This window comes from Macaca mulatta, chromosome 4, assembly GCF_049350105.2.
Source record: "Macaca mulatta isolate MMU2019108-1 chromosome 4, T2T-MMU8v2.0, whole genome shotgun sequence".
Lineage (NCBI taxonomy): Eukaryota > Metazoa > Chordata > Mammalia > Primates > Cercopithecidae > Macaca > Macaca mulatta.
This window is the reverse complement of record NC_133409.1, coordinates 152,666,962-152,810,414: the sequence shown is the minus strand read 5'-3', so window position 1 is coordinate 152,810,414 and position 143,453 is coordinate 152,666,962. Positions and strand designations below refer to the sequence as shown.

The window sequence follows — 143,453 nt, the reverse complement described above, 5'->3', positions numbered from 1 at the left end:
TGTTTTTTTAAGCAGATGCAAAACAAACAAGCAGAAAATAACCATCCAGAGCTACACATCTTTGTCATCTACATTTTGTGCAAAGCTTTAACTGCTTATCCTCCTACAGCTTCTCATGGTGATGTCCCTCCACCTTTTCTCCATAAAGCAGCAGCTTCCATCTTTCCTTATCCCCTTGTATCTTTAGTTCCCCCTTATTTTATTCTTTCATTTTTTTAATTTTTTTTTTTTTTGAGATGGAGGCTCGCTCTGTCGCCCAGGTTGGAGTGCAGTGTGGTGCAGTCTCGGCTCACTGCAACCTCCACCTCCTGGGTTCAAGCCATCCTCCTGCCTCAGCCTCCTGGGTAGCTAGGACTACAGGCATGTGCCACCATGCCTGGCTAATTTTTTGTATTTTTAGTAGAGACGGGGTTTTACCATGTTAGCCAGGATGGTCTTGATCTCCTGACCTTGTGAGCCACCCACCTCAGCCTCCCAGTGTGCTGGGACTACAGGCACGTGCCACCATGCCCAGCTAATTTTTGTATTTTTAGTAGAGATGCGGGTTTCACCATCTTGGCCAGTATGGTCTCTATCTCTGGACCTCATGATCTGTCCACCTCGGCCTCCTAAAGTGCTGGGATTACAGGCGTGAGCCACCACCCAGCCTAGTTCCCCCTTTAAAAAGTCTTTCATCTATTTAGAGTTTAACAAGTCTTTTTTTTTTTCTTTTTAAAAACTATGCTAGTATTTTTATTCGGATTGTTACTGTTTTGTTAGTGTTAGGGGTATGAAGATGAATAGATTTTGAGTAGCCTATCAAAACCCTGTTTTTCCTACAAACACTGTTTTTTTTTTTGTGAACATTTCCATATGAATCCAAGGACCTGCTTTTCCATATCTGTTTAAAAGGTTGTTGAAATTTTTTCAGAGATTAGTTGAGTCTGTAGATCACTTTGGATATTATTGACAACTTAACAGTTTTAAGTTTTTCTACCCATCAACACAAGAAGTCTTTCCATTTATTTAGATCTTCAATTTCAGCAATGTTTTTTAGTTTTCAGTGTACATTCTCACTTCAGTGTAGATCCTCACTTCTCCCTCTCCTCCTCAGTCTCTGGTAACCACTATTCTCCTCTTTCCTTCTATGAGATCGGCTTTTACAGTTCCACATATGAGTGAAATAATGTGCCATTTGTCCTTCAGTGCTTGGCTTATTTAATGTAATGTCCTCTAGGTTCATCCATGTTGTTACAAATGACAGGATTTCATTCTTTTTATGGCTGAAAAGTATTCCATTGTGTATATAAGCCACATTTTAAAAAATCTATTCATCCTTTGATGGTCACTTAGGTTAATTTCATACCTTGGCTATTGTGAATAGCGCTGCAGTGAACATGGGAGTGCATGTATCTCTTTGATGTACCAATTTCATTTCCTTTGGATATATAACCATTAGTGAGATTGATGGATCATATAGTAGTTCTACTTTTAATTTTTCGAGAAACCTCATTACTGTTGTCTATAATGGCTTGGATAATGGGGTGGCTGTTGGTACCTGTTCCTGAGGAATAGGAAGAATGAGAGGGACGGTGGATTTGGATGTGTGAGTTTAAGATGCAAGTAGTACATTCAAGTGATGGTTCATTAGGCCTTGGTAGCTCCCCAGTTTGCATCTGTAGGTAGAGGTCAGTGTTAGTGATAAAGTCGTGGTTTGATTTGTTTTTCAAAGTGTAGGTGATACTATCATGAAACCAATTTTGCAGGTTATAACCTGCATTTTTAAAAGACTGCAATTTAAAAATCAGAATATATTACAAATAATAAAGAAAAAATGGTACCCAACAAAATTTGTATGTGTGTGTGCGTGCGTGTGTGTGTCTGTGTGTGCATATGCATGTATATTAGACTGGGGCATGAGTGCCTTTTTTACTGTGACGTTTCAAAACATGTTTGAAAAAATTAGTTTAAACCATGATGATGATATTTCTCAGGCAGAGTATGAATAACAGACCTGTGGATGAACCTAGTGGTTTCTAATATGTAGGTTTCATGTTTTCAGATGAGTTTTAAGATATAGACCCAAATTTTGTTAATTTTTATTCTTTACTTTTGAATTATTTACAGCAAATATATTTTACTGAGTTGATCTACTGAGAGGTGGGCACAAATCCTTTAGACTTTATTGAGAAATTACTTGTCCAAAATCTTCTAGGATACTCTGACTTAATTACATGTATGAGGCCAGGCGCTGCGGCTCACGCCTGTAATCCCAGCACTTGGGGAGGCCAAGGAGGGTGGATCACGAGGTCAGGAGATCGAAACCATCCTGGCTAACACGATGAAACCCCGTCTCTATTAAAAACACACAAAAAGTTAGCCGGACATGGTGGCGGGTGCCTGTAGTCCCAGCTACTCGGTAGGCTGAGGCAGAAGAATGGCATGAACCCAGGAGGCAGAGCTTGCAGTGAGCTGAGATCGCACCACTGCACTCCAGCCTGGGCGACAGAACGAGACAGAGTATGTCTTTTATTACATTTATGTAATAAAAAATTACATATATGATCACCCTTTGAAATGCTTACGGCAGAGCTAGCTGCCTAAAATTAACATTCATCTAACACTGCAAGCCAGAACCTGTTCTGAGTAGTACTCTGGAAGAGACTTCGGATTTTGAGAAAAAAGGTTGGGAGCAGTTTGAACATAGAAACTATTTTCTCATGGGTTCCATTTTGATGTTTATTAAACTCACAACTTCTTTGTTTTCTTCATGTCTTCTTAGAAAGTGATTTCTCACTTTAAGAGTGAACTCTTTGCAGGACTTGAGCATAGTGATCACGACTGCTGCCTCCCCTCTGAGAAATCTGGAGGATGAGATAATGGGCTCCATCTGTCTTGACAACTTGAGAGACCCAGTGACCATTGACTGTGGTCATGTCTTTTGCTACCACTGCATCATTAAGGTCTGTGAATCTACTAGGCAGCCATTATATTGTTCTCTGTGCAAGACAGCTTTTAAGAAAAAATATGTGCCATGTGTGGCAGATGGCCAGCCTGGTGGAGAACATTTGGAGGATGAAAGTGGATGAGGAGAGACAACCCAGAGAGGAAAGACCACCTGAGCAAAAAGCAGAGAAGCTGTGTAGGCGACATCTGGAGAAGCTCCATTACTACTTCAAAGGATGACCAAGAGAGATGTTGTGTGTGATGTGTTGGGAGTCCTGAGAACACAAGCACCATTCTGCTGTTCTCCTAGAAAAGGCTGCACAGCCTTGTAAGGTAAGAATCGTGTTGGACCCCAGCTCTGTTCTTTTAGCCAGAAAGTTCCATGGTACCTTCAGGATAAGGTGTAGTTTTTTTGCATTACTTTATTGAGGTATAATTGACATGTAAAAGCTATACATATTTAATGTATACCAATTAATGAGTTTGTAGATAAGTATACACCTCTGAAACCATTATCACAGCAGAAACACATATCTATCACTTTCCAAACTTTCCACACACCCTCTTTATTGTTATTATTTATTTGTGTGTGTGATAAGAACACTTAGCCAAAGATCTACTCTTTTAGTAAATTTGAAGTATATAATACAGTGTTTTTAGCTATAGGCATTATGCTATATAGTAGGTCTCCAGAACTTCTTTATCTTGTATAACTGAAACTTTGTAACTTTGACCATCAACCCTCCATTCCCTGCCCCCACCAGCCCCTGGCAACCACCATTCTACTTTCTGTTTATATAAGTTTGACTGTTTTAGATTACACATATAAGTGAGGTCGCACAGTATGTGTCTGGCATATTCACTTAGCGTAATGTTCTCAAGGTCCATCTATGTGGTCACAAATGGAAGAATTTCCTTCTTTTTAAGGCTGAATAATATTCCATTGTATGTATATACCACATTTTCTTTATTCATCCATCAATGAACATTTCGGTTGTTTTTATATCTTGGTTACTGTGAATAGTGCTGCAAAGAACATGGGGAATATATAGACTATAAATACCCAGACGTGAGATTGCTGGATCACATGGTAGTTCTGTTTTTTAATTCTTTGAGGAACTTCTTACTGTTTTTATAATGGCTGTACCAGTTTACATTTACACCAACAGTGTATCAGGGTTCCCCTTTCTCCACATCCCTACCAACACTTCTTATCTTTTAAAAAATATAATAGCATTTCTAAGAGGTGTAAGTGACAGTTCAAGTTATTTAGCATGGAAGATTCTTGGTAAAGTACTACCCTTTGCATTTGGATAACAAAGCCGGTTTGGTTTTATATCTTTTATGGAAGAAGGTCTATCACATTGCCTTGATGGTTTCATCTCTGAGGTTCAGATCAAGTCTTATCAGCAATACAGGACACCAGCACTCCTGATAGCTCTTGTAGTATATAGATTCAAGTGGTATGTACATAGTTGTTATAAAAATATTTTTGAAAATATTTCACCCTGTATAAAATCTATATAATTTCTCTTTCAGAATTCAGTAACAAGGAAAATATTATTTCCTCTGGGGTCCTATTGTGTTTCTTCTTATCTGCTAAAGAAACATCAGGCTGGGCGTGGTGGTTCACACCTGTAATCCTAGCACTTTGGGAGGCTAAGGCAGGTGAATCACTTGAGGTCAGGGACTCAAGACCAGCCTGGTCAACATTAAACCTCATCTCTACTAAAAATTCAAAAATTAGTCAGGCATGGTGGCATGCACCTGTAATCCTAGCTACTTGGGAGGCTGAGGCGGGAGAATCTCTTGAACCCAGGAGGCGGGTGTGGCAGTGAGCCAAGACTGTGCCATTGCACTCCAGCCTGGGCAACAGTGTGAGACTCTGTCTCAAAAAAAAAAAAAGAAAAAGAAAAGAACAGAAAAGAAAAAAGAAACATCAGGCAATTCATTGTTTCCCTTTTCTCTTTGCCTGCCAACATCCTCTTAATAATTTGGAGTTGCTGCCAGGTGTGGTGGCTCATGCCTGTAATCCCAACACTGGGAAGCCAAGTGGGGAGGATAGCTTGAGAACAGGAGAACAGCCTGGGCTATAGTAAGACCCCATCTCTACAATAATAATAATAATAATAGTTATTATTATTATTATTTGGAGTTGGCGTATATGCTTTCCTTGACTTTTTGTGTTAATTTTTTGTTTCTTTTTTTTTTCTTTTTACGAGACAGGGTCTCACTATGTTGCCAAGGTATGCCCTTGAAGTCTTGGGCTCAAGAGATACTTCACCCTCAGTTTCCCAAATAGCTGGGACTATAGGCACATACCACTGCACCCATCTTCTATTTCTGTTTTATTAATTAATTTTAATTTTAATTGTCTGATTTTTGGAAGAAAAGGACAGTGTAAATATAAATTAGAAACTATACCATAAGTCTTGTTAGTTGTAATCATAGTACAATATTATTTTATCTTACTTCTGAGAAATTGCTTTAGGCCAATGTATCATTCAAAGTATCTTCCTTATTTACTAGAATGGAAATTGTTCCACACGACCATTATTAAACTACATAGGGTCAAATGCAGTCTGATTTCACTCTGGAATCACTTTGCCTCTCCCTTTTTTCATTGAGGCCATTTTCATCTTGATCTTGAGACTATCCATGTTTCTTTTCTTTTTCTTTTTTTTTTCTTGAGACAGAGTTTTGCTCTTGTCGCCCAGGCTGGAGTGCAGTGGCGTGATCTCGACTCACTGCAACCTCTGCCTCCTGGGTTCAAGTGATTCTCCTGCCTCAGCCTCCCAAATAGCTGGAATTACAGGCGCTCACCACCACGCCCGGCTAATTTTTGTATTTTTTAGTAGAGACAGGGTTTCACCACGTTGGCCAGGCTGGTCTTTAACTCCTGACCTCAGGTGATCCACCTGTCTCGACCTCCCAAAGTACTGGGATTACAGGCATGAACGACCACGCCCAGCCTGAGACTATGTTTATTTTCATAGGGCAAAATTCTAAACCATCTGAAGATTCTGAAGAGAAACAAGGATAGGATTCAGAATTCTCAGTCTAAGGGAAAAGATGAGATTCAGGCCTTGCTGGTAAGAGAGGTCTCTAGTAAATGTTCTGTATGAATGTGTGTGTATAGGGGCAGGGGTGTGTGTGTAGGCAGTAGTGGGGCATAGGTTAGGGAGAGGAAGGGGTATGTGTGTAGGGGGAGTGTTGAGGAATGGGGAGGGGGAGAGTGATCAAAGAGATTTCTGTTCTGAACTCATCCTCAGAAGATCTCACACGTGTTCTGGTGTTTCCTAGCCTCTCAAAGAAGTCACTTTTCTCTTTCTGCATTTACTGTAGACATTTCAGAACCACAGGCAAGATATTGTATCAGTGTTTCAACAGGGCCATCAGTTTTTGAGAGAAAGGGAACAGTAGCTGTTGGAGCAGCTGGTAGTGCTAGAGCAGGAACTCACCAAAAGGAGGAATAGCCATGTCATCAAGGGTTCTGAGGAGGTGGTCCAGCTTGGGACCCTGATCTCTGAGTTGGAGAAGAAGTCTTGGCAGCCAGCACTTGAACTTTTGAAGGTAAGGGACCAACCAAACTGTACCTGAGTCCTCTTGTTCCAGACTATGGTGTGGCCTATTTGCAAGAGATTTGGACCAGGAGTCAAGAGAGACAAGGTGTTATTCTCATTTACTGAGTTCTTTAATAAGTGAATTAGCAAACCAATAGGTTTTAAGACCCAAAGTGCAGTGGGCAGGGGTCTATAATATGCACAGACCATATAATGGAATATTAAGATCTGTATATTTATAATTACAATAAATAATCTGATGTTAAATCTTTTGGTCAGATTGGAGGCCACAAGAATTCTGGAAACAGCTAGTGTTTAGTCAGAGAAGGCTTCAAAGAGGCTTTTGATGTTGGCCTTGAAGGAAATGGAAAGATTTATTTTATTTTATATTTATTTATTTATTTATTTGAGATGGAGCCTCCCTCTGTCACCCAAGCTGGAGTGCAGTGGTGCAATCTCAGCTCACTGCAACCTTCACCTCCTGGGTTCAAGTGATTCTCCTGCCTCAGTCTCCTGAGTAGCTGGGACTACAGGCACCCACCACCACACCCGGCTAATTAAGATTTAGATTGTCAGAAAGCAGCTAAACATTCCACTTGGTAGGGGATGGGGACACTCTAGTTAAAATTAGATAAGTAAATGTGATAATAAACTTGGTATATGTGTGGGCAGGTGGGTGTAAGCGCTGGGGAAGATAGCAATAGGAAGATAGATGATAGGAAGGGGACATAGAATGAAGGTAGCTACCTTTCTGAAGAGTCAGATTAAGTGAGGGAGAAATGAAAAGTACGATGGGGCCAACTGAGTTGAGGCCTTCCAAAGCCTCATGGAAGAGCTGGTTGTTCAAAAGAGCATGGCATTCCTCTTGCTCTTGCTCTCACTGTGTTAACAGGCCGGCTCCCCCTTTGCCTTCTGCCATAAGTTTAAGCTTCCTGAGATCTCACCAGAAACTGAGCAGACGCTGGTGTTATTCTTCTTGTACAGCGTGCAGAAATATGAGTCAGATAAACCTCTTTTCTTTACAAATGACCCAGCCTCGGGTATTCCTTTATAGTAATGGAAACAGACTAATATACTAGCTTATCCCAGGTCACAAGCCCCACACTCAGCAAGTCTTGCAGGGTCCCCTGGCACTCTGGATTTGGCAACCAGCCCCATGTTGAAGAGATAAAATCTGACCACCAGCTGCCACCATGGCCTCTTAGACTCTGGAAGGGGAGTCCTGGCCAGGTCACAGGATGCCGAGATGGTAAAAAGTCTTCCTCATCCCAGTTTTAGCTCCAGAATTTGATGATGCTCCCCATTTCTCCCTGGCTCAGCTTGTGGAGTCCCTGGGGCTTCTCCTAGCCCACAACCCCCAAACTCTGTAGCCAGGTGGCAGGGCCCAAAATTAGAATTGAGTTCAGGATCACAGGACCATTAATCTCAGGGATTTGAGGTGGCAGAAGGGCAAGGTCTGAGGAATCTGAACAACAGGCCTTTATCTGCTTAGGTCCCCAGAAGGGAAGAAAAGAGCAAGACACCAGGGTCCTGGAATCTCAGAGTAGGAGGGGTGCCTTCCAGGCTCTCTGAGGGTGGGTGATCTGATGCCCTGGAGAAGGGTTCATCCTTGGTGTCCAGGGTGATGGTGGTTGGACACCTGGGTCCTTGAGGTCTGGGGAGGTGGAGATAAACCTCCTTTGGGATATTGAGAAGATGCTTGAGCTTGAACTCATCATTGATCTCACTGTAAACTGATATGGTCTTCAGCTCCTATGGCACACCCACCCTTGACCCTACAGGAACTGTGTCCCCATCACTGCCAGCAGCCCTGTGGTCACTGCAGCAGTTCCTACTGTCTCAAAAGATGTGCGTAGTCAACAGTTGTGACTGCAGGTTGCTGGGGCTGGACTTGGAAAGGATCATTAGGTTGTGGCATGGAGAAGTGCCTGGAAACACTGGAATCAGGAACCAAGGCTGGCCACTTTGTGGTGGCACAGGCCTCACTCTCCTCTCCTCTCCTGATTCTCCGTGACACCCAGCATTTGGGGGTTCTGGCTCTGGAAAAGAGGGAATGCCTTTCATCACCTCCTCTCTCTCATCTTCTCTTTTCCCATTTCTTCCATGTGTGTTTCTGACTTACATTCCTGTCAGTACAGAAAACTTCCTAAAACTTAAGGGTAGCCTACCAATGAGTTATAGAGCTAACACCCGTGCAATTGCCATCCAGCTGAAAAATCAGAGACCTCTGCCAAATCCCCCAGCCGGAAGCCCATGTGCCTCCCTGGAAACAGAACCCATCCCTCTTGCACAGGTGTCCACTAAACTGACCCCTTCCCATCTGACTCCTCTCCCTCCACTCCACTGGCCTCTGTTCCCTTCATGTCATGATTTCCTCACTATTTTGGCTTCTCCAGGAGCCTCCCTCATCTTCCTCGGCCAAAGCTCCAGGGCCTTTCCTCCCCTCCCCTCCCCCATCCTAGGATTAGAGAATCCGGAGTTAATTCCTGGGATAAGGCCATTTCATCCTGAGAGCAGTAGGATCCCATCTAGGATACCACATTACATTTAATCCCATTATGTCTCTTAAGGTTCCTCTGGCTGTGAGGATTTCTCAGATTTTCCTTGTTTTTGATGACCTTGACATTTTTGGAGGAGTATTGGTCAGGCATATTGTGGAATGTCCTTTGACTTGAATGTGGTTGGGGTTATGGGTGTTGAGGAGGAACAGCACAGAGGTGAAATGCCACTCTCAGCACATCGGGGTACACGCCACCCACTTATCACTGATGATGTCAGCCTTCATCACCTGCCTAAGGTAGTGTTTCCCAGTTTCTCCCGTCAAGTTCCTTTCTTAGCTTTCCCTTTTCCATAATGGAGTCTTTGGAAGGAAGTCGCTATGTGCAGCCCACGGATAAGGGGTGTTCTTCTACAAACATTCACATGCAGGTTTTTATGGAAAGTAAGTTTTCAAATTCATTGTCAGGAGTGTGATCACGGTGTTGTATGGCAAGTCTTATGTTTAGCGTTATAAGAAACTGCTCATATTGGCCAGGTGTGGTGGCTCACGCCTGTAATCCCAGCACTTTGGGAGGCCGAGGTGGGTGGATCATGAGGTCAGGAGATTGAGATCATCCTGGCTAACACGGTGAAACCCCGTCTCTACTAAAAATACAAAAAAATTAGCTGAGAATGGTGGCGGCACCTATAGTCCCAGCTACTCGGGAGGCTGAGGCAGGAGAATGGCGTGAAACCGAGAGGCAGAACTTGCAGTAAGCCGAGATCCTGCCACTGCACTCCAGTCTGGGTGACAGAGCCAGACTCTGTCTCAAAAAAAAAAAAAAAAAAGAAAATGCTCATACTTTCTAGAGTGGCTGTGCCATTTCCATTTCTGCCAGCAGTGGATGAGGGTTCCTGTCATTTGGCATCCTCGTAGCACTTGGTACTACTAGATTTTTGGGTTTTAGTTATTCTAGTAGATGTCAAATGGTATATCATTGTTGTTTTCATTTGCATTTCCCTAATGACAAATGACATTGAGCATCTCCTCACTTGCCATCTGTAGATCTTTGGAGAGGCATCTTTTGGACGTTTGCCCATTTTTAAATTGGGTAAATGTTTTCTTATTGTTCAGTTTTGAGGGTTCTTTCTATATTCCAAATATAAGTCTTTTATCAGATATGTAGTTTGAAAATATTTTCTCCTAGTCTGTGTCCTTTACTGACATAGTAACACACATTAATGCATAGGTATATTTTTCTAGGAGAAGAAATGAGAAGTTTCTAACTGTGAAGGTTTCTGGGTAGATGACCTGAGGGACAAGCAAAGGTGGTGGGGGTGCAATGGGAATAACTTATCTTTGTATATTTTTGGATATCTTTTGAATTTTCTTGTGTGTGCATTAATGTTTTAAAAAATAAATTACGTAAAAATCCCTTACACTTGTCCCACCTTTGACAGATCATGTCCCGAGCATGTGTTAAGACTCAGATATTGATCCTCTATTCTAGAACCAAAATGGTTCTCACTGAACTATTTTGCCTTAAAATTTCCATTTCTTGAAAAGGTGGTTAAATGAATAAATCCTTTCACCAAAAAAGCTAAAAATGCCATGTATAACAAAATTCAAAAAGCATCTTCTTAAAAGCATCAAATTGCTGACAAGATGGTAATAAATGACCACACCCCACAAGGAAAGGAAAGATACTGCTTGGCCTCATAGACAGCAGTGGCCTGAGGAAGGGAGAAAAGGCTCAAGTTCATTGCCCAGAGCTGAGACATAGGGGCCCCGCACTTCCAGCTCTTTTCTCTGAACACCTCACTTTGTACCCATGTGCCTTCCCTTTAAAAACTTTATAGTTTTTCTGATATAGTGTAATGTAAGTGTATAATATATGACATAATGTATATTCACTGTAGAAGCATTATAAAATTCTGGAAAGAATAAATGACAAATTAAAAATAACCCCTAACCCTTACACTTATATTTGGGTTGCATTTCCTCCAAGTCTGTTTATATTCTCCAACTGCTGCATGAGTGCTAGATCTCTCTCCCCACCACTCTCTGTTCCCCTGTCCCTCTGCCCCTCCCCCCCAGTTGATGAGCACAGACCTCAGTGTCCACCCCCCAAAGCCCTGCACTCTCCACATGCCATTTCCTGGATCACTTTACTCTGACATCTCCTGAGAAGGGTATTTCCTACTTTCTTCTCCACTCTTTCTGCACTCCCACCTTGAGGTGATGAATTTCTCTTTGACTTAGGAAAAAAGAACTCAGGTGAGAACTGCATTATCATCCCACTACTATCCTCACATTGCACCTGTCTCCTCAGCCTTCCCACCAGCACCAGTGATGATGGATGGCCAGGCCCTCCCTCTTCTGTATCAATTTCTACTTTATTGATTCATTCATTCCTGCATACAAACATGCTGTAACATTTCCCATTAAAACAACTAAAATAAAATCTTACCATAAAAATCCACTGCCTGATCCCCTATCTCCCTCTACTACCCCATCTTCCTGACACTCTTTATAGAAAAATTAGTGAGTCAATCCTCTCCTGTCTTTGTAAACATCAGATGGATATATAGACAGTATTTGAAATTTTTTTAAATATCTACAAGGCTTGTTATGAAGAAACACATCTCCGGTGTTCATGCATGCCATTTCCTGAACCCCAGAGGCAACCTGCTTGACTTTTTTGCCTAATTCTTTTATTGTGACTTCTGTTCCTCTAAATAGCGTGCTTATAGTGCGCCTTTTTTTTTTTTTTTTTTTTTGAGACGGAGTCTGGCTCTGTCGCCCAGGCTGGAGTGCAGTGGCCGGATCTCAGCTCACTGAAAGCTCCGCCTCCCGGGTTTACGCCATTCTCCTGCCTCAGCCTCGCGAGTAGCTGGGACTACAGGCGCCAGCCACCTCCCCCCGCTAGTTTTTTTTGTTTTGTTTTGTTTTGTTTTTTTAGTAGAGACGGGGTTTCACCATGTTAGCCAGGATAGTCTCGATCTCCTGACGTCGTGATCCGCCCGTCTCAGCCTCCCAAAGTGCTGGGATTACAGGCTTGAGCCACCGCGCCCGGCGGCGCCTGTTTTTTGTTTTCAATTTTTTTTTGAGACAGAGTCTCGCTTATTGCTAGGCTGGAGTGCAGTGACCTGATGTTGGCTCACTACAACCTCCACCTCCCGGTATCAAGAAATTCTCCTGCCTAAGGCTCTCTAGTAGCTGGGACTATGGGCGTGCACCACCACGCCCAGCAAATTTTTGTATTTTCTTTAGTACAGATGGGGTTTCACCATGTTGGCCAGGATGGTCTCGATCTCTTGACCTCATGATCCACTCACCTCGGCCTCCCAAAGTGCTGGGATTACAGGTGTAAGCCACAATGCCCAGCCTGTTGTTTATTTCTGCGATGGAGTCTTGCTCTGTTGCCCAGGCTGGAGTGCAGTGGTGCAACCTCGGCTTACTGCAAGCTCCGCCTCCCAGGTTCACGCCTTCTTGCCTCAGCCTCCTGAGTAGCTGGGACTACAGGCACCCACCACCATGCCCAGCTAATTATTTTTGTATTTTTAGTAGAGACGCGTTTTCACCTTGTTAGCCTGGCTGGTCTCAATCTCCTGACCTCGTGATCTGCTGGCCTTTGCCTCCCAAAGTGCTGGGATTACAGACATGAGCCACCACACCCGGCCCATTGTTTATTTTTTATCAATCATCCATAGGGGATAGCTCCGTTCCACATTCCCTTGTCCTCCCAATGTAGTTATTTTCTTATTTTGGTTAGCTCAGTGTTCAGTGTTTACATTATTATGACCACGTAAATGGTATTCACAACTAGGCTAGCAGCTGTGATTACTTTCCCTCTGTCAAATTTACTTAATTTGCCTGAGGTTAATAAATGTCTTGTTCCTTCATGTGCTTAGTTTCTGCCTTACTCATTACAAGATCTCTCCCAAACTTTCCCCAGCAGCCTCTGCTATGGTTTGAATGTGTCCTGCAAAGCTCATGTGTTGTAAATTGGATCCCTGTATCAGTCCATTCTCGTATTGCTGTAAGGAAGTAACAGACTAGGTAATTTATAAAGAACAGTGGTTTACTTGGTTCATGGTTTTGCAGGCTGTACAAGCATGGTACTGGTAGCTGCTTGGCTTCTGGGGAGGCCTCAGGAAGCTTTCACTTATTATGGAAGAAGCAGAAGCAGGCATGTCACTTGGTGAAAGCAGGAGGAAGTGGGGAGGGAGGTGCCACAGATTTTTAAACAACCAGATCTCAGGAGAATGCACTATGACAAAGACAGCACCAATCTATGAGGGATCCTGCTCCATGACCCAAACACCACCTACCATGACCCACCTTCAACATTGGGGATTAAAATTCAACATGAGATTTAGAGGGGGGCAACACCCAAACTATATCAGCCTCCAATGCAGTGGTGTTGGGAGGTGGGATCTAATGGAAGGTGTTTGTGTCACCAAGGTTTTGCCCTCGTGAATTAATACCATTATTGCGGGAGCAGGTTCACCCCTTTTGGCTTCTCTTGTCCTCTCTCTTGCCCTTCCATCTTCTGCCATGTGAAGACACAGCAAGAGTGCTTCAACAGACGCTGGTGCCTTGATCCTGGACTTCCCAGTCTCCAGAACTGTGAGAAAATAAATTTCTGTTCTTAACTGACTCAGTCTGTGACATTTTGTTATAGCAGCATAAACAGACCATATAGTTCGTTCTTGCATTGCTACAAAGAAATACCTGAATCCGGGTAATTTATAAAGAAAAGTTTATTTGGCTTACGGTTGTTCAGAGTCTATGGAAAGCATGATTCTGGCACTTGCTAGGCTTACTGGAGAGGCCTCAAGGCCTCAGGAAACTTAGTCATGAGAAGGCAAGGCAAAGCAAAGAGCAAGGGGGCAGGGGAGGTGCTACACACTCTAAAACAACCAAATTTTGTGAGAAAAACAGAGAACAGCACCAATGGAATGGTGCTAAACCATGAGAAACGTCCCCCAAATCACCTCCCATCAGGCCCCACCTCCAACAATGATACAAGTTGACATGAGGTTTGGGCAGGGACACAGATCCAAACCATTACACAGACTAAAACAGTCTCCCTGACTATATTCAAGCACATCTGGGATTCCATCAACCTCACTGTTGTGAAGACATCTGGCCCACAGGCCTCAGTCCTGCTACCTGTGGACTGGTGCCCACACACCTGGGGCAGTTCTGGCTTCCTGGATCTTTCACCTTATCTTTGGTTATTCCTTTGCTAATGTTATTTAAAAAAAAAAAAATCCTACTACAAGTTTGGGTAAGGCTGGATTTTTTTCACAAACTTCCATCAAAGTAACAGATTACATGCAGAAACAGCTATGAAAATCCACTAGTCTAACGAGAGACCGGAAAAAAACTTGTAAGCATGTGAAATGCAAAAAAAAAAAATACTCTTCTCGCTGTATTATTTTGGTAGTTATTTCTCATGAAAATATTTCTAACATGTAATGGGTTACTAACACTCTATATCAATTAACTAAAGTTTTAAATTCTAATATGGTAAATATTAACAGATGAAAACAGAACTACCTTTGACATCTTCACTCATTCCTAAGAGCATATAGGGATCATAAAACCAAAGCTTTTGAGAACCAATGACATAGCTCCTGGGCCACGACTACAGGGAGACGGTGTGACAAGGACCGCTCGACGCAGAAGGGTCAGGGCGAAATCCCAGGTCCTCTGGCAGGACCACCGCTCTCAGGGTCTCACGTCCTGCCTGAGAGCCGTGTCTAGATCAGGGAAACCCGGCCTTACAGATTCCCCATGCCCGGAAGTTTCTTCCGCCTGTCGCAACGTATGGGGCTGAGACTCTGCAGATCCCGACGACGGGCTCGTGAAGCCCCGAACCCTCCTCCTGCTGCTGCTTCCCCCAGGAACTCTGGCCCTGACTGAGACGGAGACCTACGTGGGCGAGTGCAGGATCAGGAAGGAAACCGCTTTTGTAACTAGGAGCGAGAGACCCGCCCAGCCCGCGGAGCCGCGCCAGGAGGGTCGGGCGGGCCTCAGTCCCTCATTGCCAGGCTCCCACTTTTTGAGAGATTGTTTGGAATTGGTGTGCTGTGGTTTCACTGATGTCACGAATGAATCCGTACACCCTCGCGGTGTTAGCAATCCCTAAAAATTGGTGTAGCTGCAGTTTGTTTCTTCAGACGTTCAGACTGATCTGAAGCTTTTTCTATTCTGATTGGTTTGTGGCCTATGCTGTCCAGAGTGAAGCCGCACATCCTGGCTAACACAGTGAAAACCCCCCTTCTCTGCCAAATATACAAAAAATCAGCCGGTCAGGGTGGTGGGCGCCTATAGCCCCACTTACTCAAAAATGAGGCAGAGGTTGCATTGAGCCAGCATCTATGCCACTGCACTCCAGCGTGAAACAAAATAAGACTCCACCTCGAAAGAAGTGAAGCTATAAACCTTCATAGTGAATGCTACAGCTTTCAAAAGCAGCGCGTCTGGACTTGTTCATTCGTCTCGGCAGGTTCGTGGTCTCATTCCTTTCAGTAGTAAGACTGCAAACCTTCGCCTTGGTACAGCTCATGAAGCGGACACAATAACACAGCAAAACACCAAGCATTAACCCCCCCCCATCATGGAAACGGACCCAAAAAACCTACAGCTAGTCTGCCCAGGCAGCCTGCTTTTATTCCCTTATCTGACCCCACCCACATCCTGCTGATTGGTCTATTTTACAGAGAGCTGATTGGTCCTTTTTACAGAGAGCTGATTGGTCCATTTTGACAGAGTGCTGATTGGTGCGTTTACAATCCTTGAGCTAGAAAGAGTCACGCAGTGCTAGTTAGCTAGCTACAGAGTTAGCCAGATACAGAGTACCAATTGGTGTATTTACAAACCCTGAGCTAGACACAGAGTGCTGATTGGTGCATTTACAATCCTTGCGATAGACACAGTCACAAAGTGCTAGTCCTCCAAGTCTCCACTAGGTTAGCTAGATACAGAGTACCAATTGGTGTATTCACAAACCCTGAGCTAGACACAGAATGCTGATTGGTGTATTTACAAACTCTGAGCTAGAAACAGAGTGCTGATTGGTGCACATACAATCCTCTGGCTAGATATAAAAGTTCTCCAAGTCCCCATTCGGCTCAAGAGCCCAAGTGGGTTCACCAAGTGAATCCTGCACTGGGGCTGCAGGCGTAGCTGCCAGCCAGTCCGGAGCCGAGCCTGCACTTCTCAGCTCTCGGGCTGTCGATGGGACTGGGCGCCACTGAGCAGGGGGCAGCTCCCGTCGGGTAGGCTCAGGCCGCGCGGGAGCCCACCGCTGTGAGGAGCTCACACACGGCGGGTTGCAGGTCCCGAGCTCTGCCCCGCGGGGAGGCAGCTAAACCTGGCGAGAATTTGAGTGCAGCGCCGGCGGGCCAGCACTGCTGGGAGACCCGGCGGAACCTCCACAGGTGCTGGCCCGGGTGCTAAGCCCCTCACTACCCTGGGCGGGCGGCGCCCGCCGCTCAGTGTGCGGGGCCCGCCGAGCCCGCGCCTGCGGCTGCCGGAACTTACGCTGGCCCGCGAGCGCTGCTCGCAGCCCCGGCTTCCGCCCGCGCCTCTCCCTGCACACCTCCCCGCAAGCAGAGGGAGGCGGCTCTGGCCTCAGCCAGACGAGAGGGGCTCCCACGGTGCCGTGGCGGGCTAAAGGGCTCCTCAAGCGCCACCAGAGTGGACGCCGAGGCCGAGGAGGCGCTGGGAGTGAGGATTGCTAGCACGTTGTCACCTCTCTATTTTAGCACCACCGTGTCCCGGCCCGGCCGCGGGGAGCCCTGCTTCATCGCCGTGGGCTACGTAGAGGCCACGCAGTTCATGCGGTTCGACAGTGACGCCGCGAATCCGAGGATGGAGCCGCGAGCGCCGTGGGTGGAGCAGGAGGGGCCAGAGTATTGGGACCGGGAGATACGAAGCGCCAAGACCCACGCAGAGACTTTCCAAGGGAACTTGCAGACCCTGCTTCGCTACTATGAGAGCGAAGCCGGTGAGTGACCCCAGTCCGGGACGCAGGTCACGACTCCTCCCCGTCCCCTACGGACGGCCCGGGTCGCCGTGAGTCTCCAGGTCCGAGATCCACCCCGAGGCTGCGGGACCTGTCTGGAGCGTCGACTTGGGAGAGCCCCAGGCGCGTTTACCGGGTTTCATTTTCAGTTTAAGCGAAAATCCCCGCAGGTGCGTCGGGTGGGGGCGGGGCTTGGTGAGCGGGGCTGAGCGTGGGGGAGCGGCCAGGGTCTCACACCTTCCAGGAGATGTTTGGCTGAGTAGTAGGTTCCAAGGACCGCTTCCTCCGCGGGTATGAGCAGCATGCCTAAGACTACAAGGATTACCCCGCCCTGAACGAGCACCTGTGCTCCTGGACTAGGACGGCTCAGATCACCGAGCCCAAGTAGGAGTAGGTTGAAGAGGCAGAGCAATCCAGGGCCTACCTGGAGGGCGTCTGTGTGTAGTCCCTACACAGATACCTGGAGTACGGGAAGGAGACCCTGTAGCGTGCGGGTGCCAGGGGCGATGAGGCGTCTCCCTGATTTGTAGATCTGGCTGGCCTCCCACGAGGAGGGGAGGAAAATGGGATCAATGGTAGAATATCGCTCTCCCTCTGGGTTTCATATCCTGAGATGTGACTCTGAGGGACAATTAAGTGATGAAGTCTCTTGAGGGAATGGAGGGGAAGACAATCCCTAGAATACTAATCAGTGACTCCCTTTGTCCCCTGCAGCAGTTTTGGGTACCACAGGGCGATTTTCTCTCAGACCTTCTTCTCTGCCTCACAGTCAGTGTCTTTGGAGGTCTGATTGCAGCCTTTCTGCGTCTCTTGGCTTCTACCTGGGTCAGAAGCTTAAGTCCTCAGAGACCTGGAGCCTCTCAACGTAGGCTGCATTATCCAGATTCTAGACCTTTCCAAGGAATAGGAACATTATCCCAGATTCCTGTAATAATTATTCCTGTGATAAATCCCAGGCTGGTGTCTGGGTTTTGCGCTCTCTCCCCGACCCCAGGTGTCCTGTACATTCTCAGGATGATCACATGGGCGCGGAGTGCAAAGTGTCTGAATTTTCTGACTTTTCCTCTCAGACCCCTCAAAGGCACACGTGATCAGCCGCCCCATCTGACCATGAGGCCACCCTGAGGTGCTGGGCCCTGGGCTTCTACCCTGTGGGGATCACACTGACCTGGGTGTGGGACGGGGAGGATCAAACTGATAGTGAATGAGTCTCATGAGATCTGATGGGGTTTTTCTGTTTGTTTTGTTTTGTTTTTTCTGAGAGGGACTCTCGCTCTGTCGCCAGGCTGGAATGCCGTGGCGCAGTCTTGGCTTACTGCAACCTCCGCCTCCTGGGTTCAAGCGATTCTCCTGCCTCAGCCTCCCGAGTAGCTGGGACTACAGGCACATACCACCACGCCCAGCTAATTTTTGTATTTTTAGTACAGATGGGGTTTCACCGTGTTGGCCAAGATGGTCTCGATCTCTTGACCTCGTGATCCCCCTGCCTCAGCCTCCAAAAGTGCTGGAATTACAGACGTGAGCCACCGCGCCCAACTGAGACCTGATGGTTTTTTAAAAATGGAGTTTTCCTGCACGAGCTCGCTCTCCTTGCCTGCTGCCATCCACGCAAGATGTGACTTGCTCCTCCTTGCCTTCCACCATGATCGTGAGGCCTCCCCAGCCATGTGGAACTGTTAACTCCGTTAAACCTCTTTTGTAAATTGCCGGGTCTCCAGTATGTCTTTACCAGCAGTGTGAAAACAGACTAACACACAAGTGAAACATATTATACATTTTAATCGATTAAAGACTAGTAGGCAGCTTTCACCATGAGCTGATACAAGAGCCTGTGAGCCTTGAGGGAATATTTGTTGATAGTCAACTACAAACGGTTAGTCTGACATCCCTTCTTCCTATTTAGATGCCCTTTATTTCTTTCTCTTGCCTTATTCCTCTGGCCAGGACTTCCAGTACTCTGTTCAATAAGAGTGATGAGAGAAGGCAGCTTTGTCTTGTGCTAGGTTTCAAGGGGAATGCTTCCCTCATTTAGTATGATGTTGGCTGTTGGTTTGTCATAGATGGCTCTTATTATTTTGAGGTATGCTCCTTTAATACCTAGTTTATTTTATTTTATTTTTTTAAACATTGGGAGGAAGCATTTTAATCAGATGGTAGGGGATGGTAACACTGTACAGGGAGTACTCACAGCTCCAAGAGCTTCCTTCCAAAGTATGACAAAGTTCCTTTAAATAACTAGATTGCTTGCAGCCTGGTCCTCTGCCCATGGGAAGGAGGGGAAATGGATGTGAAAAGCATTGTGGCCTGCCCTCCTGTCATTCATAGATCCAGTTCTGAACACAGCTCGTGTAGTCTACCAGTTCCTCAGGGTGAAACCACAAGCTGATCTCGTTCTCTGCACTCTCCACGGAATCACTGCCATGTATAATGTTCCTGCCAACTTGTATGCAGAAGTCTCCATGGATGGTCCCAGGCTTGGAGTCTGCAGAGTTGGTCTCCCCGAGCATGACTCGGCCTGTCTTCACCACATTCAGCCCCTCCCAGACCATGGCAACCACGGGCCCTGAGTGCATGTATTTCACCAGGCCAACAAAGAATGGACGGTCCTTCAGGTCAATGTAGTGTTCCTTGAGAAGGTCTTCAGAAGCTTGCATGAATTTCAGACCAACAAGGCGGAATCCTTTCTGCTCAAAATGCTTGATAATCTCTCCGACAAGACCCCGCTGGACCCTATCTGGTTTGATCGCAATGAAGGTACGCTCACAGTTGGCCATGGTCCCTTCCAGCTGCTTAGGTTTGAACTCCCGCTGCAGCTGCCAGGACCCAAAACGCTCCAGGGACCCACGTGGTTCACAGCACTTGCTATTGAGTGTTTTTAACATGAAGGAATGTTGAATTTTATCAAAAGGCTTTTCTGGATCTATTAAGATAATCATGTGATTTTTGTCTTTAGTTCTATGTATGTGATGAATCACACTTAATTGATTTGCATGTGTTGAGTCAATCTTGCATCCTGGATATGAAGCCTACTTGATCATGGTGGATTAGCTTTTTGATGGGCTGCTGGATTTGGTTTGCAAGTACTTTGTTGAGGATTATTGCATCAATGTTAATCAAACATAGTGACCTGAAGTTTTGTTTTTTTGTTTTGTCTCTGCCAGGTTTTGGTATCAGGATGATGCTGGCCTCATAGAATGAGTTGGGGAGCTCCTCCTCTTGTATTTTTTGGAATAGTTTCAGTAGGAATGGTACCAGCTCTTCTTTGTCCATCTGGTAGAATTCAGCTGTGAATCCATCAGGTTCAGGACTGTTTTTGGTTGGTAGGCTATGTATTACAGATTCAGTTTTGGAGCTCATTATTGGTCCTTGCAAGGAATCAATTTCTTCCTGGTTCAGTCTTGGGAGGGTGTATGTTTCCAGGAATTTATCTCCTAGGTTTTCTAGCTTGTGTACATACAGGTGTTCATAGTAGCTTCTGATGGTTATTTTTATTTTTGCAGAGTCAGTGGTAACATCTCTTTTGTCATTTCTAATTGTGCTTATTGGGATCACCTCCCTTCCTTATTAGTCTAGCTAGCAGCCTATCCATTCTATTAATTTTTTCAAAAAACCATCTCCTGAATTTGTTGATCTATTATTTTTTTGTGTCTTGATTTCCTTCAGAACTTAACTCATTCTTAACATTTCACAGCCCACTTTCAGTTGATAATGTACTAGTTCACATAAATATAGAAATCTTGCAACCATTTATCTTCTATATGATGTCCATCTTTTATGCTAAAAATATATGTAATACATTTACATAAATTATAAGCCCCATAAGAAAGGCTTCTTACTTTACCTTTAAACAGTTCTATATATATAAAGTAAGATTAAATCAGGGGAGGGGGGAGCAAGATAACCTTTTGCATTTAATATCTACTATTTCTGACATCTTAATCTTTTCTGATAATTTCATTTTCCACTTGGTATCATTTGTTTTTAGCCTGAAAAATTGTCTTTACCAATTTTTATTGTACAGATCTGCTGGTGACAGATTCTCTTAATTTTCTTCTACCTGAAATATCTCCTTATTTTGCCTTTATCTTGAAGGACATCTGTACTGGATATAGAATTCTTAGTTGACCTTTTTTTTCTTCCAGCACTTTAAAGATGTTATTCTACTTTGTTTCTCTGGTTTCTGATGAGAAATCATTGGTCAGGACGAGAGAAACAGAGAAATGAGAACTGAGAAAATAACATGGTAGACCTAAAACCTATCATATCAATAATGACAAAAACCTGTATAAATCAACACTCCAATTAAGGGCAGAGATTCTGTGACTGAATTAAAGAAAAAACCCAATCATATGCTCTTTTCAAGACATGAACTTACTTTCTTTTTTAATTTAATGTTTATTTTTAGTTCAGGGTACATGTGCAGGTTTTTTGGGAGTTTGTCATGTAGTTTCTGTACCCATTAGTACCCACCCAGGTATTAAGCCTAGCACCCATTCATTATTTTTCTTGATCCTCTCCCTCCTTCCACCCTCTACCTTCAAGTAGGCCTCAGTGTGTGTTGTTCTCCTCTATGTGTCCATATGTTCTCATCATTTAGCTCCCACTCATAACTGAGAACATGTGGCAATCGGTTTTCTATTCCTGTATTAGTTAGCAAAGGATAATGCCCTCTAGCTCCATCCATGTTCCTGCAAAGTACATGATCTCATTTTTTTTGTGGCAGCATAGTGTTCCACAGTACGTATGTGCCAGATTTTCTTTAGCCAGTCTACCATTGATGGGCATTTAGGTTGATTCTATGTCTTTGGTATTGTGACTACTGCTGCAATGAACACACATCTGCATGTTAAACATGCAATTTCAATATGAAGACACAGATAAATAAAAATTGATGGAAAAAGCAGTGCCATACAAACAGTAAGCATGGGGGATTGAAATGGTTATTTTACTACCAGTAAAAGACTTTCAAATAATATATATTACCAGAGAGAAAAAAAGGCACTTCATAAACGAAAGGATAAATTCAACAGAAAGACATGCAACCAGAAATGGCTCCAATAGCAAGTCTTCAGAGTTCATGAAGAAAAATTAACAAAATTAGAGAAGTGGAGAATTCTACAAACATGATTATAGATTTTAAAGCTTTCTTTGAGCTATAAATATAACTAAGAGAAATTTAGCAAAGACATAGAAAATTGAAAAGCATTAACAAGAATCCAGACTTAATTTCTTTATATACGTATGCACTTCAATGAAAAATACATATTATCTCAAGTATGAATGATATATTTACCAGGAGAAACAGTATTTCAGGCCATAAAACAATAAATTTGAAAACATTCAAATCATACAGAATATATTTTTTGGCCGTAATGGAAATACATTAGAAATCTCTAACAATAAGATGATCCTGTGGGACTGAATGCTTTTGTCATCCTTAAACTCAGAATTGTAAACCTAATCTCTAATGTGATGGTGTTTGGAGGTAGAGCCATTAGGAAGTGATCATGCAATGAAGGCAAAAACCCTCAATGAGATGAATGCCCTTGTAAAAGGGACCCCAGAGAGCTCCTTGCCCCTTCCACTATGTGAGGACACCAAGAGAAGAAAACATCCATGAATCAGGAAGCAGCCCTTACCATACACTGACTCTTCCTAGGCCTTGATCTTTGACTTCCCAGCCTCCAGAACTGTGAGAAATAGATTTCTGTTGTTTGCAAGCCACATAGACCATGGTATTCTGTTATAACTGCCCAGATTGACTAAGACAGATGATCATGAATATACCAAGTGTTGGAAATAAACAAAAAAATTCTGAATGACAGTTTATTCAAAGAGGAAATCACTAGAGAAATTAGAAAGTCTTCTGTATTCTGAAGGATAATGAAACACAACATATCAAATGTATGAGATGCAGCTGAAGTAGTACTAGAGAAAAAAATCGATATCCTTAAATGACTATATTAAGAAAGAAGGTAGGTCTCAAATTAGCAAATTAGTTTCTGCTATAAGAAACGAAGAACAAATTAAACCAAAGCATGCAGAAGGAAGAAAATAATAATAGAAAAAATGAAGCAGAAAGATAGAATTTTAGTGAACTCAAATATTGGTTCTATGGGGAAAAATCAGTACACTGTATAAATTTCTAGCTAGACTGGTCAAGACAAAAAGATGCACATTAACAGTGTCAAGAAAAAATGAACATCAGTGCACATTCTGTAGATCTCAAAAATACTGATAATCTCATGTCAGTAAGTTTGACAAGCAAATGAAATGAACGATTTCCTTGAGAGAGAAAACTTATGAAAACTGACCTGAGAAGAGAGAAAAAATGTGGCCAGTCATATATTGATTGTAGAAATTGAATTTGTAATCAAAATCCTCATATGGGAACTCCAGGTCCAGAAGGCTTCACTGATGAATTGTATCAAATAATTTAGAAATAACATCAATTTTACACATACCTTTTAGAAATTAAAGGAGGCAACAATTTTGAATTTATAGTGAGCTGTATTAGTCCGTTTTCATGCTGCTGATAAAGACACTGGAGACTGGGAAGAAAAAAGTTTAATTGGACTTACAATTCTACATGGCTGGGGAGGCCTCAGAATCGTGGCAGGAGGTGAAAGGCATTTTTTACAGAGTGGCAAGAGAAAATGAGGAAGATACAAAAGCAGAAACCTTGATAAAACCATCAGATCAGCCGGGCAAGGCGGCTCACGCCTGTAGTGCCAGCACTTTGGGAGGCCGAGGTGGGTGGATCACCTGAGGTCAGGAGTTTGAGACCAGCCTGACCAAGATGGTGAAACTGTGTCTCTACTAAAAATACAAAAGAATTAGCTGGACTTGGTGGAGGGCACCTGTAATCCCAGCTACTCATGAGGCTGAGGAACAAGAATCACGTGAATCCGGGAGGTGGATGTCGCAGTGAGCTGAGACCACGCCATTGTACTCCAGCCTGGGGGAAAGAGCAAGACTCCATCTAAAACAAAACAAACCATCAGATCTTGTGAACCTTATTCAATACCACAAGAACAGTATAGGGGAAACAGCCCCCATGATTCAAATTATCTCCCACTGGGTCCCTCCTACAACAAGTAAGAATTATGGGAGTACAATTCAAGATGAGATTTGGGTGGGGACACAGAGCCCAATCATATCATTCTGCCCCTGATCCCTCCAAATCTCATGTCCTTACATTTCAAAACCAATCATGTCTTCCCAACAATCCCCCAAAGTCTTTCCTCATTTCAGCATTAACCCAAAAGTCCACCATCCAAAGTCTCATCTGAGACAAGGCAAGTCTCTTCTGCTTATGAGCCTGTAAAATCAAAAGCAAGCTAGTTACTTCCTAGATAAAGGGGGGGTACAGGTATTGGGTAAATACAGGTATGCCAAATGAAGGAAGTGGCCAAAACAAAGGAGTTACAGGGCCGATGCAAGTCCTAAATCCAGTGGGGCAGTCAAATTCTAAAGCTCCAAGATGATCTCCTTTGACTCCATGTCTCATCCAGGTCATGCTGATGCAAGAGGTAGGTCCCCATATCTTGAGCAGCTCTGCCCCTGTGGCTTTGCAGGGTATATACTCCCTCCCAGGTGCTTTTACAGTCTGGCGTTGAGTGTGACTTTTCCAGGTGCACAGTGCAAGCTGTTGGTGGATCTACCATTCTGGGGTTTGGAGCATCATGGCCCTCTTCTCACAGCTCCACTAGGCAGTAAAACTCTGTGTGGGAGATCCAGCCCCACACTGCCCTAGCAGAGGTTCTCCATGAAGGCCCTGCCCTGCAGCAAAGTTTTGCCTAGGCATCCTAGCATTTCCATACATCTTCTGAAATCGAGATGGAAGTTCCCAAACCTCCATTCTTGACTGCTGTGCATCTGCAGGCTCAAAACCAAGTGGAAGCTGTCAAGGCTTAAAGCTTGCACCCTCTGAAGCCGTAGGCCAAGCTGTACCTTGGCCGCTTTTAGCAACAGTGGGAGCATCTGGGACGCAGGGCACTGAGTCCCTAAGCAACACACAGCATGGGGACTCTGGGCCTGGACTATGAAACCATTTTTTCCTCCTGTGCTTCTGGATCTGTGATGGGAGGGGCTACCATGAAGACCTATGGCATGCCCTGGAGACATTTTCCCCATTGTCTTGGGGAATCAACGTTTGGCTCATTGTTACTTAACGCAAATTTCTGCAGCCAGCTTGAGTTTCTTCTCAAAAAATGGGTTTTTTTTTCTACTGCATCGTCAGGCTGCAAATTTTCTGAACTTTTATGCTGTTTCCCTTTTAAAATGGAATGCTTTTAACAGCACCCAAGTCACCTTTTAAATGCTTTGCTGCTTAGAAATTTTATCCACCAGATACCCTAAATCATCTTTCTCAAGTTCAAAGTTCCACAAATCTCTAGGGCAAGGGCAAAATGCCACCAGTCTCTTTGCTAAAATGTAACAAGAGTCACCTTTGCTCCAGCTCCCAACAAGTTCCTGATCTCCATCTGAGACCACCTCAGCCTGGACCTTATTGTTCATATCACTATCAGCATTTTTGTCAAAGCCATTCAACAAGTCTCTAGGAGGTTTCAAACTTTCCCACATTTTCCTGTCTTGTTCTGAGCCCTCCAAACTGTTCCAACCTCTGCCTAATACCCAGTTCCAAAGTCGATTCCACATTTTCGGGTATCTTTTCAGTAGCGCCCCACTCTACTGGTACTAATTTACTGTATTAGTCCGTTTTCACGCTGCTGATAAATACCCAAGACTGAGAAGAAAAAGAGGTTTAATTGTACTTAGAATTCCACATGGTTGGGGAGGCCTCAGAATCATGGCGGGAGGTGAAAGGCACTTCTTACGTGGCGGTAACAAGAGAAAATGAGGAAGATGCAAAAGCAGAAACCCCTGATAAAACCATCAGATCTCATGAGACTTATTCACCACGAGAACAGTATGGGGGAAACCGACCCCATGATTCAGATTATCTCCCACTGGGTCCCTCCCACAACACGTGGGAATTATGGGAGTACAATTCAAGATAAGATTTGTCTGGGGACATAGAGCCAAACCATATCACCAGCGTTATCCATATAAAAATCCCAGACAAGAACATCACGAGAAAAAGAATCAAGAACAAATATTCCTCTTGAATACAGACTCACAATTCTATACAAAATGTTATCCAATTAAGATATACATAAATTGAATAATATGCCATGCCACATTGGTTTTCTTCATGGGAAAGTAAGGTTGGTTTAACATCTGAAAATTAAACAATACAATTCACCTAACAACAAATGTTGCATAATTATAGTTGATGCAGAAAAAGCACTTACAAAATCAAGACTTTCATGACAAAATATCTCAGCAAACTAAAAATCGAAAGCAATATCTTCAGTGTGGTTAAGAACATCCACGAAAAGTTTACAGCTACCCTCATATTCAATTATGAAAGGCCAGATGCTTACTTCCTAAGATCAGCAACAAAGCAAAGATGTGGCTCTCCTCATTTTTGTTTAAAGCACCTTACAAGCATCCTAGCCAGTGCAATATGGCAAGAAAATGAAATAAAAGACCAATAAAAGGACCAGGTGTGGTGCCTCATGCCTGTAATCCCAGCACTTTGGGAGGCCAAGGTGGGAGGATCACTTCAGGAGTTAAGAGACTAGCTTGAGCAACATAGTGGACCCCTGTCTTTACTAACTACAAAGAAGTTTTAAAAGAAAAAAAATAGGAAAGGAAGGAATCTTTCTCAGCTTAATTACATATGTAGAAAACAAGGAATTCTGAAAAACTCTCTGGAATTAATAATTAAATTTACAAAATTGTTCACAAAAGCTACGTAATAAATCTCTTAGACAAACATGACAAGTTAGCAACGATACTAATCATCAAAGAAGTGCAAGTTAAAACCACTGTGAGAAACCATCACACATCACCTAGAATAAGTAAAGTTAAAAAGACATAATTCTAAATACTGGTAAGAATATGGAAAAAATAAAAATCTCTTATATTGTTGGTAGGAACGCAAAAATAAAGTTGCAGTCAATTTGTAAAATAATATGGCAATTTCTTAAAACAGCTACCCATCCATTTATTGTATCACCCAACAATTCCACAAATATTTATTTATCCAAAGGAAATGAAAGTGTAAGGCCATGCAAAGACTTGTAGTCAGTTATTGATAGTGGCTTCATTAATAACAGACCCTAACTGGAAATAACCCACATGTTTATCAGCTGGAGAATAGACAAACCAATGAATAAACTGGAATTCCAACAATACTCAGCAGCTACTCAGCAACAAAAATGAATGAAATATTATTACTCTTAACTACATGGAAAGATCTCAAATACTGTTATGCCAAGGGAGAGACTAAACAAAGGACTACATAACATATGATTGCACGTCCATGAAATTCTAGAAATTTCATTATTACAGTAACAGAAAGCAGAGCAGTGGTTGACCGAAGGGAAGCAGGTGAGGGTAGGAGGCAAGGATTAACTAGAAAGGGGCATGAGCAAAGTTTTTAGGGAAAAGAAACTGTTCTCTATCTGGGCAACGTGGTAGTTACATGACTATAAATAATTACCAATATTCATAAAACATTGCAGCTAAAACTGGTGAGTTTTATTATACATAAATGCCCCAATAAGGAAAAAAAAAAAGTGGGGAAGAAGGCAAAAATGAAGACACTTTTACATCATCAAAAATCAAAAAATTCATTTCCTAGGGGTCTTGTACTACATATAATTTTGAAGGAAGTTCTTCAGGCTGAAGGGAAATGATACTAGATGGTGACCTAGGTATATAGAAAGGAACAATTAACAACAGAAATTATGCACATACACAGATCACATACACACTCATTTTCTTAATGACTTAATGTGAATGCTTAAAGTATTACTGTATTATTGAGTTTATAAAGTATATTGATGTAATATATACAACAATAGTAACAATGGTAGGTTAAATGAAACTACACTATTACAAGTGTCCTTTATTTTGCTGGATGCAGCTGCTTAATATTATGTGAACTTCACTGTGAAAAGTCAAGGAATTGGGTTTCAATTCTTAAACAATAAAAAATTAGTGTAAAGAAATATAGCTAAAAGCCACTAGGAGAATTAAAACCATAAACTAACAAACGTTTACTTAACACATAAGAAAGTAGGAAAGGAGGAATAGAAACCAAAAAAATGAGACAAATTGAAAACATATAGCAAAGTGGTAGACCAAAACCCAGCCATTTTAAGTGAAGAAATGACATGACCTGAGTCACATTAGCAGGACCGCTGAGCACTGTGGGGAGAACAGACATGGGCAGGAAGTGAGGGACAGTGTTAGTGCCACAATTCAGGAGTGACAGGGTGGCAGGGACTAAGAGGAGAGGAGGGTGTGAGGAATGAGAGGGGCAGAGAGAATGGCTGGAGAAGCAGGAGGTGAAGAAAAGGAGCAAAGGGAAAGAATTCTAAAGCAGTGGAAGATCCTAGCAGGGGGTTCTTTGCATTCGGTATTTAATACATTTTGTGGGACTGCCAAAAACTAATGACCTCCTCATGATTAAAAACATAAGAGTAAAAATATACCAAGTATGCAAATAAAATATGCACACTGCTTAGATGTGCATAATTCATAAAAACAAGCAGTGCTTAAGCATTGATGACAGGCATTTTGACTTCAGTGCAATTTTGAGGCTCCTTGTTGCAATATGCAGTAACAAATCCTGCTGCTTTGTATTGAGATGTTCTGGACTCACACAGGGAAACTCGGGCTATGGAATGAAGATAATTTTAAATGCAACAACCCAGAGTCATGGATCCACAGTCTGGGAAAGTAAACTTAGAAGCTTTGTGACTCGAATTGCAGTGCTGTTTGGATACACTTATATATGAAGCAAGCAAAATTAGGTCTTTTACAGATTAGAATCCTGATCATTCAGGGGTTAGATTGTGCTAACCACTGTATTAATAAACAAACAAACCTGGTCACTATGAGAATCTCTATCTTGTGCCTTCAGCCACAACTTCACCAGGTTTAAAGAGAAAACCCTTTTCTCTACACCGCCATTCCCAGGGCGAGCGCACTCTCTGGCATCAAAGTTCCCTGGGGTGAGTTTTCTTCTAGGGTAACCCAACGGGAGAGGTAAGGAGTGGGAAGTCCAGTTCAGGGATGAGGATTTCAGGATGAGTGAATGGGAACGGGCTGGGCCCAGCCTGGGGGTTCTCTCCCCGGTTTCCACAGACAGATCCTTGACCAGGACTCAGGCAGACAGTATGACAAAGAGGCTGGTGTAGGAAAAGAGGGATCAGGACAAAGTCCCAGGTCTCAGGCGTGGCTCTCTGGGTCTCAGACCCCGAGGGCGATGACTGCACTGGGGAGGCACAGGGTTGGGGATTGTCCACTCCCCTGAGTTTCTGTTCTCCCAACCTTTTTCCTGGATACTTGTGATGTGATCCCACTTCTCCCATTGGGTTCCGGGTTTTTAGAGAAGCCAATCAGTGTCGCCGCGATCCCGGCACTAGTGTACCCGCGCACCCACCGGGACTCAGATACTCCCCAGGCGCGGAGGATGCAGGTCATGGCGCCCGAACCACCTTCCTGCTGCTCTCGGGGGCCCTGGCCCTGACCGAGACCTGGGCCGGTGAGTGCGGGGACTGGAGGGAAAGGGCCTCTGCAGGGAGGAGCGTGGGGCCCTCCCGGCGGGGGCTCAGGACCGGGAAGCCGCGCCGGGAGAAGGGTTGGGTGGGTCTCAGCCCCTCCTCGCGCCCGGGCTCCCACTTCATGAGGTATTTGAGCACCGCCGTGTCCCGGCCTGGCCGTGGGGAGCCCCGCTTCATCTCCGTGGGCTACGTGGAAGACACGCAGTTCGTGCGGTTCGACAGCGACGCGGTGAGTCCGAGGATGGAGCCGTGGGTGGAGCAGGAGGGGCTGGAGTATTGGGACCGGGAGACACGGAACGCCAAGGGCCACGCACAGATTTCCCGAGAGAACCTGCGGACCCTGCTCGGCTACTACTACCAGAGCGAGGCCGGTGAGTGGCCCCAGCCAGGGGCGCAGGTCACGATCCCTCCCCATCCCCCACGGACGGCCCAGATCCCCCAGAGTCTCTGGGTCCGAGATCCACCCAGAGATGGGTGGATCTGGACCTGGCCAGACCCTCGACCAGGGAAGAAACTCGAGCGCCTTTACCCGGTTTAATTTCCAGTTTAGGCCAAAATCCTTGCGGGTTGGTCGGGGCGGGAGCGGGGCTCGGTGTTCAGGGCTGACCGCGGGGACGGGGCCATGTTTCTCACACCATTCAGAGGATGCATGTCTGCTACGTGGGGCCCGACGGGCGCCTCCTCCGCGGGTATGAACAGTTCGCTTGCGATGGCAAGGATTACATCGCCCTGAACGAGGACCTGCGCTCCTGGACCGCCGCGAACACAGCGGCTCACATCTCCCCATGCAAGTGGGAGGCGGACAAATACTCAGAGCAGGCTGGGGCCTACCCGAGGGCGAGGGCGAGTGCATGGAGTGGCTCCGCAGACACCTGGAGAGCAGGAAGGAGACGCTGCAGCACGCGGGTACCAGGGGCCACAGGGCGCCTCCCTCATCTCCTGTATATCTCCCAGGCTGGCGTGCCACCAGGAGGATCGGAAAATGGGACCAACGCTAGAAAATCGCCCTCCCTCTGGTCCTGAATGGGAAGAATCATGGGTTTCCAGATCCTGCACCAGAGAGTGACTCTGAGAGCCCACCCTGCTCTCCGGGACAATTAAGGGATGAAGTTCCTGAGGAAATGGAGGGGAAGACAGTCCCTGGAATACTGATCCGTGGTCGCCTTTGACTCCTACAGCAGCCTTGGGCACCAGGACTTTTCCTCTCAGGCCTTGTTCTCTCTCACACACTTAGTGTGTCTGTGGCTCCGATTCCAGCTCTTCTGAGTCCCTCGGCCTCTACTCAGGTCAGGACCAGAAGTCCCTGCGTCCCCATCAGAGACTCGAACTTTCCAAGGAATAGGAGATTATCCCAGATTCCTGTGTTCAGGCTGGTATCTGGGTTCTGTGCTCCCTTCCCCACCCCAGGTGTCCTGTCCATTCTCAGGATGGTCACATGTGTGCTGCTGGAGTGTCCCATGAGGAATGCAAAGTGCCTGAATTTTCTGACTCTTCCCCTCAGATCCCCCAAAGGCACACGTAACCCAGCACCCCGTCTCTGACCACAAGGCCACCCTGAGGTGTTGATCCCTAGGCTTCTACCTTGCGGAGATCACACTGACCTGGCAGCGGGATGGGGAGGACCAGACCCAGGACATGGAGTTTGTGGAGACCAGGCCTGCAGGGTATGGAACCTTCCAGAAGTGGGTGGCTGTAGTGGTGCCTTCTGGAAAGGAGCAGAGATACACGTGCTATGTGCAACATGAGGGGCTGCCAGAGCCCCTCACTCTGAGGTAGGGTAAGGAGGGGTATAAGTTATCTCTTCTCAGGGAAAGCAGGAGACCTTCAGCAGGGTCAGGGCTGAGGCCTGGGGGTCAGAACCCCTCACCTTCCTCTCCTTTCCCAGAGCTGTCTTCCCAGCCCACCATCCCCATCGTGGGCATCATTGCTGGCCTGGTTCTCCTTGGAGCTGTGGTCACCGGAGCTGTGGTCGCTGCTGTAATGTGGAGGAAGAAAAGCTCAGGTAGGGAAGGAGTGAGGGGTGGGGTCTGAGTTTTCTTGTTCCACTGTGGGTTTCAAGCCACAGGTAGAATTATGACTTGCTTCATCACTTGGAAACACCATCCACACACAGGCCAACCCAGCCTGGAGCCCTGCCTGCCAACACTTGCTCTTTTGTGAAGCACATGTGAAAACAAAGGACAAATTTATCACCTTGATGATTGTGGTGATGGGGACCTCCCAGCAGTCACAGGTCACAGGGGACAATCCCTACTGAGGACAGACCTCAGGAGGACAGTTGGTCTAGTCCCCACACCTGCTTTCCTCATGTTTTCTGATCCTGCCCTGGGTCTGCAGTCACAGTTCTGGAAATTTTCCTGGGGTCCAAGATTTGCTGTTTCCTTAAGGACCTTATGCCCTGTGTCCTCCCTGACCTCTCACAGGTTGTGTTTTTCTCACAGATGCAACAAGAGGGAGCTATGCTCAGGCTGCCTGTTAGTATAGGAGATTAGAGGGCTGCTCCCTGAGATCACTGGGACAGTGTAGACAAGATTCCTCCTTTAGCCACATCTCCTGTGGGCTCTGACCAGTTCCTATTTTTGTTCTACCCCAGGCAGCAACTGTGCCCAGGACTCTGATGCGTCTCATGAGACTTATAAAGATGAGACGCTGGGGGGCCTGAAGTGGGTCGGGGTGAGGCAGAGGGGACATGACTCTGTTGAGGGGTTCTCTAGATTTGGACATCTCAAGCATGTGGTAGGCTGTTCAGAGTGTCACCAGGTACAGTGACTGCCCTGGATTTGTTTATGATTATTTTCTTCTGTAGCTTGAGACAACTGCCTTCAGTGGGACTGAGATACAAAATTTCTTCAAGTCCTTCCTCTGACACACACCATTGTAATGTCAAGAGCTCCTGACTTCTCTATCTGCACCTGACATGTGAATATATCTACGTTTCTGTGTTCCAGTTATCATCATGTGAGGCAATGGGCGACTGGTCCACCACTGCCACCAGAACCACCACCCCACACTGACCTGTGCTCTCTTCCTCAGTCAAGTTTCTTGTTTCAGCAGAGGTGAGGCTGGGACATTTCTATTCAAGTCTTAACTTTAAGTTTCATTGAGCTGCAACTTATTTCTCTATTCAAAATAAGAACCTAGATATGAATTTTTCAAATTCTTGCCATGAGGTTGGGTTGATGGTTTAATGAAAGGAGAACAAGGCTCTTAAAACCTGACAGCCTTCCAGAATCCATTTTTGCTATGATGGGCCTGTTGTAGATGGAGACAGGAGAGAGGGTTGTGAGGAGCTGAGTGTGGACAGCCTATGCTCAGTTGGTGCTCAGTACATCATGGAATTTGATGTGGTCATTCGTTGGGTTGGTCATCTTTACTGCTCCTTTGTTTGTGTGACTCCAGTAGAACCTTATTTCACCAGAACCTGTGATCACAAGGACACAGATGTTGCCTGGGCCTTGTCCTGTCTCCAGGACTGTGGGCAGCGAGGGCTTTGTGTGGCTGGGTCAGGCTATGGTATGGCCCTAATATTTTGTATCATTATTTTTGGTTTCTTTGTTTCCGTGGAGGACTATGCCTATTCCTGTTCTGGTGTCTGAGTTCTGATCTCTTTCTCCCCTGGGTGTCCCTCATCTCTGACAGCAGCAGGAGTCATTTTTCCTGTCATTGTCCCCACAAGGTGGAAGGCAGCCACTGCATACAGAAGTCTGTGGTATTAAGAGATGAATTTTCAAGCCCATGCAGCTTTTACCCTATTTCCAGGGCTCTTTCTTGGATTGTATTTTCTATCTTTTCCCCCAACCTTTTTAAAAGAACTAGATTCTGAAATTAGCAGACGGGAGTAATGCCACAAGTGCTCATCTTAGGTAACTTTCTAGAGGAACTCCTCTTCTGCTCAGCTCTCCTACCCACTCTCCCTTTCCTGAGTGTAGTAATCCTAGCACTGGCTCTAATGCAAACTCGTGGATTTATAGAGCAGTCTAACTTAGATTTATATTTCTTTGGAAATTGGGATTCATAGTCTTAAGATTGTTCTTTCCTAAGAGGGAAATATAATTGCATGCTGCAGTGTGCAGAGGGATTGGTGTGGGAGGAGGGATGCAGGGAGGGAGGGAGGACACACAAGCAGCACTGCTGAGAAAAGCATAGGCGACCTCGATGTCAGCGTGAGAGGGCCTTGTGCTGTAGCTGCCGTGAAACAGCATTTGGCCTGAGGCTATTTAATAAAGATATTGCCTTTAGAATAGCGAGGTGCTCTACAGCAGTCATTCATTCAGCCAGCCTTTGTTGTCTGCCAGACATGTGACAGAATGTTTTTGCATCTGGCGAAAGTCACTGAAGTAAAATCGGAAAAATCTCTAGCCTTGTGGGGCATGTGTTGCAGTGGGAAGAGGCAGACAGTACATACACTCTAATACATGCAGAGTAAATGAGGAAAGTAGAAGGTGGTAAGTGATGTGGAACAGGTGATCAGAGTGTGGGTTGTGGGACAGAGAAGGTAGCTATTGTGCCAGGGTGGTCAGCGTGGGCCTCGTTGGGAAGGTGACCTTTGATGAAATATTTGAAGGACATAAAGGTATTCGTCATGAGGGTATCTGGAGGAAGTTTTTTCTAGGGAGTAGGAACCTTCGGTGCCAGTGTACCAGGACAGGATCATGTCTGTGTGTTCTGGGAAGAACAAGTGACTGGGTATGGCTGAGATAAGGTCACTGAGATAAGGTCAGGGGTTTGGTCAGATCATGTGGGTTTAGGGCTGGAGTATGTGGGAAGGATTTTGACTTTGAATGAGATAGTTTTAAGCAGAATAAAGACATGCCACAACTTCTTTTTTAAAAGGATCCCTCTAGCTGCTGTGCTGAGAACAGAATCCAAAGGCCAGAGATGAGCAAGGCAGGTGGGGAGACTGGAGGAAATGAGTGCAGTATTTCAGGCTGGAGATTTTGGTTACTTAACTGAGTGTGAGCAGTGGAAATATTGGGAAGTGATTGGATTCTCACTATTTCCAATCACTTTATACAGCATTTTCTAATGGACTAAATCTGGGGTATGAGAAAGAAGAGCAAAGGATACCAAAAATGTCAGCCTGTGTGACTAAAAAGAGTTGCCATCAGCCGAGAATGAGAAGACTAGCAGGAGCATATGAGAGGAGGGGACATCGCAGGCGGTCACTGTGGGAGATGTGGGATCTGAGATGCCGCTGAGAAATACCAGTGAGGTAGTCGAGTTGGCAGTTGGACAGATGAATCTAGAGACATTTAGGAGAAACAGACTTGGGAGATGATGTCATACAAAAGTTATTTAAAGCCTTGAGTCTGGATGACATCTCCAAAGGAGTGATTGGCTATAGAAGAGAACAGGAACAAGGACTGAACACTAAGCCTCCGTTGCTAAAGGATCTGATCAGACAACACACCTAGATCAGACCGCACAGTCCTGACCCCACGTCTAGAAGGTACATAGACCAGGGAGTTCCAGACTTTCCTGTACAGAGGAATCACCTGGACATCACCTTAAGTCTCAGCTGATCTGGAATCGAGTATGAGATTTCCTACTTATAAAATGTTGCTGTTGGCGCTGATGCTGCTGGTCTTCAGATCCCACTTTTGGTGGCAAGAACACAGACCAGGATTCCTAGGCTGTGCATCAGCCTTGCCTGTGGGGCTTGTTAAAAAGCAATTCCTGGACTCCGTGCCCAACATTCTGACACAGGGGATTTGTGGAGAGGCCTGAGTGTTCTGTAACAAGCCCACAGCAAACCTGGTGCTCAGCCACATTTGATATCACTGAGATCAATAGTTGGAGAATGCCCAGGATGGGGAGGGGTCTCAGATCCACATTTAAGTATTGCTTTCTTCTGTTTTTTGTTTTTTATTTTTTATTTTTAAGGAGGATGTGTTTCTTTAATTATAAGACAGGATGCTGAGAAATAAATGTCATTTTCCCTACCATGGAGTATGGCCAGATAGAAGATTTAGGAAGTGGCTCACAGCTCAGCATGATAAAAAAATAGCTGAATGCTGCTCTCTGAAACTACTCCCCAGAATGATTTCACATTCATTCCTTAGAGCAAACAATTGCTTGCAAATTTCTCTAATTTAAACATAAAGGAGTGTACACATTGGTATTAGTATTCATTTTATTTGGGGGAAGGGCACTGAATTAGTCCGTTTTCACACTGCTGATAAAGACATACCCGAGATTGGGAAAAAAAAAGAGGTTTAATTGGACTTATAGTTACATATGGCTGAGGAGGCCTCAAAATCATGGCAGTAGGTGAAAGGCACTTCCTTTTTTTCTTTTTTCTTTTTTTTTTTTTTTTACATGGAGTCTCACTCTGTTGGCCCAGGCTGGAGTGCAGTGGCATGATCTCGGCTCACTGCGAGCTCCACCTCTCAGGTTCACGCCATTCTCCTGCCTCAGCCTCCTAGTAGCTGGGACTACAGGCACCTGCCACCACGCCCGGCTAATTTTTTGTATTTTTAGTAGAGACGGGGTTTCACCGTGTTAGCCAGGATGGTCTCGATCTCCTGACCTCGTGATCCGCCCACCTCGGCCTCCCAAAGCGCTGGGATTATAGGCATGAGCCACTGTGCCCAGCCAAAAGGCACTTCTTACATGGTAGTGGCAAGAGAAAATGAGGAAGAAGCAAAAGTGGAAGCCCCTGATGAACCCATTGGATCTCATGAGACTTACTCACTATCATGAGAATAGCATGGGAAAGACCGCCCCCAATGATTCAATTACCTCCCACAACACATGGGAATTCTGGGAGATACCATTCAAATTGAGATTTGGGTGGGGACACAGCCAAACCACATTAGGCACAAAACCAGGTTTGAGGCTACACAGCCAGGAACATAATCCACAGCCACCCTAATTCAGATCTCTCGTAGAAACCACTGCCCCTGCTCCTGGGCACAGATGCTACTACTTATACCTCTGATACCCTGATGGTGGACACCGGGCCCTGTGGCGAGGACTGCTCTCACCGCTGCTCCTGAGAACTGCTTTACCATCTTTACCAAAATTAGTCTTCACTGTCCCAGCCTCCCTGTGCCATCTCGTCCCGGTTAGAAGCCCACGTGTGGTCATCTAAATTATGCAGCCATAGCCTCTTGCAGTGTTTAGGTGCAATAATGTTGGAGAAAGTGAATTTTTCTCTTTTGTAGAAGGAGGTAGTCCCTGCTTTCTAATAAGACTCTTCAACTTAGAGAGTTCGGGTGCTAGAGGTAGAGGGGTGAGGGATGGAAAAACAATGACAAATTTCAATTCCTAGAATCATGATCTGAGCCTAGAACTTTATCTAGTACATTGCAGGAACCTGGGTTTGGTTAAGTGTGTAATAAATGACATAGTTCAACTTATTCCCTTGATAGTATTTTGTTCTATTGTTCTATCTGCACATGCTCCTAGGAAGAGTATCTATACATTCACCAGTTTTAATGTGCCTGTCCCACAAAACCCTAAAAGACCATCCTAATTTAGATGCCGTGCTACTGAAACTTGTATGAACAGCTGATAACCATACTGTTTGTAGCAGACCCAGTGACATGGTATAAATGCTCATCTTTTGCTTGACTGTTACTAGTCTGGGATGAGATAAAATAGAGGTTTACTTGCATAGTTCACTCACAATTTTTATATGTATATTACTGTGGGTTGCTAACTAACAGTCCACAGACCAGTGCTAGCCCACAGACTATACTTTGAGAGTAGCATTAGTATAGATGTACTTGTATTCCAGCATCTTCCTTTGTGTCAAATTAATAGCAGGAATTAATCAGTAGTGAATGGGGATTCCATTTCCAGTAATAGGGTGAACTAGGTGTTAAGGCTGCCTCTTCCACCAAAAACAACTAAAAAAGAGATGAAATGTGAAAATCACCCAAGAGTATAGAAATATAAAAAAGGGAATAATCTTTTTGGTCAAAATATAAATGTGGGCAGGATTTAGAAAAAGAGAAGTTGCTTTTATCTTGAGGGCATTTACCAAATCTTGAAAAATCTTAGCTTTGGTTTTCTCAGCTTCATATGGTATAATGCAAAGGAAATAATTCTCAGAACTTGTTTGTGTAGGGAGTATACGAGGAGACACTTTCATGTACCCCATAAAATCTGGGAAACAAAAGATGTGTTTCCTCCGAGTAAGAAACGAAAATCTGTTTCATCCCCCAACACAAGAGTATTCTAAAGAAATTTGTCTTTGAGCCGGCAAAAACTGTTTTTGAGAATTTATAACCACCAGCCAGCACTCCTGCAGATTTTTTGCACAAACTAGCTTTACCATTTTGGGCCCAAATAACCTCAAAGCATGATTTTGATTAATAATTGTCCTGGATTAGCAGTGATTCATCAACTGGAAGAAGGAAACAAAAATCTCTATAGGAATGCATATTTAACCCATATGTCAAAGAATTTGCCCAAATAATTCTGCAAGGAAAAAGCCGCTCAGAGCATGAACTGTATAAAGTACAATTGGAGAAAAGTCAGTCTGATTGAGAACTAGTGGAAACAATAGATAAGAGGTTCATAAAGCTTCGATATTTGAATTATGAAACAAAGTAACCAGTATTACATTTAAAATAATTATGAGCTGGGCATGGTGGCTCACATCTGTAATCCCAGCACTTTGGGAGGCCGAGGCAGGTGGATCACCTGAGGTCGGGAGTTTGAGACCACCCTGACCAACATGGGGAAACCCCATCTCTACTAAAAATACAAAATTAGCCGGGTGTGGTGGCTCACGTCCGTAATCCCAGCTACTTGGGAGGCTGAGGCAGGAGAATCACTTGGGAAGCAGAGGTTGCGGTGAGCTGAGATTGTACCGCTGCACTCCAGCCTGGGCAACAAGAGCTAAACTCTGTCTCAAAATAATAATAATAATTATTATTATTATGACAAGTTTGAAAATGCCTACAGACTGTATTAACCTAAAAATGACCTGTTTTTCAAAAGAACTGAATTTAGTTTTTAGGAAGTAAAATTAACCTTGATTTTAAATTTTTAATTTAGTTGAATTAAAAATTTTAAAAATCATAGTCTATTGACTTTTGCTTTGGACCATGATGGAATAACAAGGACCAGATTTACTCTCATGCCTTAAGCACAACAAACTCAAAATAATATATGAGTGGCTATTTAGCTATGTACTCAGATACAAGACAGCAGGTATCTCAGAGACTGTGATCTCTGGGAGAAGGGGAATGGAAGAGGTAAGGTTTACAGTCGTCCACCTACCTTCCTGGACAGAGTTTCCGAGGCACAGTGCAGAGAGGCAGAGCCCTAACCAGGAGGTTCACTGAGGTGAGGAGACAGAGTTGTGAATCTGGAGACTCTAGGACATCCGGAATATGCAAGATGAAGGCACATGGAAAAGATAGCTGATGATAAAAAGCACTATAAGTCTGCAGGAGGTACCCCTCAAGTCTTCAGTTAATCAGCATATTATATAAGGGAACTACTCAAGGACAGGGAAAGAATTATCCAAAATGACTTAAGAGAATAGTACCCAGTGATATACAGGGTTGGAAATAATGCCCGTTCCCACTAACCAGACTGGAAAACCTCATAATTTGTTGAGCATTGGATAGAGTATTCTGAAGGGTCTAATGTCAGCAGTGGTAAATAATTAGCCCTGGACTAAACACTTCTTGTTTTTTTGCTAACAAATATTAAAAGTAAGACCTAAAATGATCAAACAGCTCCTGAATAACTTAATTTGTCCCAGTAAAAATAAAAAGCTTGGCTGGGTGCGGTGGTTCATGCCTGTAATCCCAGCACTTTGGGAGGCCAAGGTGGGCAGATCACCTGAGGTCGGGAGTTCAAGACCAGCCTGACCAACATGGAGAAACCCCATCTGTACTAAAAATACAAAATTAACTGGGTATGGTGGCGCATGCCTATAATCCCAGCTACTCGGGAGGCTGAGGCAGGATAATTGCTTGAACCCGGGAGGTAGAGGTTGCAGTGAGCTGAGATCATGCCATTGTGCTCCAGTGTTGGCAACAAGAGCAAAACTCCATCTCAAAAAAATAGATAAATAAAAGTAAAAATAAAAATAAAATAAAAAGTTCAAGAATACTTATAGAATGCAAAAATATCTGGCACCTAACCTGGTAAAGTCATAATGTCTGGCATTAAATAAAAACAATCACCAGGCATATAATAAAAACAAGAAAATACAACTCATAAGGCAGAGAAAACAATCAATCTAAAGTTACCTAGAACTGACATAGATGTTAGAATTAGCAGGCAATAACATAAAACAGTTATTGTAAATGTATTCTGTATGTTCAAAACATTACACAGAGACATGAAAGATATATAAAAGGTCAAAATCAAACTTCCAAAGATGAAAATGTCAGACATAAAATACACTGGATGTGAGATGAGATTAATGGTAAACTTTATGTTGTAGATTAAACAATGACTTTGAAGACATATAAATAGAAACTTCCTAGGCTGGGCGCGGTGGCTAAAGCCTGAAGTCCTAGCACTTTGGGAGGCTGAGGTGGGTGGATCACTTGAGGTTAGGAGTTCAAGACCAGCCTGGCCAACATGGTGAAACCCCATCTCTACTAAAAAAAAAATACAAAAATCAGCCGGGCGTGGTGGTGGGTGCTTATAATCCCAGCTACTTGGGAGGCTGAGGCAGGAGAATTACTTGAACCCGGGGGGCGGACGTTGCAGTGAGCTGAGATCGTACCACTTCATTCCAGCCTGGACAAAAGAGTGAAACTCCATCAAAAAAAAAAAAAAAAAAAAAAAAAAGAAAGAAAAAGAAAAGAAAAGAAATAGAAACTTTCCAAAATTACAAAAAAAGCAAGACAGTGGAGGAAATAGAAGTATAAAGTAAAACATTTCTGTATCTTTCTGAAATTAAATTAGTAGAAATCTTAGTTTCTGATAAGACAAAATGTATATGGTAAGTCCTACAGCAACTACTAAAAAACTGATAATGAAAAATCAATAAAGAAATTAATGTATTACAGTAGGAAGTATCCACTTAACACATGCATAATCAGTAAAGATGTAAAAGAGGAACAAATAAGCATGAGATGCATAGAAAAGAAAAAGTAAAATTGCAGACAAAATCAGCCATATCAATGTTAAACCATATCAATCAACATTAAATGGAAATGGAATGTACAATCCAATCAAAAGGCAAAGATTGTTACACCAGTTAAAAAGAATGAGGTTAAACTATATGCTGTCTACAGCAGACGTACTTGAGATTCAAGTTACAAATAGGTTAAAATTTTAAAGGTGAAAAAAAGATATGTCAACAGAAACCATGAAAAAGCTAAAGAGCCACAGTAATATCAGAAAAGATAGTCTTTATAAAATGCAAGTAGAGATACACAGGGACTTGTAATGATAAATGTGTCAATCCATCAGAAAAAAATAACAATTATAAATGCACCTAATAACAGAGCACCAAAATAGATGAGCCCCCAACTGACAAATGAAGAGAAAAATACACAATACAACAATAGTTGGGGACTTCAATACTACATTTTTTTGTTTGTTTGTTTGTTTAATGAGAGAGGGTCTCACTCTGTCACCCAGGCTGGAGTGCAGTGGTATGGTCATAGTTCATTGCAGCCTCGATCTCCTGGGCTCAAGTAATCCTACCTCAGTCTCCTGAGTAGCTGGGGCTACAGGCATGTGGCACCATGCCTGGAAAATTTTTTAAATGTTTAGTAGGGACAAGGTCTGGCTGTGTTGTCCAGGTTGGATTACTACACTTTAAATAAGGGATACAACAACTAAATTGTAAGAGGGCTCAAGTTTCAAATTAAGAACCTGCTGCAACAAAGTAGAACAACAACAACAACAAAAAGAATAACCAAACCACATTGGTGGGGATAACTGGGGGGGTCAACATACCTGGGACATCCGGATATGGCTAGGAACAAAGAAGAAGGGTGGGTACTACCAGTATCAGCCATTTGGTGCATGCCACCATGGTCATCAGTGGAGCAGCTTTCGATATTGATGCACCCAATAGCCATCACTGCTTTGGACCTTCCGGAGATGAAGACGCTGTTGTGCTACCTTGGGATTAGGGACACTACCTATCCCAACTATGTGAACATCCCACACCTGGGAGCCACAGCTGCTCCATGCATGCTTACACCTCAGACACTCTAAACACAGCAAGCTAAGCTGCATCTAGAACCTCAGTGTCACTGTCCCTCTACACATGCCTGTCCTCCAGACCACAGCTCCTGGGCCACTGCAGGCACCCAATCATTAAACACCAGAACTACTGTTGCTGTGGGCTAGCATATGTCCTGAGATTGGCTGCTCTGTGAGAGCCTACACTGTGGACACCAGAGCCACCACTGAAGCAGGCAGGTCTATGCCCTCTTCCTTGAATAGTGGCAGCTTTGCAGAGCCTGAGCTCTGTACCCTGCCTGTGTGTACTCCACAAGCACCCAGACCAATGACACTTGGAGCCACTGCCTCAATGGGAGTATTTGCACCCTGGACCCTGGCTCCCTGGCTGCTCTACAAATACATGTGCCTTGCACACAGTTACTAATACAGCAGTGGAGGCACCAGAACTCCAGACACCAGTGCTGTCACCACCCCCAAAACTGGAGACATAGTCATTGTATGCATGATAGCACTCTAGACTGTGGCTCCATGGCTGCTCCACAGGTGCTGTACATCAGACACTGATGGCACCCCCACTGCAAGTATGCTCATGAGCCAGACCCAGTCAGTGCCAAGAGGGATTCCCTTGGTCATGACTTGCATTAAGAAGAAAAAGAGTTCAGGAGAATCATAGTAGCCTTAGCCACAGAAGACCCCAACAGCCCTCACTACAGATGTGGGCACCCGTAGCTTGGCCACTGAAAAACCCTGCAATTCTTGTCAACACAGACCTCAGCTGACAAAGCTGCATGGATGCTATGTTGCTTTGCCCTCACTGGAGCCATGGCTGCTGCACCCTGCCCAACCCATGCCCTCACAACTCACCTGTAGGTAAAGGTCTTTCCCCACTGAAACTAGCCCATAAATTCTGGAAGGGGTGGCTACCCCCCTAAATGTGCGTACATCAATGCAAGGTAACAAGGAACATGAAAAATCAAGGAAACATGACATTTCCAAAGGAACACAATAATGTTCCAGTAACTGACTGCCTAGAAATGGAGATCTAAAAATTACCTGAAAAATAATTCAAAATATTTACATTAAGAAACTTAGTAAGTTATCAGGGAACACAAATAGACAGCTTGATGATGTATCCATGAACAAAACAAGAAGATCAAAAGTTAGCTATGAATCACTTAAAAACAAACTGAAATTCTAGGGCTTGAGAATACAATGAATGAAATGAAAGACTGCAATAGATACCTTCAGTAGCAGACTGGATGAAGAAGAAGAAAGAATCTGTAAACTCAAAGACAGGTCATTTGAAAATACTTAGAGGACACAAAAGAAAAAATAATTAAAATAAGTGAAGAAAGCTTATGATACTTAGTTCTGTCACCATTGAGAGAGCTAACTTTTGCATTACAAGATTTTCAGGAGGAAAGGGGAGACAGAAAGGGACAGAGAACTTATTTTAAAAGGCTGAAAACTCTCCAAGTTGGGAGAAAGATATGAACATCTAGGTAAATGTAACTGAAGTCTTCAATCAGGCTTAACCCAAAGACTTCCTCAAGACATAATATGATCAATGTATAACAATTAAAGTTCAAAAGAGGAGTTTAAAAGTAGCAAGAGGAAAGAGATTTCTCAACAGCCCATAAGGCCATCACTAGACTTTTCAGGAGAAGCCATCTTCCAGGAGAGATTGAGGTAATACATTTGAAGTACTGAAAGAGAGAGAGAGAGAGAAAGCCACCTGTTAACCAAAAATACTTTAACTAGCAAAGCTGCTTTTCAGAAATGTGAGAGAGATAAACAGTTTCTCAGAAAAAAGCTGAGAGAGTTTATCATCACTAGACCAGCCTTACAAGAAATGCTACGTGGAGTTTTTTAAGCTGTAATGGAAGGATACCGATAAGCAACATGAAAACATATAAAAGTATAAAACTCACTGGTAAAAGTATGTATACAGTCAAATTCAGAAAACTGTAATAGTGTGTAAGTCACTTACATCTTTAGTATAAAGGTTAAAAGACAATATTGTTAAAAATAAGTATAGCTAAAATAATTTTTAATGGATACAGAATATTAAAAGATATAAATTGTGGCATAAAAACCATAAATTGTGGTGAGGGAGAATAAAAGTGTAGGTTTTTATGCAGTCAAAGTGAAGTTGTTACCAGCTAAAAATAGACTGTTAAAACTATAAGATGCTAGTTTAAGTTTTATTGTAACCACAAAGGAAAAACTCTATATTAGATGCACAAAAAAGAAAGGAATGAAAGCACATCACTGGAAACAATTACTTAATCAAAAAGAAAAAATAATAGTAGAAGAAAAGAAAATGTTCTACAAAACAGCTAAAAAACAAATCCACAAAATGACAATAGGAAGATCTTACTATAAATAATTACTTTGAATGTAAATGGTTAAATTTCACAATTAAAAGACATGAACTGACTGAATAAATTTTTTTAGAAAGAAACCCCAAACACTCTACCAAAATACTATTAAAACTGAAAAAACAATCAGTGAAGTTGCAGGATACAAAATCAGCATACAAAAATTAATGGTACTTTTATATGCTTACCAAAAACTGTCTGAAAAAGAAATCAAGAAAACAATCTCAGTTATAACAATGTCAAAAAGAATAAATTACTTAGGAATAAATTTGATCAAGGAGCTGAAAAATCTGTACACTGAAAACCATAACATAATTGGAAAAAAAGAACCATAATTGGGGGGAAAAAAAGTCGTCAAATTGCCTCTGTTTGCAAATCACAATATCTTACATGTAGAAACCCAAACACTGCACCAAAATACTGTCGGAACTGTTTAAAAAAAAAAAAAATCAGTGAAGTTGCAGGATACAAATTTGGCTTACAAAAATTAGTAGTACTTTTATATGCTTATAAAAAACTATCTGAAAAAGAAATCAAGAAGACAATCTCAGTTATAACAGTAACAAAAAGAATAAATTATTTAGGAATAAATTTAATCAAGGAGTGAAAAATCTGCACACTGAAAGCCATAACGGTGATGAAAAAAAATTGAAGATGCCACAAATAAATGGAAAGATATCCTTGTTCTTAGATCAGAAGAATCAATATTTCAAAAATGTCCATACTACCCAAAGCAATCAACAGATTTAATGTAACCCCTATCAAAATTCCAATGGGATTTTTAACTGAATTAGACAATCTCAAAATTTGTATGGAACCACAAAAGAACTGCAATAGTTAAAGCAATCTTCAACAAGAACAAAGCTGGAAGCATCACACTTCCTGATCTAACATGATATTACACAGCTATAGTAATGAAAAGAGTATGGTACTGGCATAAAAACAGTGCGTAGAATAATGGAATAGAACAGAAATCTCAGAAAGAAATCCATGTATATACAATTAACTAGTCTTTGAAAAGTTGTCAAGAATATATAATAGGGAAAGGATACTCTCTTACATATGTAGTGATGGAAAAACTGGATATCCACTTGGAAAAAAATAAAACTGCATTCTGATCTTAATTAGACAAATCAACTGATCTTAATCAGCAAAATCAACTCCAAATAGATTAAAGATTTAAATGTAAGACCTAAAACGACAAAACTTGTGGAAGAAAGCAGGTGAAAAGCTCCGAGACATTGGCCTTGGCAATGATTTTTGGGGGGGTATAACCCCAAAGACATATGCCAAAAAAGCAAAATTAAACAAGTGAGACTACATTAAACTATAAAGTTTTTGCACAGCAACACAACAATCAACAAAATGAAAAGGCAAACCACAGAATGAGAGAAAATATTTGCAAACCTTATATTCAATAATGGGTTAATGCGTAAAGTCTATAGAACTCATAGAATTTAATAGCAAAAAACAGATAACCCAGTTCAAAAATGGGCAAAAGACCTGAATAGACATTTTTTCAAAAAAGACATACAAATGGCCAAGAAGTATATGAAAAGGTGCTCAACATCATTAATCATCAGAGAACTGCACATCAAAACTGCATTGACATATCACCTCACATCAGTAAGAATAACCATTATCAAAAAGACAAGAGATAATCAGTGTTGGTAAACTGTGGAGAAAGGGAACCCTTATACATGGTTGGTGGGAATGTGATTTGGTAAAGACATAATGGAATACAATATAGATGTTCTTCAAAAAAATTAAAACATAACTACCATATGATCCAGTAATCCTACTTCTGGGCATATATTAAAAAAATGAAATCAGTTAAGAAATTTCTGTACCCCCATAATAATTGCAGCACTATTCACAATGGCCAAGATACAGAAACAAAGTAAGTGTTTATTGATTGATGGATGGATAAAGACATTGTGATACACACACACACACACACACACGCGCACGAATATTATTCAGACATAAAAAGGAAGGAAATACTGCCATTTGTAATAACATAGATAAACCTGAAGGACATTATGCTAAGTGAAATAAGTCAAACACAGAAAGAAACATACTGTACGATCTCATTTGTATGTGTAATCTATAAAGTGGAGTTCAGAGAAACAGAGGTAGAAACAGTCAATTGAATTAACTTTGACCTGAGGCTGCCTGTGTACCTAAGTTAGTAGATAAACAAATCAAAACCTAAGTTAGGAGTATAACTGTTAGCTGGGGTTCACCCAATCACAAGCAGCCAACTCATCACACCATGCCCAAAAAGGCAAATGCCTAGCTGTAGCCAATCAGATGATTTTTCTTCTTCTGTGTCTGGCATATAAAAGCTTACTGCGCACACTCCTGGGTGGAGCTTTCTGACCCTTTCCTGGTTCTGAGTGCTGCCAAATTTGTAAATCATTTTTTGCTCAAATAAAGTCTTCTAAATTTAGTTTGTTTAAAGTTAGTTTTTGTTTTTTGTTTGTTTGTTTTTTAGTGATTACTAGGAGTCATGGGTAGGGGAAATGGGGAGATGTTGGTAAAAGGTTACTAACTTGCAGTTATAAGGTGAATAAGTTCTGGAAACCTAATGTACAGTGTGAAAGAAAAATAAATCTCAGGTCCCCAAAATCACTAAGCCACAGTGATTTGGGCTTACAACAGGATGGCGACTGTTGGTATACTTGAAATTTACTAAGAGAATAGATCTTAAGTATTCTCACCACATACAAAAACATTAACTATGTGTCATAGATATGTTAATTAGTTTGATTGTGGTAATCATTTCACTATATGTATTTTTAAAATCATGTTGTACAACTTGAATATATATAATTCCTGTTTGTCAATTATACTTCAATAAAGCTAGGGAAAAATAAAATACTTAAAAATAAATGTAATAGAAGTACAAAATTTATACTACAAGAAAACCGTCAATATATTTACAGAAATCAAAGAACTAAATAAATGAAAAGATGTTCTATTTTTATGGATCAGAAGACAATATTATTAAGATGGCAATATATCAAAATTGGTCTACAGATTCAATGCAGTTCTATCAAAATCCCAGCTGACTGCTTTGCAGGAACTGACAAGATGATATTAAAATTATATGGAAATTCAGGGAACTACAAAAGTTACAACACTTTTGACAAAGAACAGAGTTTGAGGAACTACATTTCCTCATGGCAAAACGTACTACAAAGCTGCAATAATCAATACAGAGTGATACTGACATAAAGATAGACATACAGATCAGTAGAATAGAGAGGCTAGAAATAAAAGTTTATAATTATGGTCAATTAAATTTCAAAAATACTGCCAAGGCAATTCAATGAGGGAAAGAAAAATCTTTTCAAGAAATTGTACACAACTCAACAGCAATAAAACAAACAACCTAATTCAAAACTGGACAAAGGACCTGAATAGACATCTTTCCAAAGAAGACATACAAATGACCAACATGTATATGAGATGGTGCTAAATGTAATCAGAAAAATGCAAATCAAAATCGCAATGACATGTTGCGTAGCACCTGTCAGAATGGTTATTATCAAAAAGGTAAGAGGTAGTAAGTGTTAATGAGGGTGTGAGGAAAGGGAATCCTTATACATGGTTGGTGGGAGTGTAAATTGGTACCAGCGTTATAGAAAACAGTATGGTCTTTCCTCAAAAAATTAAAATGGCCTTTCCTTAAAAAATTAAAAACAGAACTGCCAGTATATGATCCAGCAGTTTTACTTCTGGGCATGTATCCAAAGAAAATGAAATCAATATCTCAAAGAAATATTTGCACCCCTATGTTTATCACAGTATTATTTCCTGAAAGTAATTAAAGGGTCTGTCAATTGATGAATGGGTAAAAAAAATGTGTTTTACTCTGTTTTATGGTGCTGTAACACAATATCACAGACTGGGTAATTTATAATGAACAGAAATGTATTTTCTCTGAGTTCAGGAGGCTATGGATCCAAGATCAAGGCATTGGCTACTGGTGAGAACCTTCTTGCTGCATCATCACATGACTGAAGGTAGAAGGGCAAGTACAGAGAACACACTCCTGGAAGCCCTTTTATAAAGGCATTAAACCCACCCCCAAGGGTGGAACCCTCATGATCTAATACCTCTTAAAGGTCTCACCTCCTAATAATATTACAATGGCAATTAAATTTCAACATGCAGCTGGGTGTGGTGCCTTACTCCTATAATCCCAGCATTTTGGGAGGCTGAGGTGGGAGGATTGCTTGAGTCTAGGAGTTCAAGACCAGCCTGGGCGACATAGTGAGACCCCATCTCTGAAGTATATATATATATATACTTCAACCCATGTTGAAATATAAATGGTTTGAAACAACATGGGTTTTGCAGGGGACAAAATTCAAACCATAGCAATGTGGTATGTATGTATACACACACAAACACACACACAAAATGGAATAATAGTCACAGAAAAAGGAAATACTGACATTTGCAACAACATGGGTGAAGCTGGGGGATATTATACTAAGTGAAATAAGCCAGACAGAGAAAGACAAATATTATATAATCTCATATTTGCAATCTAAAACAAGTGAAACTCATAGAAGCAGAGGCAGAATGGCAGTTAGCAGGGGTTTGAGTAGGAAAAATGGGGAGATGTTGGTCAAAGGGTGCAAACTCTCAGTTATATGATAAGCAAGTTCTAGAAATCTAATGTTCACTATGGGCAGTAATGGATTTGTTAAATTGATTGCAATCATAATCACACAATGTATATGTGTATTAAATGATCACAATGTATGCCAAGAATAACTTTGTTAATTAAATGTTTTTAAAAATGAAATGGCCAATGCTTTTTTAAAAAAGAAATTGTGTTGATGTAACTGTATATCCACAGGCAAAAGAATGAAGTTTGACCCTACCTCATATCATATACATAAATTATTTAACATAGACCAAAGACCTAAATATAAATGCTAAAACTATACAACTTACAAACAAAAATGTATGCAAAAACCTTCATGACCTCGGATTAAGCAATGTGTTTTTAAATATGACACCAAAACACAAGTAACAATAAATCAAACAGACAAATTGGATATCAACAAAGTTTAAAACTCTGTGTTCCAAAGAACACAATCAAAAAAGTAAAAATACTACCCTTAGGCTAGGAGAAAGTATATATAAATCTTATATGTGAGAAAGAATTAGTATATAGTACACATAAAAAACTCTTTCAAGTCAAAAATTAAAAGACAAATAATACAAGTAAAACATGAACAAAGGGCTGAATAGATACTTCTCCACAAGAGATATAAAGATGGCTAACAAGAATATGAAAAGATGATTGGCACTATTAATACAGAGAAATGCAAATTAAACCACAATGATATACCACTGCACAGTCACTGGAATAGCTAGAATAAATAAGACAGATATCAATAAGCAGTGGTGAGGATGTGGAGAAATTGGAACTCTTGGACACTGCTGGTAAGAATTTAAAATGCTGCAGCCTCTTAAAGTTCTGGAAGTTCCTCAAAGTTTGAATATAGAGTTACTATTTGACCTAGCAATTCCATTCCTAGATGTATACCCAAAAGAAATGAAAACAGATGTCCATGCAAAAATTTGTACATAATGTTCAAGCAGCATTATTCTCAGTGGCTGAAAAGTGGAAACAATACAAATGCCCGTGAACAAATGAATGAATAAAATGTGGTCAATCTATGGAATGGAATATTTGACCATAAAAAGACATGCAGTACTAATCAATGCGGCAACATTATGCCATGTGAAAGATGCCAATCACAAAAGACTATCCGTTATATTATTCCATTTATATGAAATGTGTATAAGAAATAAATTTGTAGCCGGGCACGGTGGCTCACGTCTGTAATCCCAGCACTTTGGGAGGCCGAGGTGAGCAGATCACGAGGTCAGGAGATCGAGACCATCCTGGCTAACACGGTGAAACCCTGTCTCTACTAAAAACACACAGAAAAATTAGCCGGGCGCGGTGGTGGGCACCTGTAGTCCCAGCTACTCGGGAGACTGAGGCAGGATAATGGTGTGAACCCGGGAGGCAGAGCTTGCAGTGAGGCGAGATCACACCACTGCACTCTAGCCTGGGTGACAGAGCGAGACTCTGTTGCAAAAAAAAATTAAAAATAAATAAAAATAGACAAATAAATGAATAAATTTGTAAGGACAGAAAGTAGATTAGTGGTTGCCTAGGACTGAGGAAATGTTGGAGGGAAATGGGGATGACTGGGAATAAATGTACATGGGTGATGAAAATGTTCTAAAAATAATTTTGGAGTGATGAACATGTTCTACAATTGATCGTGGTAATAGCTGCACTATGAATATGCTAAAAACCATTGAGTGTAACTGGTTGAATAATATATGAATTCTATCTTAATGAAACTGTTCTAATGAAAAGTGATGGCTCACTTGAAATAAAGTCAACATGCCAGAGCTGCCATGGCAGATTGTGGAGAAAGAGACCAAAAGGCTCAGAGCAGTGAGCATGCTGGCATAGATAGACACACTCTATAAAACTGGATCATGCACTGTGTGACTGTTTATTTGGAAGGGCCCAAAGGAAACGCTGTTTATCAGGCAACAGGTAATGAGCAGGTGAATGGGGTATTAACCTAATTTTGTCCTTTATGGGCTGGAGCTGACTCTATGAGATGATATTGGAGAACTTGGTGCCCTAGCAACAATGGACAGTAGGATCCCAGAAAGCCAGAGGCCAGCTGGCAGCAAGGCAGAATCAAAATGGACAAAATTTCCTAAATAGTGAGTAATGTTAGAATGAAAGCCAGGAAATGCTGACTGCAAGGGATTTAGGGAAATTACTAAGACTATGGTGTTTCTAGTTGGGCAGCTTATAAGACTGTTGTTTAATATTAGAATCAATAGATGAAAAATAGATAAGCTGAAGTCTGAGATTAATTGCTTCAATAGAAGTTTCAAATCCCTTGCCCAGTTTCCAGACATGAACCAGTTCTTAGATCCAGAATCCATTCATTGAAGGAGAGTCACGTCCCTGATGAAGTATCTGCAACACCATGACAAGTGTGTACAGTAGACATTCCCTACACCCTTCCCTAAAGGGATCAATGGCCACTTACTCAGGTATCAATACACTGATAAAGGGAAATGCCCAGATATTTTTAGGTCTATTGGATACAGGGTCCAATTTGACACTGATACTTGGGGAACCAAAGCACCTTCATGAACTTCCATTAGAGGAGAGGCACATGGGGAATGGAAAATAATTTCCCGTCTCAGGTCCACCCCTATCTCAGTAGATTCTCTGTGTCCACACATCCGCTTGGTGGTTATTTTTCTGGTTTCCAAATATGTAATTGATGGATTTATTTTGTACATTAGTTATTTCACTCACACATTCGTCATTTCACCTGTGGGGTAAAGGATTTGTTGTAAGAAAGGCCAAGTGGATGCACCTGAGAGAACTTCTAATATCAACCAAAATAGAAATTTTAAAATAATGTAGTATTAGAGGGGCAATGAAATAAACTAACGTCACTCAAAGACATAAAAGATGCAGGGGTTGTGGTTTCATCATCAACTATTGAATTCACCACTCCAGTTCTAGCAAAACTTGGATGGATGATAACAGATGACAGTGGATTAATGAAAATGTAACCTATAATTAGCCCCAACTTCAGTAGCTGTGCTGAATGTGGTATGTTTAAAAAAAAAAAAAAAGCAGATTTGTAGTTTTGGTATATTATATAAGGCTATTGATCTGCCTAAATGCATTCTTTTAAATACCTATAAAAAGGAGGGCCAGAAGTGAGTTATATTCACAGAGGACAAATAATAATACATTTAAAAATATATTTCATTTTTTATTTTCAATTTTTGTGGGTACATAATAGCTGCATATATTTATGGAGTACATGAGATGTTTTGATACAGGCATGCAATGTGAAATCAGCACATCATGGAGAATGGGGTATCAAGCATTTATCCTTTGAGTTACAGACAATTCAATTGCACTATTTTAAAACGTGCAATTATATTGACTATATTCCCCCTGTTGTGCTATCAAATAGTAGGTCTTATTCTTCTAATTTTTTTTTCCATCCATTAACCATCCCCTCCTTCCCTTCAGCCCCCCACTACCATTCCCAGCCCCTCTGGTAACTATTCTTCTACTCTTTATGTCCATTAGTTCAATTTTTTTTTGTTTGTTTGAGACAGAGTTTCGCTCTTGTTGCCAAGGCTGGAGTGCAGTGGCGCAATCTCACAATAACTCACCACTGTAATGAGAACAGCACCCAGGGGGATGGTGTTAAATCAAGAGAAGCCATCCCCATGATCCAATCATCTTCCACCAGGCCCCACCTCCAACATTTAGGATTACAATTGAACATGGGATTTTGGTGGAGATGCAGATCCAAACCATATTATTCCACCTCTGGCGTCTCCCAAATCTCATGTCTTTCTCATACTGCAAAATACAGTCATGCCTTCCCAACAGTCCCTCAAAGTCTTAACTCATTTCAGCATTAATTCAAAAGTCCAAAGTCTCACCTGAGACAAGGCAAGTCTCTCCCACCTGTGAGCTTATAAAATAAAAATGTAGTTAGTTACTTCCAACATACATTGGGGGTACAGGAGTTGGGTAAATACTCCCCTTCCAAAAGTGAGAAATTGGCCAAAAGAAAGGGGCTACAGGACCCATGCAAGTCTGAAACCCAGAAGGGTAGTCATTAGATCTTAAAGCTTCAGAATAGTCTCCTTTGACTCCATATCTCACATCCAGGGCCATTGGTGCAAGGGGTGGACTCCCAAGGCCTTGGGCAGCTCGGCCTCTGGGACTTTGCAGGGTAGAGCCACTGTTGCTGTTTTCACGGACTGGCATTGAGTGCCAGTGGCTTTTCCAGGTGTATAGCGCAAGCTGTCATTGGCAGATCTACCATCCTGGGATCCGGAGGACAATGGTCCTCTTCTCACAGCTCCACTAGGCAGTACACTAGAGGGGATTTCTATGTGAGAACTTCAACCCCAAATTTCCCCTCCACACTGCCCTAGTAGAAGTTCTCCAAGAGGGCTCTGCCCCTGCAGCTGGCTTCTGCCTGGACATCCAGGCTTTCCCACACATACTCTGAAATCTAGGTGGAAGCTCCCAAGCCTCAATTCTTTGCATCCTGCGCACCTACAGGCTTAATTTAACACCACATAGAGCCACCAAGGCTTACAGCTTGCACCCTTTGGAGCAGCAGCCTGAGCTGTATGTGGGGCCCTTTGAGCTGAAGCTGGAGCTGAGCAGCTGGGATTTGGAGAGCAGTTTCCTGAGGCTGTGCAGGGCAGCAGGACCCTAAGCCTGGCCCAGGAAACCATTCTTCCCTCCTAGGCCTTTGGGTCTGTGATGGGAGAGGCTGCCCCCGAGGTATTTGAAATTCCTTCAGGTTGTTTTTCCCTTTTTCTTGGCTATCAATATTTTGCTCCTTGTTACTTGCAGTTTTCTGCAGCTAGCTTGAATTCCTCTCTAGAAAATGGGTTTTTCTTTCTATAACATGGCCAGGCTGCAAATTCTCCAAACTTACATTCTGCTTCCCTTTTAAATATAACTTCCAGTTTCTGGTCATATCTTTACTCACAAATATTAGCATAGGCTACCAGAAGCAGCCAGGCCACTTCTTGAATGCTTTGCTGCTTAGAAATTCCTTCTGCCAGATACCCTAAATCGTCACTCTCAAGTTCAGAGTTCCACAGATTCCTAGGGCAGGGGCACAATGTATCCAACCTCTTTGCTAACACGTAACGAAAGTGACCTTCACTCCAGGTCCCAATAAGTCCCTCATCTCCATCTGAGACCTCCTTAGCCTGGACTTCATTGTCCATATCACTATCAGTATTTTGGTTACAACAATTTAACAAATCTCTTAAGAAATTCCAAACTTTCCCTCATCTTCCTGTCTTCTGACCCCTCTGCACTCTTCCAACCTCTGTCTGTTACCCAGTTCCACTGCTGCTTCCATATTTTCAGGTATCTTTCTAGCAATGCCTCACTTCTTTGTACCAATTTTCTGTATTATTCTGTTCTTCCACTGCTATAAAGAAATACCCAAGACTGGTTAATTTATGAAGAAAAGAGGTTGAATTGGCTCATAGTCCCACAGGCTGTACAGGAAGCATAGCGGCATCTGATTCTGGGAAGGCCTGAGGGAACTTTTACTCATGGAAGAATGCAAAGTAGAAGCAAGCATCTACATAGCAGGAGTAGTACCAAGGCAAGTGGGTGGTGTGGGGAGGTGCTACACACTTTTAAGCAACCAGATTTCAGAAGAACTCGCTATCATGAGAACAGAACTAAGAGGATGGTGCTGAATTATTCATGAAGGATCCATCCTCATGATCCAGTCATCTCCCAGCAGGCCCCACCTCCAACACTGAGGATTACAGTGGAACATGAACTTTGGGTGGGAACACAGAAATGGAAACCATATTAACCCCTTTATCATTGTATAGTGACTTTGTCTCTTCTTATGTTTTTGTATCAAAATCATTACTCCTTTTTTTTTCTGGTTTCCATTGGCATGGAATATCTTTTTCCAACCCTTTACTTTCAGTCTATATGTGTCTTTATAGGTGAAGTGTGTTTCTTGTAGGCAACAGATTGATGGGTCTTGTTTTTTTGATTCATTCAGTCAGTCTACGTCTTTTGATTGGAGAGTTTAGTCCATTTCCATTCAATGTGTTATTGATAAGTAAAGACTTACTCCTGCCTTGTTATTTATTTATTTTCTGGTTATTGTGTGGTCTTCTTCTTTTCTTCCTGTCTTTCTTTAGGGAAGGTAATTTTCTCTGGTGATATGATTTGGGTTTTGCTTTTTATTTTTTAAGTATCCAGTGTATGTTTTTTCGGTTTGAGGTTACCATGAAGATTACAAACGCTACTCTATAACCCATTATTTTAACATGATAACATTGTTTGCATTAACAAACAAAAAGAAAACTAATAAAAACTCTACATCTTAACTTCATCCCCCCACTTTTTAACTTTTTGTTGTTTCTAATTTTATCTGATTTTACTATGTCTTGAAAAGTTGTTGTAGTTATTATTTTTGATTGGTTTATTATTTATTCTTTCTACTTACCACAGTTACAATGTTATCATACTTTGGGTTTTTCTGTGTACTTTTACTCTTAACAGTGAGTTTTGTACCTTTAGATGATTTCTTGTTGCTCATTAATATCCTTTTCTTTCTGACCAAAGTACTATCTTAAGCATTTCTTATGGGACCAGTCCAGTGTTGATGAAATTCCTCAGCTTTAGTTTGTCCGGGAAAGTCTTTATTTATTCTTCATGTTTGAAGGATATTTTTCCTGGATATACTACTCTAGGGTAAAAGGTTTTTTCCCTTCAGCACTTTAACACATGTCATGTCACTCTCTCCTAGTTTGTAAGGTTTCGACTGAAAAATATGCTGCCAGATGTACTGGAGCTCCATTGTATGTTATCTGTTTCTTTTCGCTTGCTGCTTTTAGGATCCTTTCTTTACCCTTGACCTTTGGGAGTTTGATTATTAAATGTCTTGAGGTAATCTTTGGGTTAAATTGACCTGGTGTTCTATAACTTTCTTGTACTTGGATATAGATATCTTTCTCTAGATTTAGGAAGTTCTGTGTTATTATCCCTTTCAATAAACTTTCTATTCCTATCTCTTTCTCTATCTCCTCTTTAAGGCCAATAACTCCTAGATTTGCCCTTAAGAAGCTGTTTTCTAGATCCTATAGGTATGCATCATTGTTTTTTTATTTTTTGTCTCTGCTGAATGTGTATTTTTCCCTTTTCTTTATTTGACTGTGTATTTTCTTTTCTTTTCTTTTTTTTTTTTTTTTTTTTTTTGAGATGGAGTCTCACTCCTTTGCCAGGCTGGAGTGCAATGGCATGATCTTGGCTCACCACAACCTCCACCTCCCAGGTTCAAGCACTTCTCCTGCCTCGGTCTCCCAGGTAGCTGGGATTACAGGCATGCACCACCATGCCTGGCTAATTTTGTATTTTTAGTAGAGAAAGGGTTTCTTCATGTTGGTCAGGCTGGTCTCAAACTGCTGACCTCAGGTGATCCGCTTGCCTCAGCCTCTGAAAATGTTGGAGTTACAGGTGTGAGGTGAGCCACTGCGCCTGGCTTTGTTATTGTTAATAGTGCTGCAATGAACATACACTTGCATGTGTCTTTATGGTAGAGTGATTTATATTCCTTTAGGTAAATACCCAGTAATGGAATTGGTAGGTCAAATGGTAGTTCTATTTTTAGTTCTTTGAGGAGTCGCCACACTGCTTTCCACAGTGCTTGAACTAATTTACACTCCTAACAACAGTGTATGTGTTCCTTTTCTCCATAACCTCACCAGCATCTATTATTTTTTTACTTTTTCATAGCCATCCTTACTGGCATGAGATGATGTCTCATTATGGTTTTGATTTTGCATTTCTCTTATGATCAGTGATAATTGAGTTTTTTATATGCTAATTGGCTGCATGTATGTCTTCTTTGAAAAGCGTCTGTTCATGTCCTTTGCCCATTTTTTAATGGAGTGGGGTTTTTTTTCCTGTAACTGTGTTTAAATTCTTTATAGATGCTAGATATTAGTCCCTTGTCAGATGCAGTTTGCAAAACTATTCTCTCATTCTGTAGATTGTCTGCCCTGTTGATTGTTTCTTTTGCTGTGGAGAAGCTCTTAAATCTGATTTGTCAATATTTGCTTTTGTTACGATTGCTTTTGTTGTCTTCATCATGAAATCTTTGCCAGATCCTATGTCCAGAATGGCATTGCCTAAGTTATCTACAGAATTTTTATAATTTTGGGTTTCAACTCTTTAAACCATCTTAAGTTAATTTTTGTACATGGTAAAAGAAAGGGGTGGGGTCCAGTTACGATCTTCTGCATATGGCCAACCAGTTATCCCAGCACCATTTATTGAATAGGGAGCCCTTTCCCCATTGCTTGTTTTTGTCAACTTTGTTGAAGATCAGATGGCTGTAGGTTTGCTGCCTTATTTCTGGGCTTTCTATTCTGTCCCATTGGTCTGTGTGTCTGCTTTTGTATCAGTACCATGCTGTTTTGGTCACAGTAGCCTTGTAGTTTGAAGTTAGGTAATGTGATGCCTCCACCTTTGTTCTTTTTGCCTAGGATTGCCTTGACTATTCAGGCTCTTTGGTTCTATATGAATTTTAAAAGTTTTCTCTAGTTCTGTGAAAAATGTAATTGATAGTTTGATAGGAATAGCATTGAATCTATAAACTGCTTTCGGTAGTATGACCACTTTAATGATGTTGATTCTTCCTAGCCATGAGCATGGGAAGTTTTTACATTTGTTTGCATCATCTCTGATTTCTTTGAGCAGTGTTTGTGATTCTCATTGTAGAGATCCTTTACTTCCTTAGTTAGCTGTAGTCCTAGGTATTTTATTCTTTTTGTGGCAATTATGAATGGGATTGTGCTCCTGATTTGGCTCTTGGCTTGGCTATTGTATATAGGAATGTTAGTGATTTTTGTACATTGATTTTGTCTCCTGAAACTTTGCTGAAATTGTTTATCAGCTGAAGGACCTTTTGGGCTGAGGCTATGGGGTTTTCTAGATACAGAATCATGTTGTCTGCAAACAAGGATAGTTTGACTTCCTTTCTTCCTATTTGGATGCCTTTTATTATTTTTGTTGCCTGACTGCTGTGATCAGGACTTTCAACACTATATTGAATAGGAGTGGTGAGAAAGGGCTTCCTTATCTTGTGCTTTTCAAGGGGAATGCTTGTAGCTTTTGCCCATTCAGTTTTGCCCATTCAGTATGATGTTGGCTGTGAGTTTGTTATAGTTGGCACTTATTATTCTGAGTTATGTTCCTTCAACACCTAGTTTATGGGGAATTTTTAACATGAAGTGATGTTGAATTTTATTGAAAGGCTTTTTTGCATCTATTGACGTAATCATATAGTTTTTGCTTTTAGTTCTGTTTATGAATCACATTTATTGATTTGGGTCTACTGAACCAATCTCGCATTGTGATAATGCCTACTTAATTGTGGTGGATTCGCTTTTTGATATGTTGCTGGATTCAGTTTCCAAGTATTTTGTTGAAGATTTTTCCATCAATGTTCATCAAGGATATTGATCTGAAGTTGTCTTTTTTTGTTGTTGTTGTTATGTCTCTGCTAGATTTTGGTATCAGGATAATGCTGGCTCATGGAATTAATTAGGGAGGAGTCCCTCCTCCTCAATTTTTGGGAATAGTTCCAGTAGGAATGGTACCAGCTCTTCTTTGTACATCTGGTAGAATTGGGCTGTGAATCTATCTGGTGCTGGGAATTTTTTTTTTTTCTTTTTTTTTGGTTGGTAAGCTATTTGTTACTGATTCTATTTTGGAGCTCATTATTGGTCTGTTCAGGAAATCAGTTTCTTCCTAGTTCAGTCTTGGGAAGGTGTATATGTCCAGGAATGTATCCATCTCTTCTAAATTTTCTAGTTTGTGTACAGATACGTGTTCATAGTAGTCTTTAATGGTTATTTGTATTTCTGTAGGGTCAGTGGTAATATCTTCTTAGTCATTTCTAATTGTGTTATTTGGATATTTTCTTATTAGTGTAGCTAGTGGCCTACCTTGTTAATTTTTAAAAATACAACTCCTGGATTTGTGGATCTTTTTAATGTTTTTTCATGTCTCGGTCTCCAGTTTAGTTCTGATTTTGATTATTTATTATCTTCTGCTAGCTTTGGGTTGGTGTACTCTTGCTTCTCTAGTTCTTTTAGTTGTGATGTTAGGTTGATAATTTGAGATCTTTCTAACTTTGTGGTGTGGGCGTTTAGTGCTATAAATTTTCTTATTAATGCTGCCTGAGAGTCCTTTTTCTTACGTTAGTCTGTTGTTAAAGCTCTTGACTGTATTTTTTATCTCATTCACTGAACTTCTTTAACTGTAAGATCTGAATTTTTTTCTTTAATATTTTATCTTTTTTCTATGTTGCCCAGGCTGGTCTTAACCTCCTGGCTCTAGTTATCCTCCCACCTTGGTCTCCCAAAGTGTTGGGAGCACAGGCATGATTACCCAGGCTTCTTTGGTTCTTTTATGATATCCACCCTTTGTTGGATTTCTTATTCAGATCATGAATTGTTTTTCTGGTTTTGTTGAAGTTGTCTATTTGTATTCTCCTGTATCTAGTTGAGTTTCCTTAAAATTATTATTTTGAATTTATTTTCAGAGAGTTCATAAATTTTCACTTATTTTGGATTGGCTACTAAAAAATTATTGTTTTAGTGTTATCATATTTCCTCGTTTTTCATGTTTTTGCATTGTTATCTGTGCATCTTCTGGAACAGTCTCTCCTTCCAGTTGTGTAGAGTAGCTTTCATGCAGAAAACGTTTCACCTGGAGATGGGTTTGAAGTGTCAGTTGGGTAGGATGTGTTGGCCTTGTTCTGGGTGGATGTAGTAATGTAAACTCTGTGTAGTTTATTTAGCTGCATTCAACATGGGAGAGGTCTCTGAGTGCCTCAGTGGCTTGGGCTGCAGAGGTCTGTGGGGCCGTGCAAACTTAAGTGCTCCTCCCCTGAGAGTGGGGCAGCTGGATGATCTATGCTGTGGGAGAAGTACAAGTTTGTTCAGCCTGTGTGTGATTATAATTAAACCACGTAACCATTAAACAAAAAGAGGTTGGCAGATTCTCTGGTCCATGAGAAAAATCATAGAGAACATTAACTATTAGTACAGCTGGCCTTCTTTTCATTTCCTCACCTTTATTACCAATATTACCAGAAATTGTGGACTACCTTTCTAGGATCATAATTTTGATTTGTATTACTAGGGTTCAGCACCAAATCCTCGACTTCAGGTCTGTATCTCCTTATAATCTCTGCATCCCTTCCTACAGCACTGTGGGAATCTATGCAGTAGGTTGTTCTCAAGGTCACTTTTGTGGTAGGCAGACACAAAGATGGCCCCCAAAGGGCCTCATCTCCTGGTATTTGTGGCCTTATGTAATCCTTAGCCTTGGAGTATAAGCTGGACCTAATGTAATGGTTATAATAAATAGAATATGGTAAGTATTCTAATTATGATGGAATATGTATTTTGGAGACATCAGGGGTCAAATGTGTCAGGTTACTGTCCAAGCCACGCTGGGAAAGCATAGACACCCCACGAAACTGATGGCAAATGGCCCTGTATTCCTTTTTTTGACCTGAGGGGTTGTTCCTCTCAGCCTCAGCCTCCACAGTCCTTGCTGTGATGCAGATTCAGAAGTAACCAATCCCAAGAAAGGACTCACACTGTATAGAGGATAGGGAAAACTATCATTTTATTAACCACCAAAATTAGGAGTCAGAATGCTTCCACCCACTGCACCCTGGGTTGCAGTTTTACCAATTGCCAAGTACCGTGAGAGAACAAACACCCAAACAGCTATATGAAGCAGGTTTATTACACACAGATAGGCAGCAAGGGACAACAGAAGCCTAGAAGCACTATGAGCCAGTCCCGTCAGGTTCAAGAAGGTTGCCAATGATGGATGGAGTCTCAACTGCATGTGCCCTAATTGCACAACAGCTGAAGGTCCCCAAAAGGTAGCCTGACCAGGGTTATGTGCCTCAGGGGCATTGTGAATCACTGAAAAAAGCTTTGAAGGACTTCCTGCTTCCACAGGAGAGAGGAACAAAAGCCCAGGCTGTCCCAGGCAGTTCCTCCCTAACTCAAAATGTTGCATTCCCTAGGAGGGACAGGAACAAAGTCTGGGCTGTTTCAGGTAGTTCCTGTGCATCTCAGGATATTTACTGCATTTCCAGCACATTCTAAAGTTATTCTTGAGAACTGCAAGCAAGAATGAAGGAGAACTGTGTCAGTCCATGACCTCCTAAAGAAGTGCCCTGCATCTGTCATCAGATAGCAGCAGCAGCAGGAGGAAGATAAGGAGAGGCAGTGAGTCTGATTCGGCTGGGATGAATGAGGGATCTGGTGGTAAAGAGGAAAGGAAGTGAAGAAACAGAGACACAAATCTAACACCTGGTACGTACAAATACTCCCCCAGGGAATCCTCCATGGCCAGAAAAATGGGGAAAATAACAGTCTCCAATCTCGCTGTGCTGTCCCCTGTGCCCCAGCTTTCCCTTACTTCAACTCAGAATAAATATCCCAGGGAGCCCCGAGTGGCAAACACTGTCAGTATGTCTTTGCTCATCTCCAGAACAGATTATCACAGCTCCTTACTCCCCGCAAGTCCTAATCTCTCTATTCTTATTAGATAGGATATTAATTCAGTTGTGTGCAGCAGCAACCCAGATGGTCAAATAGGAAAGTAGTGTGTATGTCTCCCATGACAGTGAGGCAGACAGTCCAGGGCCACTAGGGCATCTGCATTATGAAGTTGTCTAGGCATAAGGGCTCCTTTGGCCTTCCTTCTCTGCTATTATAATTAGAAGGGTATTGCCCTTATTAGCATGACTTGGAGCACCCAAGACCATGTCTATGGTCCTTGAGGAAGGCAGGGAAAGCTGGGAAGGAGAAAAAGGCCCGGACCTTTAAGGGTAAAACCTACAATTTCACATCTGCTTCATCTTATTGGCCAAAACTTAGCACTAGCCTCAAGAAAGGCTGTAGAATACAGCTTTTAATCAGGGCGGCTGAGTGCCCAGATAACTCCATTGATGATATAGTTTATATATTTGTCCCTTCCAAATCTCATGTTGATGTGTGATCCCCAGGGTTGGAGGTGGGGCCTAGTGGGAAGTGTCTGGGTCATGAGGGTGTATCCTCATGAATGGCTGGGTGCCCTCCTCATGAATATGAGTGAGTTCTCACTCTATTAGTTACTGCGAGATTTGACTGTTAAAAAGAGCCTGGCTCCACCTCCTCTCTTTTGCTCACTCTATTGCCATGTAACACATCTGCTCCCTGTTTGCCTTCCACTCTGATTGAGAGCTTTGTGAGGCCCTCAACAGAAACAGATGCTGGTGCCATGCGTTGTGTCAGCCTGCAGAACTGTGAGCCAAATAAACATCTTTTAAAAATAAATTACCCAGTCTCAGGTATTTCTGCATAGCAATGCAAAACACCAGTGGTGTGCTACCAGTGGTGTGGAATAAGGATAATTTTTGCTATAATTTGCAAATTTTAAAAAATCAGGGGCAATAGAATTATCAATATCTTGTCATTATCACTATCTTTTTATCTATCATTATCAGTATCTTAAACAGAACCAGATTTGGATGTTAAAAATTGAATAATCTCAAAACATATCATTAAGTGAACATAAAGGTGCAGATTCAGTGTGGTAAAATATCTGGGAAAAAAGGGAAACCACCATCTATAATACTGTAGAAACTGGTAACCGTGGTTGTGTCCAGGCAGGGAATTTGGAAAAGCTGTTGGTGGGATAGAGGATGGAATTTACTTTTCACTGTATACATATTTTTATTACACTAAGTTTTTAAACTTTGTGCATCTAATAGATATTCAAAAATAACTTTGAGGATGGGCACTGTGGCTCCTGCCTGTAATCCCAGCACTTTAGGAGGCCAAGGGATGCTGATCGCTTGAACCCAGAGTTTGAGACCAGCCAGGGCAACATGATGAAACCCTGTCTCTACAAAAAACTATGAAAATTAGCCGGGCATGGTGGTGTGCACCTGTAGTCCCACCTATTTGGGAGGCTGAGGGCAGGAGGGTCGCCTGAGCCCAGGGAGGTTGTGGCTGCAGTGAGCTCTGATTGTGCCACTGCACTACAGCCTGGGCAACAGAGTGAGACCTTGTCTCAAAATAATAATTTTGAATTACAAAGTTGATTTAGTGATGGTGGTTCTTTAGAGATGCAGGAGGTCTGAAAAGTAACAGGGAGAAATATTAAAAGAGCGTGCCCTCCCAGGTTCACAGAGAACTCAAGAGGAGCCTTTCCAGTAACATGTTTGATTTTTGTATCCAGGGATTTGCTTTCATAAACGAAGCACACATCTGCAGGTCATCTGGTCCAACTCAGGACCTGGGTTAAAATGACCTCAGTGTTGGTCCAACCTGTGCAAGACACTGTCCAGGGAAGAGGCCTGGCTACCCGCTTTTCTTGGGGTCTCTGACCCCACTTCTGTCTTGCTAGATGACTGTCTTCTTCCCTCTTTGCTTGCAAGTTTTGATGGAGCAGAAAGGCTCATATGGCAGGGAACTGAGGTCAGCCTCTGGCCACCAGGCCATTAAGACTGAGGATGTCAGTCTAACAGTCGTCAAGGAACTTAATCCTTCCAATAATCACCTAAGCCTGGAAGTGGATCCTTCCCCAGTTCAGCCTTCAGGTAGAAACCAGCCATGGCAGATATTCTGATTAAAGCCTTGTAAGAAACTCTATGCAGAGGAAGCAGCACAGCTATGCCTGGGTTTCTAACCTACAGAAAATGTGAGATAATACACATTACTATAAGCTGCTACATTGGTAATTTCTTACATAGCAATAAGTAACTGAAAAAACATTTCACAGCTTTCACTGAGTTAAGTGACCCTTAGGGCCAGTTAGAACTTCTCTCATCCCTTCCCTATGGCAGCCCTTATCTTTCTCCTAGGTTGACAACCCGCTTTCTCTTTACCAGTGTAAACGTCAAGTTCTCTTACTATCTCAGTTGCTCTCCTCTCACATCATCCAGGAGACCCCACTAGGAAGTGGCAGGAAGAATGGAGGAACTGGCAGCAGGGGCTTGGCTAGACTCCCCATCACGGTTCATTCTGTAATGCCAGTATTACCAGGGGTTCAGTTGGAAGAAGAGAAGGGGCCAGCAGGGATTGGAAGGAGATGAGTGAACACCCGAAGGCTCTCAGGCCCACATGGGCTGTGTTCTCAGACTATGAAATAAAAGGTGATGAATAGACTTTGCATGGCCACTGCTGGTCTTTACCCTTCAGCATTCTGGATAGTGCACCTCATATACCGTGATGCAAACACATTGACTCCAGGGCAGATATAACCCATCCTTTCCCCACCTGCAGCAAGAACACCCCATCAGCCTATGGGTCACCTTTTTTTTTTTTTTTTTTTTGAGATGGAGTCTCGCTCTGTTGCCCAGGCTGGAGTGCAGTGGCACAATCTCAGCTCACTGCAATCTCTGCCTCCCAGGTTCAAGCGATTCTTCTGCCCCAGCCTCCTGAGTAGCTGGAACTACAGGTGCATGCCACCACACCCAGCTAATTTTTGTATTTTTAGTAGGGACGGGGTTTCACCATATTTGGCCAGGCTGGTCTTGAACTCCTGACCTCATGATCTGCCCACCTCAGCCTCCCAAATTCCTGGGATTACAGGCATGACCCACCACACCTGGCTGACTATGGGTCACTTTGACACAGGATTTTTCTCAGCCACTTGCCAGTCCAAGACCTCTGAGGCTGGTGATTCCCCACCCCCCACCCCAGGCCTCACTAGGGTGGGGGTCACCACAGGAGACGCCCCATTTACTCAGCCCATTGGGCCACGCCTGGCTTGCACTCCAGCGTGGATCCTGTGGCCGCCACAACTGTGTGCTCAGCCCCTGATGGGAGGGAGTGTCTGAGCAAGCAAGTGCACAACCCAGCCAGCCATTCCAAGCTCCGGCACAGGAGTGGGCTCTGTGTGGGGCTTGCAGCTGGATCCCCCTGACGTCCAGGTGAGGGGGTACATACAGGGTGGTGCCCAGGCAGTGGTGCCTGCAACTCTGAAGCCCCCAAGGAGGTGTTACGGCATGCTAATTAGCTCTTTTAGTCCCACTCATTAACAGCTCTGTCAGCTCTGTTGCCACTTCCCATCATAAGGGGTGGCTGCCCTCAGCGGGCAGAGGGCCACAGTGGGTTCCCAGTTCTTGTCCCCTGTCCAAGAAGAATGAGGTTACACTGACAGTTGTAGGGTGAAGAGGGTAAAGAATAGCTTTATTGAGTGATGAAACAGCCATCAGCAGAGAGGGGATGCGAGGGTGGTTTCTTACCCCAACCTGAAGGCCGGGGAGTCCCTCTGTGTATCTGAATCTTGGGCTTTTATAGGCACAGGTAGCACTGCATAGGGCATCATTCAATTGGCTTAAAAGCATTATTCAGAAAGAATCAATTGGGAAAAAGTGGGCAAACAGGAACAGAAATTCTCACTTTGAGTTGTGGGTTTCATACAGAACAAGCAGCCCAGTGTTCAGGCTTCAGGCTGTTTTTGGCTTGAAGGTGCGATTTCACTGGGCACCTGCCCCTATCTGCCTAGGGATTTGCCTCCTGCCACTATCAACTTCAAGCCCCTCAGCTCCCTGTAGTTGCCCTCATGAGGACTGTGGCAAATGCAGTAGACTCCAGTTCAGTCTCTGTGCCTGGAGAAGAAAGGGAAGCTGCTCAGAGCCCACCGGAGGTGACTCATAGGTGGCCAGTGGACAAATATGGGGGTCAGCAGGACAGCATGGTTACTTGGGCTCAGCAGTCAGACTGTTTCCTTAGAATCATGAATCAGCCCACTGAGAGTCAACGAATCTCCTACTGACCTCAGTTTCCTTGTCTGAAAAATGGGGTTGAAAGTTGTCCCTATGTCATGGGGCTCTTGTGAAGTTTAAATGATTTAATTCCTGTAAATCCCTTAGGAAAGTGACTGACACTTTTATTAATGCAGAATTCTGTAAAAGGGAGGGACCCATCCATTTAGCTCCTGTTTCCTTATTCCAAGTGTGAAGAGGACCAGCTCTCCCCAACACTTCTCCTGACCCCCCTTCCATGCCTGCAGGTGGAGCGCTGTTCTGCTCCTTACAACCCACAGGGTGGGGGCAACCAAGAAAAGGCCAGGGTGGTGCCAGTATGAGGAAGTCACAGAGCAATACACACAAACACACCCACACATGCTATGCTTATATACATCAATGTGCACATACATATACAAAAACCCATACATGCTTATAAACACACACATATATACAAATCTACATACATACAGATGCGTATACCTTATACATCTACATGTACACACAGAGACACATGCACATTACACACTCCCTTCAGATTTGCCATTTCAAGCACTGGCTTATTCCCACTTAATCTCTTATAAGCAACTTAGGAATCTGAAAGAGAAGGACCTGAGAATTTTTGTCCCATGAGAAACAGACCCATTTCCCCAGGACTCTGGGAGTTCCTGAGCCTCATGTAGCCCTGTGCCTGAAAGCTCAGGGAGGAGCAGAAAAAATGCTCACTCAGATCCAGGTCCTAGTGTCAGGGGCAGCCACAGGAACTGACTTTCCCTGGGTATTGAGGATCTGGGAGTCCAGGTCTCCTTCTTCCAACCAAACCTGTGGCTGCTCAACCTCCCCTCCATAGCCAGGGGCCCCTTCCAGGCTTTGCTGCATAGCAGGAGTCTCCACAGGGGCTCCAGAAGGAAAAGGGGCAGAAGTTTAACCCCTTCGGCTGAGGCACCCGTAGGTGAGAATAAGAAAACCCAGAGTAACATTCTGCATCTGAACTCTTGTTCCTCCAGAACACAGCTCCTGTAACCACAGCCCCAGTGATCACAGCTCCAGCAACCACAACGCCAGTGACTACAGGTCAGTGGTTACTTGTGGCTGGGAAATATTCCCCTGATAGGGATGGTGGGCTCAGAAGTTGGCTCTCAGAAAGGAAGGATAGGTGAGGGGTGCTGACCCCCCAGCCTCAGCCCTAACTCTGCTGAAAATCTCCAGAAGGGCCCCTCCTCTCCTTTCCCTGAGAAGTGGCTCTCTGCCTACATCCATCTCCTTACCCCATCTCAGGGTGAGGAGCCCCTCGTGCTGTACATGGCATGTTTATCTTTGCTATTCTCCAGAAGGCACCACCACAGCCACTCCCTTCTAGAAGGTTCCATCTCCTGCAGGCCTGGTGTCCACAAGCTCTATGGTCCCTCTTCATTATGTTACCAGGTCAGTGTGATTTCCACAGGGCCCAGAACCCTAGAGTTCATCTGTGCACCGGGAGGCTCTGTGGAAGAGAAAGCAGAAAGGGCCCAGGCACAGGCCTGTTGAATGGTATCTACTCCAATGACAAAGGCAAAGGCACCATAACTCTTGATGCTTTGGCTGCTGCCAGGGCAAGGCAGGCAGCATGCCTGAAGGAACACATTCTCCTTCAGAGTTAAGAACCTCTTCAAAATTTCTCTTATCAAGCCACCAGTCAGTGTTTCTAGATAAATGTTAGTTACTGAGATTTATAGCTGCCGGATCTCCAGTGGGAAAGGTCAGAAGTGTGAGAAACCTTTAAGAGTCCATAAAAAAAAGCCCAGTGGTCTCCTGGAAGCAGTTCCATCTCATCAAACACTTTAAAAAATGGGGCAGGTAGCACTGCCCAAGGGACGCAAGATGGGAAGCTCCCCAAATCCACATCTCTTGCTTGTGGGGGAGCCATCCTCAGCACATCGGCCCTACCCAACCAACAGTAGATACCAACATCCCTATGATGGATGAGCTATGGGGAAGTCCCCCCAATCTGGAGAATTGGCCCCCAGTGGGGACTTGGGGAGGGCTGAGTTGGGGAGCTGTGGGAGGTCATCACCAGTGGGGCTCAAGCTTTCCCCTCCAAGCTCCAAGGATCTCCGCAGCCACAGGATGCATTCCTTCTCCACTTAGATCTTGTCTCTCTGTGAAGTACCCATTCGCCTTCCATTTCTACTTGGTGTAGAATGTAGGGGGCAATGAATGAGACTGCGTATTGCAGAGGGTCCACGTCCAAGCACAGGCAGTTGTAACTGTAGTAGCCACACCACCAGTACCTGTGGTTCCTGCCAGCCCCTCCATTGCCCAGGCCAGGCAGTGTCAGTCTGGCAGACGCACCCCCAAGGACTCTCCCTCATGGTGTCTGCTCCTCTACCCCACCCTTCTGCTCTCACAGCTGCTCCTTAGGTGACATTCACACTTAAGACAAAGTTGTCTGGTCCCCTGATTATGATCTCCTTTACTTGCTGTCAGCTGTGCCTGGGAAGTGGTCTATGCTTAGTTCCAGGATACAATGAAAAAGCACTGGACGGGCAGGTACAGTCTTGGGCTTTACCATGAACTGTGTTGTTCGGGCAAGTTGTCTAACCTCCACAGCTCTGTTCATCTTGTATATATGGGTCGGGGGGGTGAAGACTATGAGCCCACAGGTCTGCTTCTTTGCTCACTGTAACAGATTCTAAGTGCAAATCCCTGAAACAGGATCACAGTACACCACATTAACATAAGAGGGTACATTATGCACAGTACAGCTTTCCTTGAGGTTCTACAGAATGCAAACCTTAAGTACCAACCCTCTGCTGAAAAATCCTCTAATGAATTTCAAGGTTAAATATAAACTGTGGAATTGTTCTGCCTAGAGTAGTCACACCCTCCTCTGGGGTCCCACAGTTCACAGGCTCAAAACTCCTGATCCAACAGTTACACGCTGCACCAACTTTCAGACTCTCTCTCCTAGTAGGCAGTGAGCCCCTAGAAGGCAGGGACTATGTAACAATGGCCTGGCAATTTTGTTGAATAGCTGCTCCTGTCAGGATCAGCTCATAAAAAGCCAAGCACTGCTCAGCTTTTATTATGCCTCTCACTGATTTATACCTTCATTTGGCATTCAAGAACTTGTTCCAATAGTGCCAAACAGTTGGGAGATATTTACTAAAAATTATTGAACTGCAGTCTATCCTCTGAATCCACTGTGCTCAATCCCACCACACACCCTGCTGCTTCCTAACTTCTAGCTGCTTGGAATGTCTTTCTTTCATTTTCTTCATCCACTCAAATGGTACACATCCCTCAGGTTCCATGCAAAGTTCCATCTCATTCATGAAACTCCCTGACCACTGGGATATCTGGCCTATGAACTTCAGCAAACTATTTCTCTGCATTTCATTTGGCATTTGAGGAGGGACTGGTCTCTGACGTCTCTTGGTATGCCTCACAGAGTCAGTAAAGTGTTCCCAGACCTATGGGTACCACCCCATATTGTTAGCTCTTTGAGGATACACACTAGATTATACTTTTCTGGTTCTCCACCCTGAGCACCCAAAAGGCAGATGATAGGTACATCTCGGCTCCAAAAAGACTGCTGAACATGGAATGAATTAATGTCACACAGAAACTGACCTGGTGACCAGTCTGGGCCAGTTCACTCACATGACTGTAGGGGCTGGCAAGTACATAATTTTCAGGTTAGACTGGCAGGCTGGAGATCCAGGGAAGAGCTGACGCTGCAGCCTGAGGTCACAGGTAGCAGTGTTGCTGGGTTGCTGCACATTCTTTACTGTGAGATTTAGAAAAACTGTCAATTTATCATTATCCTAATAGTCAAAAATTTAGATAGCCTATTTGCTTTTCTTTTGTTCTTATTGTTGGTATGTTGTTATTCCTGTGAAAATCATAACTGTGCAGTGTTTTGATATCTATGAATTCAAAAACTTAAACAGAATATTAGGAACAGTAATAATAAAGTGACAAACTTTGGATACCTTTTTGTTTCTGAATATTGTAAACATGAATCTTCTGGATCTCAGAGGGAACAAGGAAGCAATGACATTAATAATGAATCATAATCTGGAACACCTGATATTGTACAAAAAGCATAACAACTGGAAATGCCTTTGCAACTGCATAAGTTAGTTCAAGGAAACAATTAATTTGCATTTCTAAAATTTAAAAAATCCCCAATAACTTCTGACAAAACTCACAGATGGCTTATTATTGCTAGCAATGTCAATACTGGATGCAAATCATGCTCAAAAGCTGTGTGAATAGCCAAAAGTGCTAAGCACATTCTGTCAGTGCTCATAATTCAAGGAAAACATTAGCAAAATTCAAAGAGAAAAACTTGAAAAATATTAAGAACAGCTTTCTACAATAAAGTATTTGAAAAAAGCAACACACTGGAAAAATGCCATCAGATGTTAGTATACAGTTTAGCCAAATGTGTAATTAAATACAGCATGTTACATCATTAAGTAGAAGCTTTTAAACAATTATACATAGTGCATTTTATCACAGTATAGATTAATGGTTCTGCTGGTTGCAAACCATATTCTACATAATAAGACAACTTTTGGAAAATTTATTAATCCAAGCAATAAATCATTATCAGTGAAGTGTCAACCATTTCACACAATGTATTTAAGTTTTAGTTCCTTAAATACTAAACATAAGACTTACAGGAAAATGGGTTTTTGTTGATCTGAGGAACTCAAACATACCAACCTTACTCATCAGTGCTGAAGAAAAATAGCTTTAATGTGAGATAGCTGTATGATGGTACAGATAGGGCCAGTATATGCAATGAAGAAAGTTCAGGGTTTCACCAAAATTTTAGCAAAATTTCAGGGTTTAAAAATCTAGAATATTATCGCAGAAGTCACATGACTGTCTCACATTTACTCTTCCTCGTGTCCTGATCCTGCTGACTTGTCCACATGGGCAACTAGGAAGCTGGCACAACTGTACTTCTTTGTTCACTTTGGTCACCACCATTAGCTCTGCTGTTGGGCTGCCCATGTGTAGGCAGATTTCATGAAAATATCAGGTTCCCTAAGCAACATGAACTGGGAGGCTCAGAGAGGGGAGATTTCCTTAGTCACTGACTTACTGAGGGATTGACTCAAGATTCCCAGGCACTAGACAAAAGTAGTCGGGAAAGGAATCATTTCCTGATTGCCTGTTGGGGAAAAAAGAAACTATTCTTTGGATAGAACCGTCTGGATGGACTCTAACACAGTAAAGTGAAGGCAGTGCATTCTTCTTCTCAGAAGGACGGCAGATGGAGCACCATGCATCCCCACAGAGGGGCTGTCCTGCGGTCCTTACAGGAGTTGCCAAGCTCCCAGAATCTCCTCCTGCTGCTGTCCCTACCCTGCCTGAAAGACGTGAGGAGGATGATGGGGAGGGAGGCAAACAGACTCGGGATAAGAGGAGTGAGTGCCCTGGTAAAACCAATTACTTAGTTAAACCTTTGGCCAAAACTCTAGGAAGGGAGGCACAAAATGGAACAGTGTTTGTTTGTTTTGCTTCTCTAGGTAAAGGTTTAACTTCAGCATGGGTAAAACTATTCTTTCCTTCTTTTTTCTCTCCCAGAGTTCTCACCACCTCCTCCCAGGCTAAACCCTTCATGTTGCAGGAGACAGAGAATCCCAGGTAAGACCTGGACTTTTTCTCCCCGCTCCCTTCCTTCCTTTTTTCACCGTGTGTGTTCAGGATAAATTATCTTGGTTTTGTTTCTGGAGGGAAAAGGGCAGAGGCCCTGACTTCAATCTCAATCACATTTCTACACACAGTACCTGAAGAGACAGAATAGCAGAGGGGTGGGAACAATTAACATTGCTCTATAGGCTTTAGAATGGAGAAAACATAATGCCCACTCTTTCTTCTTTTACCCAAATCCAACTTCAGTTTTCTCTCCAACTCTCTAAAACCACCACCAATACTATTATCATATCATGTGTAGTACTTGGGGGGTGGTGAAAGGCTGAGTGTGAATCATGTTCAGATAGCAGGATGTTAAACGAAATAGTTCCTCACATCAATGTCCGAAGTCATCCTTGGTCACAATAAAAGAGAATAGAGAGAAAAAAGTATGATTATTGTATTAGATAGTGGGGTTGCAGGGTTTTTTTATTTTTATTTTAAAAATTATTTTGTTATGATGATATCAATTTTTTAAGAAATAAAAGAATGGAAAAAGTTGATGGGATTTCATAATGCAAAGAAAAAAGCAAAACAAAAAACAACAAAAAGCAAACAAAATAAAAATTTATATGTAATACCAAATTTAATCCCTTCGTAACTCTGTGAAGTGGGTCAGTACTGATGGGTCAGCTTAACTAACAGATACTAGGAATAGATCCAAAAATAACCAGCCATGATCGTATAGCTTGTGGAACCCAAGTTCTGTGACACTCAGCCCAGTGTTCCACGTACAATGGCAACCTAAGCGAGGAGGGGGCCTCAGAGATGAGGTGGCCGACCCTTGCAATGTTGATATTCTCCAGCTTTCTCAGAGCAAGTGGCTGAATCTCTTTCGTGACAGACAACTCACCACCTACCAAAGCAGCCCATTTTATTAAGTCTAATTTTTAAAAAAGATCCTTATGATGAGCACAATTCTGTCTCTCTCATACTCTATGGAAACGACCAATTTCTAACCTCTATGTCACCAAGAGTAAGTATAAATCTTCACATAATAGCCCTCCAAATATGTGAAATCTCTATAGTCGTAGTCAGGTATATTGCATCAAAATAAATGGCTATTTTCTGCAGGAGGGTTGGTCCAAATGTCCTAGCCCACCATTACTAGAAACAAGAAGTCCTCCCTATTTTTTGAATAACTATATTTATTTGCTCAAATCATACTTATTAGGGGCCTGCTATCTGCCATGCAGTGGGGATGCAGCAATACACACGTCAAATAGATATGCATTTGGAGTGTGGAAGTGGGTGCCCACCCTAGTCGGGGAGCATCTCAGGATGTCCTCCTTGAGGAGATGACATGGCAACTGAGCCCAGAGGACAACAGGAGTTGACAGGGAAGAGTATTTCCTAGAGGGAGAAGCTGGAGGCAGCTGTAGTGAGGTGCTGATGGGTTCTGGCCACCACCTGGACCACCTAGATTTGATGTTTCTCCACCCCCACTTAGTTGTGTGACCCTGGACAAGTTCCTCACCCACTGCGTGCTTTAGAACCCTCACTGTGAAACAGGAGATGTGACAGGAATGTTGTGAGGATTGTTTGAGTGAATACATATGAAGGACTTAGGACAAGCCTGGCACATTGTTAATGCTCAATCAATGTTTGCTCTCGCGACTGGAGGGAAACAAGGTAGCAGGCAGGAGCGGGGAGTGTGCAGACAGTTCCTGCTAAGCCTTGTAAGTCATTCATGGCCCAGCACTGTAACCAGAGAAGTGAGGATGAGACTTCCACTTTGAGAAAGGCCTCTCTGGCCGCAGCATGTAGAGGAATGGGAGGGGATTAAAATGTGTGTGCATGGACTAGGTGGGAGGTAACTGCAGGGCCAGCATCTGTGGCACAGATTATCTCTCTTCATCCTGAACCCCTCCCTCTTCCTGTCTTGAATCCTTTTCCCATTCCTGACCACATCCTCCACCTGTCAGAAAGTCACAGGTGTTAAGGAAGAGATTTCTGAGCACACTTTGGACAGAAGTCATGATGATGGGGCCCATGACTAGGAACCTGCTGGGAGAGGTGGCCTGCAGTGTGTCTGGAGTACACGGGGGACCCTGGGAGCATCTTCTGTGGCCATGGCCCAGGCAGGCCTGCATCACTTGGTGCTGTACCACTATCAGATCCACCACGGGAGCCATGTGCTGTCCATTCCACAAGGAGCTCTTTCAACAGGGAGACGTCAGGCCCAACTGGATTCTAGCCACCTTGGTCTCCAGTCTCCTACTCTCAAGCCCATGAGTGACAATCCAGCACAGGAAATTTGGTTCTGTGAGCAGCATCTATTGGCAGGATGACCAGCAATTCTTGTGTGTGGTTTGCAAAGATCTTACGGAGCACAAATGTTACGTAGTGCTGCAGAAGAACAATGCTAGGTTCCACAAGTCGTCTGTCCTTTTGTTGTCTTGTCTACACCACAGAACCTTTGGTCGACTTGCCTTATTATTGGTTTCAGTCCTATTACAAAACAACAACAACAACAAATTATTGTATTCTAAACACAGTTCTAAATGCAACAATAGTTTATCTTTTAATCCTGTATTATACAGTTTACAATTACTTGCAAATGCATAGTACCTCACTCCAAAAAACCTCAGGCATCCAGGCATCACAATTTCTCTCTCTGCATGACATAGAAACTTCCATGTCACTAGAGGATTTCACAATCCATATACAAATCCCCTGAAGACTTCTAGGTGTAAAGAAGCATCACTGGACACAACATTGAAAATGGCAATAGGCCAGGCATGGTGGCTCATGCCTGTAATCCCAGAACTTTGGGAGGCTGAGGCGGGAGGATCACCTGAGGTCAGGAGTTTGAGACTAGCCTGGCCAACATGGTGAAACCCCGTTTCTACTAAAAATACAAAAATTAGGGGTGGTGGTGCATGCCTGTAGTCCCAGCTACCAGGGATGATGAGGCAGGAGAACTGCTTGAACCCTGGAGGCAGAGGTTGCAGTGAGCCAAGATCGCACCACTGCATTCCAGCCTGGGCAACAGAGTGAGACTCTGTCTCAAAAAAAAACAGGCAACAAAAGCCCTGGATAGATAGGGTTTTTTTTTTTAGGTGAGCTATAACATCTGGGCAAATAAAAACACTATGTTATTCCTAGAAAAATGATAGAAATCTAACTTAACCTTGTCAACATGGGGATTCATTATGTTATTCAGCAAACTAAAGGAACAGTAAGAATGTAACTGCATCTCAGGTACAACTAGAACCAGGGATTTGAATGCAACTAAGACTCCCCACCTTTTATTTTCTCTTCTCTAGATTAGCCCAATTTTTTACACATTTCCTGTATGAACTATAACTATAGCCATTTCTAGATTAATATCTCTTATCAGCAAAGCAAGACAGAGTTATTCTCTGGTCATGAAGAAGAGAATTCCAGAAAAGAGCTCTGAGTCAAAGGCCAAAATCCTGGCATATCTGGTGCTGTGCAGAGCTGAGAGACTGGCTGAAGAGTGTGTCAGCAGTAAGCTATCCTAGGCATAGGGCCTGACCTAGAAATCAAAAACCCTAATGTAGCAGTATTGCATCATCTATAGCCTAGATTATGCTGCAATGATATACAACTCCCATATCTCACTGGTATAAACCAACAAGGTTTCTTTTTCATGCTACCTGTTCATCAGGAGTTGCTGAGGGGGTCACTTGGAGTCACTTGGAGATCCAGGCTTGCCAAGCAGCCACTGTTTTCAGCACCAGCTATTGCCCTGCTAGTGGGCAAAGAGAGAGCTCTGGAAGAACATAAACCAGCAGTTAAATTCCCAGTCCAGAAGAAATACACATCACCCCTGCTAATACCTCATTACAGGGCACAGATGATGACAATAATGACCTCTCAGGCTTAAGGACCCTTCAACTCTGAGAGAGGATATCTAGTGGTCACTCAGTTACTATCCTGTCTTTCCCTCAGGTGGAAGTGGGTGTGGTTTCCAACACCCCTAGCTATGTCCCCTGTCCATGACAAAATCTTTGTAATCAAAAGTTTGAAGTATTTTGGAGTTCACAAGGGTATTTGTTTAAGACTCTTGCTCTCGCTTCTACCTGACAAGAGAGAATTTGTATAGACTATTAGACATGTGACTATTTTTTTAAAGCACTAGGTATTTGGGGCAGGTCAACATGTTTCCCTATCAGAAATCACTCATAGATATGTTCTTTGAGGTCATGAATTCTATGAAATAAAAATAAAGAAAGTTATTGAGCCTCCCTTGGGTGCCAGCACCATGCTCAGTACTTTCCTTTTTTTCAGTATACTCACATTACTGATTATCCTTCATTTTAGTTATGATCAAAGCAAGAGTTGAAGGAATGTCCTTGGTTTAAGGCTACACCCTAGGAGGCAGAGTCAGAATTTAAATCCAGCTTTCTTTCATTTGAAAGACTGTGCTCTGTGCTGGACCACACTGTACAGTTTTTAAAGTGATCTAACGACGACAGCATCCATCAGTGAACTTTGAGTTTACCAAACAGGAAATTGCTTTTAATGGGTTCATCTAATGGCAGGGCTAGCTCAAGGCGAAATTTTTTGCCTCTTCTCCCTCTTTTTCATTCGATACGATTCTGCTCTATCATCCAGGCTGGACTGCAGTGGCATGGTCACAGCTCACTGCAGCCTCAAACCCCTGGCTCAAGTGATCCTCCCTCCTCATCTTCCCGAGTACCTGGGACTATGGGCACATGCCAACACACCTGCTGTTTGAAATTTTTTGTAAGGATGGGGTCTATGTTCCCTAAGGTGGTCTCAAACTCCTGGCCTCAAGCAATCCTCCTGCCTCAATCTTCTGAAGTGCTGGGATTATAGGTATGAGCCACCATGCCCAGTCCCCTTCTCCCTCATTAAAAATATATTTTTAAATTTTTTTTCACTATTCAACTTCTATTTTAGGTTCAAGGGGTAGATGTGTAGGTTTGTTATATAGGTAAACTACAATGCCATAGGGGTTTTGTATACAGATAATTTTGTCGCCCAGGTCATCAGCATAATACCCAAAAGGTAGTTTTTCAGTCTTTACCCTCCTTTCGCCCTCCACCCTCAGGTAGGTCCTGGTGTCTATTGCTCCCTTATGTCCATGTGTACTCAATGTTTAGCTCCCATTTAAAAGTGACAACATACAGTATTTGGTTTTCTGTTCCTGCATTAATTGTCTTAAGATAATGGCCTCCAGCTCCATCCATGTTGCTGCAAAGGACATTATCTCATTCTTTATAGTTGTGTAGTATTCTATTCCATGGTGTATACACACATTTTCTTTCTTTTCTTTTTTCTTTTTTTTTTTTTTTTTTTTTTGAGACAGAGTCTCACCCTGTCGCCCAGGCTGGAGTGCAATGGCATGATTTTGGCTAACTGCAACCTCTGCTTCCTAGGTTCAAACGATTATCTTGCCTTGAGTAGCTGGGATTATAGGCGCCCGCCACCATGCCCAGCTAATTTTTGTATTTTTAGTAGAGACAAGGTTTCACCATGTTGGCCAGGCTGGTCTCAAACTCCTGACCTCGCCGAACTCCACCCGCCTCGGTCTCCCAAAGTGCTAGGATTACAGGCGTGAGCCACCACACTTGGGCTTGTAGGCTGATTCCATATCTTTGCCATTGTGAATAGTGCCACAGTAAACGTATATGTGCATGTGTCTTTATGTAGAACTATTTATATTCCTTTGGGTATAGTAAAGGGATTGCTGGGTTAAACGGTAGTTTTAAGTTACCTGAGAAATTTCCAGACTGCTTTCCACAATGGCTAAACTAATTTACATTCCTATTTGCAGTGTATAAGCATTCTCTTTTCTCCACAACCTCACCAGCATCAGTTAGTTTTTGACTTTTTTAATAATAGCCTTTCTGACTGGTGTGAGATGGTATCTCATTGTGGTTTTGGTTTGCATTCCCCTAATTAGTGATATTAAGCATTTTTTTTCTTATGTTTCTTTTGAAAAGTGTTCATGTCCTTTGCCCATTTTTTAATGGAGTTCCTTTTTGCTTACTAAGTTCCTTATAGATTCTGGTTATTAAACCTTTGTCAGATGCACAGTTTGCAGATATTTTCTCTCATTCTGTAGGCTGTTTACTCTGTTGACAGTTTCATTTTCTGTGCAGAAGCTCTTTAGTTTAATTAAGGCTTACTTGGCAATTTTTGGTTTTGTTGCAGTTGCTTTTGGAGTCTTCATCATGAAGTCTTTGCCAGGGCTGATGTTCAAAATGGTACTTGCTAGGTTTTCTTCTAGTTTTAGGTTTTTTCATAGTTTTAGGTTTTACATTTAAGCCTTTAATCCACTTTGAGTTGATTTTTATATATGGTGAAAGATAGGGGTTCAGTTTCATTCTTCTGCCTATGGCTATCCAGTTATCCCAGCACCATTTATTGAATAGGGAGTTCTTTCCCCATTGCTTGTTATTGTCAATTTTGTTGAACATCAGATGGTTTTAGGTATGTGGCTTTACTTCTGAGTTCTCTAACCTGTTCCATTAGTCTATGTGTCCGTTTCTGTACCAGTGCCATGCTGTCTTGCTTACTGTAACCTTATAATTTGAAGACAGGTAGTGTGATGCCTCCAGCTTTGTTCTTTTTGCTTAGGATTGCTTTGGCTATTTGAGCTCCTTCTTGGTTCCATATGAATTTTTGAATTTTTTTTCCTAACTCTGTGAAAAATGTCATTAGCAGTTTGAAAAGAGTAACACTGAATGTGTAAATTGCTTTGACCAGTATGGCGGTTTTAACGATATTAATTCTTCCTATCCAGGAGCATGGAATATTTTTTCCATTTGTTTGTGTAATCTGATTTCTTTGTGCAGTGTCTTGTAAAATTCTCATTGTAGAGATCGTTCACCTCTTCGGTTAGCTGTATTCCTAGGTATTTTATTCTTCTTGAGGCTACTGTGAATGAAACTGCATTCTTCACATGGTTCTCTGTTTAGATGTTACTGGTGTATAGAAATGCTACAGATTTTTGTAAACTGATTTTGTATCCTGAAACTCTGCTGACGTTCTTTTTCAGATCTAGAAGCCCTCGGGAAGAGACCATGGAGTTTTCTAGGTATAGAATCATTATCTGTGAAGAGAGATAATTTGACTTCCTCCCCTCCTATCTGGATGCCTTTTCTTTCTTTCTCTCACCTGACTGCTCCGAACAGAACTTCCAGTACTATGTTGAATAGTAGTGAGACTGGGTATCCTTGTCTTGTTCCAGTTCCTAAATAGAATGCTTCTAGCTTTTGCCAATTCAATATTATATTGGCTTTGGGTTTGTCAGAGATGGCTCTTATTATTTTGAGGACTGTAACTTCAAACCTAGTTTGTTGAGGGTTTTTAACATGAATCAATGTTGAATTTTACCAAAAGCCTTTTCTGCATCTACATGTGGTTTTTGTTTTTAGTTCTCTTTATGTGATGAATCACATTTATTGATTTGGGTAGGTTGAGCAACTCTGCATTCCAGGGATAAAGCCTACTTGATCATGATGGATTAGCTTTTTGGTGTGCTGCTGGATTTCATTTGGTAGTATTTTGTTGAGGATTTTTGCACATATGTTCATCAGGGTTATTGGTCTGAAGTTCTTTTCTTCTGTTGTGTCTCTGCCAGGTTCTGGTATTGGAATGATGCTGGCCTCATAGACTGAGTTAGGGAGGCGTCCCTCTTTCTCAATTTTTTTGGAATAGTTTCAGTAGGAATGATACCAGCTCCTCTTTACATGTCTGGTAGAATTTGGCTCTGAATCCATCTGGTCCAGGACTTTTTCTGGTTAGTAGGCTTTTTATTACTGACTCAATTTTTGGAACTTGTTATTGGTCTGTTCGGGGTTTCAATTTCTGGTTCGATCTTGGGAGGTTGTATGTTCCCAGGAATTTATCCATTCTTCTGGGTTTTCTAGTTTGTGTGCATAGAGGTGTTCATAATAGTCTCCAAGCGTTTTTTGTATTTTTGTGTGGTCAGTGACAACATCCCCTTTGTCATTCCTGATTGTGTTTATTTGGATTTTCTCGCCCCTCTGTTTATTAGTCTAGTTAGTGGCCTATCAACTTTATTTATTCTTTCAAAGAACCAACTTTTGCTTTCTTTGATCTTTTGTATGGTTTTTCTCATCTCCATTTTGTTCAGTTCAGCTCTGATTTTGGGTATTCTCTTCTGCTGGCTTTGGGGTTGGTTTGCTCTTGTTTACTTAGTTCCTCTACATGTGATGTTAGGTTGAGATCTATCTTTTTGATGTGGGCATTTGGCACTATTGTTTTCCCTTAACACTGCTTTAGCTGTGTCCCAAAGATTCTGGTATGTTTTTATCTTTGTCTTCATTAGTTGTTAACAATTACTTAATTTCTGCCTTAATTTCTCTTTGTTTACCCAAAAGTCATTCAGGAGTAGATTAATTTCCACTTAATTATATGGTTTTGAGAGATCTTCTTGGTGTTTATTTTTATGGCACTGTGACCCAGGAGTGTGGTTGGTATTTCAGGTTTTGTTTTTGTTTTTTGAGATGAGTCTCACTCTGTCAACCAGGCTGGAGTGCAATGGCATGATCTCAGCTCATTGCAACCTCCTCCTCCCAGGTTCAAGTAATTCTCGTGACTCAGCCTCCCGAGTAGCTGGGATTACAGGCACATGCCACCATGCTTGGCTAAGTTTTATATTTTTCAGTAGAGATGGGTTTTCACCATGTTGGCCAGGCTGGTCTCGAACTCTTGACCTCAAGTGATTTGCCCACCTCAGCCTTTCAAAGTGTTGGGATTACACGTGTGAGCCACCACACCCGGCTGGTATTTCAGGTTTCTTGAATTTGTTGAGAATTGCCTTCTGGCCAAGAAAGCAATTGTGGTCAGTTTTAAGAGTATGTACCACCATGAGCAGCTGAGAAGAATGTATATTCTGTTTTTGTTGGATACAGAGTGCTGTTTCTGGTTTTCCATTTGCTTGAAAGATCTTTCTCCATCCCCTTACTTTGAGGCTATTGGTGTCTCTGCACATGAGATGGGTCTCTTGAAGACATACAGTTGGGTCTTGCTGCTTTGTCCGACTTGCCACTCTCTGCCTATTAATTGAGGCATTTAGCTCATTTACATTCAAGGTTAATATTGATAGGTGCAGATGTGATCCTATCATCATGTTGTTAGTTGGCTGCTACGTAGACTTCATTGTTCATTTGCCTTATAGTGTCAGTGGTCTATGTACTCAAGTGTATTTTTATGACGGCCAGTATTGGTCTGTACATCTCAGGGTGGCTTAAAGCACTAGGAGAAAACATGCAGAACAGCCCAAGGTGAAGCTCATTTGGCAGCTGAGAGTGAGTTCACACCTTGTACTCTAAAATGAGGAGGTGCTCTTTTCTTCCCACTCTAATTAAAGAAGACTGAGAAACCCTTCAGCACTTCACTGCCCCCTCCCCCCCACCCCCACCCCACTACCGCCACCAACTTTGTGGTAGGTTCCTGGCACTTGAGCTCTCCACAGGCCCAGGAGAAAACAGCTTTCTTGAGGTCCTAAGGATACCTGATAATCATTCTCAGAGTTAATGGAATCTTCTGTATTTTCTGTGGATTTTGATTATCAACTTTTTTTTCTAACTTCTATGAGATTAGAGAATTGAAAGGCTGTCATATCACTGGAACTCAGTCAAAATGTGGTGTCTTCTCCAATATTGTCCAACTAGAAGATGTGGGAATCCCACCTGATATAAGAACTAAGAAATATGACTACAAACAAACTAAAGGGAAAATAAGAGAAGAACTTAAAGGAGAATATTTGGGAGTTTTAGGGAAGTCATAACTGTATTGAGCTAATGCCATCCATATGTCCAAGGGAAAGTGAACCTAAATTTACAGGGCAACTTCTGTGGGCCAGGTTCCTTCACACATAATTTCAAGTCATGCTAAAATGAATGCATCCAAGGAAAATTTTATCATACACAACTTATGATAAGGAAACTTATGCTTAGGAAGATTAATTAGGAGGTTAAGGTCACCAAGCCTCTAGACTGTTTAGCCAGGACCCAACCCAGGTCTGGCTTCTGTTTGGTTTTGGAGTATGTGTTATCCCCACTCCATCATGCTGCCTCTCCAACCTGCAGCCCAGTGCCCAGGGAACAGGGGTCAGGCCAAGATCAGAACAGGCACTAGCACCAATAGGCCTGGCAAGGTGGGAAGTACAGGGAAGGGGTGACTCCAGCTTACTCTTCTCTCCCTCCCAGAGGGACCATCAGGGCCATTGGCATTGTGGGTGATAGAAGTTGTAAATAGGAGGTAAGGGACAGGGATGAGATCATCTCCATGTGAGTATGTGATATGAGTGGCAGGCCAGAAGTTAACAGCCGCATCCAGGGAGCCAAGGATACAGTTCCCAGTAATGGGGCTTGTGTTCTGCTCTCAAGGCTGATACAAGAAGATGGAAGTTGTACTCTCTGTTTCTCTACTTCAATAGAAAGTAAGCTAAAAAGAGAAACTGGGAGACAGAGGTTTACAGAAGGAAATTTATAATGGGGTCATATCAAGATAATTCAAGAGGGAAAATAAGACAAGGTGACTCCTTCCCCAAATTGGTGACACAACACTAATCACTGTCCCCACAGAGTGGCTGGGCCTGCCCCCAACTACAGGAGCTCAGCTGTCTCTACCCTCTGGGCATAGACAGGAGGCAGTGGTCATGCTGCTGCAGCCTAATGATTTGAGATTAGAATTGCCCACTGCCACGCTGCAGGGTGTGTGCTCAGCACACTTTGACAGCTTCATTCTCTCTTCAGTCTTGGGAAAAAAATAACACTAAATAAGGAAGGTAAAGCTACAGAAAGTCCTGACTGTCAGAAAATGTTAAGATATCAGGGCGAGGAAAGACTTTAGAAATCATTCCAAATTTCATAATAGGGGTAAATCAATTGTAAGGGCCATTAAGGTTGTCAAGTGGCAGAACATGGATGCAAACCTAGGGCCCTTCACTCCTCCTCCAGTGCACTTTCCACCATGCCAGGAGGAAGGGTAAAGAGTAAAGGTGCCAGGGGAAGGGCTGAGGCTTGTCTCCTTCCACTTCTTTTCCTCACTGAAAATGTAGGATACAAATGGAGCCAAAAATTTAGGTCACTGAAAGCTACGGGTCTGCTTCAGATGGATCTATTCTTTTTCCTGGGTTCGGTGAAGTTATTTGGCCATAAAGCCCTAAGCCATGTGTAATCATAACATTTTAAGAAATAGGAGCCAGGTATTAGAAGGTTCCGTTTTCTCTAAAAATAGTTCAAAGTATCTCAATGAAGTTTAGGTATCAAAAAAATAAAAATACCCCAACTTTTAAGAGCATTATGAGTAGTAAAATAAATACTTATAGCAATGGGGGTTTCAGGACAATTAACCTCTTGAACATAAGTAGATATGCTCAAGAAGGCTATCCCAAGGACAGGGCTGCATGCACAAAGATAAGAGACCAAGTTACGTTCCAGTCAAAACAGACAGCCCTATTTCCTTCCTAGTAGCATCTGTACAGCATAAATAGTGAATGAAGTCATGAAAAGATCCTCAAAGGTCTGTGTTAGAGCAACTGTGGTTAAAATAGGAGAGTAGGAAAAGTGAGATTCTCCCGTTAAGTTACTAATAATTCAGACTTAAGACTTTTTAGAAAGATGATCATCTTTTATTTCTTTCAGGAGCCATGGCTGTAGACCTGGAGAGAGGCCAAAAAACACCTAGGCTTTTTTCAAAGGTTGGGGTATCCACATCAGTCAGCAGTGGCTTCTGCAGCAGCAGCCACAGAAAGTGAGTAATGGAAATTAAAGGATAGAGATGTACAGGAAGTCCTCTTTCCTCACCCAGAGAAGGAAGAAAACAGCAAAAAAATAAGGTCAACCCCACAATCAAGGTAGAGCTGCTCTAAAATCTGAGGTAGCCAATGACCAACACAAACCACCTCGCCCTTCTGAGACTTAGCTCTCCTGTAAAGGAGAAACCACACTGACCCTGGATCAAAATCCCCAGACAGTAGAAGTGACCTTGGATTTCAAGAAGGAGCAAATTACCTCTGCTAATGCAGATAAAGAGGCCACCATTTTTGGTTTTCAGAATTTCACAGCAAAAATAGTCCCATTCTTTGGCCTCTATTAGCCAGAGGCCCAGATGACCCTGTGTCCCTGAGACTGGACATGGCTTTCCCATGGCCACTTATGAGAACCTGCCCAGAAATAAGTGTTTTGTTGTTGTTGTTGTTTGTTTGTTTTTTAGACAGAGTTTCACTCTTGCTGCCCAGGCTGGAGTGCAATGATGCAATCTCGGCTCACTGCAACTTCCACCTCCTGGGTTCAAGTGATTCTGTCTTAGCCTCCTGAGTAGCTGGAATTATAGGTGCCCACCACCACGCCCGGCTAATTTTGTATTTTTAGTAGAGACGGGGGTTTCACCATGTTGGCCAGCCTGGTCTTGAACTCCTGACCTTAGGTGATCTGTCCACTTTGGCCTCCCAAAGTGCTGGGATTTCAGGCATGGGCCACTGTGCCTGGCTGCAGTAAGTTTTTAATTACCAGAGTCAGTGGTTCCTATCATTGATTGAGCTTACTGATTGGACAATAAGAGGGTCATATGTGGCTGTCTCCGGCCATCACATTAAGGTGACACTTGAGCATGACATGAGGTCTGCATTCTCTACAATCAACTGGATTTGTCCCACTGCTTCCCAGCAAGAGCAGAAGCATGCTTGTGCCAGTTCCTAAACACCATCATTTCATTTTCAGCCCACATCCCTCCCCTGCTCAGATTTCCCACCATCTAAAGCAGCAATCCTCAAATGCTAGTGTGCACAAGGATCTAAGGCACTTGCTGAAAATGTAGATTCCTGCACCAACCCCAGAGAACCAGAAGCAACCCCTCTAGGGTAGAGCTTGAGAATTTGCTTTGAAAAAAGATCTTACATGTTTTTGGATAACACTTAAAAATGGTCCTAGAACAGTGCTTCTGGAAATTTTAATATGTAAGCAAATTAAGAGCAGCTTGTTAAAATGCAGACCTTTAAAAACTTTGTGCAGGCTTGAAATTCTGCACTCATATGTTCTCCCAGAGAAGCTGAAGCTGCTGGTTCTTTTGGCCACACTTTGAGTCACCAAAACCCAAAACCCAAAGGATTTCCAGCCTGTATCTGGGTCTAAGAGAGCAAAAATGTCACAAACACACATAGTTTTAACCTTCCCTGATTATCTGTGGACTAGAATCTCCTCCCTTACCTCCAGTCAGACAGGTCCCCATGGATGAGGGGGTACTGCTCTGCCTTGTGTGTCCTCAGTTTCCCTCTATGGAACTCTGTTCTGATCTCAAGCTCCCACTAGACCTGCTATTAGAAGTGCTGAACACTGATTTTCTGTGAGTATAAAGTAGTTAAGAGAAAAAAGAAACGTATGTGAGGCTGTAGAGTTTCCATCTGTAGACATCAAGAAATGAGTATGAACTGTTAGGCATTCCCCAAGATTGTTGTTCAAAGATCCTCCCAAGTTTGAGACCTCAGATTCTTTCAGGTGATATTCATATCATTTACTCTTTTTTTGTTTTTTGTTTTCTTTTAACTTAGAAAGTGAATTGCAGCAAGCTTTCTCCTGAAAGAACTGCAAAGATGAACCGTGACCTCTTTCTATATTCATAATTTTTGTCTTAGGGTTAAAAAGACTCCTCCAAGGACAGAAAATTGTACCTAATGATACAGCCTACAGTGCATGCTATTCCTTTTGTCTACAGTACCTTCTACCTCTGGCTCACATGCATTCTGGTCACTGATGCACCTCCAGTTCTCACAGCTTAGTAAATTATGGTGTAGTGATCACGTCTATGTCCCTACTTCCCTAATCAAATTCTCTGAGCTATGCCAGGGTGAAGATCTGGCCCTTTTCATCTTGTAATTCCCAAAAGTCTGTGGTGGAGTGCAGAGATGACCACTAAATGAAGGAATCACTTGTACTGGTTGAAACAATATTAATAAATACCTTAGGCTCTGTGGTGAACACAGATCAGTAAATAAATGTTGGGCAATCTTCCAGACTCTCAGTGACCCACAGGATATTTGTTCCCCCATAGGGAGCACAGCTAGAGGTCCTTTACCTACCCTGCAGAGACACTGATTTGCATGGGGAGGCCTGGTGCAAGGCCTCTGCTGGGTATGAGCAGCAGTACACGCCTTTGAAGAAGCAGTACACGCCTTTGTGTGCTGTTCAGAACTTGGAGCTGGTTGGGGGCCTCCAATGCCCTGTGCTGACAAGCTGGCCTGGGGCTTCTCCTCGCTAGGGTCTTCTCTCAGTGTCTCAAGGTGTGCACATCTCTTTCTGGGCACACAGACAATGGGTTAGATAAGCATCTCTCTCCTCTAAGGCTTGTCACCAAGCATTCCTTCCAGGGGGTGGGGTTTGGGAATTCCCACTTAATATAGCCCACCTTCTGTCATTTGATATTTTCTAACACTGGAGTGGTGGTTCCCAATCTCTTCACCATCAATGAGGCTTAATTTCTACCCTCTCTATTTTAATATGATTTTAACTACCAAACAGAATCCTCTAAGTGATCATTTGTTTTCTTATACTGTTCATCAGACAGATGTAAAGAAATAAGTGAGATATTGAGATCCTAGTCTGGGCTAGCTGAGTTACGGGGGCTGCTAAAACTCTAGTAATAGGAACAGCTGTCTGCCTTCCATTCTCCTGCTATGGCAGACACTTATTTCCTTTAGAATCAGACCCCCGAGATACACGATTCATAACCTTATGGTTAGAAATAAGAGGACATGATCATTCTACAGGTCCCTTGCTCCCTTGAATTACCTCTCCTGGGCCCATTAAGAACAGGCACCTGAAGAAAGAAATCCAGGGTTGACCCACAATGGCACAAAAATCTGTCCACAGATAACACCTCAAGGAGGTAGGGCATGCCCACCTGAGTCACTGTTGTCAACATAATGCAACCTAACCATCCTGTTTTGCATTTAGCTATTCAAGACTTTTGTAACCAGTCCCTGTGGTATGGGTTCTGTTTTCCCAATTGTACCCTGACTGAATCACTGGGTATCATGTCAGAGGAGTGGGACCTACTTAACCTCTTTTCCCTGGTGTCCTGGAGCCCAGGGGCTCCTGTGTGGTGATGGGTGCCAGATACCTTTCCTCAACTAGGAAACAGGGGTCCAAATTTCCATAATATGTATAGATTGATTTCTTTAAAACTTATTTGTTGTCAAAATACAAATACCCTGGGCTTAGGAAGAAATTAATACTTACCAAGACTATGTCAAATAAAAACAACTACCACTAACTGAAACTGCTTAGTTATCAGATATATTATACATATTACTCTATGTAATCCTCCCAACAAAATGATATCAGCTAAGAGATGAGAAACTGGTGCCCACACCAGTGAAGCCCCATGGCATAAGTCACACAGGCAGGAAATGGTAAAGCAAAAATCCACACCTAGGTCTTCCTGGGCTTTGCCACAATGCACACTGGCTTCTTCACTGTGGATATTGCCTGACAGAATGAGTCTCAAGTATTATTACAAGGATTCATCAGAAGGGAAAAGCTGACATGACCAGAACTAGAACACAGCCCAGGGAATGCAAATCTGGGTAGATCATGGTACTCGAAGCCCAAGGATCATTTGAAAGAGGTCAAAAAAAAAAAAAAAAAAAAAGGAGCAAAACGCACAAGTGAAATGGAGGTAAAACTTAACTATAGCTTAATTTTTACTTCAAAGACTGCTCAGCTCATTTTGGGAATGTGAGGGGAATTAAGATTCTGGATAGGTTTGTAGAAGAGGCAAGGTGTGTGTAGTATATGTGGGGACAAGGGGAGCAATTATATCCTAGACCGTATCCAATAATTTTCTGGGACGAAAGAGAGCAAATGTAGACGTGAGGTAGTAGCTTGAGTGGTGTCAGGTGCCATAAAGGAGACCAAGGGAAAAACCTCTGATGACCATGGGGATAGTGTAAATTGAGTAGCAAAAGAAAGGAGGACTACAGAAGTTCAAGAATGATGAGAATTGAGGAAATGAAGACAAACACAGACAACTTCACTGCAGCAAAAGAGAAGATGGTGTTACACAGGTAAACAGGATCAAGAAATGGCTTCTTTTTTTTTTTTTTTAAATTCGGAGTCTCGCTCTGTCGCCAGGCTGGAGTGCAGTGGCGTGATCTCAGTTCATTGCAACCCCCGACTCCCTGGTTCAAGTCTCCTGCCTCAGCCTCCGGAGTAGCTGGGATTACAGGCATGCGCCACCATGCCTGGCTAATTTTTGTATTTTTAGTAGTGATAGGGTTTTGTCATGTTGGTTAGCATGGTCTTGATCTCCTGACCTCATGATCTGCCCGCCTCAGCCTCCCAAAGTGCTGGGATTACAGGCGTAAGCTACCACACCTGGCCTGGCCTTTTTTTTCTTTTCTTTTCTTTTTTTTTTTTTAATGGAGTCTAGCTCTATTGCTCAGGCTGGAGTGCAGCAGTGCAATCTCAGCTCACCGCAATCTCTGCCTCTCAGGTTCAAGCAAGTCTCCTGCCTCAGCCTCCTGAGTAGCTGGGACTACCGGCATACACCACCGCACCAGCTAATTTTTTAATTTTTAGTAGAGATGGGGGTTTTGCCAATTGGCCAGGCTGGTATCAAACTCCTGACCTCAGGTGATCCACCCGCCTTGGCTTCCCAAAGTGCTGGGATTACAGACATCAGCCATCGTGCCTGGCCAAGAAATGACTTTTAAAAATGCTGATTTGAAAGCAAAAGAGAAGGAAATGGAGAGAGATTTATGATTTTAAGAAAAAAGAATAATATGAAAATATCCAACTTTAAAAGAGTTATGATCAAAACTATAGTTGGTGTGGAATAGGCTGTTTTCCTAGAGAAATATTTTGGAATCATTTGTCTGTCTTCCCAGATATGGGCTCAGCTTCCTATAACAAGAGATCATGTTGGTCTTGATTACTCTATATCCATGGGAACTAGCACAGTGTCTAACACAGAACCTTAATAAAACTTGTTTCTTAGGAACTCTTTCAATATTTGGAAAGTGAACTCTTAATGGGTATCTTCAATGCTCCACGCCCTTCCTCTATTGCAGAGATATAGGGTAATTTCCATGAGGAGTTTGTAAAGATCTGGGTTTCTGAAGAAGGTGCTGTCTCAGGTCAACAAAACAGAAGGATCAACTTTGCTCTTTTCACCAGCCAAAGGGCAGATTCTAGAAAGATGGTTTTAAACCTTCTCTTTCTGCATTTGTAAGTGCGCAAAGATCCCATGCCTTTATTTCTCTAGAACTGGTTTTTCTTCCTCACAAGTCTCTAATCTATAACCTTAGTCCAGTCCAATGGACAAGACCATGAGGAACCTCAAACGCCTTTCCAAAGAGATTTAGATTTTACTCAAGAGGTGAAGGGGAATCATTAAAGATGAGTAGGGGAATACTACAGTCAGAGTTTTTTGTTAGAATATCACTGAGGAGGCCAAAGACTGGCAGTGTGACAAGGGAGTGAGACCAAATGCTCAGATAAAGGTAGGGAGGCAACTGTTAATAGTCCAGAACTGAAACAGGACAGTGGAAGTGGAAATGGAGGGAGGGGACAACAAAGACATGTTTAGAGATATCAGAAATTGACAATTAAAATAGGCATACAGGAAGGGAAAACATATCTCATTAATTAACAAGGCACTGGCATACTGGATACCAACAGCAAATAGCAAAGAAATTGCTGTGTGTGTGTGTGTTTTTCTTAAGGGAAAAAAATGAGGATAAAGGGAAAAGAAAGTGATGTTACTAGCCCTCCATGTAATCTCCAAATATCTCTTCCCAGTAGTTCCATAACTGAAGGGTCAGGATCTCCATTCATGGATCTTTCTGTGGTGCTCTAAAGGGGCAGACTGAGGACTTTAAGGGCTATCACTTTCAGGTGGCTTTCTACGCACGAGAATTCGTGGGATGAGGAGGACATGGTTATTCTTTACAGATTTACTGAAGTGAATCTGGGGGCTGATTGATGACAACACCGTGTTGATCACAGAGATAACAAAGGGGCTGAGTGTAAGATAATGGAGTTCCTGAAACCCCTATGATGAATATGTCCACCCTTCCTTTTCATCAACTGCTGGTTCCTATCTTATCCTTCTCCTATCCCAACACCATTATTCCTAAATCTGAGCTCAGGCTTGCCAGCACCTCTAGGAGTAAATCACAAGACTGAGACCAGAGCAACAAGCAAAGCAGAGATAAATGACTCAATAAGACAGCCACAGGAGGCAGGGCAAGGTGGCTCACGCTTGTAATCCCAGCACTTTGGGAGGCCGAGGCAGGCAGATCACATGGTCAAGAGATTGAAACCATCCTGGCCAACATGGTGAAACCCTAGCTCTACTAAAAATACAAAAATTAGCTGGGCATGGTGGCATGTGCCTGTAGTCCCAGTTACTGGGAGGCAGAGGCAGGAGAATCACTTGAACCTAGGACGTGGAGGATGCAGTGAGCCAAGATCATGCCACTGCACTACAGCCTGGTGACAGAGTAAGACTCCGTCTGAAAAAAAAAAAAAAAAAAAAGCCAAAGGAAAGGGACTAGAAGAGAGAGAAATACAAAAGAATAGAAAATCTGGGCCAGGTGTGGTGGCTCATGCCTGTAATCCTAGCACTTTGGGAAGCTGAGGCAGACAGATTGCCTGAACTCAGGAGTTCGAGACCAACCCAGGCAACATGGCAAAACCCCATACAAATACAAATACAAAACATTAGCTGGGCATGGTGGTGCATACCTATAGTCCTAGCTACTTGGGAGGCTGAGGCATGAGAATCACTTGAACGTGGGAGGCGGCGGAGGTTGCAGTGAGCCAAGAATTCGCCACTGCACCACTGCATTCCAGTCTGGGCAACAGAACAAGGCTCTGTCTAAAAATCAAATCAAATCAAACTCTATCACCATCACCTGGGTAGTTCCTTCCATTCTCCTATGACTTCCAATAAGTCATTAGCAGGTCACCTATCATCTCTTTAATTTCTTCAAAAACAAAATCTCAAACTTGCATTTGGGAAACTGAGAAACTTTCAGGAAACACAGAAACACGTCTTCAGGACCTTGGACAGCGGGGGGGGGGGGAAGCGCCCCCGGCCCCAGCCCAAAGCAGGACACTCACACCAGCAAGACTGCTGAGGAAATGTGACATCTCAACATGCTGATGAGGGAAAGAACGAATAAAGGGCCATACAGTCATCAATGGAGAGTGTTCAGGGAGGTATGAAGACTCAGGCTACAACAGTCAAGAGGACCCCTGGGCCCTACAGAATGCCTAGTCCGACTTCCTAATACTCTAAGCCAGAGAAGGACATTCTCTACACCTACATTACAGCCAACTTCCCTCTTCAGACATTGATTTTTAAAAGAATATATAGAATAGAATATTGTTCAAATTCCTTAGGGAAAAATGCATAAAAACAGAACTTGCAGTTCATGGATCTAGAAATAGCCTTACAAATGATAAAGAAAATTTCACAAAGGTAAAATATCTCACCAAGGTAGAGTAACACAAGAGCTGTTGACCCAGGATTAGTCCTTGGACAGTTTTTTTTTAATTTATAATTGGTGAGTGGCTAAAGATCTGGATGATTCTTCTAGCTCGGCCACACACCAGATGTGTGACCTTTGGCAAATTACTCAATCACGCTGGGTTCCTTCTTTGAACTGAGCCCCCACCCCCACCCCATGTGTTAGGCACTGTTAGGGAATGAAAAACAAAATCAATCTCCATGCTAAAGTAGCTCTCCAGTGTAGCACAGTTCAGATATGAAAATATCAATAATCCAACAATACTAGTTAAACATATAAAAGTAGTATAGAGAAAAACATTAACAACCTGATGTTTAGAGCAAGATTAGGAGGGTTTCACAATATAAGCAAAGGGAAATCCAGGAAGAGGAAAGTAAAAGCATCAAGCAATGCAACAGGGCATTAGATTTAGGAAACCATCAATAATTTAGTTTTGATGGACGGCAATGGTGGGGAGAGATATAGGGTAATGAAACCTATCATATACTGATGTTGTGGATGTCAAATGAGACAAGTCACTATAGATAATCATTAGCTACTATTATGCCAACAGCTATCCCTATGAGAAAAAAATTGCTTAATTTAATATCTATAGAAAACCTATTTGCTCACTATACTAGGGGCAGCTCCTTTCGGTCCCTTCCTAAAGAAGTAGAGCCAGTTTGAAAAACAGGGAAATCAAGTTCCATACTTTCCTAGTCTATGAAACACCAGTCAAGAGGTAAAAGTGCTTCCTCTATCCATATCCTGATTCTTCCACTGAAATGTCACTTAGTGGAGCACATCTTTTACTTGTGTGATTTGAAAACAAGGCTTTGCCTATAGACCAGGGTATGCAAGGGATCACCTCTGGGACGATCTCATGGCACTGAGCACTCAAGCAAGGTGGTAACGTAAGAGTCAGACTTGATAAAGTCCATTTCCCAGGACCACTTGACAATAACGGCACAGAAAAGTGGTCTGAGGAATAATCTTCACGCTATTACCATTTTCAGCCTCTTGTACTTAATACCAATTTTCTTAGTTTCCTATAATTAGGTATGTACACATGAGCTAGTAGCAGCCACAGTCCTACAATCTGACTAGTTCATGCCCAACTCCATGCCTGCATCAGGGACATCTGGCTATTGTAGTGTCACAGAAAGTCTCTTCTCTGGTGAAGAGTATCTAGAGACACCCATGAATTTTAATATCTATACCCTGTACTGGTTTGAACAGTGTCCCCCAAACTCAGGTCCACCCAGAACCTCAGAATGTAATCTTATTTGGAAATAGGGTCTTTGAAGATACAATCAAGTTAAGATGAGGTCATACTGAATTAAAGGTGGACCCTTAATTCAACAACTAGTTTCCCTGTAAGAGGGAAACTTGGATGCAGAGAGACACACCCACAGAGATGGAGGGAGAGATTGGAGTGATGAGTCTACAAGCCAAAGAATGCCAAAGATTGCCGGCAAATGCCAAAAGCTGGGAGAGAGGCAGGAAAGAGATGCTCCCTCAGACCCTCCAGGAGGAACCAACCTGGCTGACACTTGGATTTCAGACTTCTGGCCTCCAGAATTTTGAGAGAATACATTTCTGTTGTTTTAAACCACCCAGTTTTTGGTAGCTTGTTAAAGCAGCCCTAGGAAATGAATGTATACCACCACCACTCCACAGTACATCTATTTTCCTTCTATGTGCCCAACTTTTTTATCTTCTCAGAGGATGGTTATAAACCCTAGTTATTGTATCAACACACGGGAAGGGACACTGAGCAGAACAGCAGGAGAATGAACAATTAGTATCAGATTAGCAACTTCACAGGTAAGGTAAAGGGCATGAGAATTTACTTCTGAAGGCTCTATAATATGACACTCTTTAAAAACCTTGTGGTTTTTGTATATACATCTACGCGTTCTTTGATATGCTTCCTTTGAAAAGGCAGAGCCTAATTCCCCTCCCTTTGAGTGTGGTCAGTGCTCGATGACTTGCTTCTAACAAACAGAAGTGATAGATGTGAATTAGGTCATTAAAAACACTGTAGCTTTCTCCCTGCTCTCACTCTTAAATAACTTGCTCTGGAGGATGCTAGCAGCCATGCCATGAAGATACTCTAAAAGGAGATTTATGTGACAGGAAACACACCTTCTGCCTCAGGCACACCCAGCACACTGCCAGGCACATGAGTGAACCACCTTGGAAGAGGATCCTCCAGCCCTGCTCACACTTTCAGAACTGCAGCCCCAGCTGATATCGACTGGAACCACATTAGACTCTGAGCCAGAGCCACTCAGCTATGCCATTTCCAGATTCCTAACCACGCAAACTGTGAGACAAGTTTATTGTTTTCAACCATTAATCTTTGGAGAAAAACAGGGCAATAGATAACTAACACAAGAACCTTTAACATAGTCTTCAAGTCCTTGTAAGTACTCTTCCTGCCTATAAGATACCCACTATGTGATTTCTTCCTGCCTCTAACATACCTCTGGAACAAGTGCAATTCCAAATCCCTTAATCCGAGCTAGAGCATAGAATTCACAGGACCTCTGCCTTTGTCCTCCTCCAGCTCAGACACTGACGTCCATATCATGAATGCGCTAAGAAAGAGAGAATCATGAGTGGAATCCAGTATCAGTAGCTGGGAGCAAAGGACACTTGAGGTAAGGGTCCTCGGGTTTTTCACTGTGCCTGTGAAAAAAATTAAAGTAGGAAAGAAAATTTAATCATTTAAAACAAACATTCATTGAGTATATTCAGTGGCAAGCATAGTACCAGACAGCAGGCATAAAAATGGTCCCTGCTTAGAAATTCACAGGAATGACAAATAGGTTTTGTAACAGAAGCTACTGCTTAAATAGGTTTTGTAACAGAAGCTACCATTTATATTCCCTTAGACCAAGATCTGGCTACAGAATTTGTGAATCCCTGTGCAAAACAAAAACGTGGGGTCCCTTGTTCAAGAATTTCAAGAGGATAGCAGTAGACCAGTAAACCAACTCTACAGGTATATGCCCATGGAGCTAGCCCTGCCTCAGGCATTCACCTCTGTGTGAAAGCTACTAACTGCTCTTTCAGTAAACTTTTTTCTGGCTGACTGGGATGCTTAATTTGCACCAAAGGAAAGCTTAATATCCCTGAAAGCAGCACTCAACCAACGGCAAAATGGCAGTTGGCAAATAAATGCTCCAGCTTCTTCCCCCCTTGGATGGTATAACTGAGAACTATTCCAGTGTTGAGTTTTTCAGTGGGATTGAGATACAAATGTCCACAGTGTAACTGGGAGATTTCTTAAAATCACCTCTAAAATAAACTACTTATACTCACATTCTTATCTCACAGTCTGCTTCTTGGTAAACCCAAACCATGACATCTTTCATCTTTTGAGCCAACTCTAACTTGGAATACAGTACAGTGAAAAAAATCTAAAGCTGCATCTCATTCAACAGGAATGAATGTAATATAGTAACATTGGTCCTCACCATGGCAAGGAAAGTGGTGGCTCTTCAAATCTGAATGATGAAAGACCTGTGTTTGGACTTTGAGACAAAAAGCTGTTAATGAAGGCTGTTAACCAGCAGTTACAGTGTCTTATTTGTTTTAGAGTTACTTCTTTCCATAATGTACAAGTGGATCAAAGGGTGGCAAGACTGAAGGTAGGAAAACCAATTAGGAAGTAAGAAACTCGCAACTGGTAAATAGGACAGGATATCTACCTGGATGACCACCCACATCATTGACCAAAATGGAGAAAGCACACTAAGTTATCAAGAATAAATCAATCTGTGTTGCATAAGTGGCCACAAGTACTGGGATCACCTACCCATTGAGCCCCTAAATTTAACTAGCAAAGAGTGGGAAATAAAGAAGGCCAAGGGACCAATGATGAGCACCGGGAACTGATGGCTCTTTTTGATACTAAGACCAAATTAGGAACGCGAAGCACTGACAATGCTGCCCCATCCACCACTGATTTTTACCAAGGAGTACTTAGCAAAATCAAAAGAAGAACTTGTATCCTCAAGATGGTATCACAATGGGCCTACTGAAAACTAAATCTTATGACTTTTTAGGAATTTAGAGATGATCACTCCACGAGACACTGAAATAGTGTCTAGCTTGGCAAGGTAGAAGTCTGTTTCTCTGACATGTGATAGTCTTGTTGTAAGTAGTCCTGGACTAAAATGCTGTCAGCAACATAGACTTCCTCAGTGTTCCTGCTCTGGAACTCCCAAGGCAGTGGTTCCCAAACTCTGCTGCACACTGAAATCACTTGATTTTTTAAAACAATGATATCTGGCTTCCACCCTGAGACATTCTCATTTGATTGGTACACATGGTGTGACCTGGGAACTGGGATTTTTAAAGTTCCCCAGGTAATTCTAACATGCAGCAAAGTCTGGAGATGACTACCCTAAGGAACTGGGCCCACCGCGTGGTCTGAGAGGGCTTACCGCCATACCTGCACTGCACTCCAAACAGTGGGACAAAGCAAGGGGCAGGAACCAGAAGCTGCACACACCATCTCTGCTCACCCTCACTGGCCAGTCACATGGCCATACCTGGTTGCATGAGATTCTGAAAAATGTAACTTGTATTCATCCAGCCATGTGCCCAGCTAAAAATTTTTATTCAGCAAGAAGAGGAAGGCACGTATTGGAAGATAACCAGCAATCTCTCCCACCCCGACACTTGTCTTTTTCAAACAGAAGCAGCCCAATGTGGCAAAAGCACTGATCCTTAGATTTGGAGACAAAACTCAACAACGGGCTTCTCTGACTTTTGTCAGACATCTTACACATCACATGTAGATATAGTCAGAGACTGTAACGAATCATTGCCAGTGGGAGGAAGATACAAGCTTGGAGATATGCATCAGAATGACTACCCATGCAAATTCCTGAATTTGAGTGAGGTGTTGGAGGAATAAATTGTTCTATGGGACAAAATCAGGTGCAATATCAAAATTCCATGTACCCACTCAGTTGACTGAATACAGTGAAACATTTCCAGTACAACAATATAGGAAAACTTCAAATAATGGGGTATTCTCGAAATTCCACTAAACATATCATCTCTGGCCTGACACTATCTTGTTAAACTATTTGTTGAGACTCTTCACTCTAGATTTGCTTGGTGCTGCCTTTGCATTCAAGTCCTGTTTTCCAGAAGAAATACAGACATAATCCAATTGTAATTTTATCACCATGCATCTTGGATGCTGCAGTTAGCCTAAATAAAATATACTAATCATATGAGTGACAGTGATTTTTTTAATCATAAAAAGTATTATCAAGCTCTTTATAAATAACTTTCATATTACAAATATGGCATTAACTAAACCATTGCTTTACAGAAAATCACTTTTATGACACTAGTATTATACACTGTTTAAAAGTTTAAAAGGTAATTTGTTTGAAGTCACATAACTAGTAAATTACTAGTTATAACTTAAGAATAAATTGAATTAAGTTATAACTAGTAAAGGACTAAACTTCTAGACTTGAACTTCTGATGGTCTGACTTCAAAAATCTCTTATTTTTAAAATTATAGCATGGAGCACCGTGTATATCATGATATAGCTATATTACTTTTCAGGGTTTTCATATCTAAGTAATTTTCTCCTCCTGTTCCACTTCCACCCTCCCATTCACTCTCTTCTCTCCTAGTAGACAAAGTCCTTACCTGTCTGCCAGTCCCCAACCCCATGCATGCATTACCTCATGGAAGGACGGAAGGCGGGCAGGGAAGAGAGGACCTCCTAGCCCGCCACCTTCCAACACACCTCTGCAAAGCCCAGGCCCTTTCAGGCACCCCAGTCACAGCCACACCAAGCTTCTAGCTACTGCTCAGCACACACTTACACCTGGTTTCCCTGTACTTCTCATTTGTAGTTTTGGTTTTTAGTCTAGTTCAAACATTCCTTCAATTCACATTAAGTATCCATTTCCTCTCTGATAGTCTTGTCTCTGGTCCCTTTTTTTGTCTTATCCATTTGGACTTCTATTCCTAAGCAAAATATTCTAAATTCTATTTTCATACTCTTACTCCTTAGCCCAGATCACCAGAAGCTCCCTACTATCAATACGAACTGGAAAATCTCGGTGTGATTATGAGGAGATCATTCAGTATTTTCTTTGACACTATTAAACAACATTGAGTTTGCCTAACGTCAGTACTAAAGGCCAGGTTGTAAAATAGTAAAACCTGCAGCAGTCTCTAAGGCAAGAAGCTGTTTATTATAGTAGTTATGCGTTGCGGAAAGGAAGATTTAAAAAATCTTCTAAGGAACATTTTTATAGATCTGTTTACTTAAGTAAAGCATATACAGGAAGATGCAGGAATCATAATAAATGCTTATGAAGCAAAACTAAATGCACTGTACTACTACATCCAGATTCACATACAAAGGACAAAGAGCTTATATCCAGACTGTATGTGTCTGTTTTCGCACTGCTATAAAGAAATACCTGAGACTGGGTAGTTCACTTTATAAAGAAAAGAGGTTTAATTGGCTCACGGTTCTGCGACCTATACAGGAAGCACAGTAGCTTCTGCTTCTGAGGAGGCCTCAGGAAATTTACAATCATGGCCAAAGGTGAACAGAAAGCAGGCACATCTTAAATGACAGAAGTAGGACAAAGAGAGAGAGAGCAGGGAGGTGCTATACATTTAAGCAACCAGATCTCACAAGAACTCACTATCACAAGAACAGCACCAAGAGGAAAATCCACCCCCAAGATTCAATCACCTCCCACCAGGCCCCACTTCCAACATTGGGGATTTTAATTCGACAGGAGATTTGGGAAGGGACACAAATCCGTATTACAGACTGTATAAAGAATCCCTCCAGTCCAGACGTAGTGGCTCATGCCTGTAATCCCAGGGCTCTGGGACGCCAAGGTAGGAAGAGTGCTTGAGGCCAGGAGTTTGACACCAGCCTGGGCAACATAGTAAGACTCTGTCTCTACAAAAGGAAAAAAAAAAAGGAACGCCTCCAGGTACAGGGGATGCTGGATACAGAGTCAAGGGTGATTATTCCCCAGTTTTAAGATTTAATGTCTGCCCTCTTAGGCTTTGGACTTGCTTGGGGCTTGTTAACCCTTTCTTTTGGCTTACTTTTCCCTTTTCAAATGGGAATGTGTATCCTATGCCCATCCTGCCATTGTACCTTAGAAGTAGATAACTTGTTTTGATTTCACAGATGGAACTTTGGACTTCTGAGGTGATGCTGAAACAAGTTAGGACCTTGTGGACATGGGGATTAAATAAATGTAGTTGTATGTAAGAAGAACATGGGTTTGGGGGACCACAGGCAGAATGCAATGGTTTGAATGTCTGTCCCTTCCAAAACTCATGTTGAAACTTAACCTTCAATGTGGCAGTATTGACAGGTGGGGTCTTTAAGAGATGTTCACGGATTAATGGGTTATCATGGGAGTTAGACCAGTGGCTTTATAAGAGGAAAAGAGACTTCAGCCAGCATGCTCTGCTCCTTTGCCATGTGATGCCCCATACCACCTCAGGATTCTGCAGAGTTCCCATGGGTAAAGAGGCTCTGACTAGATGCATCCCCTTGACCTTGGACTTCCCAGCCTCCGGAACTGTCAGAAATGAATGTTATTTTTTTTCTAAAAAATAAACAAAAAACTCCTTCATAAGAAAAAGGTTGATGACTCAATGGAAAAATGTGAGCAAAATAGATGTTTCAGAATACCAAATAGAGAATACCAAATGGCCTATAAACATAGGACAATATATACTATCTTATTTGTAATCATGGAAAATACTCAGTAAAAATGGCCAAAATTCAAGTCCGAAAACACCAAGAACTGAGAGAATGTGAAGCAATGGGGACTCTGCGCTGCTTGGAGGAGCTGCTGTGAGCCGACACTAGGGAGAATGAATGGATCTGGGAACAGAGATTAACATGTAAATAGTTCTCTTTGACAGTGAAAGGGTCTGTTCAGGTGTGGGTAGTTCTGAGTCTTACAAAGGAGGGCAAGAAAAAACAACAGTTCCCCTTGGTGGGTGTAGATCTCAGGCAGATAAAGAAACTTCAACTTATTTGAGAGAGGAGGTAGGGGATGGGGAGGTCCCAGAGAACTTTGGGTTTCTTCAGTTCACTATGCCACAGCACCATATTTTTGAGTATGAGTTCTGAGCCCCACAAATAGCACTTAACCATAGATATAGTGATGTAAGTATAAAATATACACTAGGTTTCAAAGACTTAGTATACAAAAGAACATAAAATATCTTATTTGTAATTGTTTAAAATTACAAATGTTAAAATGATAATATTTTAAATATAATGGGTTAGGTTGGTAAAATAAAATATATTATTAAAGTTAATTTTACCTGTTTTTCTTTACCTTTTTTAACGCAGCTATAATTAGAAAACCTAAAATCACATAAGCAGCTTGCATTATATTTCCTTTTCTGAGACAGTCTCGCTGTCACCCAGGTTGGAGTACAGTCGCGCGATCTGGGCTTACTGCAACCTCTGCCCCCTGGGTTCAAGTGATTCTCCTGCCTCAGCCTCCCAAGTAGCTGGAATGAATTACAGGCTTAAGCCACCAGGCCTGGCTAATTTTTTTGTATTTTTAGTAGAGATGGGGTTTTGCCATGTTGGCCAGGCTGGTCTCAAACCCCGGACCTCAAGTGATCAACCTACCTTGGCCTCCCAAAGTGCTGGCATCACAGATGTGAGCCACTGCACCTGGCTCGCTTCCATTGTATTTCTATTGGACAGCACTGCTCTGGAGAAAAATTAAGATTCTCCTTTTATATGATATTTTTAAAAACAAATATTTAAATGTAAGGAATAAAAAATATTGTAAGAAAACCCAAGAAAGCAAATTAGAATCTGGAGGTCAGGATGGATTTCTTAATAAGGACAGGTAGGGGTGTGTGTGTGGGTGTGTTTGCATGCATGGACACACGGATAGGGCAAGCACACATGCATGTGTGCAAATGTATGCACTGATAAAACCAACAATCCAACAGGAAAAATGGTCAAAGGATAGAATTGAAAATGCACAGAAAAACCAATCTGAATGGCAAACAGTAACATAATCAAAATTACTAAAGGAAGAGAAAACATAATTAAAAGTAACTAAGACTTCTCTTTACTGGCTGGAAAAAATAACATAAATAATATGTATCTTTGCTGGGCAAGTGGGAAGGGGGCAGGATCATACATTGTTGTAAGGAAGTGTAAAGGTTAACAGCCTACTGAGAAAGCAATATGGCAACATCCATCAAATTAGAAATATGCCATATCCTTCAACCCAGAAACCTTTTTCACAAAAATCTACCAGCACATGACATGTCTTCAGAAAGTTATTATTGTAATACTGTGTAGCAGAAAAAAGAGGCAACTAAGTATCAATAGGAAATGAAGTAAATGCCTATCTACTGACAAAAGGTTAAAAAAATTACCTGCAAAACAAGATCTGCTATGGAATTATTAAGGATTATAAATAAAAATATTAGCAAATTTTTAAAAATATGAAAATATCAGCAATAGCACCACTGTAGGAAAACAGACTACAGTAGTTTCCTCTTATTCTTGGGAGATATGTTCCAAGATCCCTGGATGTCTGAAACCACTGATAGTACTGAACCCGACTGCTGTCAATAGGAACTTTTTTTGGTGATGTTTCCACCTACAATTTTAATGACTTTTCTGTCTTAACTAAGTGCTTAACATGCACTGTGGCTGCAACTTTTTCATTTTGAAGTGTGACAGCAAAACTAGCAAAAATTTCTTTTTCCTTTATAATTTCGGGGATAGAAGATTTGTTCTGACCATGGATCTCAGCAAACTCAGCATTTAAAAAATTTCCTTATTAAGTCAAGAACTTTTACCTTTTCACTTAAAAGAAGCACTTTATGGCTTCTCTTTTGTATATCCAAGTTGCCACCATTAGTACTCTTGCACTTTGGGGCCACTATCATGTAAAATAAGGGTTCCATGAATATAAGCACTGTGATACTTAGGCAGTAAAACTGATAACCAAGAAGGCTATTAAGTGACTAATAGGCAGGTTGTATATACAGTGTGGATACTGGGCAAAGGGATGATGCAAATCCTGGGGAGGGATGGAGTGGTATGGCATGAGATTTAATCATGTTCATCAGAATGGTGCAGTGTGCAATTTAAAACAGGAATTGTTTAGGTGCCCATTTAAAACTCAGGAATTATTTCTGATATTTTCCACTTAAAATGTTCAGATTGTGGTTGCCAAGAGTAATGAAACCTTAAGAAATGAAACCGAGGATAAGGGGAGGACTACTGCATTTCATGATATGCTGGTGTGGATCAAAATAGGTGCAACCTTACTGAGGCAAGGAAAATCACCTGTTGACCACTGAATAGGCCCCACAGACAAAAGCTCCTTATCTGAGGGGAACAAAGACTACCTAGTGACCACCAAATGGGCCAGACCGAGGTGAAACTCCTTCTCTGGGAATTCAGAAGTAATTAAACTTTCCTAGTATCTAAAGTCTGGTTCCAGACCTCTTTCAACTTTTACAAGTAACTAAAATTTCCATACATCTCTGAAATGCCGTGCCAAAACTCATTTTACTATCCTAAGCTCCTGCCTTAAGCTTCATAAATACCTCTAAAGAAAAATCCAGCGCCAGGCGCGGTGGCTCATGCCTGTAATCCCAGCACTTTGGGAGGTGGAGGCGGGCGGATCACGAGGTCAGGAGATCGAGACCATCTTGGCGAACACGGTGAAACCCTGTCTCTACTAAAAATGCAAAAAAAAATTAGCCGAGTGTGGTGGCGGGCACCTGTAGTCCCAGCTACTCGGGAGGCTAAGGCAGGAGAATGGCGTGAACCCGGGAGGCGGAGCCTGCAGTGAGCCGAGATCGTGCCACTGCCTCCTGCCTGGGTGACAGAGCGAGACTCCGTCTCAAAAAAAAAAAAAAAGAAAAAAAGAAAAATCCACAGCAGCATACTCAATCCTCTTGCTGAGACGCGCCACTACACTCTTCTGCAGTGTTCTGTTACCGCCTAAGGGGTTCACCTTGCCCCTGCCTAGACAGAGTCAATTCTTTGAGACAGGGGAATTGTGATAGAGAAAGAGTAATTCACGCAGAACCAGCAGTGTGGGAGATCAGACTCCCTGAGCATGGGGGAGCAGAGTTTTAAAAGATAACTTGGTGGATGGGGGGAAGTCAGTGAGCCAGGAGTGCTGATTGGTCAGGGATGAAATCACAGAGAGTCAAAACCATCTTCCTGCACTGAGTCAGTTCCTGGGTGGGGGCCACAAGATCAGATGAGCCACTTTGGGCAGCCAAGCTGAGTGGATCACCGGAAGTCGGGAATTGGAGACCAGCCTGGCCAACATTGTGAAACCCTGTCTCTACTAAAAATACAAAAATAAAAATAAAAAAATAAAATTAGCCAGGCGTGGTGGCAGGTGCCTGTAATCCCAGCTACTCAAAATTTTGGCTGAGACAGGAGAATCACTTGAACCTGGGAAGCAGAGGTTGCAGTGAGCTGAGATCGTGCCATTTACACTCCAGCCTGGGCGACAAGAGCAAGACTCCGTCTCAAAAAGAAAAAAAAAAAAAAAGATGAGCCAGTTTATTGATCTGGGTAGTGCCAGCTGACCCATCAAGTACAGGGTCTGCAAAATACCTCAAGCACTGATCACAGGAGCAATTTAGGGAGGGTTAGAATCTTGTAGCCTCCAGATGCATGATTCCTAAACCAAAAATTCTAATCTTGTGGCTAATGTTAGTCTAGTCCTCAGGTAAGAAGGAAGTCTGCTTTGGGAAAGGACTGTTATTCTCTTTGTTTAAACTATAAACTAAGTTTCTCCCAAAGTTAGTTCAGCCTACGCCCAGGAATGAACAAAAACACCTTGGAGGTTAGAAGCAAGATGGAGTTGGTTAAGTTAGAGCTCTTTCACTGTCTCAGTCATCATTTTGCAAAGGCAGTTTCAGTTCTTCCTCTCTAATAAACTTTCCTTTTTTCAAACCTATACTGTTTGTATGTATGGTAAATTCATTTTACCAACCTGTGAGTTGACCACTTCCCAGTGCCAGGGCTCTGACACCTTGCCAGGCACTTACGGAAAGATAATTGGAAGAATCTAATAGAATTTTAAATTTCCATGCCTTCCAACCCAGCAGTCAAACTTCCAGGAATTTATCCTACTAATATAATGGCACGACGATCTAAAGATATATTTGCAAGGATGTTCTCCACAGCCTTTATTTAATAAGATGTGGAAAGAACCTTAAATGTCTACTCAAAATTGTTGAATAAATCACGTCTACAAAATGAATAATGCAGACTTGAAAAAGAGTGAGGTAGCTCTATGTCACCAAACTGGAACAATGAAAGATAGCCACTATAAAGTATAAAAAGCAAGCTGAAGACTGTCTCTATGTTTGAAATTTTTCATAATAAAAAAATGAAAAAAAAATGGAGGACGATTAGATATATTGTCTTTTCATGAGTAAGAATCTCACAAGTCTTGGACAATTAAACCCCACCTTCATCCCTCCCATCTCATCATATCTGACCTCAACCAGTTTCCTACCTACACTGCTTATATGCCCATTTGCTCTATATGACTCAGTCATTTCAAGATTGCTTCTGTTTTCCCTTCTTGATATAAAAACAATATTAAAAATGTATATTTAAAATTTGTTTAATTACATCCCATTATTACAGTTCATTTTTGCATATTCCTATGTTGAAAATCCTTTGGTATAAATCAACATCAAAACTCAGTGTTATTCCACTTTTCTTGAACTGTAATCCTTTTTAAACAAGGAATATAGCCTTTCTTGTTTAGAGAATGTAAGCACATTCATAAATCTTGGCAACTTTGAAAGGCCATAACAAATTTGTGGTAAGAACTCAGATCCCCTTTATTACTGTAGTAAATAGACAGATGAAATTAAGAGATTATAGTTTGTTTTCACTTTCCCAATTACTATCACTTGAAAAATACTGGATATTTCATTATTATCCTGTTGAGAGTCGGCAAACTACGGTCTACTACCTGTGTTGGTATGAGTCAAAACCTAAGAACGGTTTTTACATTTTTAAATGATTGGGGAGGGAGGGCCAGAATGCAAGGGGAGTATTTCATGACATTTGAAAACGTTATTAAATTCAAATTTTAGCATCCATAATAAAGTTTTATTGGAACACAGCCATGCTCATTTGGCTTTTGTTTTTGGAGACAGAGTATGGCTGTTGCCAAGGCTGGAGGGCGGTGGCAAGATCTCGGCTCACTGCAACCTCTGACTCCTGCGTTCAAGCGATTCTCACGCCTCAGCCTCCCAAGCAGCTGGGATTACAGGTGCGCGCCACACGCCCGGATAATTTTTGTATTTTTAGTAGAGACAGCGTTTCGCTATGTTGGCCAGGCTGGTCTCAAACTCCTGACCTCAGGTGATCCACCCGCCTCGGCCTCCCAAAGTGCTAGGATTACAGGCGTGAGCCACCGCGCCCAGCCTTCATTTAGTATTGTCTAATGATGTTTTCATACTCCAAGAAGAAAGTTCAGTATGGACCACAAAGCCAAAAAGATGTCCTCTCTGGCTCTACAGCAAAGATTTGCCAAGCCCTGTTATATGTCATACTATTTGCGCTTCATAATTTTATAGTTTTACCTAGGCAGTCTCCATTTTTTCCTTCCATATTCAGCGTAAAATCCCCGTTTTTTTTTTTTTTTTGGAGACGGAGTCTCGCTCTGTCGCCCAGGCTGGAGTGCAGTGGCCGGATCTCAGCTCACTGCAAGCTCCGCCTTCCGGGTTTACGCCATTCTCCTGCCTCAGCCTCCCGAGTAGCTGGGACTACAGGCGCCCGCCACCTCGCCCGGCTAGTTTTTTTGTATTTTTTAGTAGAGACGGGGTTTCACTGTGTTAGCCAGGATGGTCTCGATCTCCTGACCTCGTGATCCGCCCGTCTCGGCCTCCCAAAGTGCTGGGATTACAGGCTTGAGCCACCGCGCCCGGCCCGTAAAATCCCCTTAATATCAGTCTCTAGGAAAGCTCATTCTTCATAATCCTTAGAATTGGACCTCCTCTTGTTAATTTCCTTAGTCTAATCACAATCCTCCTGGTTATTTACAAACCGAACGCCAGAAAGGAGGGTTATCAACATCTTATGCGCCACAAATTAACAAATCAAAACCAAATCTCACTCTCCCTCCGAAGCCAAGGCTAAGGAGGCTCACCGCCCAGTTAGTGGCTTTCAAACTACCCTTACAAGTGAGGCATCTTGTGAATTAGAACAACTGCTGCTGCTAAAATCCCTAATGGCTACATAGCAATGTGAAAAAAAGGTATCAAATGTAATTTTCTCAAATTTAATCCTCTTCAATTGTTGGCACAAAAAAAGGAATAATAAAGGTAGACAACTGTAATTAGCATGTGTGATCCCAAATCTTTATACCTTAGATACTGGATATTTTCTACAAGTAAATAGTTTCTGGCTCCCAAGATGAGAGGTTAAATAATGCAGGGTGTTTGTAAACAGCAGCACAACTTACACCGGAAATTAGGGCACTTTCTCACCAAGGAGAGTACATCAAAATTTGCTCATCTCTTTCAATCAATGTTCTCCAGGACTAGTGCTGGGGGCGGGGAGGCGGAGCAAGCTATCTTTTCTACCAGCCGTGTCACACCCCTCCTAGCACTAACCCCTCCTCCTCAGCCTCTTCACACCTCTACCCACTACTAACCCCTCCCCAGCCCCATCACCGCTTCCCGGGCCCCTGACACCTCTCCCAGCATACTCTTCCTGGCCTCATCACCTCACCCACTTCCTCCAAAATCACAGGACCTGCTAAGCTTCCAGCAGCAAGCGAGCAAAGCAGGGAGGCTGTAATGTAAAAGTCCGCAGTCCCTACACAAACACTATCTGCTCCTGCGGAGAAACTCAAGTCACAGCCCCAGAAGAAAGAACAGGCCTGGGCTCTCACCCAGTTAACCAGCGTTTATCCAGCGCACGTGTTGCGGTCGGACCCCATGCGAAGGAGCTAAGGACACAAAGGTGAGCAGCAGAGTCGCGGTTCCAGCTCTCTCCCGGCTCCCACTCCAGCGGGGTAGGTAGATAATTTCGGTAAACTTCGCCAAGCAGGGGCAGGACAAAGAGTATTTGAAGTCTACCCGGGGGAGAACTTACCTAATCCTTGAATGTTAAAAGGCTAAAACTCCACCAGTCGGAAGTGACGTGCCAGCTGAGCCCCGCAGGTCCGCCACGTAATTGGCCGCCGCCACAGCTAGCCACCCTCTCCCCGGACTGGCCCGAAGAGAGGAAAAGTGTGGAAGTCCACAAGCCGCCCTCGCCCCGCCCTCTTCGTCGACTTTCAGCTGCACTGGGGAGCGGCGGCGCCTGGCCAGAGCCGGGGCCTGGAGCCTGGACGGGACAGCCTCGCCGGCCGGGGCGCCCGTCCAGCGCCCTGCGGGCCATGGGCTTCAGCGCTCGAGCACGCGCATGCGCGGGCCTCTATCTCCAGAGGATTCCTCGGGTCACCTGGACGCCAGCATCTCAGCCACCTGCCCCTCTGGGTCCCTTCTTGTCCTTGATTCCTCCTGCTGGTTCTCATCGCCAGCCCTCCTCCACCTCCTCCTTCCGCAGCCACCGCTAGACCCGGCCGCTGCTGCCTGCCGACACCCCAGCTTCCACTGACACGAGCCTCGGCGCGGCTTCCGCTTCCGGCGAGTATTGTGTGTCGCGCCGCGGGGCGGGGGCGAGGGGAGGAGGAAGGAGGGAGGCAGCGCTCCGGCGGCTCCGCGCCCCGCACTCCCGGACCCGAAGCCGGGAAGGTAGGTGCTGTCCCGCCGCCGCGCCCGAGTCTGGGGCCTGCCCCCGCCGGCCGGCTCCGCAAGTCGCGTCCCAGCGCCCCGCGACTGCGTCACCGGCCCCCCGCACGTAACCACAGCTGCCTCCGCCCGCCTCGGGCCCGGGCGGACGTTTTGCCGCCCCGGCGACGTCAGCGCGTCCGGCGTTGCTTGGCTACCCCGCCGTTCCCCCGTCCCGCTGCTGCTCACCTCCCCGGGTGAAACTCTGACGCAGTCACCGCGGGTCTCGGCTGCGTCATAGCGGCGGGCATCCCACCTTCACGTCACACCTCTTCCTCACCTGGACACGCATCCCTCCCTACCCTGCCAGCAACGACGTTTCCTCTTTCCCCTCTCCAATCCCCCTGCCCCAGATCTGGCGGAAGAAAATGGAGACGGGGGTGGGACAGAGTTGTGGACAACCTCTCAGGACAGGGTCGCAAGGTGGGACCCTGAACAGTGGTTTAAACAAAATGAGATCGTCCCTGAAGTTTGCCCTTCAGCTGAGACACAAGGAGTAGAGGGAGACGAAGGACTAACCCAGAGGCACTCAAGGTCTCACTATGACTGTAGTTTAGAGTCCTCTCCATTCTTCCCGAACCCTTTCCCCATTTCTTTCACCACTTCTTTGCCAGTCTAGATCTGTCCTGGTGCCTTACTGTGCATACAGTTCTACTCATCTCAGGTGAGGAGGCCACCTAATTTGTAAAAGACTGAGGAAGGGGTAGGGTCACCACAAGTCAAAGTTGGATTTCCACAGGTAGAGAGAAATCATCTGATTGAACTTCTCTCCTATTGCTGACAGAAAAAATTCAAGTCCAAAGAAGTTATCAGCTCCTACTCCAAACACATTTGTGTGTGCCAACAATATATACAGGAACAATTGTTGTTAACCTACCTCATTACATGGCCACTTATCTCTCAGCACATAGATTTACCAAATTTCCTTCCTTCCAGTAGGTCCCTAGAGAAGGATGGGGGTCAGGAGGAGAAAGGGTTATGGGGATAGATACATCAACTTACCCATGGCTAAAAGTATCGACGTTTTAAGATGGAGTGGGGGACCAGCGTTGTGTTTTATAAATCTCTCTTATGCATTTCCAATTCTTCTGAGGCTGCACTTGAGGGAGATCTCATTGCCTCTTTTCTGTCTCTTAATTCCCAACCACTCCAGAACCTGTTAGTTGGAGACACAGTATGCCCAGGATGTTAGTTATCAATAGTTATATTGAAGGATTCCAGTCACTATAAATAGACTTGTTTCTTTACAAGAAGTTGTTGGCCTGAGCTCAGTAATGTACTATTTAATATAGTTGCCATAATTTATCAGTTTTCAGCAGTTCTGAGTGTCCAAATGAACACAATAGAAATGGAATGTTGCATGAAATATGTTATTCCAAGAAGAGAGCAGACTTCCTTTAGGCTAGTCTGATGGATAAAAGGAAGAATAATTTCAGATTTTCCTGGAAAGAGAAGGTTGCCTTTGCTTCATTCATTCCATTTGTTAGCCTTTAGAACACTGGTATCTAACCTTTTGAATGGGAGGACTCTTTTTACTTATCTGTGGTGGCTGATAAAACAAAAATTATGCATGGACCTTTTGTGGTGGCTGATAGAACAAAAGTTATGCATGGACTTCTTTTTTTTTTAGCTTATCAGCTGTCATTAGTGTCAATGTATTTTATGTCTGGCCCAAGATACTTTTTTTTCCAATGGGCCCAGGGAAGCCAAAAGATTGGATACTGTGGTTTAGAAGAATGAGAGAACAGTGTCAGAGAATCAAGCTTAGACTCCAGTGGATTCATCATAAAGCCCTTATAACATTAAACTTTAAAATATGCTTAATTTAAGAAATGTTAATATTTTTATGACATTTTTTACTTCTCAGATTCCTTTCTTATCTATTAGAAACGTATGTCAAACGAGGATACAGTGGTCTGGAACTATTGGTTCTAAGATACAAGTGGAATGAACCTGGATCAGGAGAAGTATGCTGAGCTAGAGTTGAAGGAAGCTGCTCTTTCTAACAAGAGAAAGCAGAGGTAAGAGACAAGATAGATAAATTGGGGGTTGTGTGTCAGTTTACTAACAAGAAAAAAAGGTTAATGGCTGGGAGTCACAAGTTTTGGAAATGGAGAAACAAAGAGATTGAATTGATTGAAAGAGAAGATGGAGAATAACAAGATTGGGCAAATCTGGAGTTAGGACTTAACAGGGATAAATGTTGGGCCAGGGATGCAAAAAAAAAAAAAAAAAAAAAAAACACCTCCAATTAATATTTTTATTTTTTCTGTCCTCTTCCCCACTCCCAAGTTAAATTATGGCAGAGACAAGTCTGTTAGAGGCTGGGGCCTCTGCAGCCTCTACAGCTGCGGCTTTGGAGAACTTACAGGTGGAGGCAAGCTGCTCTGTGTGCCTGGAGTATCTGAAGGAACCTGTCATCATTGAGTGTGGGCACAACTTCTGCAAAGCTTGCATCACCCGCTGGTGGGAAGACCTAGAGAGGGACTTCCCTTGTCCTGTCTGTCGAAAGACATCCCGCTACCGCAGTCTCCGACCTAATCGGCAACTAGGCAGTATGGTGGAAATTGCCAAGCAGCTCCAGGCCGTCAAGCGGAAGATCCGGGATGAGAGCCTCTGCCCCCAACACCATGAGGCCCTCAGCCTTTTCTGTTATGAGGACCAGGAGGCTGTATGCTTAATCTGTGCAATTTCCCACACCCACCGGGCCCACACCGTTGTGCCACTGGATGACGCTACACAGGAGTACAAGGTGGGGAAGCAGACACATGATGTCAGTGTGGGTAAAAAAGGAGCAGTGGCAGAGGATGAAATACTCCCTAGGTAGAGATCTTAAGCTTCTACTACTCACTTTGTATTCTCAGAGCTGCATATGCAGGGGTACACAGTATGTGTGATCAGTTGTCCTCTAGCCTGAAAAAGAACAATGGTGAGAAGTGTCCAAAAATTTCTATCTGACTTTTGCAATACATATGAGTCTTTTGGGTGAATATTATGAGTCTTATGGGTGAATATTGGTATGTGTGGTCTTGGAAGGTATCATATTTTTCATAAATGAATGAAACCACATGGAAAAGATTAAACTTAGGAGGAACTGAAAAGTCTCATTTCTTCATTCTGCCTGCCTGCTCAGAATGCTCCTTGTTTTCACATTGGTTATTGGGCATAGGTAATATCACTTGAGACTGATACCTGCCAGACTAAGCTGAACCATTCTGTTGTTTGTAGCTTCTCCAGGTAATGGTTAACATGGCATATCATTTAACTTACTGCTGAGACACAGGAAAATGTTTGAATAAAGGGAACAGAGATTAATGTGTTAGCATTTTATCATATACTTTGCTTAATTATGTTACTCTTGAAAACAAGATTTCAGGTAACTTACAGTATAATAACCATGTTTTACAGTATAATGACCATGTTTTTATTTTAGGTGGATAGAGGTGGATGGGAGGACAGGTTTAAAGAAAAATATCAGGTTACAGAAGGTTGCTTTGATGGTAGTAGGCAGTTGTCTCAGTAAGAAAGTGGAAAGAGTTGAGAAAGGACACAGAGTTGGTGACAGCTATCTCAAATTCAGTAAGAGGACAGTTGGGTGAGCAGAGAAGGTGATGTGGACAGACTGTAGGAAATTGACATCCCAAATGACAGGCAAGGAAGGAAATCAGATCAAGAGGCAGTAAGATGGCTAGGAAGCAAATAAATGGTTTAAAACAAATGGTTTAATCTCTGAATGAGAAATGTACCAGTCAACCCCAAATGTCACCTCTCCCACTTCTTCCCTACCCCTCAGGAAAAACTGCAGAAGTGTCTGGAGCCCCTGGAACAGAAGCTGCAGGAGATCACTCGCTGCAAGTCCTCTGAGGAGAAGAAGCCTGGTGAGCTCAAGGTAAAGGCAGGCAATCCCATGTAGGCTGCTCTGAAGGGTATTTGTCTGTGAGGGTATTAACTATACACTATTTAATCCACCAGTTCCAATTCATTAGTAAAATGCAGTTCTTGGCCGGGCATGCTGGCTCACACCTGTAATCCCAGCAATTCTGGAGGCCAAGGTGGGCAGATTGCTTGAGCTCAGGAGTTTGAAACCACCCTGGGCAACATGATGAAACCCTGTCTTTACTAAAAACAAAAAATTAGCCGGGCCTGGTGGCACGTACCTGTGTACAGGTCCCAGCTACTTGGGCGGCTGAGGCAGGAAAATTGCTTGAACCTGGGAGGTGGAGGTTGCAGTGAGCCGAGATCGTACCATTGCACTCCAGCCTGGGCAACAGAGCAAGATTCTGTCTCAAAAAAGAAAGAAAGAAAGAACAATGTAGTTCTCTCAAAAATTATGGTATTTTATTAGGCTTGATTGTCATTAAACATTGTACTTAAATTACTTGTCATGAATTAAGTATTAAGAGGGATTTAAGAGATGAAGAACAGACAGAATATCTTACATCTGGTGAGCTGAGAGAGTTCGTGCCTCTTGGTCTCCTTTTTTTGTTAAAGCAGCAAAGGAGGCTTTCTGCTGAGAAGGCAGGGATGGGAGTTTCTTAGAGGACTTGAAGAGAGGAGAATGTGGAAGATTCACTGGGGAGAAAGGGAAAAGGAGCTGACCAAGAGTCTCAGAAGAACTATCCAATGACATTAGGACCACATTCTTAAAACTCAAGTAAGCTTAAGTATGCTAAATGATGTTGGTCCTAGAATGTTCTTCCCCTCCCCATCCTCCACCATAGGATCCTATTCATCTCTCAGATGGGATGAAAGCCACTTCCTATGCAGCCTTTCCTGACCCTTCAGAAATTAACGTTCTTAATTTTCATACAATTTTGCACCTCTTTTATAGCATTGCCTTATTTTTAGCATGGTATTTTGGTGTCTTGTCTTTCTTCTGTTGAACAGTGAACAATTATCATTTGTAGCAAAAATAACTAGAATTGAGTCCTATGCATTAATTCATTAGATATCCATGACATAGGGTTGTTAGGGTCTTGAAGTTCAGGCCAAATTGGGATAAGTGAGACATAGAAAAGCTACGAGAAAGAGACAGAAGGAAATCCTGAGGCCATCTTTAGTAAGATGTAGGAGTAAACTTAGATATTCTTTAAGGTAGGTATTATTACCTTCAGCTTACACAGAAGGAAATGGACCTTGAGTAAGTGACTAGTCCAAGATCATGAAGCCAGTAAGTGGCAAAACCAGGAATGCTAGTTCTTTGTGAATCAGTAAATATTTGTTAAGCTCCTGGTTTAGGCCAAACCCTGTATTTGACACTGGGGAACAATGATGAGCCAAAACACAGTTCCTGCCCTCCTTGAGCTTAAAGTTAAGTGGAGAAAATTAGTAATGGCACAAAATGCACAGGTGCAAGTTCATAAGAAGACAACATAGAAATTTGGCCTCCTTAAAGGTTTCCCAAAGAATGATGAGTTTTTAAGAGTTGACGTAGGGATCACCAGAAGCTAAATACAAGTTTTGATTCATAGAAACATGAATTTTTAAATGAATGACAACATTTCATCAGAAAGCAAGTATTATTACCTTAGTGCCTTACCCATTTTAGCAAAGTAAGCATTTGAAATTTTAAAAATTTGAACCAATTTTGGTTACAAACGTGAACTTTTAGTTTTTTGTTCTTTTAGAGGCCTTCTGAGAAATCTAAAAATATGAAAATGGTGCTTATTGCTAGTCATTAGCTTTCTTCTTCATGTTGGTCATCTTCTTGAAGGTAAAGAATAGAGATGGAAATATACTTTTTTAAAACCTTCTAAATGCTTAAACAGAAATGTCATGTTTTTTTTTAAATTGTAAATTGTCATGTCAGTGATCTCCAAAACTACCACCAACATTCCTCTTGTGACCATTTGAATTCTCCCTCCTTCTCCCTCATCAGACTCAATGCCCCTTTTAAAAATAATTTGTAATTATGCTGAACTGAAAATTGCAGGTAAAATAACCTATGTGCATAATTTTAAATTTTAAAGAGTCTATCATGTCCAAATGTAATGAAACATAATTGATGATAAAATGTGGTATGTAATATTTGGGCATGACTACCCTGAAAGACTTTACAGTATAGCTGGTTATATGCTTGCACCTATATGTGTCATTATCAGCAACATATAAATACAAATTCAGACTGAGATGGATGTGTGCCAATGTGATTGAAACACTAAGTAGCTTAGCTCTTGGTGATACGATTTTTCATAATAATAACTTTTGGTAAAGTTCTAAGTATAACAGAATATAATCTTGTGTTTTATTTAGCTATTGCTGAAAAATTTATGTATGGTAAAACCATGTAAGAATTACTCTGTGTTTATACTACATAAAATGATATTCAAGCCCAAGCCTATGTTTTTGAATACCCAGCAGAACATTAGAAAATGTTGCAGGTCAGTTCACTATGCCGGATTGTCATTGGAGGAGTGCTAGCGTCATTGTCAGGAACTTCCCCAACTATGGAAAACAAGAAGATGTGCCCATTTCCAGAATATCCTCAGAGGGTGATAACACCTTCATTAAGAACCACTGCCCTAAAATATAGAGTGAAAAAAAGAGAAGAGATTACTGGTTTATAAGAGGAAGAGCCTTTTTGCTTCCTATTTATCACAGTCATAAATGTTAAACTTGCACCCCTACCTAAACAAACACACATGCATACACACACACACACACACACACACACACACACACACACACAAAGGCTGTGTTTTATTGAGGGCAAATGTGAGAATATGTTTTGTTCAGATGTACACTGAGAAGGCAGTGGTGGAAAGTGAAGTAGCAAGTGGCCCTAAACTAGAAGAGCTGGTCAGCTTCTGCCAGGAACTAGCTTGAATCCACAAATGCCACGCTTGTCAGGCCCATCCTGGCTTTGCGTCCCCACCCTCTCTTCACCCTCAGGCCTGCCTTTCGTTCCCTATCCACTTCCTTCTAGAGTCCCAGTCTCTGCTTCTCACTTTGCTTCACCATCAGTCACATGATGCTTGGGGAATTCTTTCTTTAGGGAGATCACTATTTGTTGTAGTGTAGATGCAGAAGAGAGAATGTACTGATAATTCTCAGAAAGTGTTATGGCTGGTGTTTGAATCCTGTATTACCAAATTTCAGAAATGTTAGAGGCCCAATGTTAGAGTCTATGTGCTGGCTTAGAGAAAGCATGTTTCAAATTTCAAGAAACTAAATTACTAACAAACTTCTGTAACCTGTTTCTGGGGTAGGAATTGCCAATTCTCTGAAGTGACTTGAAACAATTTAACAAGTTCAGCCCTGAAATCTACATATGTATATTTTATAATAACCCATAGAATTCTTACTGATTCTTGTATTTTCACAGTTCTCTGGTTTTTATCTGGTGGATGTGTTGCAATATGCAAAAGATGACAATCTTATTTTTAACTTTTTAGTATTTGTACTTTCCTTTTCGTTTCATTGTTTTTCATGTTTGTTTTGAGACAGAATCTCACCCAGGCTGGAGTGCAGTAGTAATCACAGCACACTAACTCAAACTCCAGGGTTCCAGCCATCCATCCTCTTGTCTCAGCTTTTTGAGTAGCTAGGACTGCAGATGTGCATTGCCACGCCCGACTAATTTTTTTTTTCTTTTTAGTTGAAACAAGGTCTCACTGTTTTCTAGGTTGGTCTTGGACTCTTGGCCTCAAGTGATCCCCTCACCTGGGCCTCCTAAGCACTAAGCTTACAGGCATGAGCCACCATGCTCAGCCTGTACTTTCCTTTTCTCGACCGATTGAATTAACTAGAACTTTACAGTTGATAATAACACAGATATCTCTGATATCTGTAATAGTGCATGTCATCATATTATTGAGTTTTTTATCTTAAGTTAAAAAAAAAAAAATATATATATATATATATATATATATATATATGTCCCCAGTGGTCTTCACTACCAAGTCATCAGTAGGGGAGTGATAGTGATGGAGCCATTCTTTACAGAAGGAAATTCCAGTGGAATAAAACATGAGTGTTCTGTTAAACCATTTTCTCTCATTTTCTTTCTTCCTTTCTGTCTGTCCATCTTTCTGTCTTTCTGTCTTGTCATTCTTGTCTTTCTTGTCTTTGTCTGTCTTGTCTTCCCTGTCTTGTTAAACCATTTTCTCTCATTTTCTTTCTTTCTTTCTTTTTTCTTTCTTTCTTTCTGTCTTTCTCTCTGTCTTTCTGTCTTGTCTATTTTTTGTAGAGTTGGGGTTTCACCATGTTGCCTAGGCTGGTCTCGAACTCCTGATCCCAAGCAATCCACCTCCCTTAGCCTGGAATTACAGGCATGCGTCACCACACCCAGCCTTTGTTAAACCATTTTCGGTGAAACTGGAAGTCTGTGTTAATTCATACATATGGTGGGTGAGAGAAAGGCTTCCTTATACCACACTGACCCTGCTGATATAACATCTTCCCTCTTCTCAGAGACTAGTGGAAAGTCGCCGACAGCAGATCTTAAGGGAGTTTGAAGAGCTTCACAGGCGGCTGGATGAAGAGCAGCAGGTGTTGCTTTCACGACTAGAAGAAGAGGAACAGGACATTCTGCAGCGACTCCGAGAAAATGCTGCCCACCTTGGGGACAAGCGCCGGGACCTGGCCCACTTGGCTGCAGAGGTGGAGGGCAAGTGCTTACAGTCGGGCTTCGAGATGCTTAAGGTTCGACCTTTGCCCCTGCATAGCCCCTCAGGCCGAGTGCAGTGTAGCTTTGCATAGGCTGTTTTGTCAGCCTGGGATACTCATTCTTCTGCTCTGCTTCCCTAAATCCCGTTCTTTCTGCCAGGTGTACTTAAAGGGTCTTTGGTACAGAAAAGCTGATCTGATTTCTCCCATCCCCTTCTAATCATTTTTGTGTTCTTATCTCTTGTCAGCAATTATGTGCTTAATCTGTTCCAAAGAAAAGATTCATTCTTTTGAAAAGAGGGAAGTCTAGCCTGAGTTAGTGAAAAACTATGCATTAAAAATTTTGTAAATGCAGTTACCATTACTTTTAAGTCCTGAAATTTGATTTATGTACTGCTGAAAAAGAAACATAGTTTAAAGGATACAGGCATGCCTCAGAGATATTGTGGGTTCAGTTCCAGACCACTTCAATAAAGCGAGTATCTTGATAAAGCAAGTCACATTAATTTGTTGGGTTTCCTAGTGGAATAATAATCTTTTTGCTGGTGGAAGGTCTTGTATCAATATTGACTGATCAAGGTGGTGGTTGCTGAAGATTGGGGCGACTGTGACAATTTCTTAAGACAACAACGAAGTTTACTTTCGACTCTTCCTTTTATGAAAGATATCTCTGAGCATGTGATGCTGTTTAATAGCGTTATACTCACAGTAGAACTTCTTTGAAAATCTTTGAAAACCCACATTTGTAGTTACTTACACCACTGAAGTTTTGAACCCCTAAAAGTCATCCATAAGGGTTGGAATAGACTTCTTCTAAATGCCTGTTAATATTGATATTTTGGCTTCTTTTCACAAATCACGAATGTTCTTAATGGCAACTAGAATGGTGAATCCTTACCAGAAAGCCTTCATTTTACTTTGCCCAGTTCTATCAGAAAAATCACTATTTATAGAAGCTTTATGAAATATATTTATTAAGTAAGACTTGAAAGTCAAAATTACTTCTTGATCCATGGGCTGCCAATTGGATGTTGTATTAGCAGACACGAAAACAACTTGAGTGTCATTTTACATCTCTATCAGAACTTTTGGGTGATCAAGTGCCTTGTCAATGAGCAGTAATATTTTGAAAGGAATCTTTTTTCTGAGCAGTAGGTCTCAACTTAAAATTTTCAGTGAAGGGTTGAACACAGTGGCTTATCCCTGTAATCCTAGCACTTTGGTAGACCAAGGCAGGTGGATTGCCTGAGGTCAGGAGTTTGAGACCAGCCTGGCCAACATGGTGAAACCCCATCTCTACTAAAAATACAAAAATTAGTTGGGCATGGTGGCGGGCGCCTGTAATCCCAGCTACTTGGGAGACTGAGGCAGGAGAATCACTTGAACCCGAGAGGCGGAGGTTGCAATGAGCTAAGATCATGCCATTGCACTCCCGCCTGGGTGACAAGAGTGAAACTCCATCCCCCAAAAAAAAATTTCAGTAAAGGCTAGGCACAGTGGCTCACATCTGTAATCCTAGCACTCTGGGAGGTCGAGCCAGGAGGATTGTTTAAGGCCAGGAATTCGAGACCAGTCTGGGCAATATAGCAGGACCCTATCTGTACAAAAAGTAATTTTTTTAAATTTAAAACATTCAGTATACCATGCTGTAAACAGGCTTTGTTGTTCCATTTCTAGAGCACAGGGGAAGTAGATTTAGCATAATTCTTTTTTTTTTTTTTTTTTTGAGACGGAGTGTTGCTCTGTTGCCCAGGCTGGAGTACAGTGGCCAGATCTCAGCTCACTGCAAGCTCCGCCTCCCGGGTTCACGCCATTCTCCTGCCTCAGCCTCCCAAGTAGCTGGGACTACAGGCGCCTGCCACCGCATCTGGTTAATTTTTTGTATTTTTAGTGAAGACTGGGTTTCACCATGTTAGCCAGGATGGTCTCGATCTCCTGACCTCGTGATCCACCCGTCTCGGCCTCCCAAAGTGCTGGGATTACAGGCTTGAGCCATCGCACCCGGCCAGCATAATTCTTAAGAGTCTTAGGATTTTTGAAATGGTAAGTGAGCACTGGTTTCAACTTAAACTCACCAGCTGCCCTTGCTTCTAGTAAGAGAGTCATCCTGTCCTTTAAAGCTTTGAAGCCAGACATTGACTTCTCTCTAACTGTGAAAGCCCTGGATAGCACCTCCTTCAATAGAAGGCTGTTTTGTTTACATTGAAAATGTGTTGTTTAGTGTAGCCACCTTCATCAATAATCTTGGCAAGATCTTCTGGATAACTTGCTGCAGCTTCTGCATCAGCACTTGCTGCTTCTCCTTGCACATTTTTGTTACAGAGATGGCTTCTTTTCTTGAACCTTTTGCCTTCAAACTAATACCTAACTTTAAACTTTTCTTCTGCAGCTTCCTTACCTCTCTCAGCTTTCATAGAACTGAAGAGAGTTAGAGCCTTGCTGTGGATTGGGCTTTGGCTTAAGAGAATCATGTGATCTTATATCCAGATCACTAAAATTTTCTCCATCTCAGCAATAAAGCTGTTTCACTTTATCATCATTCATGTGTTCACTGGAGTAGCACTTTTAAGTTTCTTCAGTAACTTTTCCTTAGCATTCACAGCCTGGCTTGCTGTTTGGCACAATAGGCCTAGCTTTTAGCCCATCTTGGCTTTCAATGTGCCTTTCTCACTAAGCTTAAACATTTCTAGGTTTTGATTTAAAGTGAGAGACATGTGACTCTTCTTTCACTTGAACACTTAGAGGCCATTGCAGGATTATTAATTGATATAATTTTAATATTGTTGTGTGTGTCTCAGGGAATAGGGAGGCCAGGGGAGATGGAGAAAGATGAGGGAATGGCTGGTAGTGGATCAGTTAGAACACATAAAATATATTTATCAATTAAGTTGTTTGTCTTATATGGATGCAGTTCACAGTGCCCCAAAACGATTACAATAGTAACATCAAAGATCACTGATCAAGATCATACTAGATATAATAATGAAAAAGTGTGAAATATTGTGGGAATTACCAAAATGTGACACAGAGACACGAAGTGAGCACATGCTGTTGGAAAACATGGTGCCAGTAGACTTGCTCAACACAGGTTGCCACAAACCATCTAGCTGAAAAACACTCAGTGTCAACAAAACACAATAAAATGAAGTGCAATAAAATGAGGTATGCCTGAAATTATGTTTAAATAATATATTGCTTTTGTTATGTATATATCAATAATACCTCTAAAATATTTGAAATACTTTGTTCTCTTCAGTAAATGAATGGTGTTAGCAAAACTGTAGGGAACATATTTTTTATCTTAGAGATTAGATTACCAGCATTTGACAGTGAGGCTTCATTGTACACTTATTTTTGTGTTACGTATTGCTTGGTGTTTGTTCCTGTGTCCTTTCATGTATGTGTGTTCTGCCTTCCACATTAAACTGGGAAATCCTTGTGGGACAGAGATTTGTCTTCTTTGTCTTCTGGATCCCAAATATTCACAAATCAGTATTAGCACACAGTTATTAATGTGTTTATTCTTCCTTTTTTTTTCTTTTTTTTGAGATGGAGTCTTGCTCTGTTGCTCAGGCTGGAGTGCAGTGGTGCGATCTTGGCTCACTGCAACCTTTGCCTCCCGGGTTCAAGCAATTCTTCTGCCTCAGCCTCCCGAGTAACTGGGATTACAGGCACACACCCCCACACCCGGCCAATTTTGTATTTTTAGTAGAGACAGGGTTTCACCATGTTCGCCAGGCTGGTCTTAAACTCCTGATCTCAAGTGATCCACCCGCCTTGGCCTCCCAAAGTGCTCGGATTGCAGGCGTGAGCTACTGTGCCTGGCTAGTTATTAATGTTTATTAACCAATGCAAGACAGGGAATACCAAACCGTAACAGGAATGTGTGATTTGTTCCAATGCCACCAGTCTGGAACTCTATACTGATCCTCAAGGAGACTGAGATATGTGGTTGGTACTTGGGGGACCAGAGTAAAGAACTGACACAATCCCTGTCCCTGGTAGGGAGCTCCCAGCATCCTTGAGGAGCAAAGACAAGCATAAAAGAAATCATTTGGAAGTGATATAAATGACCAGGCTTCATGATGACCGAAAGTTGAAAGTAGGGATTAGGTTGGGAGAAGTGCCCTCAGGTCCCCCTGGAGCTCTTCTTGCATTGCGTGACCCTCAGTTTATCCTATGCCTGTTTCATAGCTGTGGAACTTTTGGGAGGAGGGGGAACCTTTTGCCTTCAGGACCACTGAATACCAGGACCAATACTGCTTTCTTTTCTCCTTCCTTCTAGGATGTCAAAAGTACCCTGGAAAAGTAAGTGATTGTTGTATCTCTTTCAGTGAGTTAGGTCTTGGCTTAGAGAGGAGGGGTACAGTCAGGAGTTTGGGTTGGGGGTAAGGTTGGGAAAGTCATGTAGTGTCTGAGCAGGGTATGGGAGAATGTTCATTGTGCCCATGATGCCAGGTAGAGAACAAATTATTGGGAAGAATAATCCCTTTTCCCCTTTGAACATCAGGACTTCTTGAGAAGGAGAATGATAAGGCAGAACCAGATTCTACTTGTGCCAGTGGATGGAATTATGTCCGAACAAGATGGAAGGAGGAAGGGGTTGGGAGAACAGGGAGGGCAATCATCCATTTGCATGAAATATAGGAATATTCCTAGAAAGTTCAGAGGCTCACTCTCAAAATGAGGATCTGTCCACGGGATCATAAGGCTCTCCTTGGATTAGTAAAAGAAAGCAACAGGTGAGCTCTTCAGGGAGGAGGAAGAAAGTGGAAAGATGGAGAATTTTCATTTCTCCCTAAAGATGTTAACATCTGAATAGTCACTTGGCTGGAGCTTCTCCCTAACTCTGCCCTTTCTTCCCCTATCTCCCTATCCCTCCTAGATGTGAGAAGGTGAAGACCATGGAGGTGACTTCAGTATCCATAGAGCTGGAAAAGAACTTCAGCAATTTCCCCCGACAGTACTTTGCCCTAAGGAAAATCCTTAAACAGCTAATTGGTGAGTTGTTCCCAAAAGGAAACTAGAAGGAACCACTAGAGAGAAGAAAGCTTTTAGGTCCTGCCTTATATGGGTTTCAGTTATCCCATCTCTCACTTTTCTTACTCCCACCCACACCTACCCCTTTATCTGGCTTTTAGTCTCACCCTGAGTCACAGAACTTGGAGTGAGAGGAAGCCTTAAGTGTTACCTACTCTTAGGTGCATACTTTTTCAAGGCCCAGAAAGGTTAAATAATTTGCCAAAGATTGGGTAGAGTGATTATATAATTTACCACGTAAACTTGCATAACCTTGAATGGCCGGGCGCGGTGGCTCACATCTGTAATCCCAGCACTTTGGGAGGCCAAGACTGGTGGATCACTTGAGGTCAGGAGTTTGAGATCAGCCTGGCCAACATGGTGAAACCCCATCTCTACTAAAAATATAAAAATTAGCCAGATGTGGTAGTGGGCGCCTGTAATCCCAACTCCTCTGGAGGCTAAGGCAGGAGAACTGCTTGAACCTCGGAAGCAGAGGTTGCAGTGAGCTGAGATCGCACCACTGCACTCCAGACTAGAGGATAGAGTGAGACTCCATCTCAAAAAAAAAAAAGGAAAGAAAGAAACTGAAAGGGAGTGTCATTATATTAATGTGAATATGCAGGGATAAATAGTCATAAACCAGGCCAGTGACACATGGTCACCCTATCCCTAGACCATATGCTGTCTTGCTCTGCATCCTTCTTAACACTTTCTGTTTTTTCTGCCTCTCAGACTACACCTTGTACTTCTCTATGTAGTTAGATAAATGATAATGTCAGAGGGAGATGAAGAGAGGACCAGGCGGGAACCTACATTACCAGCCACTGCAGACTCAAGAGATTATTATCTGTTTACTTTAGGGTCAGTGTGAGAAGTGAGCCATTGCTTTCTCCCCTCCCTTAGGTGACACCATGGATTGAGAAAGTTAACCAAACCGTGTTGTTCTGGGGACCTTTAAGGGACCAGGCTCTGTAAAGGCAGGCTGGAAGAGTGAGGCAGGGGCATTTAGCTATTCCCATCCTCATCTAGCTCCCCACTCTGGCTTCTCCCGCCAGCGGATGTGACCCTGGACCCTGAGACAGCTCATCCTAACCTAGTCCTGTCGGAGGATCGTAAGAGCGTCAAGTTCGTGGAGACAAGACTCCGGGATCTCCCTGACACACCAAGGCGTTTCACCTTCTACCCTTGCGTCCTGGCTACTGAGGGTTTCACCTCAGGTCGACACTACTGGGAGGTGGAGGTGGGCGACAAGACCCACTGGGCAGTGGGTGTATGCCGGGACTCCGTGAGCCGAAAGGGCGAGTTGACTCCACTCCCTGAGACTGGCTACTGGCGGGTGCGGCTATGGAATGGGGACAAATATGCGGCCACCACCACACCTTTTACCCCTTTGCACATCAAAGTGAAACCCAAGCGGGTAGGCATATTCCTAGACTATGAGGCCGGCACACTGTCTTTCTACAATGTCACAGACCGCTCTCATATCTACACCTTCACTGATACTTTTACTGAGAAACTTTGGCCCCTCTTCTACCCAGGCATCCGGGCTGGACGGAAGAATGCTGCACCACTTACCATCAGGCCCCCAACAGATTGGGAGTGACAGGTTGGGATGTGGGAATAATTGGGGTGAGGCAGGGTCAAGTGCTACGGGCCTCCTTCCTGTGTCCTGCTGGAACGTCTTCGTGTCCACCTGGTTCCAGTCCTGAATCATCATGGAGAAACACCTCGGTTTCTAGGATGGTTTTGTGTGGAGAAGGAGGTAGGACTGGGCTGGATGAGACAGCACAGCTGTGACTCCCTCCTAACTGTCAGGGTGGGGAGCTGGTTCCCAGAGGATTGTCTACCCTGAAGTCCATCAGGTTTTCTGTTGCACAAGGACGGGTTGGAAAGGAAGGAGAGGCTTTTCCAGAAACAAAATCTGTGAGGGTCTGACTTGCTCAAACCAGAGGAGGAAACAGAAACCCCTGCACATCTTTTTAGGGAGTTCTTTGACCCAGGATAGTCTTGCTTCTTGAGGTAGATCACAGGGGTCTGTGTACCTCTAAATTCAAGAAAGATGAATGACAGATGCTCTCATGGGTCTAGATGTTGAGGAGTTTTTCTGAGGGCAGAGATTGGACATCAACAAGGCTAGAAGGAAGGTCAGGGAAGTGGGCTAAAGGAACAGATTCCTAGAGATTAATAAAGGGGAGGGAGGTTTCTTTGGTCTTCTATTTTAAAGGTAAGATTGCCATTATGGGTAGGATTGACCAGAGGTAGGAATGTGGGGAGAAGGAAAGGTTGAAAGGAAAGCAGAGAACCCAGGTCCCTGCCTCAGCATTCAGCAGAGTTGGCTTATTGCTTGCCTCTTTATACCAATAAGTCAGTCACTTTGCTCCTCTCCAGGGGCAAGGTGGAAGAGATCCTGCAAGACACATCTATCCTCTCACGGTGTTCCCAAGGGAACTTGGAAAGGAGAGTCAGGTATTAGAGGAAAGAGAAGGGTATTTGTATCCAAAGCCCTGGCCTTAAAGAATGTTACTAAGTAGCTACCCCCAAATTGTCAGCCTTGTTACCTGGCCAAGGTGTCCAAGCCAGAAAGGAAGAAAGGTAGTGGAGTCCTTCTCACTCTAAGACAGTGGGAGAGGGTGGTATATAGGGAAGGGCCAGATAGGCAACTTCCTTTGGCCTGTGTGCATCTGGCCTGGAACTGGTGTTAACAAAAGCCAGGTTTTTGCTTGTTTGTTGCCATCCCTCACCCTTTGCCATTTCCCTTTTCAGAGAATGTAAATGATTTTCATGTTAGGCCAAAATAAACAACTTATAGGGTACATATGTTGTCATAAAAGGTAAAAGTGATGCATGCCAAACCAAACTAAACCAATTTGGATTATCTGCTGTTCGGGTAATCTTCACAGAAATGACTGAGAGAAGAATCTGCAGTTTATTGAGGGCATTTCAGTTCCTCCTACCACCTCAACAGGACTTTGTCCAGACTCTCCTCCTCTTACCTTTGTGCCTTGACTGTGGTTCTTTGTGGCAAGATACTTTGGTTGGTTAAAATAATATGGAACAAAGGATCCACTGAAGTGATCTCTGTGTTGTGTGGTCATTTGGTGACAGCCTTGTACTGATGTGTAAGAATCACTGGGTGTTCACATGCATGTTCCTGGGTCTCACCCTTAGTGGTTAGTCAAGGTCTGGGGTGGGCCTGGGCATCTACATTTTATTTATGAGACAGAGTCTCACTCTGTCACCCAGGCTGGGGTGCAGTGGTGTGATAGCTTACTGCAACCTCCGCCTCCCAGGTTCAAGCGATTCTCCTGTCTCAGCCTCCAGAGTAGCTGGGACTATAGGCATGCAGTACCACACCCGGCTAATTTTAGTAGAGACAGGGTTTTGCTATGTTGGCCAGACTGGTCTCGAACCCCTGAACTCAAGTAATCTGCCTGCCTCCACCACCCAAAGTGCTGGGATTACAGGTGTGAGCCACCGCACCCAGCCTACATCTACATTTTAAACACACCTCTCTCATTTGAGTCTGAGGACCCTTGTGAAACTAGTTCCAGAGGAGGTTTCAGCCTGTCCTTCCTCCCAGCTGGAGCCCTGCTTGTCTGCCCCCGCCTGGCACCAGGTCTGAGAGTGGAGAGAAGTCTTATCCTCTCCTGACTTATGCTGCCCTCCCCATCTCAGGGTTCATTCATCTTCTCCAATTCACGTCCCTCTGCTTCTCACTTCAGTAACTGATAGTCACTGTGAGTCACAGGACACCAGACAGAAGAAATGGAAGATAGAAGAGGTCAGAGGGAGGGGTGTGAGGTGAAGTTTCAGCGACAGGGGATGCTGTTGACAGATTTCTGTGCTGTACCTAAGCCTAGGAGTTAGAAACCATTCACTCAGAAAGTGAAGATCACCTACTGTGTGTCCAGCACTGCATAACAGGAAGTGTTTCTTTGGTAGGTGGAATAGTAGGAGTAAACTGCTTTCTGAGGATCAGGAGTCCTTTTCCCTCCCTCCAGCACCCTTATGATCCTTCCCACTTTCACCCCCACTGGCACCAGTGCTTTTTTTTAAATGTATTACCTCTGTGCTGTCCCTCTGTAGATCTTACAGGCATCTGCCTCTGACTTCAGGAGAGTAGAGCAGAAGCTCTAGCTGGGTATAAATTGCACATAACCATCTCCCTTACCTAGCTACATAAAGAGACCAGCCTTCTGTCCTGAAAATGTCTAGCCGATATAAGATCCTCACCTGCTGCACTAGGTCTCTACGTGATATAATTGGTCATGAGCTTGAGGAAGACAAAAGCACTGAAAACTCATAAAGGGACCCTGGGCATGGATTGCTGGGGATGGATTTCCGACCAGATAAGTCTGTGAGGCCTGGGGGAGGCGCCCGAGGGCGCGGGGACTACGCTTCCCAGGAGGCCTCGCGCGGACGCCCGGGCGGGGCTGTGCGAGGGGCGAGTCTGCGGGCGGCCCTGGAGCGCGGCGCTGATGGCTGGGCCGGTGAAGGACCGCGAGGCCTACCAGAGGCTCAACTTCCTGTACCAGGTGAGTCTGCGACAAGCGCCCCAAAGGGGACGGTGCTTGGCGCCCCAGAGTGACCGCTTCCCTCCCGCAGGCCGCCCATTGTGTCCTTGCCCAGGACCCCGAGAACCAGGCGCTAGCGAGGTTTTACTGCCACACTGAGAGGACCATCGCGAAGCGGCTCGTCCTCCGGCGGTGAGACATTCACGGGGTCGGCGGCGGGCGGGACGCGGGAGGAACGCGAGAGGGAGCGCGGACGCCGGACCACTGTCCTCCTCCGCCCCCAGGGACCCCTCGGTGAAGAGGACTCTCTGTCGAGGCTGCTCTTCCCTCCTCGTCCCGGGCCTCACCTGCACCCAGCGCCAGAGACGTGAGTGCTCCAGCCGAGGTGGACGATTGCAGAGCATTGGGGGCGGGGCGGGGGGAGAGGGCCCACTGGAGGTCAACAGCGCCTTTCTCGCTCTTGATGGATGTTGGGTGTGGGATTCGCAGGAGTCTTCCTTCTTCGGGTTTGAATTAAGTTGCTAACTCCACTTGCACAAAGTAGGATTTGGGCTTGGCTTTTTTTCTTTCCAATGTGGGCAGTAGAGAATAGCTGTTACTTTAAGAGGCATCCCCACCCATGCACAATAATAGATGTTATTTGGCTTTGTGGAGGACATGATTCCCATCACCATTCATTTATTAAGCAAATACTTACTTTCTAAAATGTGTCAGGTACTGTGCTAGATTCATTATTCTCATTGAAATTATGGATTGATGGGACAGATTAAGAAACAAAATGGTGTAGAAAAAAATTAACTGGGGGAGTAGATTGCTCACTTACTCATGCCAGTGGTGAAGTTCATGATAAGCAAAGGGAGTGAGAGATGGAAATTCTAGGCATGTGTGAAGACTCTGAGACAAGAGAGCTTGTGGTGCTGTCAAGGAAATGAGAGTTCAGGAGGCTGGAGGGCAAGACATGAGACTGGAGAGGGGAACAGGCCAGTTCTTGAAGTCTAGTTAAGGAGTTTGAACTTTATCTTAAAGAGTTCCAGGAAATCGATGGAGCTTATGCCAGGGCCTGACACCATCAAATGTGCATTCAAATTAGGGGTGTGGTGGGGCAGCGGGGATACCTACTGAAAAACACTGGAGGCAAAACTGGCAGCAAGAGACCGTTACTTCTGAACCTGGACACGCTTTTTCCCATGTTCACCCTAGGCTGCAGGGGACAGCGCTGGACAGTACAGACCTGCCTAACATGCCAGCGCAGCCAACGCTTCCTCAATGATCCCGGGCATTTACTCTGGGGAGACCGGCCTGAGGCCCAGCTCGGGAACCAAGCAGGTGAGAGATAAGGGAAAAAATGGAAGACACCTCAGAGGATCGGGACAATGGAGAACATAAAGTGAAGAGGACCCATGGACAGGTTCTGGGTTGGTGTGAGAGGTACCACAGTCAGAAAACTAATTCTGCTCCTCTGATTCTGCTCATTTACCCAGATTCCAAACCACTACAGCCCTTGCCAAACACAGCACACTCCATTTCAGACCACCTTCCTGAGGAGAAAATGCAGATTCAGGGTTCCAGTGACCAGTGATGGATTCACCTAGTCTCCCAAATAAAGTTTACTTGTTTTACATTCCATGATTCTGTTCTGTGGGTACTTCAACTCTTAATTCCCTTTTTTTCTGTTTCTGTCTGTGTTTCTTGGTCACCTTTGTAATCCCACCATGCGGGGAGATCATGATTTCCATAGACCACTTGGCCTCACTCAGCAGCTCGCATTTCCAAGGCCATGCCCCCAGTTCCCTATCCATGTCCTGAGCCACCTTAGGGCAGTCCATGTTTGGGCAGCCATAACTGCTGACTGAAGAGCTGGAGAGAATGATGCCACTGCTGCTGTTTTTAAACAAGGGGAAAAATATGGGGCAGCAGAGAATGTTCATATCCTCTAGGCCCATTCAGAGTCAGAAAAGACTCAGGTCTTTTCCCAATCTCAAAGTTATCTTTAATAAAATTCTAATAAAGGAAATGGTGCACACCTGAACTAACAAAGTCAAAGATGCTAACAAAGGACACCAACAGACATTTCGCAATTGTGTCCCATAGGTAAACTCTCAGAGTTTTCTTAAGAATAAGCAACTAAAATGTTTTCTTCCATATCCCTAGAAAGCCTACTGAAGTACAGAATTCCTAGACTGACCTTTTTGCTAATTGCCAGCTAATCAAGTTATGCCAAAAGCGTACAAACCAAATTTACTATTCCCAGAATGCAGTTTTATTTCTCTTATAAACCCTGTGTTTGCTTATCAATTGCTGTATAAAAAAATCACTTCATGTTGGAGCTTAAAACATAATGATTTATTTCCTCTGGTTCTGTGAACTAGGAATTCTGAAAGACTTTGACTGGGTGGTTCTTCTGTTCCATATGAAATCAGCTTACATACCTGCATTTAGCTGGCGTCTGGTAGGTGGTCTGGAAGACCCAAGAAATTTCACTCGCATGTTTAGCACCTCATTGCTTCTCCAGGTATCCTTGCTCCCTAGCTAGCTTTGATGTTCTCACAACATGGTTGTCTCGGAGTAGTTGTATTTCTTACATCCCCTCTGGCTTCTAAAAAAGCATCCCAATATGTAAGTGTTTGGGCGCAGTGGCTCATGCCTGTGATCCCAGCACTTTGTGAGGCCAAGGCAGGTGGATCACTTGAGTTCAGGAGTTTGAGACCAGCCTGGCCAACATGGTGGAACCCTGTCTCTACTAAAAATACCAAAAAATTAGCAGGTGCATGTAATTCCAGCTACTCGGGAGGCTGAGGCAGGAGAATCACTTGAACCCAGGAGGCAGAGTTGCTGTGAGCCAAGATCGCGCCGCTGACCCTTATCAGTTACATGATTTGCAAACATTTTCTTTCATTCCATGGATTGTCTTTTTACTCTCTTGATAGTATATTTTGATGCATAAAAGTTTTTAATTTTCATGATCTTGCAGCTACTTCCTGAAGAACCGAACTGTCTCTCTCAGACCTTATCTTTTGCCTCCATCCTGATTCTTTTTGGAGCTCGTTCTAACGCTGGCCCTGCTCAGTGTGACCTTGACACTACTTAATTAGGACCCCCTCACCTCCTTTCAGACCTGGTGCCCACAACTATATCCTGCCTCACTCTGCTTTGAAAAAGGAAAATGTTCCCCCTGGACTCTTAGAGTAGATGTTGGTGTCTGGGTTTCTCTTCCTAAAATCCTTTCCTTCTTAGGGCAATCAGTGAGCCCTGTTGAATGGCCTATGGAAGGAAAATGAATGTTCTAAATTTTCTCTGACCCTTTTCTTCAGATCCCCAAAGGTTCTCCCCATCAGCACCCACTATGACCCCATCTCTGACTGTAATATCACCCTGAGGTGCTGGGCCCTGGGCTTCCACCCTGCAGAGATCACACTGATCTGGCAGCAGAATAGGAAGGACATGGAGCTTGCGGAGACCATTTTATCTTTTTGACAACATTTTTTAAGCTCTGTGTACTACATATAAATCTAATTCAGTGTTTTGGACTGTCATAGATTATGCTTTTAAAACATTTTGTTTATCTCTTATGGATAGTCAACTAGTTTGCTTCCAATATGTGTTACCATATATATCTCTGTAGTAGAATTCTAGACCGTGGACCTATGAGAGTGGGCCTCTGGAGTACTTATACACAATTACAAATTGGATTCTGGGTTTTTGTATATGGAAATCACCTGAGGAAAGACAAACTTTCCTTCAGCTTCCACAGTCTACACTCCCCAGCAATATACCAAGTTCATCTTTCTTTACATGCTCAGTTGATTTTCCTCATCTTTGTCACAATCTAATCAGTATCCAGTGTTTCCCTTTCTTGTTGTAACCTGAGTGTCTCTTATTGCCAGTGATACTGCATAGCTTCAAATAAGTCTTCAAATAAGTCATTTTCCTCTTTCTTTGAACTGCCTATTCAAATGTTTTCCCCTATTTTTCTACTGGATTTCATGGTGTTCTTTTTGATTCGAAGGGTGTTATGGGCTAAACATTTGTGTTCCCCCAAAATTCATATGTTGAAGCCCTAACCCCCAGTGTGGTGGTATTTGGAGGGGGTACCCTGGGGAAGTAATTAAGTTTAGATGAGGTCAGGAGGGTGGGGCCTCCGTGATGGGATTAGTGCTCTTTTAAGAAGAGTGAGATTGGAGCTCTCTTTCCCTACCTTGTGAGGACACTGAAAGAAGGCAGTCATCTGTACGCCAGGAGGAGGGTCCTCACTGGAACTGTATCTGCTGTCACCTCCAAAACTGTGAGAGATAAATGTCTGGTATAAGCCACCCAGTCTGTGGTATTTGTTATAGCAGCCAAAGCTGAGTAAGACCTAAGGTTTTTGTTTTTTGTTTTTTCTTATAATGGAAAAGAATTCTTTTAGAGTTTTACCTGGCACATTTGTGCCTTTAATACATTTTGAGTTGATTTCTACAGATTGTGTGAAGTAATTTGCTAGTTCACTAAGGCTTGAGTGAATGCCTTCTCTCCCAAGCTGTACTTGAGTCCTGCCAACTGCCTGGGCCTGGAGCTTCTTATGAAGCCTCATTTCCAAGCAGTGGTCAGTGGCAATTTCTTTCAGGAGAGAGCCTGCCTTCAGTCAGTCCTGACAAACAGCATGCTGGAAGTGTCACCCCTTCCCACTGCCTTTGCTTTCTGTTGATGACCCATTCTTCATGGAGAGTGGTGTTTCTCTTGTCCTTAACTAAACTATAACTTTTCTCTTTTTATGTTTTTCTTATTGCCATGTAACTTGGGGCAGAGAGTCTTTGCCCAAGCGTGAACGTATTGTGCCATCCTCACCAAAGCCTGTCATTTAGGGATCCTGTCCTGCTTTGTGGTGGGTCATTCTGAAATTACCCCTGTTTCGGCCCAGTGGAATTTCACCAAAACTGTGGGATTGAAACTGTCTCTTGAAGAGGAACTGTGGGGAAAATGAACAAACCAACATTCAGTCTCAGTTGGAGTATGCTTTTAGGCTTTCCCAGATTATGGAGTATAAAGCTAATTGTTGATTCATTCCTTCTTGGCTTTACAGTTGTAGAAAGAGATCTGGCCTAAAATCCCTATAACTGGGACGGGCTGAGTCCAGGCTCTGACATTTGCTAGCTGTGCAACTGGGCAATATTTTGTTTCACTCTCTAGCCTCATTTTCAATAGGTAATACATGCAAGTAGTAGGAAATTCAGAAAGTATGCAAATAGATAGGGGAATTAATTTTCCAGCTACCCATTTTATCTCCCAGAGGAGAATACTGTAAAAACATTCTGGATATTTTTGTAAATATATATAAACAAGTTGGTCTTGATTTAAATTTTTCTTTCATACAAATGGTAGAATACTATTATATGGGTCATATACTGCTTTTTATTTAGCAAAAAAGCTTAGTGCTCTACCATTTTAGTATCTAACATCAGCTTCATTATTTTTCATCACTGCATAATATTCTATTATGTGGATATACCATAATTTATTTAGTCTGCTCCCTGTTGAGTATTTACATTCTTTCAAGTGTTCTGCCCATAAACAATATGTAAAGAGCTTAGGTATGGCTATACATCCAGCATGGATGAGTCTTCAAAACATACTATTCAGTGACTGGGTGCGGTGGCTCACGCCTGTAATCCCAGCACTTTGGGAAGCTGAGGCTGGTGGATCACCTGAGGTCAGGAGTTCAAGACCCACCTGACCAACATGGAGACACTCCATCTCTACTAAAAATACAAAATTAGCCGGGTGTGATGGCACATGCCCATAATCCCAGCTACTCAGGAGGCTGAGGCAGGAGAATTGCTTGAACCTGGGAGGCAGAGGTTGCGGTGAGCCGTGATCACACCATTGCTCTTCAGCCTGGGCAACAAGAGTGAAACTCTGTCTCAAAAAAAAAAAAAAGAAAAAGAAAAAAAACAAACCAAAAAGAAATACTATTTAGCAAAACTCCACATACAAAAGAACACATATTGTATGATTCCATTTATGTACTGTTCAAAAACAATAAAATATTAATATACATACAGACATATAATTTACTGTTTAGGAATCTCTACTTAGGTGGGAAAACTTTGAAAATAAAGCAAGAAAACATCGCCTGAAAATTCAGGGTAGTAGCCAATTGGGAGGGTATGTGATTGCTGGAGTAGAGGCACCTGGACTGCCAGCAGCATTTAATTTCTCAAGTAAGATAGTAGGTACATTGCATGTATGCTTCATTTAGCTGTACTTTTTTGCATTTATGTTGTTGTTCACGATAAAAACAACTTTAAAGTGAAGTGAAAAGAGTACTATGCTTAATATTTTTGCTCACATTTTATTTTACACCTGGGTCTGTATCCACATGATAAATTCCTAAAGGTTAAATTGCCAGATCAAATACTTTGCAGTTGCATTTTGATTGAAAATACCAGTTGCCTTTCACAGAAATTATATCAATTTATTCCCCATACAAAACAACACACAAAATATTGTCTGATTTCGTTACCTTCACCAACACAATAAGGCATCACCAATCTCTGGGTTTTGACCACCTGATAAATAACAGTTTCTCTGTGTGTGTGTGTGTGTTTCTGTTATAGGGCCCTAATCATGATTTGTGTAAATGTGTACAGAAGTAACTCTTTCAAGTGGTCAGGCTCAAATGGGTGGGAAACACCTTTATAAAAAAATCAAGAAATTTGGTAGTCTTATTCCAGCCTAATGTAAAAAAAAAAAAAAAAATCAAGAACTACACAAATGTGATTTATGGGTATTGTATCCCAAACTGTCCCATCTCTACTTAACAAATGGATTGACCCATCCTGATTTGTCTATTTTTTTATTTCCTAAAATAAATGAGGCTTAACTTCTCTGACCCAAATTGTCCTTGCTGTGCTTCAAGGGGACCCTAGGCAAGGATGTGGGTCAGGGATAGATGGACTGAAAATGTGTGCAGTGAGTGAGCAAATCATGTTTTAGGAAGATTAAAGTTCCTGAGACAGAGGACTCCTAGGCAGAGATGGCAGTGAGCTTCCCAGCTCAGGCTCTTAGCACCGCCAACTCTGGTAAAAGCAGCTGCACACATCTCTTCCCTTCACTCTCACCTCCTATGTTCTTGGGCATCAAACGTAATTTTGCTTCATAGCTCAAGGGCAGTGCAGCCTAAGGAAAACTTGTAAGAATTCCTCAGTCTTGAAGTCCTTTGCCTGAGACCCAAGGAGAAGTCAAGGCCTAGGGAGAAGAAGGGGAACATTCTCTTTGGAATGCTGGGTATTTCTAAGCAGGAGTAGGGGGCCCTGCCCTGAAGGGTATAACTGCTCTGCCTGCGCCCTGCCCCAAACTGCACTCTCCAGGTCCTAATCCAAACAAGTACAACAGGAGGCTGAGTTTGCAATGGAGAGTGAAACAGCATGATAATTACAAAATTGTCAGGACTTGTATGTAGTGGGATGCTATTGTTTTTATTTTCTTTCATTCACTGTTTTCTGCAGTTGTCACTTTTGCCCAAATATATTGTAAAGAATTGTATCTCTACTTTCAATTTAAAACTAGTATTTTTCTAACACATTAAAATAACTAAGGAACCAATTATATATTAATATAAACAAAAAAACTAAATTAAAAACTAACTTGGGCCATGTGTGTCTATAATCCTAGCACTTTGCGGGGCTGAGGCAAAAGAATCACTTGAGGCCAGGAGTTGAGGACCAATCTGGGCAACATATTGAGGCTCTATCTCTACAAAAATTAAAAAAAAAAAAAATCAGCCGGGCCTGGTGGGTGCATAGTCCCGGCTACTTGGGAGGCTGAGGCAGGAGGATCGCTTGACCCCAGGAGTTCCAGGTTACAGTGAGCTATGATCTTGCCACTGCACTCCAGCCTGGGCAACAGAGTGAAATCCTGTCTTTAAAAATAAGAAAAACTAATCTGTCATTCTGCCAAATAAAGATGCCTGTGGGAAATCCAACTGTGAGTGATGTCTCAGCTATCTTCTACACATCAGTTCTCAAGTGAACCCCCTTCCCTCAGGACATGTAGCAATGTCTGGATATATTTTGGGGTTGTCACAATCAGGAAGGTGTTGTTGTTACAGGCATCTAGTGGGTAGAAGCTAGGAATGTTGCTAAACATCCTACAATTTACAGGACAACCTCCACAATAAAGAGTTATCTGGCCTGAAACATCAAGTACTCACTATAATGCTGAGTTTGAGAATCCCTGCTCTACCCAGATCCTCTGAGCCTGATGCTCCAGGCAGGTTTCCTTCCCTGTAATACCCACAACACCTGCATAAATTGCTGTGTTAGCTCCTGTCACACTGCAATATCATTGCATTTATTTTCTCCTCTTTACAACTGTGGGTTCCTGGAAAGCGGGGGCTGTGTCTGATAGCTATGTTTTGTAACTATGTGTTTTATGCCTTATATTTTTCTCAGCACTTGAACATTGCCTGGCACATAATATTTGCTCCATAAATGACTGCCAGAGGCATGAGTTTAGTTTTGAGATACCTAGGAAACAGCAGAAATTAATGATTAGTGAGATAAAGAGGTTATTAATAAAGCCCTCCCTTTATTACATTGGTCCTTCCTAAAACCCCAGTGTGGATGGTAACATGATTACATCCATTTTATACATAAGTTAATTAATGCTTAGATAATTTACATGATGTGTCCAAGATCTCATGACTGGACAGCGGACTAGTTGAGACTCTCACACAACTTATCTGACTTTAAAAGTTCAATTCTATTACTATTGCAAAGATTGCCCCTTAAATATACTGCTACTAAAAGACTATGAGTGGCCGCGTGCAGTGGTTTGCGCCTGTAATCCCAGCAGTTTGGGAGGCCGAGGATGGCAGATCACTTGAGGTCAGGAGTTCGAGACTAGCCTGGCCAACATGATGAAACCCCGTCTCTACTAAAAACACGAAAATTAGCCGGGCATGGTGGTGTGTACTTGTAGTCCCAGTTACCTGGAAGGCTGAGGTGGGAGAATCGCTTGAACCCAGGAGGCGGAGGTTGCAGTGAGCCCAGACGGCACCACTGCACTCCAGCCTGGGCGACAGAGTGAGACCCTTTCTCAAAAAAAAAAAAAAAAAGAAAAAGACCATGACAGATGCCTCTGGCTTCCAGGTGGCCAACTGGACACAAAAGCTTTCCTCCTTGCCTCTTAAGATATTGTTAAAACGTTATTAGGGGAACTGAAATCCAAATTGTAAAGAAGGATGAGTCCAGTGGTGAAAAATTTCCACAAATATTAGAAAAAAACCCTTACTGATCTATGAAAGAAAGCAGAAGTCCCAGCGCATGAGAAACGCTAGAGGGGGCTAGGCCGGGCGCGGTGGCTCACGCTTGTAATCCCAGCACTTTGGGAGGCCGAGGCGGGCGGATCACGAAGTCAGGAGATCGAGACCATCCTGGCTAACACAGCGAAACCCCCTCTCTATTAAAAATACAAAAAAAACTAGCCGGGCATGGGGGCGGGAGCCAGTAGTCCCAGCTACTCGGGAGGCTTGAGGCAGGAGAATGGCGTGAACCCGGGAAGCAGAGCTTGCAGTGAGCCGTGATCGCGCCACTGCACTCCAGCCTGGGCAACACAGCGAGACTCCGTCTCCAAAAAAAAAAAAAAAAAAAAAAAAAAAAACAGAAGAAAGAAGGGAAGGGGAGGCAAGGGAAGGGGAGGTGGGGAGGGGAAGGGAGGGGAGGGGAGGAAAGGGAAAAAGAGAGGGGAAGGGAAGGGAAAAAGGAGGGAGGGAGGGAAAGAAAGGAGAGAGAGAGAAAGAAAGAAAAAAAGGAAAGAAAAGAAAGAGAAAAAGAAGGAAGGAAGGAAGGAAAAAAGAGAAAAAGAGAGAGAAAGGGAAAGAAAGACACAAACGCTAGAGGGGGCTGTAGCCCAGAGAAAAGCAATCAACCTGCTAAATACAGCCCCAGAAAGAAACCTCCTCGCCCCTCCGCCTTCCTCTCTGTTCCTGCCGCTCTTCCCTTCCTTCTTTGGAAGACTCCGCCCTTCACCGAGGCTACCTACCAAATCCGCTATAGGGTGTGGTCCAGGGTCGAGTTACCACAGACCTGTCTCCCCAAGGTCCCCGCGTCGCGTATCTAGGCAGAAGCGCTGACCTCGCATCCCTCCCTCGGGACCCCACGCGCTGCCCCAGTGAAATGAAATCCTGGTGCTTGTGGCGTGCGCTGTGCTCCGCTGTGTCTTCCTTTCCGCCCGCCCCCGACGGCTGGACGCCCCTCTGTCGCTTGGAGCGGTCCTCAGTGCTACGTGTCCTGGGATCCCCAAAGTTGACCGCCCCCACAGGGTGTGCCAAAGCTTATCAAGCGCCATTCCGGTCTCAACCTTTATCTTTTACAATTTAAAATTTATTTATTATACATGTAGGGAAAATAACTGATACATTCAGCGCAGTTCTGCGTATACATAGGCCATAACAGGAAATGAAGCTTGCGTGACACTTTCGGTGAAAGCAATAGCACCGAATTGCAAGTCAAACTGTATCTTAGCCGATCTCCTGAAGAGGAGGAAACGCCTTGCCAAATGCATCTTCCCAGCAGGATGCAAACCTACTTCAGCAAACACCGAGTCAATCTGGGAGTGCTGAGACATAGTACAATGCGAGTTTTCAGTATAATTGAAAAAAAAATAACCAAATTAAGATTTTCTACTATGTTTCCAAGGACAGCACCGAGGCAGGACGTCTGCAGAGTGATATTTTTCAAAAATGCTGTAAGAAACTATAAAATCAGCGGGAGATATTCTGTTGAAATGTGTTTTCCTACAAAGCAGAGTCACAAAAACACAAGCTATGTAGTACACAAATAAAGTGGAAGCTGTTGATACAGGTACAAATATAAAAGATTTTGCTTACACAAAAAATATTCCAATATCTCAATATGCAACATTGCTGAACAAATATGGAGCTAAACAACTGGCTTCCAATTAATTATTCTAATAAATTTTACTCCGATAAATTACATACTTAAAATATTATATTTAAAAACAAACTGGAGAGCTGTAGAAGAAACCCTATTTATCCTCATGTGAAGTTTAAGATTTGTTTGTAATTTTTTTTTTTAGTAAATGCAGGAGAGAAGTGTGTGATTGGAACAACCACCCCGAGTAAAACAGCATTTCTTCTCACCATACAACAAAACAAAAACCCCACTTGCTGCACTTCAGTTTAGAATTTATTGTGTTCGCTTTAAGCAGGAAATGCATGAAAACTCAAAATTTAGCAGACATTTTAATGATTTAAGAACTATTATAGAAAATATTTTTTTCCAGGAATAAGTTGCTATATCTTTATTACTAAGTAACCCCAATTCCCATTGCTTTTAGAACTTCCCAGTTTGCTTCAGAGTTCAACAGCCCGGTGTGCAAAACTGACTCGTGAATTTTGTAGGTGAGGTGGATTCACCCTGTCCAGCAGCAGTCTGCCACACTGGCTGAAAAAACTGTTTCTGTGGTGCCTGATGAGAGACTTACGCTTTTGACAACTGTGTACCTAGATACATCACCCTGTAGAGACTTCACTGCTTCCCAATCCACCCCTCACTCCCACCTAATCCCTGACCAGGAGTAAACCCCAAGATGAGCTTAGAGGCTCCTGTGGCTAAGGGCAGTGAAATCCACTAAAGTGTGTCAGGGCTGAGAGAATATCAGAATTCTGCAACTGTGCCCCGAATTCAGGATTCTCTATTCTCAGTGCATCGTGGCTCTTGTGGAGCAGGGGCTACATACTGTGGGTAATCTGTGGGGTTTCAGTTACCTATTGCAAGACGTTGTTTACTCTTCTCACTCCATGTCCTTTATATGATGCAGTAAGACTCTTGTGGGGGCTGCTGGTGTTGAGGGCGCCTCCTACCCAGCTGCTGCTGCTGCTACAGCTGAGCTCTGGAGGTTTGCTGTGGGCCATGGATTGGGTAATGTGTGTCTAGGTTCTATGTAGGAAGGCTGACCACTTCCACCTGGAGCCATAGCTCAAGAAGGAGGCAGATGAAGCAGATGAATAATCACCAGCGTGTCTGGAAAGAGTGGGACGGACTCAAGGGACAGTGTTGGTGATGTATTGGAGGTTTGCAGTATCACAATAGGAGGGTTTCTCAATAGGAGGAAAACATGATCCAATTGAAGAAAGGGCCAGAAGGAAGAAAAGAGGAAGATGGGCTCCAGTGCTAGAAAAGAGAAACCAAATACAGTCAAAAAAGCAGAGGAATGTATTTTCCCTCAAGTTCTTCTGCTGTCACTTTCACCGCAGATCTCAGCTTTGCTCTCCCAGAGTCCCTCCTTTGGCACTGCACTGCACTGCAGCCCGCTAGCCGACGGAGGGCGGCTCCTGTTCTCTCTGCAGACTGCACATCTCTGTCCTCGCTCAGTGCTCCCCATATGCTGTCGCTCCTTCCAAGTGCACCGATACTTAGAGCTTAATCCCCGCAAACCTAGTTTGCGTTGACAGTGCCCCAAGCCGGGAGACCGGCCTCTCCTTTCCCTCTGGACCTCTAACTGACCTGCAGCAGTGGGCTTGGTACTCAGCTCAGCGCCCTCCTGGTCTCTAGTTCAGCCTTCTCTCCCACCTAGGCCTGTGGAGCTACTCCATCTCAGGCTTCTGCTCTTGTCTAGGGTGCGAATCGCAGAGTGCGGCCACTTCCCTAGCTCAGATCATCATTGCCGGTCCCTGGGATTTCTGCCAACATTTCCCAACACATTTCTTTGCCTTCAGTCTTGCTCTCCTCCAAAGACTGCCTGCAACCAGAGAGATCTTTGTAAAGGAAAATGTCAGCTGTCTCTCTCCTACTTCAGAACTTTCATGGTCCACATAATCATCTCGATTGACACAGAGAAGCATTTAACAGAATTCAACATGCTTTCTGCGAAAAACATTCAACAACCTAGGAATAGAAGGAAACTACCTCAACACAAGGTCATATATGAGAAGCCCATCGCTAACATCACACTCAAGGTGAAAGAATAAGGAAGGCTTTTTTTCTACCATCAGAAACAAGACAAAGATACCTACTCACCACATGTGTTCAACTTAGTATTGTAAGTTCTAGCCAGAGAACTAGGCAAGGAAAATAAAATGGAAAGGAAGAAGTAAAATTATCTTTGTTAGCAGACAGCATGATCATATATGCAGAAAACCCTAAGGATTACACACACACACACACACACACACTCAGAGAGAGAGAGAGAGAGAGTGCGTGCGCTAATAAACCAATTCAGCAAAGTTGCAGGATATAAAATCAACATGTAGCAGTCAGTTGTATTTGTATACCATGCCTTGCAACATGGTGTTTCTTCTAGTCCTAAAGAGGCAAGTTGACCCAGTCCAGGTAGAGCACCGACTTAGAAAGAGAAAGAAGGAAACAGCTGAAAAAATCTGAGAAGGCATATCAACTTGTGAGACAAATATAAATCATAATGTGTGTTAGATTAACAAAGTGTACTTTCTCATAGTAATACAGTATTTCTAAGTTCTGCTCAGATACTCTGTTACTGTGTATGTTTCTAGAAAACACAGCCCCAAATGTGCATAGTCTTGAATATAAAAGAATCAAAAGCCATCAATATGTAGTATAAATCCTCAAAGCATTTTAATGTAAAAATACATGCCAAGGTCACAGTAAACAACATTGCTCTGCAAATTATAGGATATAAATAATTTGCCTCTCTATAATAATTTTACTCACAAATTACTACCTGAGTAATCTCGTTAATGGCCCCTAATCTCATCCTAATTCCCAGAAACTGTGAGTGTTGCCTTATTTGGGAAAAAGGACTTTGTAAATGTGATTAAGAATTTTGAGGCCGGGCGCGGTGGCTCAAGCCTGTAATCCCAGCACTTTGGGAGGCCAAGACGGGCGGATCACGAGATCAGGAGATCGAGACCATCCTGGCTAACACGGTGAAACCCGTTTCTACTAAAAAATACAAAAAACTAGCCGGGCGAGGTGGCGGGCGCCTGTAGTCCCAGCTACCCGGGAGGCGGAGCTTGCAGTGAGCTGAGATCCGGCCACTGCACTCCAGCCTGGGCGACACAGCGAGACTCCATCTCAAAAAAAAAAAAAAAAAAAAGAATTTTGAGACAGAGAGATTATCTTGGATTTGCTGGGTGGGCCCAATATAATCACAGTGGTCCTTATCAGAGGAGGCAGGAAGTGTCAGAGTCAGAGAAGAAGGGGATGTGATGATGCCAGGAGAGATTGAGTGATTCATTTTGAAGGTGGAGGAAGGGCTTATCAGCCAAGGAACAAAAACAGTCTTAGAAGCTGGACAGGGTTGGGGAATGGGTTCTCCCCTACAGCCTACAGAAGGAACCAGCCCATCTGACATCTTGATTTTAGTCCACTGAAAGTAATTTTGAGTGCACTAAAGTCCACTCAAATTATTTCAATTTACTGATTTCAAGAGCAGTTAGTGAATAAATACATTTTATATTAAGTCACCAAATTTGTGGCAATTTGTTATAACAGCCAAAGGAAACTAATATACTACTTTGGTAGTCTGGAAGATGACCCTTCCAAGGATATCCATGTCAAATCCGTGGAACATGTAACTATTACTTTATATGACAAAAGAGTGAATATTACTTTGTATGGCAAAAGATATGATGAATTTAAGGATGTTGAGAGGATGAGCTAGCCTGGAGTATCTGGGTGAGCCCCAAATGCAATCACATGTATTTTTATAAAAGAAAAGGAGAGGGAATTTTTAAAAAGTTTTATTTTAGGTTTGAGGGTACACGTTGAAGGTTTGTTACATAGGTGAACCTGTGTCATGGGGGTTTGTTGTACAGATTATTTCATCACCCAGGTATTAAACCCAGTACCCATACAGAGTTTGAGGTTCACAGACACACAGAGGAGAAGGTGATGTGAAGACAGAGGCAGAGATTGGAGTGATGCAGCCACAAGCCAAGGAATGCCTGCAGCCACCAGAATCTGAAAGACACAAGGAACTGATTCTCCCCTAGATCCTCTGGAAGGAGCACAGCCCTACTGAGACCTTGATTTGGGGCTCCTGGCCTCCAAGGTTGTGAGAAGATAGATTTTCCGTTGTTTAAACCATCAAATTTGTGGCAATTTGTTGCAGCAACCACAGGAAACTAATACAACTATCACAATCTAATGTTTAAAAAGCAATTAATTGGATGGTTGCAAGGCAAAATTATGTATCTCAAATTTAAAAGTTGATACCTGTTTGCAAGAATCTCATTAAATGCCAAAGAAGTACTTGATTCAAACAAGTTCCTTGAATGCAAAATCAATTATTTGCATGTAAAAGTATAAATTGCATTCTATCTGCATCACCATATGTTAACAAGACAATGCAAAGTTCTAAATGTAACACTGTATTATTTTAAGTATTTGTGAAACATTATACAAATTAAATAACTTTGCTTTTAAAAAACAGAAACATTGCTATGGTGCAGTATTCCAAAACTTCCAAAGATCCTACTGACCCACTTATGTTGTTATTAGACATTATAAATTTGCTTTTTGATTCAAAAATTTCACTGTAGTAAACAGATCTATTGTTCCTGAAAACTAACTTTTAGAGTTTGTACAGGTGAGAACTTTCTCCTTCAGGAACCTGTAGTATGTGTTGACAAAATCACATTCTGTGATGCCTGGTCTGGAACTTCTGTTTCCTCCAGGGTGACAGATGGTCACATTGTTCTCTGCAGAGCTCCAATGCGTCCCCATCTCCAATCCCTCCAGTCCAAAAGCAATCCCTAAGTCTGGGTCTTTGTGGCTGATGGTTGTAAACTATGTTGAACCTGTAATGAGACCTCTGTTTCCGTTTAGGCTTTGACATGGTTCAAAGTGTATCACAATTGTGGATCAATGATTAAGTTAAACTTCTCATTAAGTGGCAGATTATATCCTGTGCCTGGTGGTGAGGTTTCAGGTTCCTGCTGCTAAAGCTCTGCATCCCTTCCACTGCAGGCCCTTACTTGGGGGCAACAGTACTTGTCCTGTGAGGACCTGTCACAGTGTCACCCCCAGTGCTGGTGGTGCTCAACGGTTGTTATGGAAACCAGGGATTAGGTAATGTTCTCTAGTTTCTACATAGGAAAACTGACCACCTTCAACTGAGGACACATTGTTCATTAAGGAAACGGATGGATCCCCACCAAACTTTTCTTGAACGGCACTCAACATTGGTCCCTCAATGTTAGAGTCCATGTTCAACAGAGTAAAATATGCCCCCGGGATTCTCTCAAAATTGCTCAAGGCTTTACTTTGGTATGTCATCATTTTACACATCATTGTTAGATGCGAGAAAAGTTTTAACAATTGTCATATTATATCCAGAGTATAAAGCTGAATCTAATATCTAGATTTCTATGTATCAACTGGCAGTGTTTGGGAACCGGCAATACTTAAGAACCTTATAAAGTCAGGACTTTGAAGTGTGCTTTAAAATAGATTTCCCATCCTCTGAAGTACACAAAGATCTTTCCAAAGGCACCTAACCCGCAAGAATTCCTCTTGATAGAACCAGATGTGAAGTCGCTACAAAGAAATGATGGTGTATGAGAAACCATGACTTCCCAGGGTCTGCGTTTGCTGAAGTCACTGATCATGAAATCATTTTCTCTTTGGGTTTGGGTGATAGGAAGAATCCACTGTGACTCCATTGTGGATCCATGCTCACTCAAGATTCAGAAAATCAGCAGCACAATTTGGTCAACGTGGTATCTTTCCCTTGCACTGCTGGTTGGAGCTAGACCAGGCAACATGAACTTCTTTTTCTCTCTCTCTCTCTTTTTTTTTTTTTTAGACAGAATCTCGCTCTGTCGCCAGGCTGGAGTGCAGTGGTGCAATCTTGGGTTATTGGCTCACTGCAACCTCCGCCTCCCAGGTTCAAGCGATTCTCCTGCCTCAACCTTCTGAGTAGCCCAGATAATTTTGTATTTTTAGTAGAGATGGGGTTTCACCGTGCTGGCCAGGATGGTCTCAATCTCCTGACCTCGTGATCTGCCTTCCTCGCCCTCCCAAAGTGCTGGCGTTTTCTCTTTTGTAGTCTTCACAGTGTCTTTTGATTTTGGGCTCCACAGAGTGGCATCTACAGGGCATAGTTGTCAGTGACTCAGGGAGACCATGAGGCGGCAGGCAAGTGAGGGGAACCCAGAAGTAGCCAGTACCTGTTCAATGCCAGAAAAACCTGGGCCAGGACATGCCCTTCAGTATTGAGGGGCACGATGGCAGCTCCAGTGCGAACTGTGGAAACCAGTATAAAGCTGAATTATAAATCAGTATATGTGGTCCAGTACACACTGCTTCCAGGCTCTCTGTGGTCACAATCCCAATTAGAATTGGATTATAATTAAATCCAAGTCTCTTTGAGCATTACATTGTCACAGTCTATCACTGTCTCTAGAGGAAATTAAATAAATATTATACCATATACAAAAATTAACTCAAGATGGATTAAAGACTTAAATGTAAAACCCCAAACTATAAAAACCCTAAAAGACAACGTAGGCAATACCATTCAGGGCAAAGAATGAGAAGAGATTTCATGATGAAGACACCAAAAGCAATTACCACAAAAGCAAAAATTGACAAATGGGATCTAGTTAATCTAAAGAGCTGGTGTCTGGCCATCTTGGACTCTAGGCTGCAGTTTCTCTCCTACGTAAACCCAGTCATTTCTGAGTCTCCAAGAGTTTTTTGTAAGATTCATATCCACTTCTTGGATCTATCATCTTCTCTCTACCTTGTCTTATAGCTCCACACTTACCTTTTCTTCTCACCTGCTACTGTAGTCCTGCCTTGATTCTTCCACCATTGTCCTCTTTTCACCCTGTGTATGCTTAAGCCAATTCTCCAAGAAGAATTTCCAGATGGCTCTTTATTGCTTGTTTGTTTGTTACTATTTTTTATTTGACTGCAGAGCTTTCAAGATTCTTTCTATTTTTAAAATTTTGGTGTAAAAATAATACATGCTTAGAGTTAGAAATGAAATCATCACAATATGTATAAATACATTTTAAAATATCTTCTATCTCTAAATCTATGCCCACTTTACTAAGGTAATTTATGTTATCAATCTACCCTCTATATATCTACTTTCTGCATTTTCAAACAAACATAGGCACCTATATTGAGTGTTGAGTGTTTTTACCTTGTAGCTTTTTTTTTTTAGCAAAAGTCCTCAAATTTTATTTGTAGTTTAATTATTTTACAACTTGAAATATAATTTACATACCATAAAATTCACACATTCATTACATACAAGTCAGTGGTTTTTAGTATATTCACAGAGTTGTGCCAACATTACCATAATCAATCCCAGAACATTTTCATCACCCCACAAAAAACTCCGTACCCATTGGCAGTCGCTCCTCATTTCCTCTCAACTCCCCCAGCCCTAGGCAGCCACTAACCTGTGTTCCACATCTACAGATTTGCCTATTCTGGAAATTTCACGTAAGTGAAATTATACAGTATGTGGCCTTTTGTGTCTGGCTTCTTTCACTTACCACAACATTTTCAAGATTCATCTGGGTTGTAGCATGTGGCAAGACTTCACGTCTTTTTTATTACTGAATAATATTTCATTGTATGGATATATCACAATTTTCCTATTCATTTACTAGTTGATGGACATTTGGGTTCTTTCTGTTTTGTACTATTATTAATAATGCAGCTATAAGCATTTGTGTATAGG

General features: G+C 42.8%; 3 protein-coding genes, 4 long non-coding RNA genes and 2 pseudogenes across 38 annotated transcripts; 5 read left to right on the top strand and 4 right to left on the bottom strand.

Annotated features, from left to right (window-relative positions):
* Positions 1-12,724: 12,724 nt before the first annotated feature.
* On the bottom strand, positions 12,725-15,621 carry LOC144340527 (uncharacterized). The gene is made up of 2 exons (XR_013416733.1): positions 15,424-15,621; positions 12,725-13,597 (listed from the first exon to the last, which is right to left on the bottom strand). It is a non-coding gene; the product is annotated as an uncharacterized LOC144340527 (long non-coding RNA).
* Positions 15,622-15,800: 179 nt separating this feature from the next.
* On the top strand, positions 15,801-20,756 carry LOC106997885 (patr class I histocompatibility antigen, B-1 alpha chain-like). 5 transcript variants are annotated; one of them, XM_078000733.1, is made up of 4 exons: positions 15,801-16,259; positions 16,749-16,990; positions 18,436-18,881; positions 19,334-20,756. In XM_078000733.1, the coding sequence occupies exons 1-3, from the start codon at positions 16,219-16,221 to the stop codon at positions 18,528-18,530; spliced, it is 378 nt and encodes a 125-aa protein (XP_077856859.1). In that variant the 5' UTR covers positions 15,801-16,218; the 3' UTR covers positions 18,531-18,881; positions 19,334-20,756. The 5 variants fall into 5 exon arrangements, with proteins under 5 accessions (XP_077856859.1, XP_077856862.1, XP_077856858.1 ...); XM_078000736.1 differs by having other exon boundaries at positions 18,431-18,881; XM_078000732.1 differs by having other exon boundaries at positions 18,436-20,756.
* LOC710359 (NME/NM23 nucleoside diphosphate kinase 1 pseudogene) lies at positions 19,133-19,836 on the bottom strand (annotated as a pseudogene).
* Positions 20,757-29,539: 8,783 nt separating the features above from the next.
* Positions 29,540-32,585, top strand: LOC710452 (popy Class I histocompatibility antigen, A-1 alpha chain-like; annotated as a pseudogene).
* Positions 32,586-56,620: 24,035 nt separating this feature from the next.
* Positions 56,621-106,478, bottom strand: LOC144340524 (uncharacterized). Of its 3 annotated transcripts, XR_013416727.1 has the most exons (5): positions 104,819-106,478; positions 89,677-89,901; positions 84,475-87,793; positions 74,917-75,032; positions 69,568-73,744 (listed from the first exon to the last, which is right to left on the bottom strand). It is a non-coding gene; the product is annotated as an uncharacterized LOC144340524 (long non-coding RNA). The 3 variants fall into 3 exon arrangements; XR_013416725.1 differs by lacking the exons at positions 84,475-87,793; positions 89,677-89,901 and adding an exon at positions 56,621-68,287 and having other exon boundaries at positions 69,215-73,744; positions 105,750-106,478; XR_013416726.1 differs by lacking the exons at positions 84,475-87,793; positions 89,677-89,901; positions 104,819-106,478 and adding an exon at positions 93,269-93,409.
* Positions 77,269-80,518, bottom strand: LOC144340535 (uncharacterized). Its single transcript, XR_013416741.1, has 2 exons — positions 80,036-80,518; positions 77,269-79,900 (listed from the first exon to the last, which is right to left on the bottom strand). It is a non-coding gene; the product is annotated as an uncharacterized LOC144340535 (long non-coding RNA).
* LOC144340526 (uncharacterized) lies at positions 82,884-90,346 on the top strand. Its single transcript, XR_013416732.1, has 2 exons — positions 82,884-83,020; positions 84,816-90,346. It is a non-coding gene; the product is annotated as an uncharacterized LOC144340526 (long non-coding RNA).
* Positions 105,489-123,336, top strand: TRIM39 (tripartite motif containing 39). Of its 24 annotated transcripts, none has more exons than XM_078000674.1 (9): positions 105,809-105,872; positions 105,974-106,488; positions 108,500-108,653; positions 108,925-109,384; positions 110,426-110,521; positions 115,045-115,275; positions 119,525-119,547; positions 120,125-120,240; positions 121,317-123,336. In XM_078000674.1, exons 4-9 carry the CDS (start codon positions 108,932-108,934, stop codon positions 121,862-121,864), a joined length of 1,467 nt encoding a protein of 488 aa, XP_077856800.1. In that variant the 5' UTR covers positions 105,809-105,872; positions 105,974-106,488; positions 108,500-108,653; positions 108,925-108,931; the 3' UTR covers positions 121,865-123,336. The 24 variants fall into 24 exon arrangements, with proteins under 24 accessions (XP_077856804.1, XP_077856812.1, XP_077856799.1 ...); XM_015135879.3 differs by lacking the exon at positions 105,809-105,872 and adding an exon at positions 106,986-107,055 and having other exon boundaries at positions 106,019-106,488; positions 108,520-108,653; XM_028846903.2 differs by lacking the exon at positions 105,809-105,872 and adding an exon at positions 106,986-107,166 and having other exon boundaries at positions 106,020-106,488.
* A 1,371-nt stretch (positions 123,337-124,707) lies between these two features.
* Positions 124,708-126,399, top strand: RPP21 (ribonuclease P subunit p21). 3 transcript variants are annotated; one of them, XM_015135855.3, is made up of 5 exons: positions 124,708-124,796; positions 124,867-124,967; positions 125,060-125,142; positions 125,976-126,106; positions 126,255-126,399. In XM_015135855.3, exons 1-5 carry the CDS (start codon positions 124,740-124,742, stop codon positions 126,315-126,317), a joined length of 435 nt encoding a protein of 144 aa, XP_014991341.2. In that variant the 5' UTR covers positions 124,708-124,739; the 3' UTR covers positions 126,318-126,399.
* The last annotated feature ends 17,054 nt before the right edge of the window (positions 126,400-143,453 follow it).

Bases quoted from the DNA above. Each gene is read 5' to 3' on its own strand.
- LOC106997885 (XM_078000733.1), top strand. From the start codon at position 16,219: ATGGGACTGGGCGCCACTGAGCAGGGGGCAGCTCCCGTCGG. The intron at 16,260-16,748 runs GTAGGCTCAGGC...TCTCTATTTTAG, and splicing joins CAGGGGGCAGCTCCCGTCGG to CACCACCGTGTCCCGGCCCG. The intron at 16,991-18,435 runs GTGAGTGACCCC...TTTTTAGTACAG, and splicing joins CTACTATGAGAGCGAAGCCG to ATGGGGTTTCACCGTGTTGG.
- TRIM39 (XM_078000672.1), top strand. From the start codon at position 108,932: ATGGCAGAGACAAGTCTGTTAGAGGCTGGGGCCTCTGCAGCCTCTACA. The intron at 115,276-119,524 runs GTTCGACCTTTG...CCTTCCTTCTAG, and splicing joins CGGGCTTCGAGATGCTTAAG to GATGTCAAAAGTACCCTGGA. The intron at 119,548-120,124 runs GTAAGTGATTGT...TATCCCTCCTAG, and splicing joins GTCAAAAGTACCCTGGAAAA to ATGTGAGAAGGTGAAGACCA.
- RPP21 (XM_077998745.1), top strand. From the start codon at position 124,740: ATGGCTGGGCCGGTGAAGGACCGCGAGGCCTACCAGAGGCTCAACTTC. The intron at 124,797-124,866 runs GTGAGTCTGCGA...TCCCTCCCGCAG, and splicing joins GGCTCAACTTCCTGTACCAG to GCCGCCCATTGTGTCCTTGC. The intron at 125,143-125,975 runs GTGAGTGCTCCA...TGTTCACCCTAG, and splicing joins CTGCACCCAGCGCCAGAGAC to GCTGCAGGGGACAGCGCTGG.